This window comes from Semicossyphus pulcher, unplaced genomic scaffold (genome assembly GCF_022749685.1).
Source record: "Semicossyphus pulcher isolate SPU_LCO1_2020_fin unplaced genomic scaffold, fSemPul1.0.p SCAF_10, whole genome shotgun sequence".
Taxonomy (NCBI): Eukaryota; Metazoa; Chordata; class Actinopteri; order Labriformes; family Labridae; genus Semicossyphus; species Semicossyphus pulcher.
The window spans coordinates 9,629,732-9,752,448 of NW_027211604.1; the positions used below are offsets into that span (position 1 = coordinate 9,629,732).

The following is a 122,717-nucleotide window of genomic DNA, read 5'->3' on the forward strand; positions in this document are numbered from 1 at the left end:
ATGCTGTCGTCCTTCATGCATAGCAAGAAACAACTGCAAAAAAACAGAAACACAATCATAGCTGAAGATAAACTCAAGTTTGAAAGACAGCGTCAGAGCTCTGAACCACCATGTTTTTTTTTGGCATTTTTCAGTCCCTACCTGGACAGCTGTGGCCTGTTGGTGCCAGCGTTGAACAGAGTCGGTGAAGCATGGGTGAACCACTTCTCTGACAGCAGGTTGTAGGTCTCAATGGCTGCATCAATGTCTCTTTCATGTATGCCGACGGACACTCTCATCAGCATGTGCTGGGGCCTCTCAGCAACTGCAGGAAAGGAGGTTAAATAGCAATTAGAGACTTAATAATCTCCGGATTACAACTTACAAGTCAATTCACCGCTTCACAAAAGGAAAACAAACCCTCACCTTTTCCGTTAATCTTCAGCAGATACGACCGCTCCAAAGTCTACAAGAGAATATAATAAATTAGATAATAATCCAAACATCTGCCGATTATGTTGAATGTAAAATGAAATTAAGAATTACCTTGAAGCCAAAGAAGTTGTAAGTGAAGTCTCTATCATAGATGATGGCTGAGTTGAGACGCTGCAAAGTAACAAGGATATTATGTTTTAAAATTTAAACCATAATTACAGTGACTCAAATTTGACAACACAAAATATGTCATCAAATGTGACTTACAGCCTTGTTTTCAAGGACAACATCGAGCGTCTCCTTGGAGATCATAGGAGAGTGGCGCTTATTCAGTGGGTTGACATAGTTGTACAGGTCTTCCATCACATCTACAAAAACAAATAAAGAGTACATTACAAAACAATCATTGAACCACTTTTAAAATGTACAATGATTCATGCAAGGGTTACTTGAAACAACCATCTCCACCAACACACTTAAAAATTACAACATCTTAAATACTTATACTCACCACTGAACACTTTCTTGGTCTCCTTGTGCAGGTTGGACACAGCAATCCGTGCAGCCAGGATTGCATAGTCAGGATGTTTGGTGGTGAGGGTGGCCGCAGTCTCTGCTGCCAGCGTGTCCAGCTCCACAGTGGTGACTCCACTGTACAGACCCTGGATCACCTTCATTGTGATCTGAGTCTAAGGGAACAGAAGTAAGACATGATAAGACATCACTGAGTTGGAGTCCGCCCCTCGTGTCACTATAGTAATTTATGTTTCATTTTTATCACTGATATGATTGTATTCGTTAGAGTGGCTCAAACTTACTGGGTCCACAAATTCACAATTGAGTCCATAGCAAAGCTTCTGGATGCGAGATGTGATTTTATCAAAAGTAACTACCTCCTGGCGTCCATCTGAAATACAAGAAGATACATTATAAATAAAACTCATTTGGTTGATATGTTAATTTGATTCTCACGATAGGTGATGGAAATAAGCAGTTGTAAACACAAAATAATTAACATCGCCATATCTGTTAATTGGACTCCCGGACTGAACACCTGCTCAACCGGTTACTATGGTAACAAAAGGAAGGGCACCTTGCTGCTTGGCGCCATAACCGCGGAGATTAATAATAATTGATAACAATCTTCTTACACATTTCTTAACATGAATGAGGAGGATAGTTAGTGCTTTTATTTGGCTAAATACAGGGGGAAAGTAAAATCACCAAATGCTCAAGAGCAAACCAGGTGAAAAAGAGTGCTAATATGTTTAAGTCTCCGTTGTTACTTTAATTTTAAAAAAGTATTTATAAATGACCATAAAGTTGCATTCAAAATGAAGAACAAACCTGTCAAATGATAAAGATAAACTGTCGACTTTTCTCCTTTCATAAGTCAAGTCTTTGTTTGGTGTCTGAACGGAAACACACCAAACAAAGAAGCAAAACACTGATTTAACACAACAAAAACTAAGCTAGTGATTAAAGTGCGCTATTTCTTTGTATTATTAATATTTATCGAATCGTATATACATTTTAACATTTTCCAAGGACCAGTGCATTACCCCGCAGCATATATCCGACAGTAATTTGACAGCCACAATACTAATGGAAGATACCTTACCTCGCTTAACGACATGCATGTTTGCAATAAAGCAGCTGGTTTCCCAAGTCAGCAGTGGTTGATAATCTTTTAAACCGGACACTTAAAACGAATTTAAAAAAACTGTGGTGAAAAGTTGTAATAGCAGATTATTACACAGTGAAGACAACCGGCAAACACAGTTGAATCTCAAACTGAGGGCGCCAACAAGCCACAAGCCAGTAACACTACATTGTGTCAGCGGCTCAGCCAATCAGAGAACACTGCCACAGACTTTATGACCAATCACAACCCATCACTGAGTCCTTTTACAGCCTCTTGATGCAGCTTCCGGGTTGAATCCGGCGGGATATTTCAAACAACAGGTTTGATAACTTATAATAATGTACTTTATTTCAGCAGCAGGACTGTGCAAATTGTTTCTAAACACATGTAAAATATTGCTCCCAAAACCATTTGTAAATGTCACTTAAACAATGTGAAACTAAAAGAATTGATGATGACTACATCATAGACTTAGACTTAGACTTAGACTCAACTTTATTGATCCCTTTGGGATGACTCCCTCTGGGAAATTCAGTCTCCAGCAGCTTATACAGTACAATACAATAGGAAAGAATCAGCACACAGAGGGTAAAAAATAAAGATCAAAATATATATATCTATCGATATATATATATATATATATATATAAAAAGTACAAAATTAGATAACAAAATATATAAAATATACACTCTTAGAAAATGTACAAGTAAACAGTGGGTAATAGTTCGATTAAACTAAATTAGGTTATTGCACTGTGGTATTAGGTTATTGCACTGTGGTGAGAGATTATTGCACATTGACAGATTTTTATTGCACATATGACCCTTTGAGAAATAAATAAATATTACTATTGAATAAAGGAAGATAACTACTATTAACTTTGTGAGGTGAATTAGTGGCTACCGCTTGTGAGAGAGTCTGTCCCTGTTACCTCCTCCCCCTAAGTGAGGAGTTGTACAGCCTGATGGCATGAGGCATGAGCCTCATGACCAGATTAATACATTTTTGGATTATACCTAAAAGTCTAATACATACAGTATATGAAAAAAAATCTATATATCATTTTTAATATTACATTGTATATTCCATGTATGAAAAGAGTAAAACTGTGGTGACATTAATAACATTTATATCTATCCATCTATATCAATAATATCTCCCACAAAACAAGTCGCACATTTAAGAAACAAAAGAATAATTTAATCAGAAATTTAAATCATTATCACAGGCAATACTTCAGGAAACAATGGTGTGTATATACATCAATAATATCAACTTATTTATAAATTTTGACAAAAGTAGAATATTTGTCTGTGTTGTAATGAGATTAGACATCTTAAATTTGATGAATAATAATAGTGTAAATAACTGTTATGTTAAAAATGTACTGTCATGAAAACAATAGATTTTCCTGCACTATGTATGATCTCACGTTAGACAGCTTCACAAACAAATACATAAAGTAAAAGGTTCAGTATTTGACCTACATTATTTCCGAACTTTATTTTGAAAAATGAAGAGACAAGCCAAGACCGGATGTGACCTTCTTGGGTTTGTTGCTAATGCTAATGGACCCGGAAAGGTAAGGCAGCACTCCGAAGATGGCCGGGGTGTTCGATGTGGAGGTTGATGGTGTGGAGCACGACCATGGGCTGGAGCATCATGATGAACCGCAGCAGGTGAGAGAAACGGCACACACCGAGGTTTTTGACAGATAAAACACATGCTGTTAAATTTATACTGTGGTGCAAGCTAACAACTCGGAACTATGTGTTAGACACAACTCAAGGGTCCAGCCTAACGTAAGCAGGTAGCAACATTTTAACCATCTGTTTCCAAACAGGGGGAGGGGATTAGGATAAAGTGCACTGTCCATTCAACACAACCGTGTGCGCGTTGTTCGACAAAACAACAGGGCAAGCGAGAAACGCCCTGAGAGCCATGTAGCAATGCTAAGCTAGCTAACGATAGCTAGCCGGCTAATGTTCAAATGATTATGTGGTAGCTTCCATCTGGTTAAAGCAGTACAGGTGTTTTTTTTATTATCTTAGTATTTTAGTATTTATTTCAGTCCACTTTATCTGTCGTTTGTCTACTGAAACGTTATTAAATCTCTGACAGTTTGATTAATTAATGCCACAGATAACGCTACAGATGATGTGGCTGCTCGGGTCAGAGGTCACTTAATGCCCTCTCTGTGTTAAAGGGCCAAGTGGATCATTTATTAGAGAGTGTCAACTCAGGGGAAGCAACATAACCACTTCCTGTGGCCTTTCAATCTTCAGGTCAAACTAGACCTAGTTGTTAAATTGATGTTACAGCTGGAGCTCACAGTACGCGAGACGGGGTGAACTGAACCAGTGTATAAATCTATTGTAATCTGTCGTGTGAGGTGTAGCTACGAGACGTGCAGCTTGGCCGGTCTGTCCATAGGCTGACAGAGGACTTATTATATACTCATGTTTGATTCATTGTTGACTTAAGCGTGTGTAGTTTGAATGGAAATGCAAGGGAAGTATTGGCTCCTGTTTTCTCTCTGCCGCCTCGTGTATACATTGGAAAGACGACATACAATAAATCAAAAATATATTATCCTAGAAAACTTTGCATCCCTTTCTTACTGCCATCTTTTAATTCCAGCCTCAGTAATGTAGTTAAACAAGCCCAACTACTTGGGAGGGAATGTAATTGCTAAACATGCTTCGTGTGATTTAATAACTTTATAATCTCTGTTAATTATACATAGTTTTGAGGGTACGCCCAGCTTTGACACACGTCAAATATTTAAATTCAATCAATTAGTTATTTTTTAGACTATGTTATTGGTATGCAATCTAAGATCTAGAAGTCTAAAGCCAACTGAGTGAGAGATGATGTTTGACATTATGTTTGTGTAGTTTGCTGTTAGTTTTTGTTTACTGTAATCATTTGTGTATTTCTGTCTTTATTTAGTTATTATTTGTATAATTGTTACAGTGGTGTTCCATCCTTATAGTTTGACATCTGTAATTTTCATCAGAATGGGAATGCTGAAGCTTTTGTATCAGTTTGTTCAACTTATTACTTTGTCTCTTCCTTTTTTTAGTTTGATGTGTCCAAGCTTTCACCAGAAGAGAAGTGGAGGTAAGTATCTTTGTCACGGTTGTAATAGATCATGTATTAATTCTTATAACACAGTGTACTTAAAGAGGACAAACTGGTCTCCTCTGGATAAACATCTTCCTTTTCTCATTCTGTATTTAAGACCTCACAGTCTTAGCAGGTCTTTTGTCTCAGTGTACAGCACAATTTCCTGATTTCTGTATAACGATTTCAGTGCACCTCTAATGGCACGCCTATCTTACATAGTTATGAAGCAACAAATGGCGTAGCTGTGTAACATTGGTTAAGCATGTTCCTCTTTTTCCACAGGGTGGAGCATGCAAGAATGCATGCCAAACACAAAGGCCATGAGGCCATGCACGCAGAGATGGTGCTCATCCTCATAGTCACCCTCGTCGTCGCTCAGCTAGTCCTCGTGCAGTGGAAACAGAGACATCCAAAGTCATACAATGTAAGACACACAAGCAAAATGTTTGGGAATACGACCATAAAAAGACACATAATTGAAATGATCTCTCTTTGTCTGTTGACACAATGTGTGATATATATTTTTTGTAAGACTGGTAAACATGCAACTTCTAACATAAACACTCTGCTGTCTTGCAGCTGGTGACTCTGTTCCAGATGTGGGTAGTTCCTCTCTACTTCACTACCAAGCTTCACTGGTGGAGGTTCCTGACCACGTGGTTTATCTTCTCTGTCATCACAGCGTACATCACCTACCGTGCCACCCGCAAGCCTCTGGCATGCACCACACCGAGGTATACCACCTGTTTGCACTACACCATATCTTGTAAATTAAGAGATCAACCCTTCCATTCATGTGGATCAAACTGTCCATAATGTATTCTTACATACTTAGAGACGTATTCTTTCTCTTTGGCTGCTGTAGGTTGGTGTATAAGTGGTTCCTTCTCCTCTACAAGATCAGCTATGCCACAGGAATAGTTGGCTACACGGTCGTCATGTTTACACTTTTTGGTATAAACTTAATATTCAGGTACGTATTACCAGCTCTATATTATTTTATCTGTGCAAACTGAACCAAAAATCTCAGTGGTTCTTGATTTACACCTTTGAACATAAAATCTTTTCCAGCGTGCTATTTAAGTTCTTCTATTTCAAATGTGAAAAGGAAAGATTCTTCCTGGTGTGTGTGGCACATGTAGCCCTTGGCTGCCACTAGATGATGATGTTTTGCCTTTTTTACACCCCTCCTGGTTGTCACTGCTCCAATAACAACTGCTTTACTCTTCCTTTTTTCATTACTTGAAGTTTGGTATTAAAGCATTACAGCATCCAAGCCCTGCCTGGATGATGTAATCTGACTCTATCTTTAAAAGAAGCAAACCCACTGTTTTTCCGCCAGCTTCTTTGTCTTTGCAGAATCCATAGCAACAAGTTTGTTTTTGTTTTTTAATCACATTTTCAGAAATGGAGGTTAAATTAAATATCACAGTAAATCATGAGCCTGTACATACATACATGTTTTTTTTGCCCCTCCATTCAAAAACTCTGCTCTCCCTCCCCGTATGACACATGGGTACAAAGATAAGAAATACTAAAGACCTAATGACATCAATAGTCAACATATGAATGAAAATAAAGATTTAAATTGATAAAAAAGGCTAAAAAACAGAAGGAGATAAAACAACAAACAAACAGGTTACATGTATATAAAGCAGACCAAATCTTATATCTTGCAGGGTTTGAATGAAGATATACAGTCAATGGTGTTACGTTATTGCAAACATTGTGGTATGTAAGTTAATTTAATTTTCTCTGGAGCCTCGGACAAAGTGTTAATTAAACTATCCTTCGCACCGTTTGTTCGAGCTCCAAGGAGATGATGTCCAGTAATAATAGCAAATTTACGTATTAAAAGGTCAACTCTGGTCAACTGAAATGAACATCATGTGACAAATGTAATAATACATTGTCACTGTTGACTTGCCATGACATATAAACACACGTAGTCAGTACACAAGTTTACTTTTTAAAGAAGGAAATAACAAACGTCGCTTCCTGAAATAACAGAGAGCTGTTATGTCTCCTGTTTCAGACGCACGGTCTGAAGAGGTAATGGAAGCTGCTATTTATAGCTCAATTTAAAAAAGGCACAAGTCCATCTTTTAATTCGTCTTGCTTATTGCATTGGTTTTTAAAATGTTGCTCTTATTATAAGAAGTCAGAAAGGGAAAGGGCCTTCTCAGACAAACATTTACTATAATTAGATGAGGTCCTTTGATGCCGTATTGATTGTTTCCATTTAATACATAGGGTCATTTTTGACAAATGGAAATTCAAATTAGAGACTTTTTAAAAAATCTTTTTCATCTTCTTACTGGATGTGATAACTAGGGTTTGTTTCACCTGTGCTTCAGGAATTTCCTCCAATATAGAACATTTGTATTCTTAATTTGCAGAATCGATAAACAGGAAGGTACCAGAAGCTTCCTGTATGTCCTTATTGATCCAGATTTTCCACTTATTAAATGAAATGACACTTGGTTCTTCCTTGTGAGAAAAGTCTTTGGCCTGGATTTTTTTGGTTCCCTGGAATAACTGATCATTCAAATACATGGACAAATATGTTTCAGAGTATTAAGGTGTTTACGGTAAATAAACTAATGTCAACATGCTAGAATTCACAGCAAATTGGTGTCTTCCAATAAGATGTATACTTTGCTGTAGTATATAAAGACAGACATATCGGTTTAATGAGCTTGGAAAAAGTTCCACCCGAGCCACGATTCCCACACAGTTTCTTCTCTGTGCAGGATAAAACCGGAGGATGCAATGGACTTTGGTGTTTCACTCCTTTTCTACGGGCTGTACTACGGGGTGCTAGGACGGGACTTTGCAGAGATGTGTGCAGACTTCATGGCTTCAACCGTTGGGGTAGGTCAACAGATTACACACACTGTGAACTACTGAATATAATTTTAACCTTTGAATGTAATTTTGCCTGTTTTCTCTTCTTCTCTTTGTTAGTATTACAGTGCATCGGGCATGCCAACCAAGCACCTCTCTGATAATATCTGTGCCGTGTGCGGTCAGCCCATCCTGGTCGATGTCAGTGAGGAGGGGATTATTGAGAACACGTACAGATTATCCTGCAACCATGTGTATCCTTCATTGTGAGAAACATTTAAGGTTACTGCCTCTATCAGCTGTGAAAGAGAAGTTCAGCTTTATTACCCGTATTTGAACGATGGAGTAGTTGGTACCTACAAAAGGCAAAGTAGGTAGGCTGTCCTCATTCTCAGGATAAAGGGGAATTGGCAGTGTTAACTTAACCTTTATGTCTGTCTGTTGAAATTCTGTTTATCTGACATAGCATAACTTCCTCCATGAATGTACAATGTACATAACACACGTGCTTATTTAGTGTTCAGTTAAGTCTGCAAGCTTTCTCTGTCAAACCTCGTGTCATCATATCAAACAGACAAAGTTCCCTGTTTCATCATTTTAGTGAATTGCAGCCCTTTAGGAATACAAATAGGCTAGGTTGAATAAAATGTGTAAATACTAGTAAAACCCTGCAACTCTAGTACTGTAACTAACTTTCTGTCCTGATAAGATACATAGGCCCCTAACACACCTGGTAAAAACTTAAAAGCAGTCTCCTTACTGAATAAATACAGACACGATCTGTCTGTGTTGCTGTGCACACTGTGCACATCTACGCTTACACATGCTGGAGTGACATGAGAAATAAATAAGAATAAGATTTTTAAGAGACACAGCAGAGAAATGTTAAATCAGACAGGAATGAGAGTGATCTCCCGTATCCCGTTGATCGTTGCCGTGGATATGAGTGGGCGGTGCTTAATGTGGCCCAGGACACGTGTGCGTTCACACTACCAGACGTATGTGGATAATGAGTGATCGGATCTGCATGTGTCTTCAATCCGTCCTGGGAGCGTTCAGAGGCTGTAGTTAAGGCTGTCCAAATGTTAATACCAGCTGTGTTAAGGGCCTTAGTGGGCGTTGGTTTATCTCAGTAGGCGCCCCAAAAAAGCCTACAGTCCTTGATGAGGTTCAAATCTCGGTCTGCCGATCATTTGGTGCGTGTCATCCTCCACTCTCTACTCCCCACACTTCCTGTCTCACTTCAGCGGTCCTATAAAATACAAGCAAAAGCCAAAAACATAATCTTTTAAAAAAAATACTGTATAAGGTTTTATACTTTTTTCTTATACTTAAATCGAAATGGACTTTCTTGAACATATTGTTGGTGAATTTCTGCTGTTTATGAAATCTAACAACTTAATACAAAATGGACACAAATATAATGTGTTTCACGTTTCAACAAAACGCTGCCTTTTTCCAAAGTCGGTAGGTTTGAACTGTTGCTCACACACTGCTGTGCCGAGCCTTAACTCCACACTCAGGTTCCACGAGTTCTGCATAAGAGGATGGTGCATCGTGGGAAAGAAGCAGATGTGCCCGTACTGCAAAGAGAAGGTGGATCTGAAGAGGATGTTCAGCAACCCGTATCCTTCTCATTCTTTAACGCTCACACATGTCAGCTTCACCTGTATTGCTTTGTCACTGACTATCCAAATATTTTATGTGAAATGATCTGTTGTCACATCAAAGATTTATATATATATTTAGCAATATGCATGCACACACTGCATTAGTATAAGTTGGGATTTCACAGATGACCTGAAAGCAACATTCAGGAAACACAGTCATACCAAGTTACTGGAGAAAGACGCTTTTCTTGTAACTAGGAGGAAGTTTAGGTGACCGTGAAGTTTAGGTGATTTTTTTCAGCACTCTTTCAGGCTACCTGGAATGACATGAGAAATCAATAGCTTGTATACCAGGTTCCTGTTCCTTTTTGTGGTTCACAGATTACACATCAGACAACTGTCAAACTCTAAATTATATAATTACTAAAAGAAACTAAAAGCATCTTCTTCCTCCTCTTCAGTTGAATGAGCTATAAAGGCTTTTAATTATTTTGACCTATTTATTGAACAGTTATGGTTTCCTTAACCTATTTTTTTTTGTAGCTGGGAGAGGCCACATGTCATGTATGGACAACTTTTAGACTGGCTTCGTTACCTGGTGGCCTGGCAGCCTGTTATTATTGGATTTGTGCAAGGCATCAACTACGTCCTGGGTCTGGAGTGACCTGCGACACGCAGCAATGGACACACACACGCCATACGGAGAAGATATGCACTGGCTCAAAAGACTGAGGGCCTAACATTGAACTAAAACACCCAATAAAAAGTGTCTATACTTTTGTACATATTTATAGGCACATATTACCTGTATTTACGGTTAATTTGAATTTTATTTGTAATTTGAATTTGGATGTCTGTCAGTTTCCCAGGATTTGCTACACAAACTGTGTACGCTACATCTTATTAATCGGTTGGTGCATTTTCTGGCCTAGTAAAACGGTTGTCAAAAATCATTAGAGAGGTGCTTTTTACTAATTTATGTCTTAAGTGTTTGTTGATTCTTAGTAAAAGATCTTGCTGGAGTTTTTGATCCTCATGTCTGATGGCTATCAAACATGAGTAATAAATATTGAATGAAACATAAATAATTCCTCCTCAGCTCCCTGTGCCTCCAACGTACTTCAACACCGAATCTAAACACTTCCTCTGGAGTCATTTTGCCACTGCGTCATGTAATGCGACCGCTCGTGTAACTGTGTGAGCGGCGCAGTTTGAACTTGAGTGGCACAAATGAGTGTTTCCTGAGTGCTCACAGTCATGTGACTGGAGGCTTCGTCATCATGGGGAAAGACGTATCTCTGAAACAGAGGATTCCTCATTCAGGACTTGTTGAGGTGGAACTTTTAGTGTTACTGGATTTTGAAATGATCTCATAATTTCATTGACACTCATCCTTACCAGCAGGCTTTGACCTTTACCCCTTAACAATATCTCTTTATTGAGTTTGTATGATATAAAATAGAGGACTGTTCCTGTCTATTAAACAGGGTCCTCTGTTTTTACTCAATTAAAGGGCCAGTTCACCTGAATTACAGAGAGAAAACATCTTTTTACCTGTAGTTTGACATTAGTTCACCTCTGCTGTATTGTGATGGAAGTAGAAATCTCATGTTGCATATCTCAAAGCCTAACCAAATACAACCATCTGCATGACTAGATATTGCTAGAGGTACATTACAAAGTATTTTCTTGTAACTGGGTTTTTAACAGCTCCCAGTTTAAAGCAACCCAGAAAGCACAAACCAAATCTTTGATATCAGATTTTAACGTCACTAAAACTACCGATTTTTCCAACTTAATTTGATCAGAAGAGAAAAGAAAACTATTGTCTTAGAATGACCTTTAACCCAGTCAGAGTGTGGACGATGCCAGTCCCTTATTTGTGAATTTTCTGGTCTGATATGTGCTGGAAGGTGTTTGTTTCCTTGCCTCATTTTGCCAGCTGTCTTTTAGTTGGACCTCCTTTACCAACTCGCATTAAAGGGACGACACTACAACAAGGCGGACATGATTGTTTTGTTTTGTTTTGAATATGTTTGATCACGATCAGTTAATAAACGTCACATGGTTTGGATGGTGTGTAGGTGTTTCATCCGTGCATCCTTGAGGTTTCCAGCATCGCAGGGTGACAGGTTTGACTCAGTTGGAATCCCTACAGATTCGTCAGCATGCCTTATTTAGGTAACCAAAAAGAGTGTGTGAACAGTCCACTGAGAACATGAGTTGGCATGTTTGGGAGGAAATCCCCTCTCTGTAAGTGCACATGTATTTGAGTGGGTGTATAGTAGAGGAAGTGCATTATACAGGACTGTATATAATCCGCAACAGTAGTCAACGGCACAAAGCTCTCACTGGAGGAATCAACATGAAGCAGTCGTCTGTTGTCAAAGGTAACAATACTTACTCATCCCATCAGTCTGTTTCACTGTATCATGGCATGCCTTGTGACTGTGCTGTTTCTCTGCAACAGCCCTGATTTCTCTGTGTCTGCTGCGTGCAGATGGAGTTCAAGGTACAGTATAATTTGTTTTGTTTTATTGTGATTATTTTGAAGATTTTTGTGCTTATTCTCATTTGTTCTCCAGTTTCCAAGGATGAATCTCCAGAGATCATCGGGCCGGATAACGTCCAAATAAGAGCTCATCCAGGTAACACTTGTGCACGGAAACTACAAACTGGTTTGCTAATTACAGAATGTGTTATTGTGGGACAGCTCACGGGGGATCATATTGTGAATCAGTTCATCACGTTAAATCATACATTTGAGTCTCACAGGCCTTCATGTGTTTCTTCTTACAGGTGATCGGCTGATTCTTCACTGTGAAGCGTTGGCGAACTGTGAGGTGGATTTGGCGGTCATCTACTGGCTCGTCAACGACTGTTTTCCAGAAGAAATGCCCAGCAGCGGCAGAATAGTAGAATCAGCGGAGTGAGTATTATGAATTTTAACTTCAATGGAAACATGTTAACGCAGCGCAAAGCAATCTAAGAGCAGTACACTCCTGTTCTTTGGACTGCTGTTAAGAAATAGAGGGAAGACTGACATGTCTGAGCTGTAATGACTGTGTTTGCTTTAGATCCACTTTAGAGGACGGTGCAATCCTCCAGAGGAGTTTGCTGTTGAAGAACGTCACAGCAGAAGACCTTAAATCCACCTTCACCTGCGTTGTGAGCAACGCTGCTGGAACAGCCCTAAAGTACACAAAGCTATCAGTAAGAAGAAACGGTTGTATTGTGGGGAAACACAGACAACACTAAATGTTACTGCATGAGTAGAATTCTCTGAGCCATGTCTTACTTGTTAACTGACTCATATGTGACAAGAGTCAACATTATCGCTGAATGTATAATTATGTCAATGCGGGGTGGGAGAACTGTGTCAAAGTTACATTAAAGAAGATGAACAAATGAAATGATGGCTTCTCTTCACTGACTGAATGTTTAAACGTCTACTGCTGATCCTGAAAGTACAACATGAGGTGAAACCAAACAGACAGTTGAGGAAATATTCCCTCATGTGAATGTACGTTTGATGCAGCATTTTGAGGATAATTAAGAAACAACATCTAGAGACAGCTACAGTCTAGGTATCTGTCACTTATCTGTGAAGGTTCTCAGTCATCCAGGTCATGGTAATTCTAAGCTTAATCCAAAAGGCAACTGGACTCGGTTGAAGTTCTTGAAGACGTTTCCACTCTCCTCCGAAAGGCTTCTGTAGGTCATTAGTATGCTAATAGCTGTGTAATCAAGGGTGAGTCGTTAGCCTGAGCTCTGGCCTAGTATCACTGAGGGTCGTTAGTACCCTCTGGTGTTGATGGGTCGTTAGGCTCACATGATCCTGAGTGTGAGTGTGAGCTCAGCTGTTCGGGCACAGAGTTCAACACTGCATTGTAGGTGCTGTTTTAGGCCAACACCTCTGTTAAGGGATGGTTTTTCTAGCTTAACGTACATGGCTTCCTTTACACCTCTTTCGAACCAACGGTCTTCTCAGGCCATCTTCACATCCTGGCCAGTTCGAAAGAGGTGTCGAGGAAGCCATCTTCAGGGAAACGTCTTCAAGAACGTCAACCAAGTCCAGTTGCCTTTTGGATTAAGCTTAGAATAACCTACTAAATGTCTCTACAAGACAAATGCACTTTGATCTATTGACTGCAGAAAATATAAGGGAAGTCTTAGATACAGATACTCTTCAACTATAAACCAAAGAACCACAGTTATTTAATGTGATTATTACATACCCAAACAAGAACACAGCCAGCCAACAAGTCACAAATCAATAGATTTTGAAATGTTAAATAAATTAAAATTGTACAACAGCATAACATTTTGTTCAAAGTGCAGTTAAAGAGCAATATGTCTGATTTTAAGACTAAGGCACAACCCCAGCAGGCAGTTTAAAACTACTAAATTAATTTCCAAGTATTTGATAAAAAGATTTGACTCACTTTTGTTTTAGGAAAAATAAATCGGCTTCTCAAATGTTAATATTTTCTTTTCTTTGATAGTTAAGTGGATATATTTGGGTTGGGGGGAAACAAGACATTTGAGGGTCATTTTTGGCCTGGGGATGGACACATTGACATGCAATGACAACAATTAGTTAGTTTCAGCCCTACTGTGCAAAACACAATAATTAGTCATGTTAACATCTTTGCTAGAACATACATTATATAAAAAACAGAAAAAAAATAGTATTACTATAATTTCTCAACATCTGTAAATCTGATCAACACACAATCTCAGTTCTTAAAACATTCTGTTTCCACATCTTTAGTAACTCTGTGTAACTTAGTGCATCTGTGGAGGTGATTACGTTTGGCTTTAAAGGCTTCATTAATGCATGTTGCTTGAAAAGGAAATGTTCATCCATCAAGACAGCCATATTTCTTAAAAAAGTTTTGCTAAATTTAGGGGAAGTCTTTATATTTAGAGTGTATTAAACTGATTCGGCACAGTGATGAGGGTTTGAAAGAGTCGGGCAAACTGCCTCTGAAGCTCACAAACCCAGCTCCTCCAGGCAGCGCTGCAAGTTGCTTGTCCCGCCAGGGTAGTGACTTTCACTGATCTTCTTCCTGATGAGGGCCGCAGCATCCTCAGTGACTGTTGGCCACTTCATAGAGGAGGTGCAGAATGGATGGAGAAGCTCCTGGTTGGTCTTAGATGTCATTCCGAACAGGAAACGCAGGAAGAAGTCCAGTCTGCCGTCCTCACAGTGCAGGCTTTTGTCCACTGCGCTCTTGTACAGCTCCATCATCTTGTGCCCCTTCAACATCCCCCTGACCTTGTGCTTCAGTTGCAGCTCAAAAATATTCTTCCCCTGGTTTCTGAAGGAGAGAAAAGCATAGAGGGCAGCCAGGTACTCCTGCATGGTGGGGTGGATAAAGCTGACGACTTTCTCTTGAAATAAGACAAATGGTTTTGTGATGAATTGTGTGCAGAGGCCGCTGTTTGTCACCGCCTCCTCGTCGCTGATTCCAACCTCCTTCCAGTCCGACTTGATGATCTTGTACTGTCCTTTTTCCAGCATGTTGAAGGCCAACTTCCCCAGTTTCACAAGGAAGTCTCTCTCCTTATCTGGGTTAAGATCTGGAGCTCTGAGTATGCGATGCTGACGTATGAGTGCTAGCAGCAGCTTTGAGTACATGTAGGTGATGCTCTGCGGCAGAGCAGCCTGTGTTCCCTGCTCTGTAAATATGCGCTGGCACTCATCAGCCACCAGGGAGCAAAACAAGGGCAGGTGGCACATGATGCGGAGGGTTTTAAGAGAATTGATGTATGCAATAACTCGGGCTGCTTGATCTGGGTCCTGAAATCTCTTCTTGAAGTACTCGTCCTTTTCAGTGTCACAGAAGCCACGTAACTCTATCTCATCATAGTGCGCATCCCAGGGAACGCAACGCTTCACTTGCGGTCGAGTGGTGACGATGAAGAGGCCGCGGTAGAGCAGCCTTCCTCTGAGGAGGTTGACAACGATGATGTTCAGGGTGGTTTGCTCCATGTGGTCACAGAGAAGCTCCGTGTTTTGAAAGTCAAAATTGCCATTGTACTCATCAAGACCGTCAAAGACAAACATGATTTTGCAGTCTTCCGATCTATAATCCTCGTCTCTGAGTTTTTTTGTTTCTGGGTAGACTGATTGGATGATTTCCAACACGGACACTTTACAACCCTCGAACTGTTTGAGTTCTCTAAACGGTAAAGGAAACAGGAAAGACACATGCTTGTGGGACTGCTCCTCAATCCAATCGAGGATTAATCTTCTGACCGCCATAGACTTTCCGGACCCGGCCACGCCAGTGATCAGCACAAACTTCAGGTTTGAGCGCTGCAGCCTCTCAGCGCTCAAAATATCCTTAGTAGAAAGCAGTTTCTCTTCTTCCCTGTTGCTGTCCATCTTTTCTATGGTCAAGACCTCGTGTTCAATATTTGGGCCATTATCACACGTCGTGGTTATGTAGAGATTAGTAAAGACGTCGTCGAAGGGCCTCTTCGCTCCCTGTGAGGAGAAATCCTCACATACTCTGCCGTATTTTCTCTTCAGAGTCTCACATAAATCGTGACGTACTTCATCTGGAAAAGAAAAATGTTCATGTAAACCCACACATATAAAATAAACCGACATGCATATATTCATACAATTATAGGTAAGAAACTTAAAAAATACTAGTAACAAGTATATAAATATTTGTAACATATATACAAACATACACTTTAAGATAAGACTTTAAGACACAGAGCAGCTGACTTACTTCTGATGCACAAAGTCTGGAGATAATCAACCATCTTCTTCAGCCCCATTTCCTCCAGCAGGGTTTTGGTGATCTGCAAAGACACCTCCAGGTTGTAACGCTCGAGCAGCCGATCCACGAGGTCCAACAAGTCCATGCCTTGTGGAGGAGTGTTGAATGACTGTGGGTAACGCTTCCACAGCATCATCTTGAATCTCTTAATGTCCCCCTCAGACAGCTTCCCAAGGGTGTCACAAATAGCCTGATGTCAAGAGAAGGATAAAATTCAGAGCTGTCGTTTTCAGCTAGAGGCTACACTCTGCTTAATTTCTTTAAAACTGATTAAGACGAAAGGGGAGCACACACTGACCTTTAAAGTAAATGCCACAGTCAGAGATGGATGCCTGATCGCATTTGGGTCATGGTTTAACTCCGGTGTGTCAGAAAGCTCCGAGGGGGCGTCTTCTTTGTTTTTATACCTGGTGAGGCCACAGTGTGAGATTTAGCATTCTTTAGCGTCAATAAAACACTTTAATCTCACACAGTAACGTGAAGAACTGCCGTGTATGGTTTTTTTTCTTACTTCAGGGTTCTCTTTTCACAATCATCGCTGTCCAAGGAGTAGCAGCTAGAGTAGGAATCTGCTCTGTTCAGCTGGACCCTAAAACCAGGATGATAACAGCGTTTCAATTATATTCAGTCTAACTACAATATGACATTATATTTTCCTTTGGATACAATAAAAGTCCCAAACGGTGGAGTGTATTGACAGGTGCATGAATTTATTAAGAGGTTTAAGCTGTTTGAGATATTGTGTATGGTTTTACCTCGTGGAGCATCCATCCTCGTCCTCCATGCTGTCCGAGTTCTCCTCACTTGTCATTGACCGGTAGCTCAGAGCTGGAGCCGAGGCCTGTGCCACATAATGCCTGAGAAAATAAGATGAACCATGGCAGAATGACAGTTTGTTAATTACTTAGGGGCCACATAACAAGGCATCCATAGCATATGCCAGATAAGCAGATCATTTTAATCTTTAAAGCTCTTTTTCAAGCTGCATCAATACCCGTCAAGTTTGGGGTATTTGAATGGGGACTATAAGGACAAGTGAAGGTTGATGGACAGTCATGGGCTTTAACTTTCTACTTTTATTCAAATTATGATTTTTTCCTTCCCTTTACAATTACAATTTCATTTAGCAGATGCTTTTGTCCAAAGCGATGTTCATCTGAGAGTTTTCTAAGAGGGTTTTCTTGGCCTTGTATGATTCTGCAGAGACTCCAAGTGCATATTTTTGTGAGTTACGTGCTGTCATTAAAGTTACAGTTAACATACAGCTACAAATACAGAGGCAGCCTGGCTAATTCAACATGAAAACAGACTTGATGAAATAGAAGACTATCTTTATCCTGCCCTTGAGGCAGAACTGCTAAGCAGCCATTCCACCCTTGTTTTTACCTATTAGGTACGTGATATTAGTTTCACTTTGTACTCTTATCTTTTGCACAGAGCTAACTATATAATACAACTGCTTGTTTTTGTTCTACCACAACCCTACAGGGGTGGAGAGAGAATAGACTTTAGGTTGGTAAAAGAAAGGTCACAGTACCAGTGACTAATGTCCATCGGACTCGGCCCCAGGTCCAGAGAGGGTCTTCTCTCGGGGATGTAGTAGAGATCTTCATCTTCATCTTCAAAATTTACATTCTCTCCTCTTCCAGACACTGCTTCCCCGATAGAAGAGCCTGGTGATGTGGCCATCGCCTCCATGTCATCCATTATGTCGCAGAGGAGGTCAGACAAAGACTAACATGACGAAAATGCACACTGGTCTTTTTTTGGTTTTGAAGGGGAGATCTCTCAGGATGGTCACCTGCCTGTACCTGCAGAAGAACAAACAGGAAAAAATACACTATATCAGTCAAATTCAGGGTGTATAAAATTGTTACACAAAACCAGATATATCCGGGTTTCTTTTGATGGATGCTTATTCAGCCTGTGTCTGATACACTGGTGGACTTTGTCAAAAGTACATTGCATGAGGATTATGTTTCAATCAAACCTCTCTGGTGACTGTACTTTGACTATTCCTGTGGTTGTGATGCTGTTAACTAACTGTAGATGATTTTAGTCATTTTCCATGCTGCCATGAAATGTCGTCAGTTAGTGGTCAGGGATGACAATCACACTGAACGTCAGTATTACACAAGAATGAGGAAGTTGTTGGGAAAAGGATTCATGTTTTTTTGCTAAAATATTATTTTTTTCCCTTCAAATGTCTTTAATCCCACATCATTTGGGGCCTCTTTAAAGACAATGAACACCCTTTGGTTGAAACCACCGTTATTATCTAACTTTAGGGCTGAAAGGCGTCATATTAACCGTTTTTTATTCCTTTAGATTACACAGTGTGTCGTGTTTCTTCTTTATCTTAACCTGTAGGTGCTGTATCAACAGATACACTTTAAACTAATACTTATCAATATGACAATCAAGCTGAATCTCCTTTAGTCTAACTCACAGACCGTGTTTACTTGAGCTAAATGTTACATAGTTTGACTTTTTTGATATTTTCACTCACTCTCCCGTCTTTACCTCTTAACTTGTGATGCTGTATGTCTGTTTATTGTCCCACAAACGCGACCACTAAACAAAATATTAGCAAATAATGACAGCGGGAACTTATTTTGTTATATCTGTTTTATTTTACGTGAGCTGCGGCAGTTAGCATTATAACGTTGCACTTGGAAATGAACAACATGCTGTCGAACCAAGACGGCTCAAACCAGAAACAAGGCGAACGACCTTTATCCCAAATTATAACATTACTTCTAAACATGTCAATGTAACACATTAGTCATTACATAAATACATTATTCCTACGTTCTCAATTATTTCACGGATAAACGTAAACTTACCCTGTTATCAGCTCCTCCTAGGAAGTTCTTCTGCTTCTTCTTCTTCTTCCATTGATTAAATGGCGGGTTACAACCATCACTTCTTAGGTGCATACCGCCACCTACTGTACCGGAGTATCTAGCATGGACGTTGTCTGAGGATTATCAGATAAATTAATATGTACTATTAATAAAACAAAAATAAACCTCTATAACCTATAACCTATGTCTGTCAAATTTTCCAAAAATGCTTTCTGTATATCTTGTACCCCTTCTCCTGATGTTCCCTGAATAAAAGCCAAAGTTTCTTCTTCTTTCTAATTTAAAGGCTTAAAAAACCAAGAAGGCTCTGCCACCTAGAGGCCCGAAGGTGAACAACATGCAGTCTGCTCAATATAAGAAGGCTTGTGCTGAGGAGGGGCTTGAACAGTGCTAGATAACGTACTCAGATCTTTCACTCAAGTTAAAGTGGAAATATAACACTGTATAGTTGATAAAAAGTAAGGAAAGGTACAAATTAAAGTATGCTAACAATTTCAAAAGAAGCAGCATTTTAATTTTGTAGATAGTCTAAGCAGTGCTAAAATCTAAATGAAGGAATTATACTATCAGAGCTGATCATAAATTTTTTGTGTAAACCAGTAAAGTTACTATGAGTGACATAAATGTAGCGGGGGAAAAAAAAGGTTCAATATTTTAGGTTGACAGTGATAAAATCAAAGTACTCAAAGTCCATGTACTTCACAATTATGTAGAATAACAGTAATTTAACTTTCTAGCACTCAAAATCCTTGAGTAAAAAGAAATCAGCTAATATCATAAAAAAAATGTCTAAAACAACTTAGCTGACAAAAACTTGTATAAACACTAAATGGAATTATCGTTAATAGGTATTTGTCAGCAAGGTTTCAGAGTGTTACAGAGTGTTACAATGCAACAATCACTGCCTGCAACCAACAGGGGAGTCATCATCAGTTTGAAGCATAAAACACCAGGAACATTTACAGGAAATCAGTTCTGACATCTGACAGTAGGAAAACCTCTCTGTAAAAAATTAAAACAATATGAATATTGATGGATGGATACTTAGCTGCGACAGCTCCATACACATACACACACACACACACACACACACACACACAGCTGTAGTTTTCCTATTATGACAGGTCAAAATGTCTGCTATATAAAAGCCATATAACAGCAAACTATATGGACAGTCCAATATACATTTTCAAAAATCACTTGTTTCTTTTGACTGAATGCTGCTTCTTAATGCAAGGTTCCTTTATCAATGTTAATGTGTGTCTATAAGCAATTTTATTAACATTTCACATCTATAAAAGAACAGCAACCTTGAACAGCCTGACAATGCAAATGAAAATATAGTTATCATCAGAGTGTGTGATGTCAATGCAATCATTTCTCTACACCTTGTTGAAATAAAATATGCATAAAAATATATATAATAAGAATGTGACATTACTGTGTTTGTGTCTTTTTTAGCTATTCATTTTTTTTGTTTACAATTTCTAATCATAACACTATAATAATAATAATAATAATAATAATGAACTGGATATATGTTTACAATTTTCATCTTTAGGCTAAATAAACACATAGAACAACATTATGCGTGAAAACAGTGTCTGCACAGCTGGCTCAGATCAGGCCTTACAGGTGACCAAAGAACTTAAACAACTTATCTTATAGGATCACTCCACTGGCTATGCATCACACTCCTACACCCCTGTTTGACTTATAGGCCTAATATGCAATTTTAACAAATCAGTGTGGCAGAATGAGACAAACAAACAAAAAAAAATCATTATTTACACACTTCTTTTATATCAAAATATATCCCCTACATTTCCCACAATGCACCTTCGAAGCTGACAGTTTGGAATGGAGATTCATGCTAGTAATACCTGATAAAGTGTGAAGCCACACACACAGATGAGAAACAATCTTTTTTTCTCCAATCCTGCAGATTTTGAATTTTGATTTTTTTTTGTCTTCAGCCTCAACTGATGCAGACTCAAATGACATCACTTGAGGCAACTAATATGACTCGAATTCCCTCTGGGGCCTCCAGCGACTTTGGGTGGCAACTTGTAAAAGCTTTAGTGAAATTCCTTTGAGCATTAGCTATTAAAAAGATGCTATTATGAGTGTATTGTTTTGTGTGTTTTCCTTTCAGGCATTTTATCACATGTCTGTAGCATCCCTCTGCAAAACATCTTGATTTATAGCGCTGCTTTTATACAAGGCTGATGCTGTATGTCAAAAGTGTTTATGTGCAACCAGTGCAGAGCTGGAATCTCCCTTTTACTGCTTAATGATTCATGAGAGAATTACAGCTGTTATACTGGTTCAAAGTCCATTATTGTATATGTTGAGTTCATTAACATTTATAGGTGAAATCCAGCCACATAATCAAGCTTCACGCTGGGGAACTTCTGGTCCCTTTATTGATTTATGATTATTGATTACCTTGAATGTCAGGGCTGGCACTGTTGGGGTTTATTGATCCCAGCCACCTGCTTGTTTAATATTGTTGGAAACATTTTGAAAAATGTCAGTAAATTGTTACAGGGATGTATTTTCTTGTTTTTGTCACATCCTGCTGTGTATGTGCTCTCTGGAGAGTTTAACATTTGAATGTAGCTCATTGATTTGATGTGAATGATGAATTTCTTCTGCCACTTTACACATTTTCATCATTTATTCATGCTGTAGAACAATCGCTTGTTATTCTGAATGAAATAGTTGCTGGATCTTTGGAGGAAAAACTTTTTAAAGTACATAAATTGATAAAAGCAGCAAACCCACAGTAAGGTCCCTATGAAGGGTAACAAACATCGTAGTATTTATTGTTTGATCTTAATGCTATGACATTCAGTTAAAATGTATCTGCAGCACAGTGAGTGCATGCAGAGGACATGGGCTGAGACCCTGAAGCTGTTCACTAACAGGCTACACCAAAAGGCTACATGGTGAAAGCTTGGCGCTGTAAGCATCCTTGTCTCGTTAGTGACCGCTACACTGCGCTTTGTGTGATGGAGGCGTGAGCAGCGACAAAGACGGCAGGAGAAAACACTGGCATGTATGAGGGGTGATACGTGCCCGGGGGAATTAGAGGTTAGGCAAAGGAAACATTGTCACACGAGGTATTAGGTGGAGTGGATTTATCAAAGGCTTATTGTCGTCACATTGTTGCTGTATGCAGTGAGGCGAATAAATGGACCACAGTTTATTTAAAGCAGCATCAATGCTTATTATTATGCAATATTGAAAATCTATTACAAACCCTCACCAATGCCAACAGTTACCTAGGCCCAAATCTTGGCCAATTAAAGTCACATCGTACAATAGTTTCAGTTCGATACCCCGATAGTGTCTAAGAAACAGATTCAACCATAAACAAATATATTTTTATTTTATGTGGGCTGACTAATAATTTTCAGCTGTTGAAGAAAGAAAACACTGAGCGGAAACATCAGGGGCTGAAAAATGGCCACTACTGGCCACTTGAGGTTGGCTGCAAAAGCGAGTCAATCTCCATTAGGCCTCATGTTAAAATGCCAAACTCTTTAGCAGAGTTAAAAATGTTTTCAGCCTGGTACAAAAATAGTTTTGGTCTCAATAGCAAATTCATTCATTCATGAAAACCTTAAAGGCTGAAAATCTATATTACTCAATAGTTTAAATTATATTAAGGCTTAATTATTTTGCATAGTGTGGGCTATGACCTATTTCAAACTCTGTGCTAGGTGTGCTAGGTCAGCTAATTACAGTCACTGAAGCTGACATATTGGCCGTATTTGTGTTGGTGCCTTTTTAGATATTTTTAATGCAAAGATCAGACATTATGGCTTGTTGTGCGGTTTATTCTACTCAAAAAGCCATCCAAGAAACTTGTGCTCCAGCTTTATCGGTGAGTGAAAATCTAGCATTTACTATTAGCACCAGTTAGCAGTTTTCTGTTTCTATATGCATCATACATGCCTTGTTATAACTTGTTGTGTTTTTCGTACATTGATTTATTTGTGCTTGGGAGTCCAAGCTACTGGGTCCTAAGCCACCACCACAAATTGAATCTTAATCTGTTGTAGACACGGTTGTTAACTAGCTAATTAGCAAGCTAATGAATTAGCAACGAGCACAAACTGAACAGCTGTGATAGCTTTGCATTTGTCAATCTGTTGCTCTTATCAAGCTCCATCCTCTTGTCCAAATTTTGTTCCCTCAGGTTTAATTAAACAAAATGACAACAGCCATAATGCTAAACTCAGTTCATCAAATTTGCAGTCCATAAATCAGTGGTTGACTTCAACACAGTCTGTGGACGAAACACATTTAAAGAACGACATCCTTGTTTTACTTTTTTCAACACTTAAGTCAAATTGTAATTTCATATCCGCACTACTTTTCTGTCCTGTGTTAAGTGGATAGCAGCTAGCTTAACATCAAAACTACTGAATAATATCAAAATCTCAGTTAGATTAGTTAAAAAACAATAATACAAATATTTTATAAAAACATTAAAGACTGTCCTATTTACGTGCATATTATTACTCTGCTTTTTCATGCCTTAACTTCTGTACAAATAAGTCCTGCCAATCCTTTCATGGACTCACCTCTAAAACTTATTGAAATCCAATGTAATCTGGTTGCCATCAATTCCCATTAAGACACATCTCCCACTCAAAACTGCTGCTCCCTCATTGTGGCACTAATCACCTCTCATACACTCACACACACTTCGCACGGTGAGGGCTATGACTCCATGTCTGTGTATGAGGGAGGATGCTCAGAGCGAACCCAACCTTCCCAGACACCAGTATGAAGTGACAGTCTGTGCGTTGTTCTCCTCTGCTCTGGATGCTTCCTGGGATGTATTTTGGAAGTGGGGGTCGGGCAGCAGCGACCCACCAGCATCACCGCCACTGAGCCTGACATGAATGACAAGTAAAAGAGCTCTTTGAAGCGAGCAAACAGCACAGGAATGTGCGTAAGTCTGCTGGGCTGCACTCAGGCTGCTCAAAGCGACATTTTGGACCTACCTCGTTTTGTTTGTAAACACCCAGCAGAAAAAATAAGAGAGATTCTTTAATTTTTTAATTTATTTTCAATTTTGAGTCCTTATTTTTGCAGATTTTGGAGGGAGGAGTGGGATTTCTTGGAGTGTTTTCTTTCTTTTGTGAAGCGTGAACAAGACAAACTTCTACCATGGCACTGGTTATGGAGCCTGTGAGCAAGTGGAGCTCCAGTCAAGTGGTGGACTGGATGAAAGGTAAGACAGGCTTCAGCCACGATGATAGCTAAAAACATAACTGATTTTGCATTGAATTTTGTGGGAGTCGAGATGCATGTGAACCCGGATTCAGTCGAGATGCCAAAAGAGAACAAAAACACCTGCTGAGCCTCGGGGTTCAGCCTCATCGGTGTGCTGCTTTAAAGGCTTTTAATTACACCATCAAATCAATATCATCGATTTTTTTTCAGGCACTTACAATGTACACACGACTTGTCCTGTCAAACCAACATGTTCGTTACATCCTCACGTATTGAAATAGCGCTGAACGTGTTTAAAGCTCTTTTGTGTCCTGAGGTTATTGTCAACGCGGGGCTGCCTCGCAGGAAACTGGGGAACACGGCGGAGATCGAGCAATTACACGCGAATAACTAACCCTCTCTGTGGACATGGGGTCAGAATATGTGTTTAGGAAACCGGGTTCAAGTTAAAGAGCAAGATTTCAATGTGTAAGGTGTAAAATAAGAGCTATCATCTCGACAAGAGCAGAGCTCGTGCAGCCATCTGTGCAGTATAGATGCTTCAAGTCATTTAAAAGTCACAGCTGACTTCGAAAGCATCATGCAAGACTGGCTTGCGTAGGTTTAAAACATCATAGTGCACTGAAACCATAGGTGATGCTCATCTACTAGTATTTAGGAGCATAGTAGCTCTGACTTTAAGTTTGTTTTTGTGTAAATCCCCTAAAATGTAGGAACATATCCAGCAGACGAATGGGGTTCAAATACACATGCATGACGAGGCACTCTCTTGCAATCTTAGTAAGATTCTGGTGCTTCAAGGCCTGGGTATTCATGCCAAGTTTGGGAGATTGATATAAAGTTGTTAAAATTGATTTGACATCCATCATATTTGCAAGCTGTGTCTGATGAGAGGTTCTTCAGAGGGAAACCGTCTGCTCATTCAGTCTCCTAAGACCCATAAATATCCCACACAAGCCTATCAGGAGACTTTCAGGGCAAAGATAACTCATTATTTTGTCTGTTTGCGTTGCAAAGTAATTACCACCGGCAGTCTGTTGTGTTTAAATATGTACAAACTGTGAGGGGAGATGTTCAGCTCGGTGGGAGGATGCTATCCAAGACTGTGTGTTTGTAGTACTGTAATTGTTTTGTGTGTTGTTTTGCAGAGCCACGTGCTCACGTGTCAGGCCAAAGCCCTTCAGAGACGCTCTGGATGAAACATACATCTTTCCAGCCTCAACACACACACCAACCCACACACACACACTTTTACTCATAACTCTAAGCCTGAAGGCCCTTTTCTGCTGGCTCAGACGTATTATGATGGGAAAGATCAGACCTCTCTTAGTCTCAGTCGTGTGTTACAAATTGCACCTGAATCTTAGAAAAACAGGCTGTTTTTTGTGAGTAAAGGCAACAAAATGCAAGAGCACAGCTTCATGGAGGATTCATGCACACAAAGGAGACACAGGGGTGATAGGAGGGAAAGAAAGGGGAGGACAGAACGACCACAACAGTTCACATGAGATCTAAGACGATGTGTAAATAAGCTGGAAGCTGGAGTGAGAAACGCAGGGAGCGAGGAGCGGAGATTGGATATGAGAGAGAGGGCTCTTCAGCGTCCCACATCTGACAAGTGGAGCAGAGACGATTCTGCGCCCAGAGCCCAGTAATGGTAATTTAAAGTGAGGGACAGAGTGGCACTGGGAGACACTGAGGGAGACGAGGACGGAGGAGGAGGAGGGGGTTCATTCTTGTTTTACATCCATCCCCAGCTCCTCAGCACTGGCTGGGTTTGGTCGTAAGCGTTCACAGGTTCCATTATTAGCGTAACCCCTCTGTGATGTCACAGGAGGCCAAATAGGGGCACCCTACCCTGTGACCTTCCCACAATCCCACTCTCCACCACCCCCTCCTCCCTGTGAGTGTTTTGTTTGAGCAAGACGCCCTTTTCCCAGCTGTGACAAAGCCGCTTTAAAGAGGAGATTGTCGTCACAAAAGAGGAAAGAATTCCAGAAAATGTGTTCATGCTAGCTGTGCAAACACACATGATAGCTGCATTTTAGCATTGTTTTATGAATTGGATGTTTTTGGAGGCCAAATGCTCAGGCTTAGTATAATCTCTGCTCTCCCCCTGACCGTGTGCATTATCATAATTCATGTTCTTTTTTTAAGTATATCAGTTGTATCCTTGCTCTCTCTTTCCTGCACTCTCCTTGTCACACACACTCACACCGACGCACACTGACAGTGATCAATGACAAGTCCGATTAGCATAAATCCATTCTTACAATGCTAACAGCCTTAAACGTCTCTCTTTCCTCACATTACCAGTGGATTATCGAGCACGGAGATCAGGATGTGTCAGTGCTGCGCTTTTAATTTCTCTCCAGCCGGCCTCATAATCTGACCTGTGCATGAAATGGTCGGGGGAATCGATGTAGCGGAGATTACTTAGCGCAATCAGCAGAGTATGCTCCATGTAAAGGGCGGTGTTCTGTGACATGATGCTATAAAACAAGAGAAGACATTTTCAAAGGGGGAACCTCCAAACTTAAGCATTCATAAAAAGAGTAGTTTGATTTACAGAGTACTCATCAAAATGTTGCTGCATGATCTGAAGTTCTTAAATCACTGATGCTGTAGTGCTGTGCAAAGCATCGTGTCCTCTCCTTACTTATTTCTTCATTTGGTCCTGCAGTCGGGGAGAATCCCTGCCAAAACCCTCGCTTCATGGTTTCTACGGCAACACAGGGAATACTTCATCGACATAATGAGTCTCAATTAAGTTGGTAAAGAGGCTGATTAGCTAAGCCTTTAAATTTTATGCAAAACCACTAAACTCCCTATGTTTCCCTCTCCACCGTTTAGCTGCCAGCTAAACCCGACGTGAATGCTTGATCAGGTTTAGGCACAGCAAAGATGAGCACAGGGTTGTCAGTGTGTGTGTGTGTGTGTGTGTGTGTGTGTGTGTCCTCTCCCACTGAGAAGATGAAAACAGACCGAGTGTATAGAAGAAGCTTTACAAAGGCTACTTTCTCTGTCTCTGATGGTAAAAGGATAGCCAGTTAGCATGCAGGGCACTTTTAGTGACATCCACTTTTATATGTTTATAAATGAGAGAAAGCTGGAATGATAAAAAAATTAGTCAATCAGCAGCTTTTTTTCATTATAGATTTACTGTCTAAATTATTATAAGCAAAAATGCCCAAAATGCACTGCTTCCAGCATCTCAAATGTCAAACATGGCTAATGTTCTGAGCAGTCTCGACAGTAAAATTAATATGGATTTTTAACAAGCAATTTGACCTTTGACCTCCTCAAATTATGATGCATATTTTCCCATATTTTTCCACATTTTAAAGACAAAATGGTTAACTAATAAACCGAAAAGATAATCAGCAGATTAATTAAAATTAAGAAATATTAGCAGCCTTGAAATTGAGCTTTTATTTTTCAGCTAAAAACTGTAAATAAACTGCTTTTACTTGACTCCTCTTTGAGGGGGGCTTGCATGGCTGAGAAAATGAACTCATTTAAACATGTGAAATGTAACTGTCCTTCAGAAAACAACCCAAGGCGTCGTGCCAGTTTAGCTCAGTGGTTAAATTACGTATCCCATGTACAGAGGCTTAGCCCTCGGTGCGGCGGCCCTGGGTTCGACTCCAGCCCTCGGCCCTTCGCTGCATGTCGTCCCCCACTCTCTCTTCCCCTGTTTCCAACACGATCCCCTGTCCTCTCTCTCAGTAAAGGCCAAAAAAATAATCTTTAAAAAAAACAACAAGGCACACTGTAGGATTTGCGTAGAATTAAAAAGCCTTTATTTCACATGGCAAAACATTGTCTAAAAATAGCCGGCTTGTTGGGTCTTCATCAGGGCCCTGATGATATAACAGCACACAATGCACTTGGTATGAACATTATTTTACAATGTTTAGGCAGTGAAAGGAGGCAGAGGGTGGACACAGTATCATTAACACCTATAGAAAATGCAGTTCCAACAATGCTCCTGATTTAAATACCACCTGTGTGCAAAGATGTATATGTGTGTATGTGTTGTGTTAATGAAGGGTTCATTTAAAGTCCACGCGATGTGACGCAGTTTTGTTAGAATGAACACTTTTGTAAGAGTTCATGATTTTATACGGTGAAGTTTCCAGTTTAAAACATCAGCTTTGACTGTGCAAACCGCAGACTGAGGCAGGAGCTGCAGAATCAGTGGGTTTGTTTTAGTCTGCTGCTCCTCTTTAGCTGCTTCGCTGAGCGACTTCACACCTGCTGCTGCAGTGAGAGATGTAAAACACGCCGAGCACAGACACGCAGCCCCCTTTTTAGTTTAAATGCACCTCAGGACTGTTGAGGAGGGGGAACCTGTCAGTTTTCTTCTCTGACACGGACTGTTTCACACTTTGGGACATAACAAAATACAACCTGTGCTCACACTTCAGAGATTTACAGCACAGATTCTGGCAGGAGAAGCGGCTCCATTAGAAAACATTATGCAAATTCACAGGAAATCAGGAAGTCTGATGCTGCCAGAAAACAACACTTTCACCTTGTTGTCGTGCTGTACTGAAACTTGTCTTGTCATCATGTGTGCTTTCCTCAGGCCTGGACGACTGCCTGCAGCAGTACATCAAGACCTTCGAGAGGGAGAAAGTAGGGGGGGACCAGCTGCTGCGGATCACCCACCAGGAGCTGGAGGATCTGGGGGTGTCCAGGATCGGCCACCAGGAGCTCATCCTGGAGGCTGTGGACTTACTGTGTGCGCTGGTGAGTCCAAGCTTCCCACTCGATCTACCCACCACTCTGTTCTGTCACTTTGTCACTGTTGGAGGAAGCATGAGACGCACATTTGATGCTCCCTCAGCTCATCAGAAACTTCTGAAATCTTCCTGAATTCACCCCAAAACTATGGTATCATCAAGCTAGAAAGATCATTTATTTTGGTCCTGAAAATGGACACATCGGAGCCTTTAGTGAGCGTGCTTTAATTTAACTAAACTTTCAAACATCTTGGCAAATCTATCAGAGTAAATAATCTGGGGAAGATTTCCTCTGCAGGCAATCCTTCCAGCTGTCATGAGTGCTGACATGGATTACAGCCTCCTATTTTAAGTGGTTTCTGCTCAAAGCCGAAGAAACACCAGTTTTTGTGCATGTCAGCACGACACTCTGCTGATTGGGTTAATGTGCTGCTGGAAACAGTAAAAAGCTGATATTAATACAGCTGGTAATAAATCTGCCACCTCAGATCTGTGTCACCCCGTGATCCAGGTCAGCAGGATCACAGAGGATGATGTAACCGCCCCTTCAGGAGACTCTTTAACCGTCCAGTGGAAATGAAGTAGTTCCTGATAAAAGATAATGTAACAATCAGATCAAAAACATGTTATTAAGTTAAATATACATTATTGTTTTCCAAAATAAGAGACATTTTTCCACTTGTCTATGAATGTGCACTATATTTTCCAGACTTTTATTTTGAAATGCACAGAATATCTGCCGTACATCCCAGCCTGTTTTCCTTAACATTTGCAGCACCATGGGGAAAATCTTATAAGGTCAACAAAAGTTCAAAAGGGCTGAAACATTTTAACATCTTGTATCTTTATCGAGTAATGTTCAGATTATTTTGTCGATGATCTTTTGAGGGAAATGCCTGTTACACTAAAAGCCTGAAGTGATGTCATCAAATCTTTAGTTTCCAGTGATATAAAACAGAGCAAACAGCAAATCCTCACATTGGAACGGCTGAAATTAGCCTGTTTTTGTTATTTGTTTCTAAAAAAGAAACGTACTTGAACCATTAATCTATATAAAAAGCCCATCTAATGTAGTGTTGAAGGTGAAGAGAGGATGTTAGGGGCTGAATGAGAAGTAGACATGAAGGAGAGAGTGCTGAAAAGAGATGAAGATGTGTTCGAGCTCCAGAGAAACACACACAGAGAGAGACGGGTGGAGCTTTAGTGGACCGAGGTCACAGATGCAATCTGAATCTAAAGTCCTCTCATCCCACATCGCAGCACGGGGGGGAAGAGGGGGGGGTTGCTTGAGCCCCAAAGCTCCTTATGTAACTGGGATTTAGTTTAAAGTCTCTCCGGCGCTGCTGTATTAAATATGATTAGTGGCGCTCCTGCCGCGCTCTCCCCTCCCAAGAAAGTGTGACGTGACGGACGCCCACAGGCCTCCACGTGCAGCTCTGCGCTCAGGATAATGAGTGTTGTGCTTTCTCTACACATGCAAAGTGACAGCTGGGGGGAGCGGGGCTGTGTGGATGGGTCATTGGTTTCCTCCTCACATGTTTCTCATAAGAGCAGCATCTTCTGTAGCGACACAAGGTGGGCCCCCTGTCAGTGCTCTTTTATTCACAGAGCAGCGTCACACTAGAGAGATTCTTGGAAGGCATCAGAGCAAAAACAAACAGAGACAAACTGGTCAAACAAAGTGAATTTACTCTCCTCTCTCCTCCAGAATTACGGGCTGGAGACGGAGAATCTGAAGACGCTCTCTCATAAGCTCAATGCATCTGCCAAGAACCTGCAGAACTTCATCACAGGCAGGCGGCGCAGCGGGCATTACGACGGCCGGGCCACGCGCAAGCTGCCCAACGACTTTCTGACCTCCGTGGTGGACCTGATCGCTGCGGCTAAAAGCCTCCTGGCGTGGCTGGACAGGTGAGAACTACAAAAAGTTGCACGTGTAAAACATTTTATGAGGTATGTGTTGACACATTTAGATACACACATAAACATAATAGTACATTTGTGGGCATGTCTCAAGTCCTCAATATTGACAACCTGAGTGTTTATCCACACAATAAAAACATGAAAGTAGCAGAGGACTTTTATTTTGAAAGGCTAATTTTACCAGAATGCCTCAAATAAAGTTGTTGAGGTCTAAAAGTTCCTGTATAAGGACTCCACACCTCCCACTTCATGTCTTAATGTCGCCCCCCCAGTATTGAAGCAAAACCCACACCTTTAAAGATAGACACACAATACAAACACACACACACACACGCACACACTGCAGCATTCATACACAGTGTTTTTCATTTACATTTTGCAGTACGATGCTAAAGCGTCAGCTTGGTTGTCACTTATTTTATCTTTAATTTTGCAACACTTTGATTTAATCTTACAGACAAACTAAGGACAGTGTTAATTGTGTTCAAGCAAACATAATAACTCTGCGTTTGAGCAGATTAAATATATAAAAAAAATGGCTTCATTACGGAGTGGGAGACAGCCGTGTTTATGTGGCGTCACTCACAGGTTCCTGTCTTGTGTTTTGGGGATTTCGCTGTGTGTTTTTTTTACCACATACGGACCCGTTTTGTGTTTTATGTTATGTCCATGCCAAATGAGCTGACAGGCAGAGATCAGTAAAGGCCTTATATAAGAAGACTTTGACAGGGTGGCCAAAAAGGCACTGAGCAAGTCTATTTATATGTTTCTTTATCCTTTCCTCCTCTGTGGGATTCTGCCAATGTGTTTGCATCTGCGTGTGTGTGTGTGTGTGTGTGTGTGTGTGTGTGTGTTTGATGGATTCAGAAGTTCAAAGCAGACAGCATTCAACAGAAATAACAAAGTGAATCATTGTTTCTTTTCCCATAAAATCACGATCTACATAATCTAACGCATCACAGCCAATTAAAATGGAATATTTAGTGTTTGATTTTCATGTTTGAAGGCATCATTGTTGACTAAATTACACTTTGCAGGCTAAATGTGACTCAGGAGGCTCGGCTGATGGGCTCTGGAGACAAAAGAAATGTGGAAATTAGTGTGATTTTTAGGCTGTTTGTGTAACTAACCTTTCCACAGCTCTTATTTACATGAGGAATTACTGTTTCATATACTTAAAGCTACTTCTAACACTTTTTAATCTGTGCATGCAAGGATTGATATTTGTTCTGTAAAATCTGACTTACCACAAACTAACTGTAAACTGTAGACAGTGTAGTAGACAGACGTTGTGTGTGTGTAAATGTCCCACACATTGACCAGTGATGGAGTCTCAGAGGAAGAATGATCTAATGGTTCATTTCAGGTGCTCTTTCTTTTTCAGGTCTCCTTTTGCTGCAGTGGCAGATTACTCCGTGACCAGAAACAACGTGATCCAGCTGTGTCTGGAGCTCACCACAATCGTGCAACAGGTAAATAAGTTGTATGATAAAATATTGTTACATAAAGCTCAGACCCAGGAAACATGTTATCCCAGTTAAATTGAAAAACCTCCATCGGAGGAATAAAGGGATGAGGAAATGCATTGTAAAGTTTCTGAGTAAACCCGTGTCCACAATGTTTTTATGTGTTTAAAAGTTTTTGCACATAATGCATATACAGCGTGTGCATATGTTTATTTAATAGCTGATGTTCTGGAAATAATTCCTGTTGAGCTTCAAAGGAAAAAAAGTCTTTAGAAGCATTACGCTTAATTCCTTGTAAAAACACCCAGTGTAGAGCCTCTAATACCGCGACACAGCTCCTATGTATAAATGCATGCATTGCATCCATATACGTATTCTTTTAACCTTGAAGAGCAGCTCCAGTCATGTTTGAACACATATAAAATGCTCTGCTTGAAATAATAAATTGTGTCTGATATGTTTTTCTGCAAAATACATTTAATTACCTCGTAAAAATCCTCCCAAGACATCTCCTCCTTCTACCTCATTAAAAATTCCCAAATCTGCATAGACCCCGCCAACTATGCAACTATTTCCAACCGCCCCGTCTGTCGCGAAAACAAAACACGTCTCTGCCATCGTTTAGTGGCAACTTGTTGAAACTTAGCTAGCTTGAAATGTAGTAATTAGCAGTAGTAACGTTAACGTAAGTAATCAGTCGTGAATTTGCAAACATTACAATGACGGTTACAGCTGGCTCGTGTATCGCTGAAGTGGTTGCCATAGGTTACACATAATGATATGCATAGCGTCGCCCCGTCCTTTAACAGGATTGGCTCCTTAGGTTTGTGACGTCTCAAACCTGCAAATCTGAAAACGTGTTGTTCAGCCTGTCCTTGGTACACTGCAGTTTAAAAGCAGACAGGCCCAGCCATGGAGCTGACTGCTTATGTTGTCCCTGATATGTCTTTGTAGCACATGAAAAACACCACATGGAGATGTTTACAATTAAACACTTGATTTTCACTGGAGGGGGGCTTTAAAGGTTGAAACAACAGTAGATAATTTAAGTAAAGTTTATTTGGTATCGTACCTTTCAAAGAGCTGGAAAGAAGTCAGAAAGTGCTTCACAAAATATGACAATAATAGTCATCAAAACTACAAATGTGCAAAATTACATGAGATGATCAAAAGGCAGTTTAAGAAGATGTGTCTTAAGCTGATTTTTAAAAGCATCAGTAGAAACTGCAGAGCGTTTCTGCACAGGTAGAGTGTTCCACAGTGTCACAAATTCAAAGGCACGATCACCTTTTGTTTTCAGTGGGACGCGAGGGACAGCAAGTAGACCCTGGTCAGAAGACCTTAGGGATCTACAGGTGGTGTAGGGATGGAGTAGGTCAGAGATGTCCACAGGTGTCAGATCATGCAGGGCTTTATAAATGAAAACAAGGACCTAAAATGAATCCTGAATTTAACCGGAAGCCACTATCTTGGGTGTAATGTGACTTGACCTGCTAGAACTAGTTAACAACCTTGCAGCAGCATTCGAGGGAGGACTCACTGAGGCGGGTGATGAGGGAGTTTCAGAAGCAGAAGAAACAGAAGCATGAGTAATCATCTCTAACTCAGCTTGTGAGACAACAGATTTTAGTTTGGCTTAATAACTTAATATGTTATTGATTGATAATTTTTGAGATTTGATTTAACAGAAGAAGAAAGGGATCCAAAACACTTGGCAACCTAGAAGCTATACTATCAGAGGCAATGATAAGGACTACATCTATCAGTGAAGGCAGTGTCATTCATCCGTCTCTGTAGTGTAAGTTCAAATTAAGCTAAAATACAAGTTAAAATGTCATTAACTTTTAATTTACAGATGTTCTAGTTTTACAAATTAAAGCCATCAGTGCGTGTAAGAAATACAAGTAATCAAGCCGGACTTTCATTTCATAAATTCTGACTCTCACAGTCAGTCCTGTACCACCCTGACAGACCAGTAAACAACTGCAGCAGTTGCTGAATAGGTTTCCGGACATCTCTGTGGAGAACGATGTTTATGTGCAGTTAAGAGAAAAACTGTAAGTGGGAAAAATTGAAGGTGGGAGTGAAAGAGGGCGATCGGGAGAGAGAAGAAGGACGAGAGAGGAAGACTGTCAGAGAGAGAGAGAGAGAGACAGAGAGAGAGAGAGGGACGTGCCTCCGCATGGTGATTCATTTGTTTTGTGTTTGTGCATGCCTGTGTGGGAGTGTTGGGGGTTATAGGTGCCAAGCTGCTCGGTTTTTGCTTATATCCACCTACAGCAGAAATGCCAATAATAACTCCATTTTGACACGTTCTCTTGAGGTAACAGTGCTCTCTGAATGTTCCCCAGGACTGCTCTGTGTACGAAACAGAAAACAAAATCCTGCATGTGGTGAGTTGTTGACTTTATTACCTTTCATCAGATGTAACAGAGACTGGAATGAGCACACTGATATTATATTCACCACCTGATACGTCCTCTGCAGTGTAAAACTCTGTCTGGCGTGTGCGACCACATCATCTCCCTGTCCTCTGACCCCATGGTGTCCCAGGCTGCACATCTGGAGGTCGTGCAGCTCGCCAACATCAAATCCACTGAAGGACTGGTAAGATTCACTGTCAGTTTGACTTTAGGAAACACACATTTGTTGGTCATTTCTCATCTGTTATCTTCCCAGTAAGTCATTAGAAGATGCTCTGTGATCTTTTAAATCCCAAGAAACAGATAAAATATTAGCTGGTTATATGGACGTAAAAGGAAACAGATGTATTACTATAGCTGAGGAATTAGGCAGTCAGCTGTAAAGAGGTTTTAGTAACTTTAATTGTATTTAAATGAGTTGTAATACGTTAATATAGACATGTGTATTGGGGTATGACTTTACAAGCTAATAAGATAGCTGGTAGTAACTGTGTAATATATGTTTTTGGTAGTGATCATACTTTAAGTCTATATATAATCTTTTACTTTATGTCAACAGTTATATAATATATATAACATCAGTGTAACTGAATACTCTCAGTATACCTCCCCATAAGTTTCACTACAGTCAATCCATAACTTAACCTTTCCATGACCTATAATGGGAAGAGTTCCTGATCAATTGAAATTTACAAGTACATAATCTCTATTTACAGCATGCCTAAGGATTCTACCGGATTTTAGTACGGGAAGTGTCCAAGTAATATTGACCAATCACGTATCAGCAGGCTGCGGCTTATGCAGGAATAACAGTCGAGCAAAAGCAGGCGGAACATTATGTGCCGTAATGACATCCCGGCTCTCGTCAGCGGCTATCTGACGATGATTAACCTTTTTATTCATCTCTATAAACAGACGTCTGCATGCTAACAGCTAACAATCCATTCTAGGTCTAAAATTCAACTTGAGATAAATTCCCTTGACGCTGTGTCACGAAAGCCGTTCAGCGTTTAGATTTCCCGACTTCCTCGAATGCATCAGAAATTATCCTACCTCCGTTCAACAAACGAGCATTTTAAAAGAAGTTTTCTTCTCCTCTTGAGGACAGACCTGACAAAGCTTCATTTTTACTTTTTACTTATCTGCATCATGATGTCGACATTTCAGCAAACTTACGACCTGTTAATTTCAAGTAAACCACAAGTAAAACAGTTTCTTTATCTGGTTCATACCGCAGTCGTTAGCCAGAGTGCAGCCTCTTTGTAATCAAGTATTTACAGTGAAACTGAGACTCACCAGGAACAGATAAACCGGCTCTCCTCTGGGGGATTTAATGTCCAGCATGTTCACAGTTTCTCCTAGAGGCTGTATCGCCATCAGATGATAGCCGACAGGTTCGGAGATTGCAACAGACATAATGCAACATTTCATTCAGATTTCCTCTTATGGCCTTCCAGTGTTTAGTCTGTTAGTGAAAGCTATATTTTAAAGTGTTACCCTCGGTAAGGTTAGCTACGTCGCTAATGAACTGCTTATAATATTACAGGAATTTGAGGAATGAAAGATCTAAGAAGTCAGTCATCCAGTCACATGTTAAGTAGCTACTGTGGACCGAGCTCCCAAAATGTTGGTGCTGGCTTTCTTTACTCAGCGGCGTCACACAGCAGAGACTCTTCTTCCTGGTAAACACAACAATCTGTGAGAAGCACACAAGCCCCACACCCTACGAGACAGCATGCAGCTGAATATAAGCACTTAAACACAGTTGAACAAAGGTAAAATATCAGGTTGTTGTTTTCCAGGTTTTGGGGAAATGAACACCAGAAAAGCGACAGACAAAGTAAAGTACAACACTGATACTGATGATTCTGCTGCTGCTGGACAAAGAAACTAATTACAGAATTCCTAAAAGCATGACCTTGAAAGCATATTGACCTTTGCGATTAAGGCATGTGCAAACTATCTTGCAGCATGTATCTCACTCACTGCAGAATTGAATCGCTCACTAACACTAACTTTGCATAATTTGTAGACCTGTAAATTACACTGGCTCGTTACTTAGAGGGTTGGCCGATCTTAATTACATCAGTGAATTTGCCTGTTAACCCCTACAGGTGAATCCAGCCCTAACAATGCAGGTGCAGAGGATTGAATTCGTTGTGCTTAAGGCGTTGGAACATGACATTATAAACACAGCACATGTCTCTGCAGAAACAGTGTCCCCGGTGACTGCGGCCGTCACCAAGACTTAGCTGATAACGACCGTCCACAGTATCCAGGAGGTTCCTTCTGCACAGAATTGGACGCTGAATTTTTTAATTGGTTTGTGATTCTTGGTATCTTTTTTCCTCATGTAAGAAAAATAGGAATATTAATGTAAAGCATAAACACCATGCTCTGCTGTACTGCCTTGTATATATTAGAGCTCACTGCAGCTGTCCCAAAACTGGGTTCCGCTGAGCTCGTGGGCATATGAGTCAGCCGACAAAACGCAACATGAAAACAGCGTGTCGCCCTTGTGGAAATGAGCAAAATACTTAAATGTTCAGATTGCAAAGCGAAGGTTTCTGTGTATTTACCTTCTTTTGGGACATGCTAGCTACTGTGACTACAGTAGAAGAAGAAAAGAATCTTATTTCCTGCCTCTGTATAACCATCAGCACTTTGTTGGACTCCATCTTCACTCTGACCTACACTCAGACACGAGCGCCCTGCTTGGGGCCACAATAAAAGCCCCACCCCCCCCATACACACGCACACACACACACACATAAATGCCAGCAGGGGACATGGAAGTTCTCTCATCCGTTCAGTGAAACCTGAACACAACAGTGGGCCGAGTGGCCTATAAATAAACCTCTTACACTCGACTTGAAGACTGACATGCTGCTTCTGTGTATCTGCGTGTTTGTGTGTAAGAAAGCGAGTGTACTCATGCAGTTGTGTTTGTGATTGTGTGTGTGTGTGTGTGTGTGTGTGTGTGTGTCTTTGTAGTGCACTTTGGAGACTTTTTAGTTAAAACTTTGGTGCAACATACCAACCGTATTTGCAGATAAATAATCCTCAATGTGGTTCAGCCTGCTTGACCGAGCATCTGAGTGAGACTCGCCACGTGGCTTTAAATCATGTTGTGCTTTGCTTCTTTAAAAAGGACATCTTTTAGATATTTGAGGACCTCACTGTATTGATTAAACATTTGTCTGATCATGCTAATTTGCACTCGGTATAAAAAACACGAGACAATGTCTTTCACTGCTTCTTAGAAAAGAGTGCGATTGATTAAAATTCCCTTTTTGCTCTCAAAGCTAATTAACACAAATGCTACGATTTGCAAACATGCAACAAACTTTGTCTCTTCTGCAAACGGCTGTTTTGCTAAGCTGAGATGCACTGCGTGTAATGAGCGTCATTTTAGAGTTATCTTTAAAATGTAATTATTTATCTCCTTCTCTCCCCACAGGGAATGTATATCAAATCAACATACGACGGTCTGCATGTAATCACTGGGACAACAGAAGGAGTGAGTACACGCCTCGTTGTGTTCACACATGCAGTTTTATATGTAGAGTGAGGTTGTTGTATCAAATCCAGCAGCAGATAAGGAGCCTGTCTCTCTGTCTGTCCATCAGTCTCTGGCTGACCGCTGTAAGAAAATCCACGCTGGAGATGAAGTCATTCAGGTCAATCATCAGACGGTGGTAAGACGACATGTTTCCCCTTCTGGCTCATTTCATGTGTTTGTCATATTCGTTGCCTGAATTTGCATATGATGATTTTTATGTGCATTTTTCTTTATGCAAATGTCTGTTTAATTCACACATGCCTGCTTTGGACATAAAGAAACACCTTCCTCAGAGTGTTTATATGCTGTTAATGTTATGCAGTTCCTATTTACTGTTTGTGGCGTTTCATCCACACTGAGTCTTCTGGACCTGTTATAGTTTAAGTGGCCGGCTGTAGGGCCTCTTGTAGGTAGTTTTTGGTGACTTGGACATGTTACTCTGACCAGATGAAAATGTTACTTTGCTCTTTGAATAGTTTATCAAATGGTCACTTGAAATCATCAAACTCACAAGAGCACTTCAGTCAGTCAGGAGCTACCTGCTCAGGGCCCTTCACAAACTCGAGATTATTTTCACTATTTTCACCATTTACACCATTTTCAATGTGATTAATTTTGGTAGCATTTAAATTTCATGAGCCGACACATGTGTTTTTTTTATATTAGTAAGACCTTTTCTCAGCCTGGTTGTGTATTGACTGTTTTTCTCACTCTCCAGTTAGCTGTGTTGCTGTAAGAGCCGGACAACCAAACTGTGTCCTTTAACCTCCCTCGTATTATTCAGAGCGATTTATATGCCTTTGTTAAATTCTGCCTTCAAATGGAACTGTTGTGGAAACAGGGAAGTCTTGCACACGATATCCTTGGTGTTAAGCAGTAAAGAGAACAAAGTTGCTTGTCAACAGTATCGTGGACGCAAAATAAATGCTACTGTCGCTGTGTAGAAGCTACAGAGGCTAATAATTTAGCAGCCAGCGAGCGGGTCACATAATGCAGGGGATCAAAGTCACAATGACAGAGAAATGACATCTTTTTAGACAGAAAAACAAAAATCAAACTATGTTAAGCTGTAATTAAAAAAAAAAGAATTAATTGCATGCACTCAGAAAATGTCTGAAAATGTGTCACAACTGGTTTAATCAGAGCTTAAAAGGAAAGTTTTTCTTCGTTGGTTGTAAATACCTCAAGAGGGGCGTTTCTTAATTGATTTTACTCTAAAATGCGGTAAATACGACCCCATTTGAAGGCATCAAATGATTCGCAGTAAAGAGAAAACAGGAAACAAAGAGAAGGGGGATGGGGAACAACATGATTTGCTTAGCTGGACTCTTACTGGGGATTTTAACAGTTACAGCTCGCACCTTAAACCCCTCTGCGACCAGGGCACACTAAGTTTATCCCTCTTATTTTAACAAAGGGGTTTGCTGACCTCACATTATTTTAAGTTCTTTCCAACTCCAACCCGAGCTGAGCACTCCTTAGTCCAATCATTGACCTTTCACTTGTTTTTGCTAAGCGAACACTAAACAAACGGACTGTTCCTGAAGTGTACATAGAATAGTATTAATTCAGTGGAAATGAAAGCACAAACTTCTCATGGTTCACCGTTTAAATATAGCTCCCTTTGTCTGAAATAATAGCTACTTGTGTGTGCAACAGCAAGACGTATGTTAATTACACAGCTCAAGTCAGGTTCATTTCAGTCAGTCAACTCAGCCGGTGAATGCAGCCAATTTTAACAGAGAATAATACAGAGCTGATTGTGTTAGAAAGACTCCTTCATCCCACTTTGAAGCACAAAGTTTAAAGGCTGCTGGAAATGAGAGCAGGGCGGTGTTGGTGCTTGCTCCTCATGAGGAACCAAAAGATATTCACTGTTACCCAACAGACCTTTTTATGATGCCATACTAAACTAGCATTACGTACTGATTTGGCCAAAAGGTACCATGTAGTATGCAGTATGCAAACAAAAGCAACATTTACAGGATGCCAAATACACCAGGATGTCGTACTGATTCTGAAAAAATCTCCAGTATGCATCGGAGCAGTCTACCTCGCCTACTGTATCCCACAATGCAAAGCGCTGAAACATCACAACGGCAGTTGAAATGGCAGACAGCAGCAGAAGAGCAGAAGGGGGCGCTATAGCTAAAGAGGCAGCTTTTTGCTATTGGCGTTTTGGTTGTTTACTTCCGCTTTCAAAAACCGGAAAGTGGTGCCTGACTGCACAGCTCTGTACTACACACTACCGCCGAACGCAGTATGTAGTGTGTAGTATACAGTATATAATATATAGTATGGCATTTCAGACACTGCTATAGAGAACAACATCACTGGGACTTTTCACTCTGTGTATCACTCCACCTCAGCCAGGTGTTCTGAATACTGTTAATTATCATTACAGCGGACCGTGTATGTCTACATTGATCAAGCTGGTGCCTCTGAATCACACAGCAGACTCTTATTTCACTGGTTGCTTGATACATTAAAACATACAGGTAAATGTACATGATAAAAACAGCTGATCTGTCGTAACCTGTAGACACAGAGTGAAGGAGAATGTTTGGGTTGCTTGGCAACAAAAGTCCAGTTTCAGTTAAGCGGTGGAACTAGTTGAGATAGTGGAGCAAAAATGAATCTGTTGTCAATCTCGGATCCCATTGGCTATAGTCTGAGAGAGATATGGCCTCTGGGGACACAGGAGACTTCCAAGACTTCCTTTTCCGCGTGCTGCATTGTTACAGAAAGAGAAACTGTTTTCTTGTGATTTACTTGTTATTAACAGGTCTTACCTTCGCCGATATTTCCACATCATGATGCAGATTAGTAAGAAGTAAAAATTCAAGCTTCGTCAGGTCTGCCTTCAAGATCGATTTGATGCATTCGAGGAAGTCGGTAAATCTAAAGGCTGTACGGCTTTCATGACACAGCATCAAGTGAATTTATCTCAAGTTGAGTTTTAGATCCAGAACAGATTGTTAGCTGAACTTACTGCAGATGTCTGTTTGTAGAGATTAATAAGAAGCTAAATCCTCGTCAGATGACGCTGATGGGAGCCGGGATGTCATTACGGCGCATTACGTTCCGCCTGCTTTTGCTCTCCTCACGGACTGTTTTTCTTGCATACGCCGCAGCCTGCTGATACGTGATTGGTCAATATAACTACAAGCATTGTACAAACAGAAACTTGCCGGGTCCCTGCCTACAGATTCTACATTCGTATTCGTAGTAATGTAAAAAGACATTAATCTGTTGTTGATTGTTACTTTTTACTACTTTTTGCCACTTGTGTAACTAAGCAATATCACTGGAAAGCAATTGGAAAGAAATTGCTGGAAAGCATCATAAAGAGAAAGTCATTTATCTTACTGTGGTGTGAAACAGCCTGCGCACAGTCACAGAGTTCACAGGTGGATGCTGGAGGAAACATGTCCTGCTGCAGCAGCTGAGTGAGATTGACAGCTTTAAGTGGGTGCTAGCAATATGTGAACTGCTGATGTCAAACTGCACTGTCACTCATAATGAGTGTCATAACGAGCTTATAAATTGTTAATGCATTTAGAGAACTGTGGCCGTATAGTTAAGCGTCATTTCATGGTGCTCGATTATCTGTGAATGTAAAGGACCATAAGCCGGGATGAAATCTGTAGAAGTATAAGGTGAGACTGCGTTTAACTAAATGTGTCTGTGATCGATTTCTCGCCTCGTCTCTTCTCACAAGATGACAAACCTGATGAGAAAAGTGCTAAAAAGGTTTTTAACACCAGAGTGAGGAAAGAAAAATCCGGCCTCAGAGACAAACGTCAAGGATTCAAAAATACCAATAAAGGCAGAAGAAATGCTTGAAACAGTTCAGGGATCTATAATTAAGGCCACTGGGAGACGTCCAGCAGGCAGGCAGACCAGAGTTCGCTGGATTTTAGCATCTTTTCAAGCAGACGTGAGAATGGCTGCTGAGGCGAAGGAGTTACATCAGCTGAAGAACATAGAAAACCTCAGAGGCAAAAGCTGCCTTGTGATTCACTTTTAAATGTTGTAGCACACATAGAAAAAGCTGAGAATCCACTGTAAAGAAAAAAATGACGAATTATCCAGTTCCTATGAGCACAAGATCGAAAGGGTGTAAAAAAATTAACGAGAGTCTGTCAGGAATAAATAACCGCAGGCAGCGATGACAAATTGAATTTCTGGTGCAGGTCAATAAACAGGGAGGGCTTCAAACCCGTAAAAAAGATCCATGCAGGACAGTAAATTTAAACACTGGAGGCTGTTACAAGGATCCCCTAAAGGAGCAGAGACAAATAAGAAACCAGAAGCAAGATGTCGTACAAGAAACACCTGAACGCGAAACATGTCTTTCACAGAGCAGCAGGTAAAAGCTTTAAAAAATGGGGTTTCACTGCTATAAATAAACACTTTTTTGGCCAGACACAGCCAAACAACCTTTTCATCACAGAACAAAGCAGGCTTTGGATTATAACAGTGTCTGTTTCTGCCTGTCTGTCTCTTTAATGCACTTTCGGCGTGAAGAATTTGTGTGTAACGGCTGTCAAGGTGAAAAATTACTTGGAAAGGAACAAAGTGATTGCTAGGTCAGTGCCTGAAAAATGCTCGCTTTCTCAGGCTGCCTGGAATACGCAGGACGTACTGAAAGTCAGAGCAGCCTTCCAAGAGAGAGAGAGAGAGAGAGAGGGAGGATATTTTCTCCCCAAACTGGACCTGGCATATTTGGTTCATCTGCAGTCAGTGTTTCTCTGGGCGGGATGTTTTATGTGCCAAATGTCATCAGAACTGGGTTAAAGACTATTTACAAGGCATGCAGCTGTTCACTACGTACAACATCGGGGCTTACCGCGCCGTGACAGCGCCTGCAGATTGACATCACAGGAGGTGTACAAGATGCCCTTTGGCGTCTAATTTGCACTCGACATCTTCAGCAACGTGCAGCTCAGAGCTGCCGGCCGTGCTGCAGTTACAAACCATCAGGATCCATGTGTGTTATTACAATAACGACGAACTTGGGATTAAATGCATGCTTAGTGAACTGAACTTCAGCATATGGTTAGGCATGAATAAGAGCTGTCTAAGTCATGTGAGAAGGAAACTTTAGACTCTATAATAGAAGTGCATGTAGCCAACGTGAACCATTGGTTCATTTTGAAGCATTAAGTTCGGAGTTTTGGCCGTCGCCATCTTGGTTTATGGAGCCAGAAGTGACCATATTTGGACAACAGGGTGGAGACATCTCAAGCTTATAGAGACAGTGCTCCATCCTGGTTTACAGGTTGTTGTGTTAGTGAGCTGTCAATCACAGATAGCCACGCCCTGAAGCGTACCTTGCTTTAGGGCCTGTGTCCACTAACGACATTTTAAGCGCTGGCAGCGCCTATTTTCTATGTCACTTCTCCCTTACCAGCCAATCAAATTCAAGCGGGACATCCGATATCAACTTTGTCAACAACATGACAACAATGGCGGAGGAGAAGCTAATCCTTTCGTTTTTTCAAGGGTACAATTTCCTTGTCTAGAGCTGCTGCTAACGCCAGGACACGACTCCATTACATTGTTTTTATGTTTTCTTTGTAAAATGTCCTTGATTAAAACCCAACATTAAGCATACAAAGCAATTTAAAACAGACTTAACAGTTACTACCAAGGGAAGCGGAAGTGCTGCCAGACAACTTTCGTAACCTAGCAACAGTAAGCTCCGGTGAGAGGCGCTCTGAAAACGAGGTTGTGGGTGCTGCCAGCGGACACAGGCCCTTCTTGTCCAATTTTACTCTAAATGTGACCATCATTTACAACAAAGACATCATGCTGTATCGAACACTCATAAACTCGTAGGCTAATTTACAAAAGGTTCTCTGAGGTAATAAATGAAGTAAGAAGTAGGGTCATTTCCTCATCTGGTTCCGTACAATCAAATAGTCGCCCCCTTCTGGCTATAAGAAAGAATGCAGGTTTAATACACTAAACTTTAGCTTCACCTTTTACACCAAGAGGCTACACCCACTCTTTACATATGATCTATTTCACAAGCAAGGACCACATTGCCAAAAGGGTGCGAGTTAACAACTGATTAATTAATGAGATTGATGATGATGACGCTTGGACTCAGAGAGGTCGCACTTCTTGAGGTCGGACAGAAACAGAGAAAGAGCAAAGGGTGGAGGGAGGGGTGCAGAGTGCAAGAGCGAGAGAGGAGTTTGAATTCATGGGAATGTCCGAAGAGGTGTCATACTGCTCCTGAAACTTTTACTGTGTAGCATCAGTAAGGAAACACATTAACTGGATGTGCTCTGAATCCTCAACTAGCCTCTAAGTGGATATTCCTTTTGAAATAGTAGAAGTAGTCATGAGTCATGGGGATGCCTGTGTGGTAAAGAAACCCTCATCGTGCTGTTGTTGTTTGCTAGGTGGGCTGGCAGCTGAAGAACTTGGTGAACTTGCTGCGTGGCGACCCGGCGGGTGTCACACTGACGCTGAAGAAACGCCCACAGAGCACGCTCACCTCCACCCCTGCTCTGCTCAAGAACATGAGATGGAAACCGTTGGCTCTGCAGGTACGCTGGCTGCTTGCATCCTCCACAGATATCCTTGTGCATGTCTGTATTTGTCTACATATGCATTTGTATGCGTGTATCTCTGGTCCTCTGTCCTTCCATGTGCTAAAAATAAGACTGCACAGACTCAGATCGGAGCAGAAATAGGCAAAAATATGAGATGAGTAGGACGGAGGTAGGATGCAATCTAATGCAAGAGCACCAACTTTAATATGTTTGCTTTCTGCAGCTATTAGTTATCATAGTGTTTGACCCATATTGTGCAGGTATTGTTCTGTTGCGTCCACCTCCTCTTTAAACCACAACTTAGTAGTAATTGTTTGAAGGTTTCAGCATCATTCATTCACAACTTGACACTTCAGCCCTCAGTGGCATCTGTTGTCCTACTTCGGCCAAGCCAGTAACAGTATTAGGATGGTGTGCCGGAGCCAGCATGGGAGGAAATAAGAGGGATGAGTATTAATGTAGCCCAGCTATTCTTTGAGTCCCTGGCCAGAGAAAATGTTTTCTCCCCCCTGAGGCCCTGAAGCACGGTCCTGCTCATCCCCCCACCCCCCCTTCACATCACATCCTCGTACTTCTCCTCTTCCACCTAAATCGAATTCCCTCTCTTGCTGGCATTTTTAAGGACGGAAAAGGAAAATTAGAGCATGGAAGCTGTAGTTTTTCTTGTTCTGAGATGTGACAGAAATTAAGAAGGTAGTCAGTCGAGCTGTGGAAGCTCTGCGGTATCTCTGACACACATAATGGTCTTGATGATGATGGAGCACCTCTCCTGATTATAAATCTCTGATATTAGTCAGCTGTGAGTTACGCAACTTATTTGCATAGTTTAAGCAGTGATAAATTAGTATTCTGTTACTCAGAAAACTTGTCTTCTCACTCTTTCAATTAGCTCTCAAGCTTTTTGGAAGTCCATGTTTTATCTCCTCGAAACAGGCGCCTAGTGATTGGATTACATCTCTCTGACTGATCAAGTAAAGTTGGTGATTATGTAGCCGCCAGTTTTGATTGTTAACATGAGAACGTAGAGTTTAAACCGGAATAGCGTACATATTATGTTCCATAAGGTGTCATAAATATAACGGAGGAAACACTATGAAGGCTATAGGTAGATTTCCCCCGACCTAAATGAGAGGGATGACTCGACTGTGCACCAACCTGCGCGCACAAGTCATAAGTGGAGCATCAGAAACGTGCAGCACGCGGCTCATTTCACGCTCGAGATGCTCGGCAGCTCACTCTGAGCCGAACAAATGGTCCCTGACTGACTGACTGAACTCCAAATTTTCAATGTGTCAATTCCTGTAACTGTTCCTCTCTCTCTTTCTCCCTGTCGCCTGTCTCTCTCTCTCTCTCTCTCTCTCTCTCTTTCGCACATGCTGACACATATACACACATACACACACTTTCACTCACACACAGCCAATCTTCCCTCAGAGCCCCAGCAGCAGTGTGGCCACGCCCACCAGCACGTTAAGCACTCCATCCAGGAGGAGTAGCTGCGCCCTGCAGGACCTCTTCATCCCCCCGCCTCCTGCAGAACCCTACACCCCCAGGTACACGGAAAACATCTACAAGTTTACATGTAGCACTCGCTTTACCAAATTAAGTTTTTAACCACTTGTAGCGCTATGGAGCAATGTTTGTGTATTCATATGCAAAAGGACAGGCATGCACACGACCAACTCATGCACATTACCGCCACAGGCTTCATGTAACGCAGCTGATTGACCTTTTGTGGTGGTAACACACATAGAAGCGTAGCACTTCACCTTCAAAAGCAGTGAAGTAGAAGAGCCACTGCAGCTTGCAAACATTGATGCAAACAATGATACTAAATATTTGAAGGAGCTGCTTCACACGTGTTTTATGAGGAGAGAGATGCATTCAACCTTTGTCAAGCAGCAAGGATGCACACGATGCATTTAGGTGCGCTGAATGTGAACCTAACTACAGATAGTCATGAGGAAAACCTTTAATATTTTCTGTGCAGGCTGAAATATCTCAACAACTTTTCAATTGAAAGCTATGACATTTATGATCGCCAGAGGATGAATCCTCTTCTTTAACCGCTGAGATCATCAGGTCACAGTTTGTCCAGCCAGACGACCTTCCCATCAGCCTCAGCTGCGCTTTGTGTCTAACCCTAATTAAAAGATAGCATGCAAACATGCTTAGCTAAAATAGAGAACATGGTCCGTGTCATACCTGCCTTTTATCAGTGTGTTTTGAATTGTCACTGTGAGCATGTTAGAATGCTAATGTTAGACAAGATAATCCTTTATTGATCCCAGAGGGAAAATTCATGCGTTGTAGCAGCACAAAGACAAAGTGGTATAAAAATTGTAGGAGTAAGTGACAAGTTAAAGTGACAGTTATGGGATAAAGTGACATGTGTGGGTAATAGCAGCAACATTTTCTCAGTATGAGATAACACAGTATGATATGAGGTATAAGGTGTACAGTATGGTACAATAAGGTGCAGTATAAAGAGTGGCAATAAATACAGTATGGTATATTACAGTCTATACTGTATGTATATAATGTAATATGACACGGAATATTATGTCAATAGTTAAAATGTAATATAAAGCTAAAATTGCAATTATACTGTATAGTGTAATTGTATACTATAATATACAGCATTTATCTCACAGCATGAATATGCAGAGCCTTGAGCCTGGCTGTAGTAAATGACCGAACACTTCCTCATTAAGTTTGGATTTTTGTTGACCATCCCATGTAAAGACAAAAACCAATAATAAATGGATTCCAATAACAAGTAACGGCTTGTTCACACAGCAGGCCTGAGCAGCGCGCGTCGGTTGTGGATCCTCTTGATTTTTATGAAGGCGTGCATGTTAAAGGTTAGAGCCTTGAGATAATGCGCTGCTGCGGCGTCAAAACGGTTCGAAATAGGAAGCTCGCCTATTTCAGCCATGAGCAGCTAGCAGCTCTCGGCTTAAAAAATGCTGAAGGAGGGAAGCCACTGGGCTTTCTGTAGGCACACTCGCACCAAGACAAGGATTTAGTTTAAAATGCCTCTATTGAATCAGGGCATCTCTCATAAAAAACATCAATATTACAGGAGTAAAAAAAAAGACCTTTCTATACAGTCTTTAATGTATATATTGGTACAATATGTCACGGACATAGAGGGAGAAAAAACACTGTATCCATCGCTGAGTTCAGTCCAGACTAATTATGAATCTATGAGGAAACAAGATCAAACATTTGATCATTTAAGGCCACAACGGAAAAACCCAATCCAATAAAGGGCGGCTGACGCAGCCTTTTTTTTCCTTAATTGGCTTCCTCTCTCATATTAGTCAAGTCTTCATTGACATTTTCTTTCTGCTTCCACAGAGACGACAAGGGAAATCTGCCCAGTGACGATGCTCAGTCGGACGTCCATGTCGCCGAGGGATCTGAGTCACCAAACTCCTACCTGGACCAGGAGTGTCGGGGCCGATTTCCTCTGGTGGAGGAAGACACCATACTGTACTGTTACGAGTACGACCAGAACCCCGAGGTGTCGTCAGTCCGCAGGGGGAGCACCCCCACCTATGGTAAGACCTCGACCCCGTCTGAATACTCGCTGCTGTGATTATGAGAGCTTGTGTGACGTGTGTTTTGCTCTGGAGATGTTTTTTAAGACGTCTGTGTGTGTGTGGGTAGAAGTGTAATATTGACGTTGCGTGTGCCTCCCTCCTCCAGGCAGGCTCAGGCCCATCTCCATGCCCGTGGAATACAACTGGGTGGGAGACAACGAAGACCTGGCCAAGCTGAAGAGAGAGAGCAGGAGAGGTGAGTGGGAGGCCGTGGGAGGGAGAGAAAAAACGAAAGGGAGGCAGAGAAAGGAGGGAGAAAGAGAGGGACGGAGAGCGAGCTGAGGTGAGTGGGTGGTTTTCTCATAATATCCTCACCCTCTCAGATCTCAGAGCCAGAAAATAGCAGGATGAGCTGGCCTGTCAGAACTGATAACATGCTGGATATCAGTTCCTACCTCTGTCTCCTCCATATGTTCATAATCTATCTGTGCACCTTTTCTCCCTTCATCCCTCTCTCCCTGCTTTCGCTCGTTCACGCCCTCAGCTTTGTCTCTGTTTGGATATAAAAAGTACACTGTTGCTTTGGCAACGGTAGAAATACATCCAGAGATTTTCACATTTTGTTGGGGACTGTTGGGATAGGTGGTAAATGGAGTGGGAGGAGGCTGATTTGCTTTATTTCAGTCTCAAAGAAAGAGTTGAGTGATGTGTTTGTTTCCTCTGGGGACGATGGTGATATGTTGCTCCTTTGGGCTTTTTCAGACAAAGTGATGCTGCTATATTTATCTACAAGAGGCAGGATTTGGAAGTTTGAGGGCCTCCTGCCTGACAACAGTCTTCGGCTGATGATTATTAATTCCTTTCAAATAGGAAGTCTTTTGAAAACGTCGGCAATCGGAGCGAGAGATTGTTAATTCACAGGCAGCTGACTCGTCTTACAGCAGATCACACAAAAGTTTGATCGTGAACTCATGCAGCAGAAAATATGCGGCTGCATTTGTCTGCATGGAAACGTAGTTAGCTCCCTGAAATGGTGCACCATATCATTATAAAGACTTTCTGAAGCATTTAGTAGGTACATTTTAGGTGTTTAATTCATCCAGCATTTGCAGCAGTTTGCCTCTGTGCTGTCCCGGCAGAGAATTCCCTGCTGCGCTTCGCGAGTGAAGATAAAGCCCCGGGGGAGGACTTCCTGCTGGGACGCAGCCTGAGTCAGAACAGAAGGAAGACGGAGCGAGGAGCCAGCCCCACCCATTACACGCTCGTCCCCGCCCTGCAGATGGAAGTCTCTCTGTCCACTTCCAGCTCGGACTCGGCCTCCCTCTACCACGTCAGTTGAAAATTCATTTATTTAGTGTCGTAAGCTAGCATATTAGCACAAGCGTTTACCAGAAGATCCTCTGCATGTCATTCTTTTTATTACCTTGCAGGTGTTTGAACGATCCTCGCTGCTGTCGAGGTCAAAGAAGAAGAGTAAAGGTAAGGAGTTTTTACTTGAGCGCTCACATGTACTCAAACCCAAACATGAGCAGGTGTTTTCTAATGTCTCTGTCGGCTCTGCTCCCCTGTCCACTGCCTGCAGCTGGAAGTCCCCTGTCATCAATCAGCAAACGGCGGATTTCCTGCAGGGACCTGGGACAAGGGGACTGTGAGGGCTGGCTGTGGAAGAAGAAGGATGCTAAAACCTATTTCTCGCAGAAGTGGAAGAAGTACTGGTTCATCCTGAAAGACACGTGCCTGTATTGGTACATGAATGAGGAGGTGAGTGTGGTGATTTTCGACATTCGCAGCATTAAGCCTCGATTCGTGATGTGGCGCTTAGATTTCACTCTGTGCTTCTGCGCTCCACAGGATGAGAAGGCAGAGGGCTTCGTCAGCCTCCCAGAGTTTAAGATTGATCGAGCCACTGAATGCAGGAGGAAATAGTGAGTACTGGTTTTCACATGGACACAAAATACAGTCACTGAATTACATGGTACGCACACGGTATGTGGCTGCATATACAGAATCAAGGCATTGATATTAGGACAGAAACTGTGTGCAAAGTGCAACACTAAAACCTGTAGATGCGAAATTATACATTTAAAGATATAATCAAGGTAACACAATGGTGATTGAGCCGATGGCCCACTGATGAAAGCCTTTGCATTTGCAGTATATAGTATTATTATGGACTGAGTGTCTGTGGCGACTCACAAGCGGTGCCCAGTTAGTGACACGTTCTCTATCACCCAGCAGTGGTTGGTCTGCCAGAGAGGGTAGGCGGAGCTAAGCGGCTGCTTTTCCGGTCTCTGCAAGTGTTGCGAGTAAACAGTAATCTACTATGGCTGAACAAACAAAGAAAAGATGGATGACTACAGATACAACTTCAACAATTTAAAAAATTGGACGCTCAGATGAAGGCAAACAGTCTTAAAAGGAAAGCGACCGTCAGCTAGGAAAATCAATTGCCTTTAATCGCCATAAGGTGGCGCCAAATAGAACGAAACTGAGATCTTCAAGATGATCACTTTAAAGCCTGTTAATGTTTAAATGATTAAGGAGAAATTATATATTTAAATCTAACTTTTAATTCTAATTTAAATCTAATTCTGATCTAGTTAAAAGGGAGCTTGATCGCATTGCTTTTTAAGGATCCAGTCTCATAGAAACCAGAGTGTTACTTCCACTTGACATCCGATTCAAGCTTCTCTCCTCCGAGTTGAATATAAATGCTAATTTTAGCGGCTGAAGGCGTGCTTGTTATTTTCCTATCCTTGTATTCGTTAATGTCCTACGAAAGGACAGGAAATAATGTAACTAACCCAGTTGATATTTAAAGGAGCTTACGTAGAAACCCTGCTAAGGTGGGCGGTGGGTGAGATCCGGTTTGTTGTTGCTTTATGACGAGGGGGCTTCATCCTGCACAGACGATGCTCTGGCACATCCAGGTCATGTAATGCATGCGCTACTTTATGCAGTATAACATGATGGGTTTCTTGTTCACTAATATGTTAATGCCAGCAAATGCAGGGTGATTATGGCTTACCTTCATGTATCTGTCTAAATCCTGACACTTAACTTCTGGGTGCAGGATTTCTCACACACACGGGAAACCTCGTCAGACTTTCTCAAAATAGTCCCTTATGCTTTCATGCAGTGTCTCCCTATTTTAGTTTGAATTACTGTATGTGTAATCTGTGTCAGTTTATTTCAACAGTCCTCTGTATTCATATGTTAATGCGTATATAACGCCCCTGTTCCTGTGCGTACATATGATTAAATATACCCTCGCTTCCCTTTCAGCGCTTTCAAGGCTTGCCATCCGAAGATAAAGACCTTCTACTTCGCAGCGGAAAATGTAGACGACATGTCCCGGTGAGTAAAAGAGGCTGTGATGCTGGAAACTCCCCCAAATCTTATATCTGCGGACACATTTAAACCCCCACCGGCCGGAAGCTGAACCCCTCCTATACCGGACTGCCCACCCTCTTTAAAACAGTTTTCTAAAGCGATTGCTCATTCAGGGAGACACACTTGTGTAACACACACATGAGCAAATATGTGTTATTGGAAGCGAAACTGCTATGCGTCACGGCTGTATGTCTCCCCCACAGGTGGCTGAGTCGTCTCAGTATGGCAGTTGCAGGATACTCGGAGCAGGAGAAGATTTGCCACGACCAAGGTGAGATTAGTCACAGACTCTGTTGCCGGTGCTGCAAGGGATTCGTCGTTGTTGCAGGTCGCTGGTCAACTTTTATATAAAGCTGTTGACATGAAGCAGTGGGACAAGCACAGCGTTAGAGTGAGGGATCAGATATAATGAGATGTGACAGATGCATGGAGAATTATTTTGCCTCATCTTCACTGAGGGTGGGTTTTAATTTGCTATCGCAGGTTGGGAGTATATTCCCATCCGCTCCAGTGGATTCATGCTTGGAACAAGAAGTTTGAGGCTGCAGGCTCCTTGACTTTAACATGCAACAAGCTAAGAAATGTTAAAGACACTTTATTTCACAGCTTTATATAACCCTAAATAATGGTTGACACATGAGGAATTGATAATGTGTCCCCAAAAAGCTGCGGATATTTGAAACCAGGGAAGATCAGTCAAATCACCAAATCAGTCTCATCAGCCGCAGGTCTGATCGTCCCTGATTTGCCGTGTAAAAGTTGGAGGCACTGTATGAAAATACATTTGAAGTTGAAGTGCTTCAATTATAGCCCTGAATAAAATGTGTGATTTGATGCAATAGCCTGGAAAATAAGATCTGATGGAGAGAATTCAGTAAATTTCCAGATAAGTAGCAGAGGATTTTTTTTTTTACACCTCTCCCTGGTTTCACCTCCACTTCACATCTGATTCAAGCATCTCTGCTCTGAGCTGAATATAAATGCTAATTTTAGGGGCTGAAGGCGTGCTTGTTATTTTAATATTCAGGTTTTCTTTTGCGTCCCGCAAATGGACAGGAAATAATGTAACTAACCTACGTAGAAACCCTGCAGACGTGGGCGGTGGGTGAGATGGTTGGTTTGATGAAGAGGGGGCTTAGCACTGCACAGACTAGACTCTAAATTGGACCCTTAACACCTCCAGAAGACTTAACAGGAAGTTCTCACAGCTGAGATTCATCCTTCTTCACACTCAGCCTCAACAGCAGTCAGACGCGGACTTCACACCTACATCACACCGACGCTGCAGCTACACCATACAGAACACTTAGTCATGCGCAGAGCTGATCTCTCTGACCTGATGCAGCAGTTAAGAAGCCAAATCTGTCATAAATTGTACATGTGTATGAATTCTTTAAACACTAAAAGAAAAGTCAAATCAGCCACGATGAGCCTCAGTTGATCTAAGGCCAGGTGGGAAGATTCTGATGCAAAGTGTAAATGTTGTTTTGGTTATATAAATGTTCTCCTTCCGGCTGCTTTTCAAAAAGTTTGGTTTTTATTCTGCTATAGAAATAATAACATGACACAGTCTGCTCCTTCATGACAGATTACTGGAGTGAGAGTGATCATGAGGACATGGAGATGCCCTCGATGCCCAAACAAGACAGTCCGCCTCCACCATACGACACCTTTCCCAGAGCCTCCTCGGTGAGTCTGACAGATTCAAAACATAGATGTCAGCACAAGAAGAAAACTTCTTCTTTTCACTAACTAACCATCTGTTTGTGTTCAGGTGAGTCCCTACCTGGAGCCGAAGCGTGGCCATCTCTCCTCCTCAGACACGTTCCAGTCTCGCTCCTCTCACGAGGAGTTTCTCTCTGAGGCTCTGGACGGCAGCGGCAACAACAACGGCGTCTCCCCCGGGCAGAAGACGAGCAGCCACAGAAACTCGTGGCAGGAGCAGATGGAGAGCAACGCGAGGATGCACTACCTGCAGACGTTTCCCGTGGAGGACAGTCTGCTGTCTGAGGACAGGGACCGGCTCGCAATGGAGTACCGCAGACAGTCCACTCTGCCCGCACAGCGCAGCCTGCTGCAGGAGCAGTACAGAGCCCTGCCTCTGCCCCTCAGGACCAGTATCGACTCGGAGGTGGGAGGGAAACCCCGCAGCTTCACGCTACCCAGAGACAGCGGGCTGCACGCTATCCTGGCCGCCACCGCCGCAGGGTCGGATCAGAGGGAACCCCGGCACTACCAGCTGGAGCGGCCCAGAGACACTGGTCAGTGTCAGAGTTTAACACCTTTTCACATGTACAACAAGCACAGTCATTTAAACGATGCATTCACAGTACATTCACTAACACTACAATGACAACATGCAGGTGACGGATCAGTTCAATTATCCATTTAAATTAATCACGCTTTTGATCAAAATGTAGTAATATGAAAAATGTGACGGAGATTTTTCTACATTTTCTTTTTACTATAGAATACATAATTATAATAAATAGCCACAGAAAACAAAAAAGAAAATGTGTTAAAATAATTTGCTTTAATTCTACATATTTTAATTGTTATTAGATCATAATTAATTATATGTTTGTGGGTTCATGTAACCCAGCAGGGACTTGAAAAGCAATAATCACAACGTGATTTATAAAACGTTCCTGAAATGTGATTTGAACGTTCTCACTGCAACTTTCTGAAAATGTTTTCAGAGAGCGTTCTCCTACGATTAAAAGGAACAATCTGGGAACCAAATAAAAACGTCCCCCTCAAAACATTACCAGAACATCGCACGTAACATTCCCATAACATTCCAGCTGGGTCCAGATAGAATGGGAACAAATAAAAATTTGACTTAAAACAAATGAAAGAAAGACTTAACGTACCCTGTGTTCTGAATGTCGTACTTGTTCTTGTACAAAAGCACATGCCGCAGCTGCCTTTATGCACTAAGCATGCAGGATGCTTACTTCGGGAACAAAGTACTTCATCATAAAAATTGCGCCTCGAACTTTGATCCTCTTGCTCATACATCTGTCAAACTCTGTTGCCCGTCTGCCTTTGCTCTCTCTGCGTCTCATGTCCTCTGCTGCGTAGAGGATTGTGGACCAGAAAAAGTGTGCTGGCTTTCATACTGCAAAACTGGACCAGATGTTGCAGAACATTCTAGTATCTTTTATGGCATACTGCATATATGGGACATCTTAAATCTTTTTGTTGTAATCAGTTGTCCTGTATGGAAAACTTAACAACATCCCCTTCTATACGTTAAATTAAAGGATACTTGAGCGAGTCTGACTGGTCTGTTAGAGAGGATAAAGGCTGGAAACTGTGCATTAGAGGCGATAAAGGTATCACACACTGAACTATATAACCGAGATGATCTTGAAGTCTCCAGACATAGGCCTCCCTTCTGCTCACTGTTACATGCAGACCAGGCCCTTCATCTGCATAGTGTTGAGCAAGCGTGCCTATTTGTCATCAGTTATTTCATTAAAGCTGCTAACATGCAGTCAGAGCCAGCTAATGTCAGAGGTTGAATACTCGCTATTATTGCTTTATTGGATTGGATTTGCAGCCAGCCCATTCGCCGTCCCTCAGAGACCTCCGGGGCAGTTGTCTAAGTGAGATGAAATTTAGTGTCTTATTTGATCGTGATTTATGTTGGCAGTCCACTCTCTCTCACACACACACACTCACGCTCACTCTTTCTCTCTCTTTTCTTGTCTCTCTCTTGCTCGATCGAGATGTCCACTGTGCTCGGCAGCGTTTGAATGGTGAGGCGAGGAGGAATCCTTTCAGCCCATGTTAGCGTTGAATCCTGAACAGGATAAAGAAACACGCCTAAGGGTCCCTTTTCTTCTTGTCCTCATTTATCCACTGCTCCACCGTTCACTCTCTCCACCACTGCCTGTAAAGACAAGAACGAAGCACAAAACAGGCGGCAAATAAAGCATGATACATTTCAAAGCTCGGCCCCAAAGCTTCAGGACCAACCAGCCTACTTCCAAAATGCAGAATAAAAGGACAGCTAACAGAGTCTCAGACGTAGTGTAGTGTTCGAGTCGCGCCAACAGAGGGCAGTGTCTGAAAACAGGAGACAAGAGGGGTCCAGGCAGGAGCTGTGATTGCAATGTTCGAGGTTAATTTTTCCTGAAGACATGCCACAATGAGAATGAGTACGACTGGATGTAAAACGAATATAAACATGCATCCGGTGAGCCTGTGAATAAATCTGCTTTAACACTATCTGAGTAAACAGGAGAGGACACAGAATACTTATGTAACTTGCAAATAAGTTCTCTAAAACAGACCTTTAATATGGCTTTAAAAAACGCTATTTTTAGAATTATGATTAACAGTTCAGTTTATTTTCATATTTCCATTAGCAAACAGTTTTGTTAATTATTTATTGAGATTTTTGAGGCTTTTCTTCTGCATTTAGACTTAAAGCTAAATGTTTCATTCCTATCTTTTAAGTAGCAAGTAGTGCTAAATTCATGTAGCTGTTGCTACTTTCCTACTCCATCACCATTTGTTTTTACTCCACTACATTTATTTTACAGTTGAAGTCAATACTTACTTTACCACTTTACTTATGAAGGATGATGCATGGTCATTACAGAGGGGGTATTATGCTGTTTCACATTTTAAGACATATATCTATATAATGTCAAAATGTTGGCTGTCCAGACTAAATGTGAGTGAAGTTTCAAATCTGCAGGTCAAAGTATGTTGGAGTAATCCCCAGGCTTCTCAGCTCAGTCTGCAGGCTGCTGTGAACGCCAGCTTTCACACAGTTTGTGATGTCACAATGTGCAGCCTCAGCAGGCTTCAGAGAGCTGGCCAATCAGAAGAAAGAGGGCTTGTAGGGGCAGGGTTTCTTAAAGGGACAGAGCTGACTGAGTCGTTTCAGGCAGAGGCTGTATGAGGGCCTGCACAGAGCAGCAGTGTGAGAAAATTGAGGAGTTTTTTAACTGTAAATTATGCTAAGCTACTCCACAGGTATTACAGAGTGAAATATGAAGCTTTAGATTAGCATGATACCCCCCCCCTTTAAAATAGGAACATATCCTGCTTCCTGTATCTCAAAGAAAAAACAGAGGATTTCTTCCTGTCTTAACTAAAGTAAACTAAATAAATGTGACTGTCATTTATGGCCCAGAGACAGGATTTGGGATGCAATAACTATTGATTATCTAAAGTTTTATAGAACACAAAATCAACTGATTTATCAGATACAAATATTTGTTTTGTACAATTTATTCTTTAATCATCCACAAAGGATTCATTGAGATACAAGACATCTTTGTCCAGAGAGTTCTGCTCAAAATAATCATCAGATTATTCGTAATAAAACAGTCCAACAGATGCTTCATATAAAATACTAAGAAATGCTGCTTACACATTAATGCATGAGTAATAACGATGACCTTTTTTTGATACATATGTTGCTACTTATACTTTCATACTATTACTAAATTCGTAATGAAGAACTTTTACTTCTAAGGAAGTGTTTCAACTGTGTGGTTCATACTTTTACTAAGAGTACAATCTGTATACTTCCTCTAGCACTTTATGCAACTCACAGACACAGCTCCATCTCAGTCTTTGCATGTGGCCTGAAAATGACTAACACTGTGGCACTTTCATCAGGAAACAAACTCATGTGAAAAACTCAACAGCAACATTTCTTTCCAGGAAAATGTCAGTCAGAATAATCCGCTGACCTTGCTGCCAGCTTTATTTTTGAGTCACTTCGCCAGCCACTTGTTAGCTCGGCTCTCTGCCATTTCCTGCCGGGCAGGTAGCAAACAGTCGGCTTGTGCGAGCGTGTGGGCAGAGAGAGGCTGCCTACAGGTTCATATGCTGGATTAGTGAGAGACTCACTGCTAAAAGGATTTTGATCAAGTTTATGTCTGAAATGTGTTTGTGTCAGTGAAAGAGGTAGAAATTTAGCTTTTTCTTCATCTTAAATGTCATTTTGAGTTCAGTGTTCTGTAAAATCTTCTTTTCAGGCCGGGGACGGGAGTGCAGGATGCAGGCGGACTCTCTGGGAGACTTGTACCGAGCTCTGGAGCAGACCAGTCTGTCCACCTCTGCTGACCACAGGTCAGCCAGCCGCCTGGAGTACAAGCGCTCATTTGTCCGCCGAGTCAACGACCCCTTGCTCAATGACAAGCTGCATCGCCTTCGGGTGCTCAATAGCTCGCTTAAGGTATAACAACTTGTTTTGCGCTTATATGTCTCCCCAGAACAGTTTATTGGCTGATTACTAACTGATCTGTTTACCTCCTTACAGAATGTCCCTCTTCAAGACACACACCGCTCATTGGGTTACTTAGGGTGAAGATCAGTGTGTTGATTCAGCCTCAAACATATTGCCTCTGCCTGTGCCTCACCCAGCCGGCGTCCTCTGCTGGAGATAAAAGGCACCAAAAACCTTCTCTCACCTGCTCGCCTCTACATCTCCTTTCTTTACCCTGCTCCTTCACGCTCGCTCACCGTGCAGGAGCACAAAGACTCTGTGTCCCTCTCCACCCACCTCACTCTATATATTAAACATGAGGGCTGTAACAGAAGGCAAAAAGAAGAGTTCGGACTCGATAAGTTGGAGACTCGCAGGGTTTATGACAGGGTTTAAGCACTTTGCGTCTGTGTCGGAGAGCTTTGTAATTCATCGCTCGCATGCATGGCCACCCCCCCTTCTCCCCCTTCCTCGCTTCTGTTGAACCGTTTTGAACATTATGCTGGAGTCGTGTACAGCCGCTCAGTAAGCTGAAGCTATTTTGGATGTACACAACATTTTGTTATGCATGTGTGTATGATTAAAGAGTATGTTTGTTCCATGAGTGTACAGGATGTTAAGCATTTATATAAATATTTAATATGACATTACTACAGTGACTACACAATGTTTTGGGGTACTTATACAAATTGTAAATCAAGTGCTGTGCCTCAGTGATTGTGAATGTACATTGTACTTTTCCAAGGAAGACGAGAGACGATGCAGAAAGCAAGCAATTCCTCAGAACAGGGGCACAAAAATATAACGCTTGGCAATAATGATAACAGTATTGTAAATTACAAAGGAATGATCAGAATAGATGTCTATTTTTGTATGCATGCCGTCCACCTAATTGTTTGTAAATCAGTTTTGTATTTCTGAGTGCGTTTGGTCTGGAGAATACCGGTGTCGACCCCCTCCTCCTCCCCTCCCCCGCCACATTGTGTTTCTAAGACTTATTTTACTATTTGCCCCTGAAAGTTGCAGATTTTTTTAAGTGTTCGCCACAAAAAGAGGAATAACTGTATTTATTATTAAGTGTTTAATGTACAAGCATGCTTTGTATAACTAAAACACATTACCCCGCCATTGGAAATTGACTGACATTGCACAAGTGTGCCACATTGTAGCTCCATGACTTTTTTATTGAATAAAGTATGGCTTGGGCACACGTAAGAGCCATTGTTAATTGTTTTTTGTCTCATAGTCACATTAACTATTTTTAGAAAATTACTCCTACAAGGAAGCCCTACAGCGGCTGACTCAGAGGATGATAATAAAATGCAAATGTAAAAACATGCTTTCTGTGTTTAAGCCTCGGGCATTGTTGTGCTGTAGGAAGCGGTAATTTATGTATTTAACAAAGACTAATGCAGAAGAGACGAACAAGGAGAAGGTGCTGTGTACGTTTATACACATATACCCAACAATGCATCTCGTATAGTAAACTCGCAGGCTGAAACGGGAATAAATCTGTCGACCATCACTGGTTTAAGATGCAGACGGCTGGCTGCAGGCCTGTGAGACAATGTTCTCTCTAGATACAAAGAAATAACGTTAATAACTCTTTTTACTCAACTTTTTAAATTCCACCAAGGAACCACTTTTATTTTATATATTAATGTATTTAAAGATGACCTCTACTTCGACATCTCCTAAGACATTTACAAGACAGCACAATTAGTGCCATTAGAGTTAGCTATGTTAGGGATTCTACTATTCTGTGAATTCCTGGTCGACAGACATTTATTGTATTTACCAGGAATCTTTGAGTTCAGTTGGAGTGAATGAAGGCTGAAGCTGTAATGCTGAGTCGTGCTCTTAAACATTTCAGACCTCACCCTGCTTTTAGACAAAGATTGTTCATGTAGAAATTATGTGAAAAGTGCGAATTTAATGCCTTTTACAAAAATGTATGCTTACATTTTTTTTTTATTCAGTACCCAGTGCCAGAAATTCAACCTGCAAATAATATATATACTGTGTTTGTAAACTCACGGCATTTGGCTTTATATAGTTTGTTTGCAAGAATATCTCTTCAACTGTCAGTAACCTATTACACCACTCGTGCAGGCTGGCTATATGCTGTAATTGAAAAGAAAAATATTCTCTTTTTTCATCAAGTGAATTTTTTGACACATTCAATGTTCGACTCACAAATTAATTTTTAGCTCCTATCAAGACTTCTTCTTCAAATGTATTACATTGTGAATAGCTAAATAGTGATTTGAGATAACGTATACTTTGTTAACTTCAGCAACTCCGAGGAAAGAACTTCTGTCCAGTCCTTTATGCACGCTTTTATTATAATAAACATACAAGCAAAAACGTTCATGTTCTCAGCTCATTGTGGCACACAGAGCATTAAGAGGAAGGATGAAAAGAGTATGTATTAATTCAGTCAAAAGTCAAGTAACTTCAACAAAACACTGCGCTACAAATGTACAATTTTTAATACAACAATTTTTATCTAAACCCTTATGGAAACAGTACAAAACATTTTTTTAAATCACTTAAATGATTGCATTGGTAATACATACAAATACATCAGATCAAACAGAATATCTAAAGCAAACATATTGGAGTTTCCAGAGCAGGCACGACAAAGTGTAGAAGAAAATGTATTTGAAGTTCAAGTGGTGTATTTACTTCAGCAAAGAAAGTCAAATGTGAACATTGAAAAATGGCTGCAGCTGCATTATAATCAGTGTCCAGGGAGGTCAAACGAAGTGACTGAAATTAAACACATTATAAGCACAAAGACTGAGACTCAGGGCGCTAATGCTGCAGGAATCCTACATGGTGTGACATCAATTCAACATTTTCTCTGTGCAGGTTTGGTTTAGTAAAGGAGATATTAAGCATGCAGAAAACACAGTTACTCTTGGCTACTGACTTACTTGCCTGCTTTTTCTTCTGAAAAGCCTGAACAGTCGAACCCTTATGAGCTGAATGCTCAGGCCATAAATGACTGGATTAAGAATGGGTGGGAATATCAAAAAGTACAGAGATAAAAACAACTTGGTTTGGTAAGGCAGGTGACGAATGTTGAACCGACTTAGTGCTATTTCAATAAAGCAGCCTATAGAGTAGTTAACAATTGCTAGTATGTGGGGGGTGCAGGTTCGGAGGGCTTTCAGCTTGGATTCCTTGAATGAAACTACACATATCCTAAGGATGTGTGCATATGAATAAAAGATCATGAAAAGCTGTGGAAATGTATACAGAGCTACGGATAGCAGACCAACTATGTTGGCAATAGAGGTATCTGTACAAGCAAGTTTTACTAGTAAGTAATTCATGCAGTAAACCTTCTCTATGGTTCTTTCACAAAATCTCAGCCGAAGAGTGAAAATCAAAACAATGAAAAAGCCAATAAAGGGGTAAAGCCATGTAAACACAATCAGTTTAACAACTCTCTGTGACATGATGGCATGATAAAGCAGTGGATAACAAATGGCCACATATCGATCATAACTCATTGCTGCCAGAATTATGAACTCAGTAATGGCATACGTGTGTACAGCAAAGATCTGTGTCAGGCACAGTGGTAGAGATATCTCATATGAGTGTGACAGCAGGTTCCTCAGTACAGCTGGCAGTAAAGCAGTGCTTCCATACAGACCATTCACTGCCAGATTACACACCAACAAATACATCGGCTCATGCAGGCTTTTTTCATGATAGACCACCCTTATCAAGAATACATTTTCAACAATAATGATTAGGTATATAATCAGGAATATGCAGAAATACATTGGCTTCAGCTCCTCCATTCCATAGTAGGCAGATAGTTGAAAAGACGTCACTTCGGAGATATTTCTCATGCTGACACAAATTAATCATAAAGCATGTCTATAATTCTGGATACACAGTTCTGATTTCACTTTATGGACAATCTGGGACCAAACACGTTTTACCTCCCTGTGATGTCCCCCTCCCATCTTGTATTAGCTGTACCTTTATACCCTTAACATTTGGTCCCCTCTGAATATAGGTCATGTGGTTTCACCTACATGTAACATCATTCAGTTCTCCCCTGTGGGTTCACTCCCATGAATTTGTTATTTCTGCAAAGATCACAGAATATAAAAATCTTCACTCACTCTTTCACACCACAAACAAAAGGAAAAAGATCATAAAAATTGTAATTATATCGTAATATAACAATTGTAATAATATAATAGTGATAGTGATAATGATTATCATAATAATTCATTCATTAAAATAATTCTTCTTATAGTAAACATAGAAAATGCAGTTGGTAAAGGAAAAAAAAAAAAAAAAAAAACATAATAATGATAATAAATAAATAAAGAGGTTAACCAAGTGATCATAATAAACAGCTTGCAAAAGGGAAGAAATAAAAAAAAAATATACTAAAATAAATAAAAATAAATAAATAAAGAACTAGAAAAGAAAGAGAGAAGTGTAATATGATCTGGGCAGCCCCCTCCCCTGCAAGAGGATGCCTGCCTTCCTCACATGTCCCAGTGGGTGATGCAATGGACAGCCCAAAAGACCCTTGAGGAGGGAGCCTCCCCACGTCACAGCACAGTATTGTTTAATATTTGAGCTAGTATTTTGGGCTTCCAGGCCTCCGACACCACCCAGCACGGAGGCAAGGGACCCAGCACCTACACCCCCGCAGACCCACCCCGTACAGGCTTCCCCCATAGAGCAAGGGCCAGGACCGGACCACCACAGTGCGCATCTGGAGCATAACATTTTCCCTTTGGGGGGGGGGGGGTCCCGCGTGTGTTTGTGTGTGTTAGTGAATGAGTGAGAATAGAGGAGGCAAGAAGAAAAGACTAACGAAAGAATAATGATACATTAATAATTATAGTATCAGTAATGATGATGATAACAATAATAATGATAATAATAGAGGTAATATTTATAACGCAAATAATAGCTCGTAATGAACAAAATTAACAGAATAGCTAATAAGTTCAAATAGGACAAACAGAATCCATGTGCCCTATCTACCTCCATTCATTTTATGTTGATGTGTGTTTGCTTGAGTGTGTACGTAGGCAGGAGTATCTGTGTGTGTGGGTGTGTGGGTGTGCGTGTGTGCGTGTGTGATGTGATGTTCTGAGAGGGCTTGAGAAGAGAACATTAGTACTGGTACACTGCTGTAGGTTGGTTTAACATGGCTGGCTGCTCCACAAACCTGCTGTGTAATAGCTTCAACCAGGTCCTTCCAGGTGGTGGTAATCCCCCAGAACATTGATTGTCGTAGTTCCAACTTGTCTTTAACTTTCTCACTCACTGGTGGCTTAGACCACTCATCTGACACATGCAAAAGGACTGAGGGTCAATAATATGATCAACTGGTTTTGGTTAGGTCAGCTTTGACATGCCTTGTGTCATATTGTCGGCAGGGATCCATAGCAGTCATTCTGCAACCCGTTGGCTGTGTGGTCTCCAACAGGGGCTTCGAGTGTTGCCTTTGTGATGTAACCTTTGACCTGGCCATCAGAAATGCCCAGTTGATTTTGTCATTACTTTCTTCAGTATGCAGGTGGGGAACCAAGCCATAGGCCTGTTCTGAGGCATTGCAGAAGATGTGGACATCATGGTTTGCATCAGGCGTATCCATGTGAGCAGGAATGTAGAAGCAGGGCAATCTTATCGTGACAAGGTAAGAAGTTCAACTACACAGGAGTTCTAAGCTGTCCGGAGCTCCCCATGAGTCATCCCATTCTCTTGGCTTGTCCCACAGGAGCTTGATGAGTACTCTTATGTTTGTACGCTTTTGTGTTGAAGTGTAGAAGAAGACGCAAAGTTACATAATGTGCGATTGGAGGGCAGTGTTTAAGGTGAGGGCTGATGGTGCAACTAGAATGTGATAGTCTTCAAGAAGATAGTCGACTAGTCTGCCCAAGTAAAAGATTGCCTCAGCAGTGCTAACAAGGTTATGCCTCATAGTCGAACCATGCACTAAATGTGCTTCTCCCGTCTTCTTCAAGGTGCACTGCTTGGGTTGGTATGCTCTGCCACACCTAGGGTAAGCTAGGAGCTGGTTGTTCTACTTCAACCAGTTGAATTGGTTTCTACATACACATGCAAGCTTGGACACATCATCATTGATGTTACCTGGGGTAATTGGGTGTTTTGGGTCTTTCAACATCAACACCCTCTCCCAGGCGACCCAGCTAGGGTTGATCAGGCCCCAGCTTGTGTCCAGGCAGCTTGTGTTGTCCACGGATCATCCCGCTTGATCCACAGCCATCTCAACACCTTTTCTACAGCATCTGAGGTCTTCTTTAAGGCTCCTCTGCTGTGCAGTCCTCTAATGTCCAGTAATTGAGGACCCTGCAAAATGAGTGGCCAGCAAAACCTCTGCACCCGACCTGAAAAGGTTCTCACCTGGCCCTCTATTCCCTTCTGTGACACTCACCCACCAGCTCCTAAAAATGGGCTCTTTTTCTTTTGAAGGCCTCCTCCATTTGGTCTTCCCGGGGAACAGTCAGTTCCAGCAGAACCACTTGTTGCGTTGTTTCCGACATAAGCACCATGTCTGGCCTCAGAGTTGTCACTGCAATGGTCTCAGGGAATCTGAGCTGCCTCACAAGGTCAACCTTCAGTTGCCAGTCCCATGCTGTCGCAAAGAGCCCCCCTGTTGGACTTTGATGTCCCTGCAGCCTCTCCCCAGCCTTGACAAAGACAATGGACTGCCTTTCTGGTTGTTGTTGATTGCTATGAGTGATCCCTGTGCTGATGACACCCACTATGACCCTCAGTATGGTCATGGCGCCAGCGATAGCACCCCTCTCCCAGAGCCTTTGGACAACAACTCAGAATATGCTCCCAGGATCCTCTTCTTTGGCACAGCAGGCAAGCTGGCGTTTCTGTCAAACCCCAACAGAACAGATTGGATGAGCTGGGGAGAACGTCATAGACTGACTAAATAAGGAATCTGATCCAGTATGATTCAGCCTTCCAAAGCTCTGATCATGAGATCTTCCGGTCTATTGCCGGCTCCCATCGGGTCCACGCCCCCTTCTGCCGCATCCCAAATGTCCTGCTGGACTATTACTTCCTCCACCCCTGCTCGGACCTTATCCCGGACAAGGTGGTGTCTCTCTTTTCCTATGGCCTTGCTGTTAACTATGCATCTCAGGTAGCCATGCAGCTAGCAGTAATAACAACTGATTCTGCCTGGTGTGGGAACTCTTAGAACTAGTGAACGAGTGTTGATGTTTACACCTGTAACTAGCACAGAAGCTTTACAGGGAGGAAGAAGTTCTAAGGTTTGGGCATGGGAGGACTTAGACAGGAATTAAAGCGGAATTTGAATACATGGAGTAACATTAAAGTAACAAGAAGGTTTATGCAGTAAAACACATTTTTTTTGAGCAAATAACCTTCAAAGGAGATTTGGCAGCTGTGTGGACGAAGTTTACAGGCCAGGGCGAACACAACCCTTGAGACCAATGGAAGTGAGTATGACGACGGGGAATACAGTAGCTGTGTGGTTTTACACTTAGCAGGAGCAGTTACTGTTGAGCTGAATCTCAGGAATGGGTCTGGAAGGACTACACTTCCCAGAGTGCACCAGCAGCAGCAAACCGGCTGCTTGTCACCTAATCAGTCATTGGCACTGATTTGGAGCACCTGAGAAGAAATGGGGGTCAGTCATTCAGACAAACTTCAGAGAGAAGAAGCTCCAAGTTTACTCAGAAGTTCAATTCAAAGACGCCGATGGTCGGTGAAATGTTTTATTTACTTTCATGGTGTTTGCAATGCTGCTTAAGATGTTCAAGTTTATGTTTAACTGCTGTGTAGATTAGTTAAGGTAGATTGGTTAAAGAACACATTGAAGCATTGATTTCATTGACTTTCTGTTGAATGAGTTTGAACTAAGATTACTTATCATTTTGAGTTTGAAAAATGTAAAGTATAAGATACAAAAGGATAATACAAAGTTAAAAATGTTAAAATTCTGTTAAATGTTAAAACTTGACTGAAAATGTGGTTAATTCATGTATGTTTAATTAAATGTTTAAATGCATTTAAAAATGTTTAATTAAAATGTTAACTTTCTTTCTCTGTCTTTAAAGGTTTACAACCTAATTTACTAAACACACCAATCAACCTAGAAAACCAAAAGAAAAAATAAAAGTGATTGAGTGGAAATTTGAGTTGTCCTTGCGTCCTTTGGAAGCTGAACAAGAGTAGGACTTGACAGTTACTTTAGCAAAGCTGTCTGTCCATCAGAAACTGTTTCTCCATGAAATGTGATCCAGATTCCATCAAATAAAAGACATACGTTGTGTGGGGTTTTTTTTGCCACAGTAGAAATGATAGATTCAATGAATAAACAAAACATGGTTAAGTTATGCTCAAGCTAAACTAAACTAAATAAGAATAAAATAAGACAAAATGAATATGTTTATTTAAGCTCAGCTGAACTGAAGGTTAGCTATTATTGAGTTTGTCATTGTACAATTTGTCACAATATGAAGGCCTGCATTCAAATTTCTTTTTTAGACTTCATAGGGATATCAGCCAGATTATTACTCAGTACTCATTCCTTGTTGGCTTGTATAACAGCCAAGTAATTTAATACCTGTAATCTGTTTATTCCAAAGACGCAAACAGTTTGCACTAGCCTAGCCTGTGCCTGTGGTTGGGGGAGTGGGCATGTATAAACTTCACTGTAATCAGCATTCAATCATTTTTCCTGATTACTATTTAGAGAACCTTTGTTAAACATGTTTCGGCCTGTAATTCTAAATGACTGGGGTTTCCTAGGATGGACAATACTTTGACAGTGGGAATTCTCAGTTTTCCCACGAACCATGGATGCACATGTTCAATCGGCCAATGTCAAATTCAGCTTCACCTTTGGTCTAAATTATATTTGGGATTTGCACAGTTCTTGTTGTCTCATTCAATGCTTTATGACAAGTAAAATGTAAATCATGAAATGTGTCTGACCTTCATCTTCAATTTGTTAGTGTGATATGTTGGCTGAGACAGAGTTTCCTCAAAGGTTACAGCAGACTTTTATTTGTTTGGGGGAAAAGTACCTGATAGGAAGATAGGAAGTAGAGGTCTTACAATGTGCAAATCATTTTCAGTCATATTTTTTACTTTGTGTTTATAAACAAACAGGATTGCGCATGTACATTATTTCTTTATAGTTTGTTTGAGGAATACTTAAACATTTGATTAACCTGTATAATTTAAACAAACAACGAATCAAAGTTTCCAGAGCAGGCAGGACAAAATGTGAAAGACAAAGATGTAATTAAAAGTCCCAAAGGTATATTCACTTTAGCTAATCTTATCAAAGGTGATAAAATAAAATAAAATAAACATGTATTTACATTTGAATTGCAATCCAGTGTCAAGAAAAGGTCAAACAAACAAATTGAAATTGAATACATTATAAGCAGAAAGCCTGAGATTCAGCCCGTTTAAGCTGCTGAATTCCTGATGACATGAGTAGAATTCAACACGACTTTTTCTCGTCCTGGTCGGTTAGGTTTCATTTAGTAAATCAGAAAGCAGGTGTGATTAAATAACAGAGATTCTGTATGTCATGTGTTTCTATAGTCTTCAGCATGGACATATTTTGAATGCACAATAACAACATCATTCTTTGCTACTTTATTTCTTGCAGTCGAACCCTTATGAGCTGAATGCTCAGGCCATAAATGACTGGATTAAGAATGGGTGGGAATATCAAAAAGTACAGAGATAAAAACAACTTGGTTTGGTAAGACAGGTGACGAATGTTGAACCGACTTAGTGCTATTTCAATAAAGCAGCCTATAGAGTAGTTAACAATTGCTAGTATGTGGGGGGTGCAGGTTCGGAGGGCTTTCAGCTTGGATTCCTTGAATGAAATTACACATATCCTAAGGATGTGTGCATATGAATAAAAGATCATGGAAAGCTGTGGAAGTGTATACAGAGCTACGGATAGCAGACCAACGATGTTGGCAATAGAAGTATCTGTACAAGCAAGTTTTACTAGTAAGTAATTCAGGCAGTAAACCTTCTCTATGGTTCTTTCACAAAATCTCAGCCGAAGAGTGACAATCCAAACAGTCAAAAAGCCAATAAAGGGGTAAAGCCATGTAAACACAATCAGTTTAACAACTCTCTGTGACATGATGGCATGATAAAGCAGTGGATAACAAATGGCCACATATCGATCATAACTCATTGCTGCCAGAATTGTGAATTCAGTAATGGCATACGTGTGTACAGCAAAGATCTGTGTCAGGCACAGTGGTAGAGATATCTCATATGAGTGTGACAGCAGGTTCCTCAGTACAGCTGGCAGTAAAGCAGTGCTTCCATACAGACCATTCACTGCCAGATTACACACCAACAAATACATCGGCTCATGCAGGCTTTTTTCATGATAGACCACCCTTATCAAGAATACATTTTCAACAATAATGATTAGGTATATAATCAGGAATATGCAGAAATACATTGGCTTCAGCTCCTCCATTCCATAGTAGGCAGATAGTTGAAAAGACGTCACTTCAGAGATATTTTTCATACTGACACAAAATTATTATTAAAATGATATTTGTAATCCTAAATATACATATGCAATGATAAATCAGTGTGAGATGACATAAGTGTTACCTCTGTGTGCGGCCCCCCTCCACTCCTGCATTTAACTGTACTTTTAAACCCTCAACTTTCGATCTCCTGAAAATAGGTCATGTGATTTCAGACGTGTGGGGCGTGGATTTGGCAAGATGATTTATTTTCTAATATCCGTAAAACATACAACCATCAAACTACAGATAATGTAGCTACTGGTTGTTCCTAGTTAATATAATTAAAAACTGAAGGTCAAGATTAGGATGGGTTACAAGGTTGCATTATACATTTCAGAAACACTTCACAACTTTAATGTTTATGATATTTTGTGGTTGTTACATGCATCTAGGGATTTGGACATAGCAGCGGTGATCTGAGCTCCAATTAATATTTTTCATTTGTTCATTCTGAAACATGTCACAAAAGAAGAAACATTCCAATATTAAGCTAAGCTAAGCTACAAAACCAGACTTAAACATCACAAAAGGAGCTATATGATTAGATGAGCTAAGCTAAACTATACTTCGGTTAAACTAAAACCTTAACTAAAAACGTTAAGTTGAGCTAAAACGAGCTAAAACTTAAACATGATGAGTTAAGTTAAGCTAAATTTGGCATAACTAAAAAATAATATGAGATAAAATACACATATGCTGTGTTAAGCTAACTGAATTTAAGTGAATCCATAGAAAGTAGGAGTCTTCTGGAGTCAGAAGAACCAATATTTGGATGAGAGGGTGGAAAAGAAAAACATCAAGATACCAAAACTATACTTTCCGTGCCCAACAAAGTTAACTCATTAGCTGGCGAATAAGCTAGTTAGCCAGTGTGTTTCCCGCTGACTGGGATTCTAATTGTGGTGGTAGCCGACAGTAGTTGTTTACTTATCAGACTAGAGATGCTTAGAGACTTTTGGGTAAATACTGGACTCACTGCTCGCTCAGGAAAATGCAAACAATCCTGTCTCCAAAGCGCGGGCGGCCATGAAAAAAGTTACTGTATGACAAACACTGAATGTGCTAACATGTGACGGTGAGCGCAGACACTGATAGCTACTTATTGCACTGACTTCTTAGCTGGTTGATAGTACAATTAAACACACAGAAAGCCAGGAAGAAACCCCCAAAAGGCACCTACAAAAGAAACATGGCTGAAAGATGAGACTCAATGAGTGAGTTAGCGGAGGTGACACCTAGCAGACAGCTAGCAGCATCCATTTATCATTCAAAGCAGCCACGTCCGTTATGCATAACTTGCTGTGATATAACTTAAACAGGTAAGTTATATAAAAATCAAACCCCCATAATGTTGTGGGGAGTGAATTTAAATAGAGAAATTAGCTATGGAGACCGAAACAGTGTTTTGTACCAGGCTGTAAACATGTTTAATGCAGCTGTAAAGCTGACAGCCTCAAGCGGCCATTTGAGGAACTGCAGTTTTTGGCTACATTGGCTTCACTTTTCAAACCCAGAGGTGGCGAAAGCAAGCAGCGTTTTATTTTAGATATTATTGGGTTTGGCATTACATCGTCACTACATTGAGACTGTACTGACATCATGCAGTCCAGTTGTATGACAGCCTATAGGTACCTAAAGTCAGTTTGTAAGTTAAGCTACTAAGTTCAATCACTGTAATTTGCCCTTTTATTAAGGTGCCTACACTCTTCTGCGTTCTTTTGGTTTGGTTAGTTTGTGTACAAACTTTAGCTGCAAGATTCATCCTGATTTGTGTATTATTATGTAGTTTTAAAATGAACACCATGTAGGCTACAAACATGTCAAAATTGAAGAGATCAATCAAGCAAACAAAATGCACTGATTCACCTAAAAAGCTTCTCCAAGTACAATTCAGACTGCCCAAAAGGATGTTTTATTAATTATTTCATGATATGAAAAGTTAAAAGGGTCAGGAAATGTTCATGAGCTTCATCTTCAATTTTCTAGTCTGATATGTTGTCTAAAACAGCTGCTTCAAAGACTATGGACTGTCACCTGTACCCAGAACTAACCTGTGTTAAACCTCCTGGACCATGATGCTTGATTCTGGATGTTTTCACACTTTCACACTTTCAAATCACAAGATATTGTAGGACAAGTCACTTGGTAATGGACCAATATTACTGAGTACAGCATAAATAAACACACACAAAAATTGAATATATTTATCTTTATTTCAGTGCACAATTGAATTTTGTGACGAAATGCAACAAATACAGAGCGGCCTATTACTTCTAGTTACTCTGTGTTAGGCCATAAAGCCCTCTCCTAGTCGTAATTATCATCTTCTGTGTCTGATAAAGGTCTACAAACCATTCGACATTTCAGTTTTAAAGTATTTGTAACCAAATGTGCACTGCGGGTCTCCAAGGACTGAATGAGGATGGAGATAAACTCAGGGCTGACTCTTTGCCACAACTGTAAAATGACTTTTTACTAATTAAATTAGAATATTATTAAAGCATTTCATACCACTTTGAGTCTAATACAGGCATTAACGTTAGAAATGAACATTCATATTTTTTATATTTGCAGCCAAGCTACATGTGCAACGATGTGCAAAATGAAAGGGACACATTAACTAAAATTAGAATTCAGTGATGTATGACTGAGATGCACAATCATGCCCTGCAGGTATGCAAGAATTAAATGAAATCTATCACATCTTTAAAACTACTAATGAAACTGAGAAGACATTATAATATAGATGGACTCATAAATATGAGTTAAAGCCACAGGAGTTGGTATTGTCATATAGCGTATTAGATTAGGACTTCTCAATACAAACCCCAGCTTAAAAATAGAAGATGTATTTCTTATCATTTGTTTAATTTCTTCTTCATTCAGCATCATTATGACGACATTAAAAAGGACTAAAAAGCAGGGAGAAGGACAGCAAAGGTTGAGGTGTGAGTCAGTGCTTCACAATGTTTGGTCAAATCAACTTGAATACATTTGAAGCCTAAAAGAAAATACATTTTGCCTTAAATATAGTGTCTGAAACATTACTTAATGACGTGTCACTGCAATGTAAAATATCTTATTGGGCTGCAACCAGTGCCTTTGGGAACTTTGTTGGCAGGATCTTATGTCTAATTAACATTTTCAGTATATGAACTCTTACTATTTGAGTCCCGAGTCCGTACAGCACCGGGTTGGTCACTGATGGGATGACGAAATATAAAGAGAGGAAGATCTGGGCCTCTGCAGCGATATGACTCATGTCAAATCTAGCTTGTAGGATTTCAAATAAGGAGCCCAATGTGAAGTTCAGCAAAGAAAATAAGTGAGGGACACACGTTTTAAGAGCGTTGCCTTGAGAATCTTTCAGTAATTTCCTGCACACTCTTGCAATTTGTATGTAAGAGAACACAATCATGACTATCTGGGGCACAACAAAAAACAGAATAAGTACAAGTCCCACAATACTTATGTAGGATGGAGTCAAACAGGAGTTTTTGACCAGCTCCATGTTCACGCAGTATAATTTTGGTATGACTTTCCCACAGAAGCTGAGCTGTAAGGTCAGAGCGTAATAACATCCAAACAAAATGAGCGGGTACAGACTCGCCAATGCAACAAGCTTGCCTATTTTAGAATGAGTCATGATGCTGTGGTAGTGTAGAGGGTAACAGATGGCAACGTATCTGTCATATCCCATCACGGCTAATATAAAAAACTCAGCTATTGCGTATGTGTGCAGGAAGTACACCTGAGCCATGCACCACTTCACACTGGTTTCATATGTGTCAGACATGAGCAAGGTCATGACAGCAGGAAACATAGCAGTGCTGCCGTACATTTCATTGACAGATAGCACACACGTGAACACATTCATAGGTTGCTGCAGCTCTTTGTTTCGGCGTATGACAGTTAGGAAGAGTGAATTCAAAATGATAATGATAAGGTACAGCAGGAGGAACAGAGTGAAGAACCCGTGTTTGTGGTTTTCCATGACAGCATATGCAGTCATTGTGAATGTTAGTGTTGTTGTGTTGTCCATGTTTCAATTCAAGTCTGAAAAGGAAAGGACATGCGATTCTTAACACCAATTTAAGACATGATGTGACAGGAAAGCCTCTTGGAGTTCACACCACACTTCTTGTTTTTATGAAGCATTATAGTCAAAGTTGCAGACACAGATTTCTCAGTGACAAAACAATAATCAGCGTAATACAGTATGTGTTAAAGTAGCTGCTGCAGAGTAAGAAACTCACATTCAGGAATAGTTACCTTCAATTCCTCCTCCTCTGAGTGGAGTTCGGCTGAGTGGAGTGTGCCACTTGATCTTGGGTGCACTTTTAACTCTGTGTGCTCTCACGACTGCTGTGTCATGTCACTGGTTTAGTATATTTCTTGTTACCACAGTTACCACAGTGTGTTCCTCCTCCTGAACATCTTCACAAAAGCAAACGTTTTTGGGAAACAAAGACAACACAATCTGCACCCTTTTTTTCTAAGGATGTACACGGCAAACATCAGAAGCATTATTTGCCTAGAACAGCTGCAGCTGCAAAGGAGTTGTGTGCGTCACATTAAATTGAAGTTTAATTTGCATTATACATTAATTATGACACAGGACTGGAAAAATCCCGAAATGTCTCATGTAGCCTTCTGAACATATTCATCATGTATATTTTGACCAATTTTATGATCCTACCAGAGGTGAAATGCCAAGACCCAACTTCTGAACCTCTACCAGCCGATGGGATGATCAGAGAGTTTGATTTCCTAAAGGTCAGCAGTACCAAACACAGAACACAGACCTGGAACATTTTGAGGCAAACATTTGGGCAAGGTGCAGACTTGACCCTAATCCTTCCCATTGGGTATCTGCAGGCCCTTGAGGTATATTTGATGCCATATCTCAAAGTTGGTTTGTTCTACAATTCTCATTTTCCATGACTTTGTCGATAAAAGTATTCCTTATATCTACGTATAATAGTTTTTTGTTTCTCTTTTTATTTTTGCTGTTTAAAATATGAATGAAGTGGGGTCTTTGGGGACCACTCCATCATACATTTTAAAAGAGACAGATGCAGCAGACACAGACATAAAGATTTTTACACTTTTATTTTAAACTTGAAATTCCCAGAAATTGTATTTTTTGGTCCGGGTGAGGTAGCCACGCTGTAACTTAGGAGGTTTTGCTTTGAAGTAATAATCTCAAAGATTTTCATTTAAAGAAACGTCTGTTAAGTCACTACCTATCGGTGAATGAGGTAACACAATGGTGATTGAGCCTATGGCCCACTGATGAAAGCCTTTGCATTAGCAGCATTACAGACTGGGTGTCTGTGGCAACATTTGCGGACGAGATCACAAGCGGCGCCCAGCTAGTGACGCATTTTCCATCACCCAGCAGTGGTTGGTCTGCCAGAGAGAGTAGGCGCTGCTTTTCAGGTCTCTACAAGTGTTGCGAGTAAACAGTAATCTACTATGGCTGAACAAACAAAGAAAAGATCGATGACTACAGATACAACCTCAAAAATAAGTGAAAATCCAAAAAGAAACAAATTTGACGCTCAGATGAAGGCAAACAGTCTAAAAAGGAAAGCGACTGTCAGCGAGGAAAATCAAGAGTTACAAAAAAAGAGCTGACCGTGGACGCCACACATGCGACACTGTCTGGATATCTGGGAAGTGTGCCCCCGCAATTACCGTTTTTCGCCATTAGGTTCCGCCAAAGAGAGCAAAACTGAGAACTTTGAGATTACAACTTTAAAACAAAACGTGTCAATGCGCACATTTCATTCCCAGTTATACCCACAACTAAACCACTAAAGGGGATAAACCTGATTTAATATATTGATTGCATTGATGACTCATGAGAAACTGTCCAAGAAGGAGTACCAGGCTTGTTAGTGCATTTGGCTGGTATGACTCCTAAACATCTCTCTGTAGGAGAAATAGCATGATTTAGTTTTATTTGTGACTTACTTTGTGATCCTTAATATGAGGAGCTTGTTTAGTTTCACTGTAATCTTTTATGTAAATGTTACAGTTTATCTTAAATTTGAAACTTTTCTGTTTGACATCTGCGATTCACCATATATATATATATTTATATGGTGAATAGTGCATCAATAATGCCTTTAAATGTGTTTGTTTGTCAAGTTCCAGTACCAGCAGAACCAAAGCAGACGATGATGCAAGCCGTTACTGGATAAACACGCTCATTAGAGGTCATTAGTCCACTTTGTCTTTCCGTTCCTCTAGAAAGCAATTAGTCACCAGTGTTTTGCCACAGTTCAGACCTCTTTGGACAGCACCTTGAGAATAGAGAGAGGAAAACAGTAATGACTTCCCCTTGGACGAAGTGATGTCACACTGATGCAACTTTGCATGAGGGGTCATGACCTTTAAGCTAATGCTAATCACAGCAATAATGTTCAGGAAGGCATTTCTGTGTGTCTCATCACACTGGTTTATATCAAACAAAAGGTGATACTTTGGTGTTGACCATGTGACTTTGACTATATCATAACTTGTAATAACTCTATTCAGATCCAGGACTACACCAACTGAATGAACTGATACTGTAAATGGAGGATAACCCCCTCTCTAAACTGTGTCCTTCATCACAAAAAATAGTCCCTCAAACAACAGCTGTGCACAGATCATTTAAAGTCAAGAGCAGGCCCACATGCTTCCACCTGAGGCCACATATTCTACCAGATGTCCGTCTTCTCATCCATATGAGTCATCCCCTCCCTCTCCATCTGTTGAGATTTTTATACCCTTACATCTCCTGCTGTTGGTGGTTTGCTTTATTGTGTGACAGCCCCGCCTAAATATAGGCCCTGTCTAAACCCTGGCTTAAGCCCAGAGTCCTCAAGTTGGCAGATTTGAGAAGACCTTGCAGGGTTGTTCATCCCGGGTGCAGGCGATGGGGCTGTAGTAAGCCTGGAAAGAGTCCATGTGGTTGTCAAAGCAAGGAAATAAGCAGCTAGAGGATGCAGACTATAAGTGCACCTGGTTGCTGTTTCCAAAGACAGGGTGCTTGTCTCATCTGAAGCCTGGTAAATATTGCTCTACTCCTCTCTTGATATGGGTGATGATAGCTGGGCTTGGGGTCTTCTTGTAGGTCACCATTAATGCAGAAACTAAACAGAGATGAAGGTCAAAAATTCAAAAGTTTCCCACATACTTTCCTGCATTTGTTTTCCCGTCCTCCTCCATGTCTTCCATTGACAAGCTCACGTTGGATCAGACGTTTGGCCGCCACTCAATAAGCAAATAACAACCATGTGACAGTCACACTACTCCGCTAAAAGGGATCAAACACATTTTCAAATCAAGAATAATTTGTTTAAAAAATATGCTCCTCTTCTAGGAATGCTAATATGCTGCATCTGCAATTTAAATGCTAATGCTGTTTACAAAATTCTCTCCTTTACAGAAATAGCTGAGTGGGAAAATGCCTCCTCTGATGCTGAATGTGGAGAAAGCCGGCCTCTGTGTGCCAATGTCCTCGATCCCAAGAAGCAACGGGGTTAAGGATGTGCATGTGTTTTAAATCAGCTGCAAAACAAGCAGCTTCTTTGGCATGTTGTATCACGACAACACTTGGTCATGAGCTGGACATAATGATTTCTAAATGGGATTAAGGAAAGCATGTTGTCTTTAGGATGCATATAATTCCCTAATATAAAACGTAGTGACCAGTGTGCTGTTTCATATTATCTTCACTCCTCCCCTCAGACCAAAAGACAGACAGGCGCAGGCCTAATCCTCATTTTGGAGCAACAGTATCAGACGTGAGGATGGCTTGTTATCGTGTGGTAGTTTTGGCGGTCTTGGCTGTCTTCCTGCTTAATGGTAAGTCTTCTTCTACTGTAGTATCCCTGCATGTCTTTGCAGCTTAAATCTGCATATTTTTTACACTTCTTAACGCTTGTTGTTATTTTAAAGGAAAGGCATCTGTTATTAAACATAGCTACAATATTCCCCATGCTTACAGTGGTGGAGAATGAGGCTGCATCCTTCCCCTGGTCCTGCCCCAGTCTGAGTGGAGTGTGTAGAAAGGTTTGCCTCCCAACAGAGATGTTCTTTGGACCTCTGGGCTGCGGAAAAGGCTTCTTGTGAGTCTTCATGCTCAGACGCACTATGTGAAGATGTTGTGCACATGAATTTGTTTTTAAATGCATTGTTTATTGTTTGTCCGCAGGTGCTGTGTGTCTCATTTTCTATGAGAGCTGAAGGCTGTGAGATTGTAACGCATGTCTGGTCTGTCAGTGCAGTCCTGATCAGTGTTGCTCAGTCCTGGTGGAAGACCTGGCAAGCGTCACAAGAGATGAGACCGACAGAAGTCGCTGTTGTTGGGGATCATAATAATGTTTTAACTCAGATGTAACATGGTGGATGTTGAAATGTTAAATTAACATTGTGTAGTTTTTTGCTGATTGAGTGCAGCTGAAATGGCTGCAGCAGAGTAATAAATTACATTTAACTACCTTGCTTGTTCGCATGTTTTTACAATTTCACTGATCAATTTTGATGGTCACTTTGAGCACTCTCTTTGTTTGGCTTCTAACAAATGCTTATTAACTCCATCCATCCAGCTGTCATTGGTTGAGATGCAGGGTACACCTAGGACTGATCGGCAGGGCTGGCACATAGAGACAGACAACCTTTCACACTCACTCTCACTCCCACGGGCAATTTAGAGTCACTAATGAACCTGACGAGCAAGTCTTTGAACTGTGGGAGTTGGAGTACCCACGCGTGCACAGGGAGAACATGCAAACAGAAAAGCCCCCTACGTCTAAACCGGGATTCGAGCTAGGAGCTGTGAGGCGACAGCGCTGACCACTGCACCACCATGCAACCTGCTTATTCACTCACACAGTCGTGGTTTAGTTCAATACTTTTAAGAAACATAAAAAACAGACTGGCTCGATTTTTTTATTCAATATTCTCCATTTTACCTCCATTAGCACAAAGCAAACAAAGGAGACATGGATTTACTGCTATTCACCAATATAAAAGAAAGCCTTGATGTGTCTGTGTTGTCCATCACACTCTATTCTAACTGCATTTGCATAAAGGCCTTTAAGAGATTTCACTGAAAGCAGCCCTCCATGTGAGCAACTGCATGTTGTGTCAGAGTGCTAAAGATGCCTGCAGCTGACAGCGAGCAAAGAAGTGCAGACGAGCCCCGAAGAGAGGAATAAAAATAACTGAGTGAGTTTTATAAGTTGGGATTGCATCTCTGTTTGTTTTGCATAATAACTTTATTTTCTGACTAAACATTAGCATACATGCATATTCATATGATGCACCACAATAAACAACACAAACTATGGAGATCTTAAGTGAATGACTTTAATCCTTCTTTTGATCTTTAGCGTGCATCAGTTATTGTAAGCTGGCAAATCACTAGTAATTATTTCTTAACTTTTACATCATTTAGTGGTATGTGATGATGTGTTCACAACTGGTAACAACCAGTCTCTATTCACCTGTGGGTCAACAACTGATTTATTGGTCTGACTCTCAGATGAGGTCATCATAACTCGCAAGCAAGCCAACAACTTCTTTCTGGGATGTTCGGAGTGATTTATCTCACTGCATTTACCAAAAGATGATGATACATAAACATTCATTGTTGCATATTTGATTCTCTGTATTTGGGTTTCTCAGATGTTTCTGTGTCTGTTTTAACGGCCCAAAACAGTGGGGCCTCAAGCAAGACATCTCAAAAGATATTAGGCAGACTCATGTGACATTTAAAAATGTGATTGAAGCCCTTGGAGGAGTGTCCTCATGGTGGTGGAGACCCCTTGACCTTTAGTTTCGTCAGTGTAGGTCAGTCAGAACATCCCCTTAAACAATATCCATGCCAAGGTATCATGAAAGCTAGCAACTAGAATTCCATTAAATGTACTTTTGGTTTTATAGAAGATGAATCCTTTTTTGGGGAAGCTCTTGGCCTTTTAGCCTCCCCCTTTTGCATGAAGGATGAAAAAATGTTCTGCAGAAACTCTTTCTCCAAAGTGCTTAGCCCCCCTTTCCGTGCATATTAAGATGCTTTTTGTGTTATTGTCTCCAAAAGCATCTTTGTCTCATGATAGAAAAGTTTAAAAAGCAAAGAGCTTGCAGAAAATTATTCAAGGATAGGACTCTGACTCATCATGCAACTCGTAAAAATATAATCACATCAGCTGGCATCACAAGGCCTTGCAGTGAGGGTTAGGTGTTGACATTGTTAGTAGTGGATTAGCTCCACAGGCTACCTGACTCACATTAAAGAGAGATCAGTGTGTGGTAGCATCACAGGGGAAAAACAATGATAAATTATATTTATTAAAAAATTATAATAAGATATACAAACACACCTTAGAGGGAGGTAGATCGAGGTGTGCATATACGTAGTTTGCATTGTTTTGTCTTTCAAAGGTGCATCCATCTGTAGCTCCTTATGACTCTCTTATGACAGTAGTTCTCTTCTTTTCTATGCAGATGCTGTGAAGTAAAATAGAGTACAGCAATGGACCTGAAGAAGAATGGTTTTATAATCTGTTGATTATTGTGACATCACTGCTGATAACGAGGACCATTCTTCAACTGATGATCTGAGCGATAAGAAGTACAGCCAGTGCCAATTTGCATAATATGTAGATTGTGTAAATGTAAGTTTGTATGTTTGTATCAACTCGTTCCTTTACACAGCTCAGAACATATCTGTTTATTTATTTATACTTTGCGTATCATTTGTTGATTAAGAATGACCGTTTCTTGACAGATTGACACTGAAAACACTTTGTGACAGTACTGTGATCCCATCACTTGAGGGCAGTGTTGTGGCCTGTTGACTGAAGAACTGTAAATTCTGTGTCTTTAAGACGGCCTTTACTCTTTTAAGTAAAGTAAAATCTGATTTCTTGCAGGATTTTGATCTTTTGCAACTGACATGCATCTCACTTGCCAGATAAAAGAAAGTCCCTTCATGTGAACTCTGCCAGTCTGTAGACGGAAGCTCAACTGATTAGAATGTGTTCATGAAAATGCAGTAAAACTGGTCTGTGACTGTCTGCTTCTGGTATGAAAGACAGCCTGAAATGTGGTACATGTTCTTCAGACACCTCGTGTCTTATAAGAAAGGACCTAGAAATACAGGTTTTGGACAAATCCTTTTTTCCTAAGTTTAAATCCATTCAGTTTTTCTTTGCAATTTCAGGTTAATTTAAATTACGGGCCGTCCTCCATGGTCCATAGAAAGTCAAGAACGTGCACTGCGCGTGGTTTTCTATGGAGCCTGTCGTGCCCTGGGTTCTTTGCTGTTTGTCCTTCTGGCCGCTGGTGGCGCTGTGGGTCACGACGTCAGTGGGTCAATCTGCCGTCACAACACGAAGAGGAGCCAGGGAGCATGAAGCAATAACAAACAAACAAACCTAGCCTCAAGCTAACGCAACTTCGGGAAACCGAGCACATTGGAAAAAGTGTCTCCTTTACGGCGGACAAACCTGTGATAGATTTTTTTTACAACAAGTTAACCGTGTAAGATACGATGTACACGGACTACAAAGAAGACATATAGTAATCCGTCACGTAACTGGTATGTAACATCTGCTAACATTAGCCCAGCGTTAGCTAACGTTAATCCTTCCTGTCTTTGTCGTTTTCTTATGGAATTAAAGGATTGTCGAGAAATTAGCTAACAAGAGGTTGTGAAGATAAATAAACTTTATCGTTCATACATGATGACACGTGAAAAACCCGAGTGGCACGAGCGTAATAACTTTAAAATAGAACCTTCACGGTGCCGATATTAGCAGGATACTAATGCATGTAGCTAACCACACACAGATATTAGCGTTATCCCGATAACTTCAATATCTTTGTTTATTTTTAAGACTTTTTTTCTTGTTGAAATAAACCATTACTGAGTTAATAGCTAACTTTAATTAATTGCTAATGCCAGCCAAGTGGGCCAGACTACTCAAACGTAATAAATTAATCTCCTTCCTGGAGTACAATAATGTTTTTCAGGACGTGATGAGGAAGCTACGTATACGTTAAACAGGTTTAGCATTGCGACAGAGGCAACAAGGAGATTAACTCTCCACTAAATTTCTATTGGCAGTCAGCTACAACAAAAAATGTGGATTTCAATATATTTTGGTGTTTGTACAAACAAGCTGATGAACATGTGGGTTAATCGCTAACTACAATGCCATAAAAAGTGGCCTACATACAGTCCTCGACACGTGAGCATGTCTTTAATTGTTGTATTAACATTACTACTACTAGCCGAAATAACCCGAATGCGTTCATAATTTACCTTTACTCGTTTGGTGTAAAGGTAAAATAACTTACTGCACCCAAATAATGTGTTTAATAATGATGTGTCAATGCACTGCATTGTAAGCAATATAACGGCCTCCGGATGTAAATTATGTGATGATCATGCTTTGCTATATTCATTTAGTCATTTGAGTCATTTAAAAGTAGAGGAAGAAAATAGTTTTTAAACATTCAGTAATATGGTAAATGTTTAGTTCTGGTTCATCCAGGCCCGGATTCTCTTGAGATCTCTGTACCCGGGAAAGTCGTGCTCAGTTAATTTTCAACACGGTTGTACTTGAGGGACAATTATGCATGAAATCCATTTGCATGTAAAAAGTACTTTTTAATAGAAGAATCAAAATACTACTTCCGGAGCAAGGCTCACTAACAGTATATACTGTGAAGCTGTTTTATCGTTCTGCACATGAATTATGGCAGCAAGCTGCTGGTTCTATATGCTTTAATGCAATATACATGTAAATGAAAAGGTAAAGAGCTAGAATATATGTAGATGTTTTTTGCTCAGTAAAAATACTGAATTAAGTTTTAGAAATAAAAGGTTATAGAGAGGTGATTAACAAGGTATTACAACATCTTATGTGCTAGACCGACTGCAGATAAGCAAATTAAGGGGGAGGGGATTTCTTAGAAGAATAGAAGTTAAAGTTAAACAAATTAGCTGTGCTCTGCCACTCCATGACTATAGGGTACATGTTAATGTATGTTGGGGAGCCAGTTCTACAGTTCCCTGGTTGCATATTTATTTGCATATTTGCACCTGAATAGCCTATTTGCATTAGTATGTTCATGCAACACTGTAATCGAACTGCAAATCAGCTTTAGACTGAGACCTGACGCATTTCCCTTCTGTGTGTTCCTAATTACTCACTCTTGAATGTGATAAGCAACTGTCAGTTTCCTTTCACAGTTTAGTGCAACTGCAAGTGGCCAAGGATGGTTCAGCTTGGAGCGTGGTGCGTGGGAGCTCGATGGAGTGTCCTTACAGTGGTTTTCTGCAGCATACTTGTTTCCTCGCCCACTCATGCCTATATCTATGCTGTAAGTAATAATATGTTGTTCACTTGTACACTTTGTAAGTTGTAGCCGAAAATACGATGTGTCAAATTTCTCATCCATTTTTCTTCATCAGTTTTTAAATCTTTATTGTTTTGACAGCATTATAGCAATATGACATCCATGTTGTTTGAGGACCTTCCTGCCTTGTTTGGCGCCCGACTTCCTAAAGACGGACTCATGGTGAGAGCAGAATATTAAAGAAAGCATGCACACAGAAACACAGAGGTCATTGCACTTTTTAATAACAGTTCTTTTCTTGGTGTGAAAGGGGGTTTTGGTGGTGTCCAATCCACTTAATGGCTGTTCAATAATAGACCCTCCTCCTCCACTGCCACCGTCTCATGATGCCAACACGACCAAGTTCATCGTTCTCATCAAGCGCTTTGATTGCAATTTTGATATCAAGGTTAGTAATGTTTTAATGATGTGAAATATGTCGCTGTGTCTTTGAGGCGAACTGGTCTGATGTGAGGATCTGTTTTTTTAGGTTTTGCATGCTCAGCAAGCTGGATTCAGTGCTGCAATAATTCACAACATGTATTCAGACACTCTGCTCAACATGAACTACAGCAATGGTAAATCTTGTTTATAACATTTACACTTTTTCAAACTTCAAGTATTGTCGCCGTCTAACTACAATGTGCTTCATTAAATTTGTTGTTGTTTTCTTTTCCAGACACTATTGCAGATGAGATTGAGATCTCGTCTGTGTTCACCAGCTACTATGCTTCCCAAATTCTCAGGAATTTCATAATTCCAGAGCAAGGGTAACTAAAAACATTTCAACGTTTTTAAAAAGTAAATGTATGACAGTTAGCATTTGATTTGCACAGACTTTACATACATATTCCTTCAGTGCTGGTGCTTATACAAATGTTTGTATCTGATGCATTGCTTCTTTTCTTGGCCTGTAGAGCTTATGTGATCCTCAAGCCGGAGTTTGCTTTTCCGCTCTCATACTACCTTATTCCCTTCACTGGGGTCATTGGCATGATCATTCTAGTGATGTGTATCGTCTTGGTAAGTATATCAACAATATGTGATGTGTTGGATGTTTTATCAGCATTACTTTTTTAGGACCTTTAAAGCTGTGGCAGGCGATGTTGAAAAACAAACAGCAAGAGTATTTTAAAAGAATTCAACAGAGGAAATGCCAAAGCCAAAACACATGGATGTGACCGGCCTCAGAGCAGATGCAGGATTAGTCTAAGAGAAAAAGTTGGGGAAAGCAGTGCAGCTAATTGTTTTCATAGTTACCAGATCAAACTACCTTTCTCTGCCGTTCTTGCACAACTAGCTTGTTAGCTTTAGTTTGTTGTCTCCGCTCATGCACAATGAGTGCACCTCCTTTTACAGGGCTCCTGCGGGTCCTTAAAAAGTCTTAAAAGGTCATAAATTGTCTTCAATTTGTTGTACCTACAGGAAATGTCCTGTAGGTATGAAATTTGCAGATGGTGTACTTAAGGCTGATGGGGAAATTGTCACGCAGTGCCCTAACATTATCATAACTAAAGAGGCAATCTAAGTTGTTTGCCGTAATGTCTCTGACAGATCAGGTGGGCCAGGTAATAAAACGTAACTCTCTAGTAGATGGGTTGCAGCATTTACTTAAATGTGAACATATTTTAAGCTTAAATTCTTGCAGTGATCCCCTAGCAGCAGAAACGATGAGTGACTGTGTGTAATGTGGCGGTTTAACTGCATTGTTGATTTAAATCTCCCGACATGCTGACAGGATCGCTCAGGATCTCCTGTTACTAATGTTCTGTGTTGCTCTACACATCCAGGTTTTAACAAATTATTTCAGAAGCTAAAAGTTTAATTCGATTTTCCTGGAGGGTTTTCTCTGTCCTGTCAAGTTTATACCTAGTTTCACTGTCCCACAATAGTGCCCTGATATTTGCTGCAGTAAAACGTTCACAATTCCTGAAAGCAGCCTCTCTAATCTTTAAAGTAAATTGTCAGAAAAAAGCTTATTAATATGCTTGAACTGCTCTCTGATTGGTTAATGGTTTGAAACACATTGAATTGGCTCAGTTCTCAGCACTGAACAAAAGAAAGGAAAAGTTTTGTTGAATCAAAGAAATTCTGTCTTAAATAATATTTGCCGAGGTCTTAAAAGGGTCTTTAAAAAGCATTGAATTTGATTTTAATAATGGTGCAAGAACCCTGTTTTAACACCACAAATGAACTCATCTGAACATGTTGAATGTCTGTGTAATTCTAATCACACCAGGAACATTGTCTTTTTGTGTTCTTCAGATTATACGATGTGTTCAGTACAGAAAACGACTGAGGAAAAATCGTTTGTCCAAGGAACAACTGAAGCGGATCCCGACCCACAAATTCCGTAAAGGTAACAAGATCATACTGTTTTCACTATAACCAATACGAAAAACAACAAAAAATATATTTTCCCATTGTTTGTGGAGCACTCGACCTATTAAGGTTAAATCACTTGTGGTCTAGAAAAGAGTTTTAAATGGATTCAAAATGTCTCCTCTGTTTCAGGTGATGACTATGATGTTTGTGCTATCTGCCTGGACGAGTACGAAGAGGGAGACAAGCTGAGAGTTTTACCTTGTTCACATGGTAATATTTTTGTGTTGTGTTATTTGATACCTGTATGTTTTGATAAATTGGGAAAATATCTCTTCTGTATTCTACTGTCTCTACGTTGTTACATTGGGGTTTAAACAAAAAAGGGTTAGGGTTATTGTACCACTAGTTATGTGTTTATTCAATCGTCATTACGACCAAAGAGTCTCAAATTCCTCTCTCTGTTTTTCAGCCTACCACTGCAAGTGTGTTGACCCGTGGCTCACACAGACCAAGAAGACGTGTCCCGTGTGCAAACAACGCGTCACTCGGAACAAAACCGAGCACTCCGAGTCTGAGTCTGAGGAGGAAAGCGGAGGACGTGGGGAGGAAGAAGGGACGGAGGGGGAAGGAGACTCTGAGCGTACTCCTCTGCTCCGGCCCTCCAACCCCGGGTCCCCCTCAGGGAGCCCAGGGGCCTATTCAGCCACCACGACCACCACTACTGCCCAGTGCCTCACCTCGCCCGTCCGCTGCGACTCCCCCCTCCTGGATTATGAAGGCTACCACTCCCCGCTGGAGGACTCGGACTCAGACAGCGACGGCGCTGGAGAGGACAGGCACCACACCGACGATGACACCGCACAGCTCATTGGTAGGGACAGAGTGGAGGTGTGAGGGCTGGAACTTAGCTGCAATGAGATTATGATTGACCTAAAAAAGGGGTTTTATGTCAGGCGTATCACACTACACTTTGTGGCTAGCTCGACATTTATCGTAATAGAATCTTTTACCAAGGCAAGGAGGTCTTCTTGTTAGTGTCAAAGCACACGCAGCACTTTCATTGATAAGTTTTACTACAACCCTTCAGCCCATGTCTTTACACACAGTCACCCCGAGACTACTGTATCTGTCTGTAGACCCCCTTTTTCAATGCATGTTTTAATCCATAACTCTGCCACACTGCGTGACCTAACCACTAGTGCTGCACAAAAAGAATGGGCCACTTTAAATGTCTCGGTAATCTAACGTGCTGTAAAATAAGAAAGTGACTGTAGTTGATAAACTGAAAGAATTTTGCGCTCACACCTGAAGCAGTCTAGGTTCTCTATGTAAGGTTAGTTCAGTCTGAAGACTCGCTGTTGTCTTAATCAGAATCATTTTATATCCGACGTCCTTTCCACAGCTTTTCCTAACAAGAGTGTGAAAGTGGAAGAAAATGTTTGTCGTTTTTTTTTATCCCCTTAGCTCACATTTTAAAAGCTTTATTCCACTTGTTTGAAATGTTGGATTCTTCTCTTCCACTACACGATAACAACACTATCTTAGAACACTGCAAAGATGTTATACATTTCTGCTTATTTTACATTTTTATTAAGAAAACCATGTGGCCAGTTTAAGGACATATTTTTTAGCTTTATCAAGTTTGTCAAGTTGAACAAACTCAGGTTTATAGCAGCAAAGAAAAGGTCAGTGGGTACTGTCAATGATAACATAGTGAGAGTCAGTGGGCTTTGGTTTTATAATGTTTTTAGCATTTAGTTTCTCTTTGAATCAGTAAAGTATAGATTCATGAATATGGGACCCTAGAGGTGTCTTTTAGGAATGAAGAGCATTTTTGCCTTACATTGGCCTTTATGTACATGCGTGTGATAAATTACATGTTTGGAAACTGAAGGGACAGGACTCACACTCCTTTGTTTTCCTCTTGTCTTGCTGTATTTAATACTGCTTTCATCCCCTTTGTTTCCCCGTCTGAAAACTTGACCCACATTTGTTTTTTAAATCCGAAGAAGCAAGAGAACGCATGTTTTTTCCACGTGTTTTGTTGCTACTAATGAGACAGCGAAGACGGCTTTTTTTTTGCACCTAAAAACTGGATGGAGCTCAGTGGCTGTGCTGGGTCCACACTGTTGATCTACATAGAGAGCAGGACAAATAGAAAGAACTGTCTCACTGCTCCTGTTAATCCTGATCATGAATTTACAACTGGAATTTTAATGTGTAAAACTTAACTGGGTGTGGAACATGTGTGTGCAGATGTTTTAAGAGTTGTGTAATCAATTTAAATAACAAATACTTCTGTATAACCCCAATGTATATCTATACCACATCAAAGAGGGGACCAAACACACCTCCCCAAACACCGCCACTACAGATAATAACAAAGGAAACACTTCAGACACGTTCTGTGTTTGTTTTCACCAAGTCGCATTGTGATATAAAAGATGTGAATCGGTAAGAAATCAGAACATTCCATCTTTACATTCTACTGATTATTGATTAAAAGACTCGACTCTATTACGTTTGATTGGGACTCGTTGGCAATAGTCTGTAATGTAAAATAGAACCGCTGTTTTGCTTCAAATGTCTTTTGTACTGTACCTTTTATTTTTTGCTCTGTTCGTCTCAATTTTAGAGGCTGATAACTGAAACAATGGAAAAATATTATCCCCACATGATTAATTTCTCCTTCTTCTTTTTAGAACGTGCCTAGTTTATTACATTAAAATAACATATGTACAGTGTCAAGTATGATTTTCATGTATAAAGCAGTTTGAGAATCCTTAGGATGTCTAAACACAGTCTGTGGAAAGCCGCATTTAATGTGTGATTCGTGGAAGATTAAATGATATTGAAATGGAACTGCGGTGCAACGTTTCGTTTGTGTACGAGAAGAATAAATAGGGTTTGGTTTTACGACGGTCGACTGTCATGCATTATAATTGCTTCAATTAAAGCCTAATATCAGAAGTAATACCACTGAAGGTCACACTTTGGTTGTGAATATACACCGCCGAAGTAAAAAACCAGAACTAGGTGTATTTGTCATCATCAGCATGGGTCACCTATAAAAATGTTTTGGTAATTAATTCAAAGTCTTTAATCCTATTAGCACGAGCTCCTTAGTAACTAATTAGCTGGAATAGCAGAGAAACCCTGCTGAATGTTTCTTTTACTCCAGTAGTGAATAGTCCTTTAGAAAAACACTGTGGCACAGTGGCAGCTGATGTAATTATCCCCTCTAATATGGTATTAAATAGGTTTTTTGCCATTTATAAATGTACCTATATATTAATATTGTTGGTAATGAGCCACTGAGCTTAAGATCTACTTTTGGTTTATGAAAAACATGGCAGGTAACATGGCAGCGTTTATAGGTGACAATGAAATATCTGCCATTTTCTTTAATAATCAGAATCTTTTAATCAATGGGAAATAGAGCTTAATATTTATCTGCTATCTATCTGACTTTTCACAACTGTTAGGCATACATGGCTTTTATGAAGCTGCTTGTGTTGGGTGTGTGATTCATTATGACGACCTACATTTGAAGTCCTATTAATCCCTCAATGTCTTCTCACATTCATTAGTAATTTATGTGCCTTGAATCACACCACCTGCTGCTTAAAAGAAAAGACATTTCATATTTGAGCTGAATAACCCTTTTCAGAACTCCAGACCGGAGGTGGCTGTGTGTAGCTTACAGAGGCCTGTGTGGGACAATTAGCATGTGTGATTCTTTACGTTTGTTGCTGAGAAACAAATACAGCAGCATGAGGCGCATGGACTTTAAAAGACGTTTCATGACATCACATACATGGATTCTTTATGAATATTCTGGTGTGCTGTGTGTCTAAACACCGGACATATTCCTCAGGATTCTGATCCCTGAGGTTGAGAGATGGCCGGATCAAAGCAATCCTTCTCCTCCGTGCTCAGATCATCCTTCTTGCTTGTCTTCACTGTCTCTTTGTTTGTGCGGCTACATTCAAGTGCAACTCCTGAAGACTACAAGGAGGTAAGGTACAAATGTACACTTTTTTAACTCAAGTTTAACATTTTCAACCACTTTAAATTTCAATCTGAAAGGTTCATTAAATGTAGGAAACTACTAATATGATATTTTGACATGCATTTCCCATGACCGTCAACATTTTTTATAAAATGGTTAATCTCAAACCTTTAGGAAAATATTTAAAATGATTGGTCCTCATCAAAAATTCAAAAGTAAAAATATGATTCAAATACTTGCTGTGTTTGCGAGCTCATCTATAATTTTGATTGTCAGATTTATCTGCAGCATAATAATAAGGTTTAATTTAAGGAGGATTTTAAGCAGGTAATGGAATAACCTGCTTTCATTCCTTAACTAGAGTCAGTCAATTTTTTCCATCTCTTACCCTTAATTTAAAAAATATGCAATGTATCATAGTATTAACACACTTTAAATTCAGTAATTTCATTTTCCCTTCAAATTTTTTAAGAATTATCATCTGATGTTCCTAAAGTGTATCTTGATAAAGAAAATAATTATTGTTTACATGTTCAAAGGGTTTTTTGCACACGTCCTTCCCAAGGCACCTTATCTCCGGTCCTTTGGAAGCCGACGGTGGACCTGGAGAGGACTTTCCTTTTGGATCCAGGGACGGCAACACCTTCCCACAAGAGCTGGAATCTGCGTTTATCCTGGAAGATGAGTCGCAAACTACTCAAGTGTGGCCACGCGTGATGCAGGATTACATGAGGCACCAGTTGAGATTCAGGGGACGGACGAAGAAAAGCACAAAAAAGAATATACTGGAAAGTTTTTTTGGATAAAAGAAGTGAAATAGAATATGTCTAAGAGTTTGATTTATTAAATTATTGTTTGAAGACCAAGTTGTTTCACTGCATGTTTTTGTTTCACACTTTAACAGTACAGCTTATCTGTTGTAAACATGTCATTTGAAAGGTATCAATGCAATGTATAAATTCAATACAAAGGGTTCAAAGTAACTTGATTTTCCCCAAAAACTGCTGTTACCCTGTTATTTACTAGAAAATTTACTGTGGATTTGGTTCCCATCGCTTACACTGAAGTCAATTTACAAGGAGGATCTCCCCAGTAAGTGAAATAGAGACATCAACATTCAAATTAGCATATGAGCATGAGATTATTGTTTTAACATACACCCTAATAAATGTGAACCTCTCCTTTAACCTATGCTTTGAAAATAAAAAAGGCTGTACAGATCATGAAACAATTTTTCTCTTTCTCTTGTAATTTTAAGAGAAAATTTACCTTGTTTCAATATATGCTGCATGTTGAGTAAATGAATATTGGCTTGTGCAGGGATCTTGGTCTAAAGTAAGTTTTTACTTTGAATCAGACGTGAATATTTTCATTAAAATACTCATACACTATAACACCAGTGAGTCAGATATTACAAGTCATACTGTGCAACTAACAGAGTTCACCCTCCAGAACTTACACATAGTCTGAATATTTAATAATTTGTCGCACTTTATTATCTGCCACATATAATAATGTACGTGGGATACTTGAGAATACGTGACAGGGAAAAACTAGTAATAAATCATTAATCCGCACATTAGACCACGTGGTGGCGGTCGCGCGCCGTTTTTTGTTTGCCTAATGCCGCAAAAAAAACACGAAGAAGAGAAGACAGCGGAAGAAGCAAAGAGGAACACGAAGGTAGAGCAACTTATTACCAAGGTACACATGTGCATTTTATACTGTAACATATCAATAGTGGTCAAACTAGCAAGAGAGAGCGGTCGTTCCCCGATTCAGAAAGCGAGTAGTGTTTTTGCAGAGGACGGTCGGGAACCTTCAATCTTAGTTAACGGACCGTGTTAGCTAACCTAGCAAGATAGCAGCTAACACACACAGCAATAACATCCTTCCTTTGTTTCTACTTAAGAAAAGAGACAGCCTTTAAATGTAAAACTCGTTGGCAATGTAGATATTTCATGCAGTAATGCTCGTGCAATCAAATAGTTAGCTTACCTAATCACTAAGGACGGTATGCTGTCCACTATGCTAGCAGGCCATCATAGTAACTGTTATTCTCTCATCCTCATTGATCTTATCTTTACGCTACTTTATCTCTCCGTGTAATTTCATTCTTCAACGATCTTCTGAATGATCAGACCAATGGGAAGAAAGTGGTAAAATTACATTTTAAGGTTTACTTCAAACTTGCCTGTCAAATGGTTTGTTCTGTTTGTGTGTTTTATTGGCATCAACGAGTTTCAATTCAACAGAACTATGTCCGTAACAGCGGATACGATGACTAAGCTCAAAACTATCTTCTGTCTTACCATACCACGTCATTACGTAAATGAGCTTTTCTCTGGTGTTGCAGATGGGAGACAGTGATGATGAGTACGATCGCAGGAGAAGAGACAAGTTCAGACGGGAGAGAAGTGACTATGATCGTTCAAGAGAGAGAGAAGACAGACGCAGGGATGACTGGAACGACAGGTAAGAAAGGATGCCCAGGATTCAGTTAAGCCCCATGCTACCACCTTATCTCCAACAAACCTGTGAATGCAACTGAATGGTGGCTCTCTGTGCAACTGAGACTGATGAATAAATAAACCTGATGCATGTCGCTTTCCCATTTCACGTTTCCTGTTGTTTCCTGAAATAAATTAGGGAGTGGGACAGGGGCAGGGAACGGCGCAGCCGCGGAGAGTACAGGGATTATGACCGAGGTCGTAGAGAGAGATTCACCCCGCCCAGGCACGACATGAGTCCGCAGCAGAAACGCATGAGAAGAGACTGGTGAGACTAAAAGCAGCACTAATGCACAAGCTTTGTCGCTGGTATCTGCTGTTGCTTGAGATCTTTCTGTCCCCTGGCAGGGATGACCATGGTGGAGACCCTTACCGTGGAGGATACGACTTGGGCTATGGTGGGGGCGGAGGGCCCAGCTATGGCCCACCACAGCATTGGGGCCACCCTGACTTGCACCTTATGCAGCCTCATCATGGCATCCCCATACAGGCAAGGTGAGAGAGGGAATCAGGGCTGAGTGAGCTTGTGTTTGACAGTTCTAATGAATTTATGAAACTGTGAAATAAACAACAAGGACATGCATATCACAATCGATCAGTATGTTTGTTTTTCTCTTATCACACAAGTAATGCATAGGATATATCATGTTTCAAACATGTCTCTCGTACATTAGACTTGGCAACATCCACGACATGGACTTAGGTCCCCCACCTCCCATAATGAAGAGCTTTAAGGAGTTCCTGCTGTCATTGGATGATTCTGTGGATGAAACTGAAGCCGTCAAACGCTATAATGAGTACAAGATTGACTTCCGCCGACAGCAGATGCAGGACTTCTTTTTGGCTCACAAAGATGAGGAGTGGTACGATCTCAGTTCCCTTTACTACAAACTAAATATTCATGAATATGTGTTGGTTTTAATGTTCTTGCTCTATAGTCTCTTTTCATTAATATTACAATCATCTAATTGAATTTATCTCCACAGTTTAACCTGTGCTTTCCTTTGGACGTTTTGTTCATTATCATCTTTATTTTAGATAAAATTGCTTTTTAAATTATGAATCAAACCGGTTGGGCCTGGTCCTATGGTGGGTGTCTTACGCATCAAGCATTTGAAATAACTACCTTGGAAAGACGATATTATACCTTCATCTGACCCTTTTAGAAATGTTCAGGTGCTAAACAAAGGACCCAGGGGCAGTAACACGCATGTACTAGGACCAGGCCCACACGCAGAGTTTACTAAAGACTTTTTTTTTACCCTATTTATAGTTTATAGAAGAAGAATATCAACCCAAATTAAACCCTGGTGCACATATTGCTGTTTGGTTTGGTTTGGTTATAAATGTTTTGTTTCTGAGACAGAAAGTTCCCAAGATGTTACTAAAACCTCTTTCTGACAAAGTGCCTCAGCAAGGCAGTAAAACAGTCTTGTTTTCCTCTTTACGTCAAACAGTAAAGCGGTAAAACTCTCAATTCTGTTTGAGTTTATTCCTTTGTACAGTTACACAAAGCTTCGGAGGGGAAAACATTCTCTTTGTTTGGGTTGATTTTCTTTTTCTTATTTTGCTTTTCTAAGATGCACAGTTGTATAATGCCTGTTAATGCCTATTGCACTTATTTCACAGGTATCATGCAATATTGTTCTGCTTTGACATAACCAATTTTCCCCCCTTCATTCCCACTACTACGTTGACAACGTCTTTTTAAAGCGGAGAAAAAGTGGAACTCACCGGCAAGAATCGGTCTTAGACAGCAAGGGCATGCACTGCGCACAATGCAGTTGCTCTTAGACACACAGTACCAGGGCTTTTAGATAGACAGTCAACTAAACTTCCGTGCGTGGAGATTTTTTTTTCTTTACTTTTTCAACACCATTTTCTTTTTATATTCGGATCAAATCGAATCCCAAAACCGAATTTGTGTGTGTACAGACACCATTGGGGTGAAGTGGAGCGCATTTTCACAGAAGAGACCCCCTCTCTGTATTTATTTGTTAATAAACTGGCAGAACGAAAGGTAACTGTAGTCCACTCAATGATCAACATTTTTTACAACATTTTCAATATGTGAATGCATAATTTTATAATCTCTCTGTTGTGTTTTCTCCTTATTTTTTGGTGAGTTAATCTCTCACATCATAATAATGTGCAATAATTAGTTAAAATGATCACAAAGTCAAAACATGGCACACACTGAAGGACCCAACACAAGGATTAGGCTATGCAAAATACAGAAATCACAATAATTTGTAAAGAAATTTCATTTCCACTGATTGAAGTTGTAATCAGAAATTGTAATATGCAATCATATTTCTCACTGTCATTGTTCCACACAGCAGTAGCAACATAGATATATAACATGCGTTTGTTTTCTAACTTTTACATCCCGTTCATCCCAACCCCCCACCATTCCCTCCCCATTTTTTTTGTGGACCCCAACTCTGGACACAGGTTCAGGTCCAAGTATCACCCAGACGAGGCTAGCAGACTAAAGGCAGAGGCTCAGAGCGCCCTGCACAACCGTCTCAATGTCTTCATGTTCCTGATAGACAACAGCTGGTTTGATAATGTCTCCCTGGACATTGAACAGACCCCGGCCATCATCAAGGTTCTGGATGCAGGTGAGGACTCAGGATATATGCATAATGGATAGCACCTAAAGAAAATGGTCATCAGTTGTAGAATGATGATTAAAATACCCTCTTGCTCGCCTTCAGCTGTGATAAAGATGGAGGGAGGCACGGATCATGATCTTCGCATCTTGGACCTGCCATCTGAAGAGGAGGAGGAGAGGGAGAAGTCGGCATCTGTTTCAGGGGGAGCTGAACCTCCAAAGAGAGAAGATCTCAAAACCCTGGACAACGACCGGAAACCTTCAGTGGAGAAAGATAAGAACGAGAAGGTATGTTTTCTCTGTCTTTCACTGGGAAGAAGAGATTTCAGAGCTCTGTTTATGACAGTAAACTGTGCCGCAGGAGGAGAGCGACTCTGCCAGCACAGAGAGAGCTGCTGCAACAGAAGGAGAGGATGTGAAGGAGGAGGCAGAGACGGAAGCTGCCAAAGAAGATATGCCTGAACCCAAGAAAGTAAGCGGTGCTTCCATTATTAAAACTGTGTGCTAACAAGAGGCAGACATGAACCAAATAGCCCTAATTGTTCTCAATTGTATTCATCAGCCAAGAAGAAAGAGGAAGCGCAGCGGAGACAGCGACGATGAAGGCAGCGCCTCTGAAAGTGACTCTGACTCTGATTCAGACTCCAATTCCAACTGCTCTGATAAACCTGTGAAGAAGGAAGAGGTGGAAGACAAGGATGAGGAGGAAGAGGAGGGTGAAGGTGAGGAATCAACCTCATAGTGTTTCATCTTTATCTCACAAAGACATTACAAAGAGTTGTTTGCACCAATTTACTCTCTCTCATGTCATGATGAAGAGGAGAAACCGAAGGAGAATGCTGAAGAGGACAAGAAAGAAGAAAAGAAGCCCAAAGACGACTCTCCCAGACCGCGGCCTCTCCACAGGACCTGCTCCCTGTTCATGAGGAGCATCGCTCCCACCATTTCCAAGGCTGAGATTATTGCTGTGAGTTCCACACGGGTCCTAGGAGATGTAGATTCACTGATGGCACTGAATCATGCGTGTTTTAATGTCGTATCCCTATCTGGTTTTTCTCTCTTAGCTTTGCAGACGATACCCCGGCTTTCTGCGCGTTTGCTTGTCTGACCCTCATCCGGAGCGCAGGTTGGTTAAGAAAACCACAGTGTTGTAAAATCTTACTCTAAATATGATTTATACAGTAGACTTACAATTAACCCTGTTGTGATGTTGCAGGTTTTTCAGACGTTGCTGGGTGACATTTGACCGCAGCGTCAACATCAAGGAGGTCTGCTGGAATCTTCAGAATATTCGAGTAAGTCTGTCGGTGCCAGCTGTTGAAATTATGTATATACATATACATAGAAATCGTAACAAAGTTGTCAAAGAAACACCTAAGTATTTTTTTTTTACCTGTTTTGTGTTTGCCAATGACAGCTGTAAGATGTAACGTAAAAGCATGCTTCATCTAATGTAGGCTGCATTATTTCCCCCCTTTTTCATTTGATTGTATCATAGTGAAACCAATGGCCATTTTTAAAAGCGAGTCAGTCATGCTGTTGTGTTTAGAGATAACACTCCTCAGCTTATCTAAACATGTTGCACTCCGGGGAGCCGTGGATGGTTCTTGCACCTGTCTTTATTACTTGTATAATCTGCTTAATTGCAGCTGAGGCCGTTAAAAGTCTGTTTTACTCTCTACCCTTCACAGCTGAGAGACTGTGAACTGGCACCAGGGGTGAACAGGGACCTGGCGCGGAGGGTGCGTAATGTTAATGGCATCACTCAGCACAAGCAGGTGCTCCGCAATGACATCAAACTGGCTGCCAAGCTCATTCATGCCCTGGATGAGAAGGGAGACCTGTGGAGCAACAAGTTCCAGGAGGAGGGGCAGAGCGCGGAGGTACGTCCTGATCTGTTAACATCACACATTGTTACTGCGTGCTTGTACAACTCTCAAATGATCCTGCTAGAAGTGAATTATTCATTTATGTGTGGTTTGTGATTTCAAAAGTTGCCGGCTCAGAACCCCATCCTGAAGAATATCACAGATTACCTGATAGAGGAGGTGAGCGCTGAGGAGGAGGAGCTGCTGGGCTCAGGCAGTGGGATGGATACTGAGGATGGCGCCAAGGAGGGAAACCCTGCAGAGACGACTGTGGAGAGGGATGACAAACTGGCCAAGGTGTGACATTTGAAATTATGAGGACTAGTATAATTTCCCATGCAGCATGGTTCGCTGTCCAAACAAAGCCTTATGTCTTATTTGTTTATTGTCTGCCCGGTTTAGGAAGCAGATTTTATTTTGTTAACGTTCTAATTTACCAAACACAACCGTTGCCATAGTTTTTGTAAGATTTCTTTGCCGTCTCCCTTGTCGCAGGTTTTGGATCGTCTCGTCTTGTATCTGCGTATTGTGCATTCAATTGACTACTACAACACCTGTGAATACCCCAGCGAGGATGAGATGCCAAACCGCTGTGGCATGATCCATGTACGGGGACCCATCCCTCCCAACCGCATCACACATGGAGAAGGTCAGTGTGTTTGCCTTGTTTGTGCTCTATAACATGGAGGAGTGCACCGGGAGGGGAGGAAGTAAACAAGTTGATAGCACAACAGTGGCTTTGATGCAAATGTGTGTTTGTTTGCTGTAGTTGAAATGTATCTTTCAACCACAGTACCTTAATTTGCTAATTAAACATTAGCTGAGTTTGCCACTTGTGGCTTGATGCCCATGTTGAGTACTTGGCTTTAAAATATTCTTATAACCGTTTAAAGTATTTTTCATACGTGACTTTTTTTGGTCATTTCAAACAGTGCAACAGTGGCAGAAGATGGTGGAGGAGAAGCTGAGTCCTTTGTTTAGTTTGAAAGAAATCCTGTCTGAGGACGAAGCAGCGAAGATGGGCCGCAAAGATCCCGAGGAGGAGGTGGAGAAGTTCGTGTCTGCCAACACTCAAGAGCTAGGAAAGGACAAATGGCTCTGCCCGCTGAGTGGCAAGAAATTTAAGGTAAGTCCATGACATATGAGGCTATCAGGACCGTACAACATATTTTTACTTTCACTTGAATAAAGGTTTATGTTTTGATAATTTATTTTCTGTACTCTTAACCTCTTTAATGACACTAACATAACAAAAGATTCTTATTATAACATTATTGTGATTTTTCTCTTTTTCAAATTGATTTTAAGGGCCCAGAGTTTGTACGGAAACACATCCTGAACAAACATGGGGACAAAATTGAAGAAGTGAAAAAGGAAGTGGCGTTCTTTAACAACTTCCTCATGGACGCGAAGAGACCGTCGCTTCCAGAGATGAAGCTCCCTCCTCTTCCAGGCCCAGGTCAGGCTCGAAACTCCGCCTCTCAAATCAACGCAGAAACTCAAAACAAAGAATTAAAGTTTCTATAACAACAAACTTTTATTTTTGGTGCTACAGGCTTGCTGTCTCCCAACATGCCGTTTCCTCCTCAAGGTCCTCAGGGCCCAATGAACTTTGGGCAGCCTCGTCCACCACTCATGGGCTATGGTGGTACGTTCTGACTGAACTATTTATTTCTCATCAGATACATTACATATTGTCGTCAGTCAGGTGTCTACTTTAGTTTTAATTTTAATTCCCTCTTCCTACAGGTGGTCCCCCGTACCCCCCCAACCAATATGGAGGAGGAGGGGGAGGGGGAGGAGGCGGAGGCGGAGGAAGAGGGAACTATGACAACTTCCGTGGACAAGGTGGCTACCTGGGGAAGCCACGCAACATCAGGTGAGACCACTGTACGTGCTATCCTTATTTTGCTCCGAGTTGTCTCTAATTTTTGCCGTGGAAGAATTTTGAACCTCTTTTTTATGATCATCTTCTTCTTAACCATCTCAGGATGTCACGAGGTGACCCTCGCAACATCATTGAATATCGTGACCTGGATGCACCAGATGATATGGACTTCTTTTAAAAGGTTCTCTGTCCTTGTATTGTGCTTGTTTTTCTTTGTAGTGATTAGGTTGTTTCTTTTCCTTCATATTTTTTGTAATTATTGTGAAACTAGAACAAACTTGTGCTGTAAACTGGTTCCTCAATAAACTTATGATCTAACTTCATTCACACGTTTTATCGTCTTTATAAAATATCTACTTCTGTGTGACATAACGCAGATCAGAGCAGCAAAAAGATACAGAAAATCAGCCAGTCAGACTTGGAAACTGAGGAGGAAAACCATCCTGGGTGCCTCGCAGCCTGCAGTGGTCAGAGCTGAAGGTTAGCATTGAACACAGCAGAGAGCGTCTGAGAAAGTCTTCAACTGTTAAATGACATTTTGTACTGACAGAAAACATTTTGATGTCAGTTTAGTTCATATTTAACAAGATATTGTGATATTCTTGTGCCCATTATTTTCTGTTGTACACAGAGTCCAACTATGGTAAAGGGTTTGAAGTAAATGTGTAGAGTGGTGGCCCTCTAGTGGTGAAACCATTTAATTACACGTGCGTGTCTGCTGAGCATTCTCAACGGATAACTAGACCATTGCTGAAACCTTGCAGTGATCAAAGAAATATTCCCTCATAAAATAACACTTTCATGTACATATTCTGATTAATATTAAATACTAAAGGTGTCACTCTGAACTTGGTCGTGAAAAAGCACTTTTAGCAAGTATGCAAACCCATTTTGACTAAAGCAATAATTAATTATCAGATGAGTGTTGCCCTTTCATCACATCTGAAATACACATTATGAAATTTGTCCACATTATGAAAATCAGGACAAATAAAGCATTCAGGATCTCACAGTTGTTACATATTGATAATTATGTAAGAGCATATGTTCATGTTTCAAACACAGTCTTAACTGTATAAATGAAGAAGCCCACAGCATAAAGCTACTGTGTAAGATCAATTTCATTGTTCGATCAGATTCACATTAAAAGAAACGAGGAATAACAGCGACACAGTTCGTGTGGAAGTCAAACGTCTAAATGATGCGTAGCTTGTGACTCTCGGAAAGTCCACAGCTGACTTTGTGTTCGTGGAATAACTTGGACAGAGCCTCCATGTAAAGTTTGTGGTAGTGGTCGACCTCCTCTTCGGTGGGTGTGGCACGCTTCGGCACTGAGATTGGACTTCCCACTAAAAGAGGCAGAGTGTTAGAATACAACTCAGTGTTGTTGACGATGTTTATTCACAGCAAGATTAAATACTCACCCACAGTGGTGACTGGAGTCTTGTAGGGTATGATCGCAATGCGCTCACCGACAAACAGACACGGAGCAAAACCCATAATCTTTTTAAACAGATCCTGCAGCCTCCGACCCAGACTGCCATCTGAGAAAACCACCTGCTGGAAGAGCTCATTCTCCCCAAATGAGTAAACAGGCACCAGATCAGCCCTGTAGAGCATCACCACAGATTACATCAATGTGTGCGTGTGTGTTTGACAGCTGCTGGACACATGTGAGTACACCGACACACTGATTACTGATACTTCCCTGTGTGTTTTTAAGAGAGCACTCACCCAAACTCAAGAGCCACTCTGACAAATCCTTTTCTCTGCCTCACGACCACTGTGTTGATTCCAGGAGAGGATGCCAGAGACTCTGCAGCGCCCCCTATCACAATCACCACTGCATTTCCTTTGCCACTTTGTGTGAGGACATGGGCAAGGCTCGGCTTGCTGACTGGAAGAAGACCTGATCGAAGTAAGACAGTAACATGAATCAAGCTGAGGCTGTGAAAAAACACAAAACGTTTTCAATCTTGTCCTTTTAAAAAACTGACTGTTAAAGTCACAGAGAAGCTCTCTGCCTTCAGATTCAGGCTGTTCACCAGCTTCAACAAAGGATCTCATTCACATCACAATCTAACAAACTTAAACTACATTTCCACCTGAATTAGAGTACGCATTTCAAAACATGTTGAACGTGTTATTACCTGCAGACATGATGTACTCCCTGAAGAGTGGTAACCTGAAGAGCCCCGCCAGTATCGCCAGGGAGGCCTTCACTCCAGGAAACAACTCGGCGAAGCCGCAGCTCTCCGTGCTGAAGCAGGTAAAGGCTCCAGCACTCATGATGCCGTGCGGGTGACAACCCAAGATGTAGTTCTTGTTTGGATTCAGTTCGGCCGTCTTCACCAACTGAGCAATGACATTATTACAGGAGGATTAAGTCTTTGGTCAAAGTCAATCTCTGCTGTGCGGCATGAAAGCAAAAACATCTCTACTGTATATTATCATTTTAAAAATTGTCTTCATAATAAAATGCTGATTACAATTTTTTACAATTACATCTTTATCTTATAGATGTGTTCTGATATTTGGAAATGTTCCTCAGTGATAGTAGTAATAGCAGGATGTTATGTTCCCAGTATCTGAGGAGCACTCCTATAATAATGTCCAAAATCTACATTTTAAAACATTAGCGTTTTAAATATTTGAGGGGAAACGCTGATTATTGTTATTATGTGACTATATGGGCGTAAAATTAGAGAGATTCCATGTCCTCAGTTCAGGATGCGTGGAGTCCTTTCTGTAATTTTAAGGTCATGGCAACTTTTGTGTTGAAACCAGTTAACGTCACATCCATCTGCCCATGTCTCAAAAAAAAATGTAATAAAATCAGATGATAGGAGAAAACATTAAATCAGATGCAAAGTGAAACTCACCTTGATTGGAAAATAATCCTTCATGTGCCCCCATACCCTCCACCTCCTCACAAATCTGTTCTTCATGCCCCCTGATGGAAACATTATAAATGAGTGTTCACACAGTAATGTCTTTATACAGCATGAAGTCTATCCTTGTTTTTACAAAACAAGTAATATACAAAAAGAGTACATCGTGTGTGGCCCAGAATGCAAAACATTATAAGAGTTATGTCTTGTTTTTGTGGTTGTTCACGCAGCAGTTTAACCATTATCCACAGTAACTCCTCTGTTTCTTTGTGGAGAGCATCATGGAAAAATAGCTGATCAGCAGCACACAAAATGCCATTTGTACATACTTGCTTGTAATTGAATGATGTCATTTCCTGTACCTCTTTCAGGGGTTTGCCAGTCCATCACAAGCCATATGAAGTACAGAGCGGAGAGCGGCCACAGCGAGGTAAACATAAGATACACCATCAAGATGCTACAACCCACTCCTGGAGATGGATGTTGTTGCCAGGTAGAACAAAACCAGAGACCATGTGTGGGGTTACAAGAGGAGTCTTATATTAGCAGAGATAGTTTGACAGATGCAGTGAAAAGCTTCTGAATCAACGGGTAGGTGATCCAACTATTGCAAATATTATTATTTGACACACTTTCTAGGGTCATGTTATGTAAGAACATAAAGGGTACGTGTAGTGGGATCTTACCTAAGAAGAGAAAGGATAGCACCCATTGCAGAACGCTTACTAGCTGTAAAAAGTCCGTCCACTGAGTTTTGTCTTTCGTCATTCCTGCAACCTAGAGGCCATGCCGTCACATTTCAGCATCAATAACATTTCAAACTGCGCTTTCATTCCAGAAAGGTCATGGTTAAAATATCAGCTGGGATGACAAAAAGAGCTTTATCTGGATATTTATGATAGGTGTTTTTTATGATCGTATTCTGCTTGAATTAGTAATCAGCACATCAGCTTGTGATCTTCCTTCAGGGGAGCCATGGACTTTAAAACTCGCAAAGCATGCAGCAGCCTGATGAAGCGACTTTCTCATGAACAAGCTCACAGGCAGAAGTTGACAGAGGGACTTTCAATTTGCTCACAAATAAGTCACTAAAGTTTAGCTTTCACAACCACGATACACCTTTGGCAAACAGTCACTAAAACGACATAAAAGAAAATCACGATCACTTAAGAGGACTTTACCTTCTTAGTGTTTATTCCAAGTGAGTTTGAATGGATGCAGATTCACCAGCTGAGGAAAAGCACAACATGCAGGACGCACTTTGACCAGATCATGCAAAGCTGCTGATAACAAATCCACTCCCTCGATACTTTGACACACAAGCAACAATTTCAGAGATAAACATGACAGAGTTTGATCATTCATAGATTAGATCAGTTCAGCGTCCTCGAGAGGAGACGCAGTGATCAGAGTTTTATGTGCTGTGTCTCTTGAGCTCTTGGTCACTCTAATGACCAACAAGGTCACGTGTGCTTAGTTCTGCTGGTAGTTTTTGAACTTGAAGTGCCCCTGTTTTTCCTATGAGTCATTTAAACACTCTGAAATAAAACACGCATTTGTTTTATCCCATAAAAAAATCTGAATTTATATCTTAATAAAAATAATGAGTTCTTACAGATTTCACTTTGTTAAGCTACAGGAAGTGAAACTCAACACTTCCTGTAGATGTTTCACAATACAAGCCTTTCTCAAATAAAATGATTCTGCAACCTGAACTTGTGAAAGGCTTTTAATGTGGAAAAAAGAGAGTAAACAACATCAACAGCACACCGATTTTGCTCTTTTGTGGATGCTCACAAGTAGGGATAGACCGATATTCGGCATTTTGACGCATATCGGCATCGGCCTCTTTTTTTTTATCCGACGGCCGATAAGAGATCAATTTAAAACTGGGGTATTTTGGCTCTGATGCGGCCGCGCCTCTCTGTCTGCAGTCACTACTCTGTCTCCAGCATTGTCCCACCCACAGCACTGATTGGTTACACGCAGAGCCATGGCACGGGTAACAGCCAATCAGCAGTGAAAGCTGTGCATGCAGAGTGCTCACACACACGGCGGAGAGGAGAAAAAGTTCATTTCTTTGCTAATTTTATTCAACTTTGTTTAATTTACTTTGTAAAACTTCAGGAAGTTATTTATTTATTTAAATTTTCAGTTAACTTTATAAGAGATGCTGCTGACCCTGGGAACTCCTGTGCTTTTTGTTTGTTTGTTAACATATGTAAACATATGCTTAAAGGCATTTAAACAAAGTTAAGTGTTGGAGTTTGTATTATTCAAAATTTTGACTCCAATATTTTCACTTTTGCTGCAAATGAATATCGGCTCCAAATATCGGTTATCGGCCTCCTGGACAACCAATAATCGGTATCGGTATCGGCCCTTAAAAAAAACATTTCGGTCTATCTCTACTCACAAGGCTTACTGATACACTTCATTGAGCTTTTACTAATGTTATATTTACAGTCAGGCTTTTTGAAGCTTGTATTAATCAATACGACTGCCATGAAAAGCGTCTGTTTTATTAAAAAGGTCCTGCACATGTGTTTTTAATTACTCTGCCTGATAACATCTGATGTCTGGTTGGAGATGGATGGAGATTGGGGTGTCACCAAACTCTAAACCAATAAGAAATGGAGCAGCATAATTTGTCCCGCCCTAACAGGTGCAACTAAACTGAAGAGCTGGTTGAGCGACATGTCAATCAAGTGCAGTTTGAACACGCCCACACAGTGCTGAGAGGAGATCTAATCAGGCGACTAAAGTGAAAGCACCTGTGTGGGTGATATCTGTGCATGAAGTATTAAACATTTAACATCATGCGACACAGAGGACGTGTCGAAGCTTAATGCGATATGTATTTGCTGAATTATAATAAATTATTAACCACTATCTAACTTGAATCTGTTTTAAATTACACAATGGGCAGAAAATATCAGATTCAGCGTGTTGGAAGGACAATTTGAAGGAACATTGTTTGAGAAATGATGCAGTGATAATGAGGCCAGTGTTACAGGCTGGACTATGGCTCTTTATACCACTGACTACAGCTTTAATGCTTTATTCCAGCTTATTACAACAGCTGTTATTTGTTGACAATAAACATCCAGATGTAAAACAAAGTAAAATTGCTAAGAGTATACATTGAGTTTTCAGTTGGTACATATTTCTCACCAGGCGGGACATACAGGTCCAACCACATTTTCTCTTTGCAAGACAAACTGGCTTCTTCAAGCGTTTACCATTAACTGTAAAAAGATGAATCAATCAATAATCTAGATATGGAGTAAAGCTTCTCCTGTTGTCTTACCTGATGGCTGAGGTGACCCCCCACAGACATGCTCTGACCTCTGCACATTGATGCTACAGTCCAAAGATTGCACTGACACAGACTACAACATGATTACAGGTGTGTGTGTTTCTCAACAGGAGCACTCACTGTTCCTGTTCTTAAAACTTGACGTTTCACTCACTCAGCTGTCCTCACCTTTACATATCCTGTAGACGTTAGGGGGCGTGTCTGCTTCCACAGAGGCCATGTGTTGGCTAGTTGGTCATGTGACACCGTCCCCACAAAACACCACATTTGTATACCAAGATATACTTACAATACCTTTATACCTTAAAAAAAAAAAAAAAATAAATACATTACCAAGATGTATATCTACCTTCCACTTCTACTTTCCTACCCTTGGCTTTAATTGAAAGTCGTCTAGCTTTAGTCCAAACCAAATGTCATAATATCCCTAAGAGAGCTTAGCCTACTTTACCCTGTAGTACCCATGGGTTTATATGGCACGCTTGTTTTAATGCTAAATAGTATTTTATCCCCTATTACATCACTACGACGGTCCTATAATGCTCCCATATATGACAGTTTGTCTTTCATTTTGTGTATCCGTGTATTCTTGAATAATAAATACAGTCTAGGTTTATTAAAGTTGAAAAAAAATCTCCCGCCACTTTATCAGGAATCCACCCGGACATTTAATGAGTGTGCTGCTGCTAAATATGAGCCGTGGAGGGACATTTCATTTCGCTCTACTGATAACAGCCAGGGGAAGATAACAGCCTCTCGTCGCAGCTGGACTCAAAAACCCGCCTCGGATGCTTTCTTATTTTTCTTCTTAAAACAACCGCTGGTCTGCTCCCAGGAAGTACTGTGTGAATATTAATATGGATGCAAATACACAGTGAGGATGCCCAGCGCGTGAACCAACGCCGCGCGCTCGTATCTGCGCATTTTTGTTTTGACGTGTTTTTTTTTCCTCCTAGCAGAGCATGTTTCTCTAGCAGAGGTCGCGTGCAGGAGGCTTTATGGAAACACGCGAAGAGGATGGCGTTTACCTGAGTGTTTTCGGAGGATCATTTTGTAACGTCGCATTGAATTGCATCATGGTTTTCAATCAGATCTCACACCGGCCAGGCTACACCGAGCTGCCTCGGTAGTAGGTACAGTGCGCTGTTTATCATAAAAATGGAAGACCTTTCACGTCAAGAAAAGGCGTCATTCCGGTGATATGCGTCTGAATAACTGATTTTTCATCTCCACGTCAATTGACACATCTGGGAAAGCGGTTTTTTTCTTCCCTCCCGTCTACCAAGACAGCTGTGTCATCAACAACCGGCGTGGTGTTGTTGTTGTCTGATTTTTACGAGCCTGGGCTCCTGGATATCGGCACAGTCTGCCTCTGCGCCAGCCATAGGCTACCCGCTTTCTAAGGTAGGAAAACACCTTCATTAATATAATGTTTTGCTTCATAAATCACCGCATCAGCTGCTTACATCACATAGCCTTTATAAACAGCTGTCATAGCCCAAACGCACTGTCTGCCTAATTAGCAGCAGAGAATATGGTGCTGTATTGCGGAGGAATACCTCAGGCCTAATGGCTTTTTTACGCGTAAATTTCAACAAATACAAGGTTGACAGTGAGCCGCTGTGTGTCCACAAGCGAAATTGTTCAACCTTGAAGCCTCACAGCCTGTGACGGTGAATATAAGGCCCGTATTTTAGCCCAAAACACCATCGAGATGTGAAGATATGTGATGACCGCCGCGCAGCGTAACCCACAGCCCGTGTTTAAGTTTAAGTCGTGACAAACCCTGATAAATATTTCACCAAAAAACAAGCCTCCATCAGCTGACTGCTGGTGCTGGGGCATGCACGGCGGTATTAATCAAATACCTACACCAGCACAGCAGCAGTGTCAGCGGGAGGAGGAGGCTATTTCTGCAAGGCCGAGCTGGAAAACATCTGCATGTTTACGGATAAAAGGAGCATAGCATGGGTTACAATGCCTATGCTATGTGTATGTGTGTGAATGGGCGGTGAATTTACTGGTGAGGTGTGTGTGTGTGTTTGTGCGCAGCCAGGTGAGGATGTGTTGGCGCGTCTTTGAGGTGCGGGAGAGGCAGGCGTCTGGATGAGGGGAGCCGGTTCATCTGATGTGTTTTTTTTTAAAGGAAAAACACCCACATGATAGCAGATAAACCCCCTGCAGCATCCAAACTCAAACCCCTTATAAGACCTTGATCCAAAGAGGGTCGAGGGGTTGTGATGAAAACGTCAATGTAAGGTTACTAAACCATATTTCCCCCCTTTTTATCCGGGCGTGACAGCCACTAAAACGTGCATCACACACCCAGAGAGATCTCTTCTACAGCACACCGCCACTAGCTCAAAGAAATATCGATAAACAGCAGTTATTAGGCTGCTAAAATGAAAAGGTTTGCTGTTGTCTCTTTACCTGACTGGCTTTAATGTGTCTTCCAATATTTCGTGGAAGAATCAGGGAAGGCTGCTTGAGTTGGCAGGAAATGTGATATCTATAGTGACAAGACATTTTATTTAGAAATAAGCAGGTATGTCAGTTACTTGGCTCTCTGCTACAAAAACAAAAACACTGTAAAATACTATAAAGCTGCAGATCCTATTGATTATTAAAGATCATTTAATATGCATTTTAAGATCATTTATCTTTAGGGTGAATGCACCAGCGTGCTTCTTCGCCATCTGCCTGAAATTGAACCGAAATACAAAATGAACCTAATTACTCGTCTGTCTGGCTTGACCTTGGAGCTCCATGTGATAAACCCTTCCTATACACGTGCTTACATAGGCCAACAGATGCAGATAAACAGGATGCTGTGTCTCGTGCTGTTTGGTTTATGTTGCTGCAGGTACAGAGGAGAGCAGGGATGGGTGAGAGCAGCTGCGAATTTGGGGTCATCGAGTGCAGTGCTGTGAGCCACACATACTGTGCGGTGTGTCTCGAATGCAGAGGAAAACCCGGGGCTCACAATAGCTGTCGCCGACTGTCGCGGCTCACCTGGTGATCCTAAATTCAACCCAGAAATGTGATTGAATGGAGGAAACAGCAGCTCAGTGTGGAAACAAACCAAATATGTTTAATCGGAACACTTTAGTCCTAAATCAGGGTGTAGAATACATTAGAATAAAGCACAGACTTTGGTTTAGAGGTGTTTAAAGTGGGCAGATTTCATGGTTGTGTTGTATTGATTGAAAGATTAAAGAGCGACGAGTGTTTGCAGTAAGGATTCTGACTGAGCTTTTCTCCAGGAAATGGATGATTCAGTCGCTCTGATTCCAAAAAGGATGAGACATTCAGATTATTCACAATCGTACTGGACCCTGCGAGGGCGAGGGAAGGCCCACACTGGGCCATGGAGCAGAGGGACTGATGGATGTGTGACAGACGTGGCAGATGCTGACATTTTAAGCCCCTCTCTCGAGTCGAGTGGATCCCCCTGTCTGGATGAGCGCTAATAGATTTTTCTCTGCTGTGGACCTCCTGGAGCAGCCAAACAGGTTGTTTCCCTGAGTTTGAGCAGCAGCAGGTCAATAGGTTTAGAAAAGTAATAAAAATGGATACAACTGGCCGGCAGTGCAGGTATTTCACAATCAATAGCACTGTAGGTATGTGTAGCTGGCTTGTTGTTTGTTTAAGGGGAGAGCAGGTGCAGCTCTGTCACAGAGACATCAGAACCGATGGAGGAATCTCTGTTTCTGCTGCAGCATGAGAGCGATGTGAGCACCTGCCATCAGGTGGAGAATTAAGCATTTATAAACTCTGCTGGCTTTTTGGATATCCGGTTTTCATCCTGTGATCATCACAGTGAAGGAGTTTCAGGTTATTGTGACGGAGAAGACTTTCTTCTAGCTCAGAGGCAGCACAAGTTCTCTCCCATCACTCTGCTTCATCCCCCCCCCCCCCGTGCTTTCATGCTGGGTGCTTTAAATAACACTGAGCTGAAAGTATCACTCAATTCAGCCGGTTGTTTATTGACAGACGTGTAATCGGCTACTATTTTGGCAATCAAATAATGATATCAGTCATTCTCCAAGCAGAGTTTTACAATAACGTGTGCCTGTGTTTTTGTTATAGGATAGTAAACTGAAAATCTTTGGTCGGGGACTTTTGGTCACGCAAAGCAAGACATTTGAAGAGTTCAGACTGAAGAAGAGCTCCAAGAAGTTGTGACTTGACGATTGTTACCCACCTTCTTTATGTGAAATAATCACATGACTGCATTTTGTGTAAGCATGTGTACTGCTATCATAACTCCAGTGGCACCATGGCAGTGTTTACATCAGTGTCTGCCCAGAGATGATGAGACTCAGTAACTCCGAGGACACTTTGTATTTTGGCCTTTATTTGTGTGGACGTTGGCTGTTATCTTGGGATTGTATATATAAGGAGGCGTTGTTTTAGTGCCATGACATGTCGAGACCCTATTTTGTGGGAGACAGATCGCCAATGGAAAGCAATAGCCTTATTAGGGGTCTAAGGAAATATGGATAGACTTGAGTATTGCAGTAACGTGTTGACAAATTGTTAAATGTGTTTTTTTCTCCTGACTTGGGCTCAGGTTTCTTACTCTTTTGGTTGTATGACACTAAACTTAGTCCAAAGATGTTGCATGTTAGAGCGGCTGTGTTCTTTTTACCCTCAAATTAAATCTAAAATAATGCAATATATCACCATAAAATGAATCTAAACCCTTTTATCGTGATACATATTGCATAGTCAAACTTTTCCTGACTTTACTCACGTGTAAGGTTGTAGCCTACACCTCCCATAATGCACCTCGATACGATCTCTTTCTTCGACTCTTCCTTCCTTGTGAACTCATGTCCCCACTTTGTAACACGGGCTGTTATGAATCTGTCACGTCAGAGGTTGAACTTACATGACCCTGATGACGTCACTCTGATGTCACCAGTTCTTTTTTTTTTTTTGCAGACTCGAGGCGGCTCAGAAAACCACGGATGACATCACACGGTCTGTCGCTAATGTAGGTCAAACTGATTGACTGAATACAACTTCATTTTGTTCTGTATATAAACACGGATTCCTCATAATGACACGCGTCGATGAATCACATGAGCAGATTAGTGCTTCAGCTTTCAGTCGATATCGTGTCCCCGTGCAGTTCCCATCAACTTTAACATGAATGTTTGTTGGGGATCAAGTCCACTTTTTCTGCACTTGAGTCAGTGACAGAGTTGAGTTATAAATAGTTTGAAGGTGTAAAGGTCCTCTCTGGTGGCTCCTTGATTAAAGGGCATGCCATTTACCAGCCATGTCCTGGGTACACATCCTGCCTTGGACATTGTTAGATGTCACCCCCTCTTTGTCTCCTGTCTCGCCTGGCTCTTTTCTCATCAGCGGTCCAGTCAACATTAGGAGGGAAATACTCAACTGAATCCCATTAGAGTCTGTTTTGGATCCCACTAAATATATAACATAACGACATACAGAGTGCCCACTTTCCTTTGAAATGTCGCTTTCCACTTTCTTATGTGATGCACGTACAGCGAACTTTACATGGACGCATCCCCTGCACCCTCAGAGGGAAGAGGAGGAGACTTTTCTTGCTCTACAAATGACATCTCTGTGCTTTATTTTGGGAGCTCCCTCGGCAGCCATTGTATCGGCTGGCTGCGTGCTCCCCACTTTAAAGGTCATACGAGCGTGTCCCTCGTCTGACCGGAGGATGTCTGGGACGTACACGGCCAAATTAAGCATTCAAAATTCAAAGTAAACGCTTTCCCTTTAAATGCTTTCTTTCTGGTTTGTAAGCATCTTACAGCATGCAGTCTTCATTGCAGTGTGTAGTCAAGAGTAATGATGTGTGGTAATGATTTCCTTGAGGCAACTCATCTTTGTTCATTTCCCCTCTGTTTTCTTCTCATTAAACCCTCTCAGAGCCGTTCACATGCTACCATGCAAAATAAATAAAGTTAGGAGGCAGCAGTTACTCCTCTCTAGTTGGCACAGAGGTCTCCGTCTCCAGCCATGTTAATCATTCCTTATTCATTTGTATCTGTGCAGAGTCTTCCACATGGACAAACAGAGCAAGTGTGTTTACATGTTTGTGCGCCATTTGTGGGTTTTTTCCCCTCATGAAGCCCTCAGCAAAGTCATTCCTGTTTCATTATGTGAGAACAGTAATTGGCAAGATGCTAATACTTTAAATTATACATGTTTAGGCATGCATAAATGGAACAAAAGGGTCCAGAGTGTTGTGTTAGAGTGTCCCTGTTGTCATTAACGTGCTACATTTATGCCAAGGACCTTCAAAAGACCTTGTGTAACGTTCACTAAATCATTAGCATGTGCATTTTTCAGGCACTTCTGCGTTACAGTGAAACGTATATAATGTTCCACAAACACTGTTGTCCAACATGTCAGTGTGTCTCCTGAACACATGGGTTTGAAACAGTTTCTCACAGTGGTAATTTATTGTCTGTGACATTCCCAAAGGTCAAAGTAAATCAGCAAAAACTCAGGCTCCGGCAGCGGTGTGTGAAATAAGTGAGCGTACACAGAGGCAGAAATGCAAATGTGAGTGCAGGAGAACTTAAGTATGTGTTGTAAATGTCAGAGCAATCTGCATTTTGTGCTGAAACCAATGCGGGATGATCGGGGAGGTGACTCCAACACATTTTACTCACTGAGCTGAAACACAAAGATATAAGATTTCATGATGACATCCCCTCTATGGGCTTCTGTTTGAAACATGTGTATAGTGCAGTGACTGTATAAAAGAAGTGGATCTATACTGTGATGTCGCTTTGTAACTCGACGCAAGCCGACCTCCTGGCTCACAGCCTCTTCCGTGTAAGGATCACTGAATGAATGAGTTCTGCTCCGAGTGGAGGTGTGTCAGTGACGTGCAGGGGGGCGGGGGGAGCGAGCAAATATTATTACGTCTATATTGCAGTAGTGATTTGAGATCGCTAAACCTGTTTTAAAGCTTTGAGTTTGACATTTTACCCATCGCCATCTTGTTTGTTTGTGTTTTTTTTACCAGTCGTGACCATATGTAGTCGAACCGTCGATACACGATGCTGCAACCGTACACTGATTGACAGGTCGCCGTGGGAGCAACTTGTAAACCACAGGTAGCCACACCCTAAGGGCACACCCACCTTTATTATCAGTTTTAGCATAATTGACAAAATAAACATCATGCTGTTTTGAAGAAGACTTGAAACTAGCCATCGAGCTCATAAAGTCATTAGATTTTTTTTTCACTGTAGTAATAAATCAGGTGAGAAGTAGAGCCGTTTTCTCATCAGTTTCCCTGTTATAGCATTTCCAATGCCTTGCCCCCTGCTGCTCGTTAGAAAGAATGCAGGCTTCATATCACTTCTTTTTTGAAACCAAGAAGCCACAGCCACGTCTTCTATACAGTCTGTGGTTAATAATTATTATTTAATATGTACTGTTGTTGTTATGAGCCTTGTATTAAGTAAAATCCGACTGTTACATTTTAAAAAGTTCCTAATTTATTTTTGCACAAACAACAATTACATGTTTGCAGTTGAGACTGTAAAAACGTGAGTTCTGGATCGGAGCCTCTTTGGCAAGTCTCCTCACAAACTCATAACCGTCACGCTAAAGTCACTGATACATGTGTCCGACTGAACCGCAGGCGTACAATGTAAGGAAGTCAGACACCCTGCAGCGCCTAATCTGCTCTCACCTGCCATTTGCCCCATTTAGTTGCTTTTCATGTCGCGGCTGTCGGTGCAGCGTGCAGCACGACTGACAGGAATAGGAATTGCTCGAGTGAGACCCTGAGCTGAGAACCTGCCAATCACACAGCGAGGCCAATAAACCTGTACGTTTTAACACTTCTGCTTTCAGTGTGCAGAAGAGACACTTTAAATGCTCTGAAACATGCCCGACTTACTGATTTTTAACTACCCTCTGACGTGTCTGATGCGGCTCTATCCTTATATTAAACCCCCCTAAAGGTGGCAGTGTGTACGACTAACCAACATTTAGCTTTGTCGCTTTATATTTTGTCAAAATCTCCGAACAAAACCTCTTCTCTCTGTGTTGCTGTCATGCTGGTGAGCACTGCGGGGTGCAAATAGTCGACCATGAGAGACATGTTTTGTTTGTAATGAGATGAATGAGTGGGAGAGCTGTGTGTGGGCATGTGTGTGTGTGTGTGTGTGTGTGCTCATCCCGCACAGCCTACGCTATGACTCGCTTAACGGGGGATTTTAAGGACAAGGAGTAGGATGATTCAAACGTTGGAAGACCACTTGTGGCCTACCGGGCTTTTGCTAATCACACCGACGCTGCTGCTGCTGCTGATGCAATAATATCGCCTGACTTATTGTGACAACTCTGATGTTGTTCTTGACTGTGGTGATGTTTTGATTAGATTCTCCTCATGCATATTTTCTGATTTGATTTCTAAATAGAGGCTACCTGAATCTCTGTGTCTGTTTTTCTTGCCTCCTTCCAGCCTCTGCTTTCTAAGACAATTTAAAATCTCCTCGCTCTGGAAGGATATGAGTCAAGCCCTCTACAAGCAGCTGTGATGCAAATCACATGTCTGGTTCGCAGTGATGCTCAGCTGATCCCTGTTTTTGCTTTGGGCTAGCTGGCTTTGCTTAATTGTTGCTGAATAGTTTATGATGTTTGTCATGTTGGGGCAGGGCCAGCGTGCAGCGCTGCAGGCTCTGATGTGTTTCAGCATCTTTTTATAGGTAAATCAAATCTGTGGGATCAGAACGAGCAGCCCGCGAGCACATAGAATAAGTTTGCCTTGGCTCATAGAGAACACACATGTTGTTAACACTGTCCACAGTGAAGAGCTTTGTTAGAGCTGACAACACGTTTCTCACTTCCAATAAGAGATAAGAACATCATGTACCAGGAACGATTTGGTGTTAAATACGCAGTCCAAGCTAATAAGGGCATCATGGCATCGTCTTATTATATCAGTCGGCCAATCTGGATTTTTTTTATGATGTTTTTTTCCTCAAACAGACCAAACTAACAGGGAGGCGGGCAATATTGCCGGGTAATCCACGTCTAAAATAAGTCTGATCTTGGTTAGAGAGGGATGCTGGCTCAGTGAAGCGTGTGCAGCTGCAGAGTGGAGCTCTTCCCCCTCGTGCACGAGCGCGAGCATGGAGGGTTTTTTTTGTATCTCGCTCTCTTCCCTGCAGCTCTAAACCTCACAGTCTGGGTTTTAGCACAAAATACAAAGAGGACACAAAATAAGGCTTCCCCTCCGTATATGATGTGATTTCTCTCTTCTTTTACAATGTGATGGGGGGATTAATGCGTCTGAAAGGCAGACTATCTTGAGGGAACCCTGCAGAAACAATCTGAACACAGTGCCCTCTTTCATCATACCACATCTAGTGACAGAGCTCATACGGCACATGTTCGGAGAATCCCAACACGGCTTCCCTTTGAACTTAAATCTTTCATCTTTATCGCGTCTCCCCGTCTCCTCCATGAAACATTCTCAGGGCAAAAGGTTGCTCAAGGTGCCTTTTTTTTTTATAAATTATGCAGGATTTCCACCGTATTTTCAACCCTACATGTGCAACAGACATAGTAAACAACGTATTCTGAGCGTAAACGGGCGAGCCTGTGGATCTATACACAAGCTAAGTGTCCGTATATGCTAAGTGCACTGGGTCACCTTGGTTTGTGCAGATTCCAGCAGAAGATGATGAAGAAGGGGCACGCTGTGTGGTGGGAGACGGGGAGCTGGAGGTCATTCACTGGGCGTCTCTGTTTCAACCAGCGAGCTCATGATAAATGTTGAGTTACTGATATTGACTGATGATTGATTACTTAGCAGGTTACTCTCTGTAAGGTTGCAGCAGTTTTAATGTTTTCCATGAGGTCAAAAATGAAGAACCCTTCCCTCTGCATCTGTTCTGTTGTTTTGCTTTGCACGGGGCGTTTTCAGGCGGGGCGCAGTTGTGGTTCCCTAAACCCATTACAGCATATAGGTGAGTGTGGGAGTGGTTCAAATTAGCAACTGGGCCCCATTCAGACCGGCGAACATGGGGAAAGAGCGACGCAGAGTTCTTTCTGTTGGACAGGTAGGTGCCTTAAACCGGGTAGGACAAGCTAACCGGCAGTTAGCATGCTAGCGCAAAGGTACCCGTGATGCTGTCGGTGTTAGCTCGGCGGGGTGGGCGTGTTCTCGCACAAGAGAGTGAGAGTGAACTTCTGGTGACGAAGAGCCCAGGAGGAGGAAGAAAAATCCTACTTATTATACCTTTAACCTAACCATGTACATGGTTAACATTGTGAAATATTAGCAGCTTGGTTGGGCTCAGGCACCAACACTACTTGGTTAAGTGAAGGAAAATATCATGTTTTGGATTTAGTCAACATAGACTTTTACATGTGACAGCAGCAGCAGTCTCCTGCAGTAACTCATGGATTTGAAGGTTTTCAGGCACAAAGAAGGCAAACTTTGAGTCAGTCAGTACTGGTTAATCACAGGACAGAAGAACAGAAGATAGTACTTGAGCGGAAACCAAATGTTGGTCCCTACAATAAGTTTTTTTTGCATGTGTGTAGAGATTAGCCGACTCCGTTTCAAGGCTAACGTTAGCGAATGCACACTGCTGGTGCTGACGGGGGAACTAAAGAGAGGCATGGCCCTCTGGAGCGCACAAAAACGGGACATCCTTAAGCTTTTCCCGGCAAAACCAGCCATTCCTTTAAATAGAAGACAAATAGGCTGTGTCTGGCAACTAATAAAGTAAGGAAGGTAACGTGACAATCTTTTAGAGATTGTCAAAGAGATTAATGTACATAAAGTGCCTCACACAGTACCTCAAAGGGTCATTGTAACTAATGATACAGTAGTAACAGTGTAAACCAGTAAGAGCGTGAAACTGATATTTTCTGCAACGGTTATCATCAATTGAAAATCTCAAACCGTTACAGCCCTACTCTGCTACTGCAGCTGTTCACATTGTGGACTATATATGATCCACACGTTGTACAAATGTTTACTTATGCACACACACACGCGCACACACGCATGCACACCGAATACAATAGGTTAATTTGTTGGCAGAAAGGGTGCATCATTGAGACAAACATCGAGCATCTCCGGAAGTTTGTTGTGGCTGAAGGCTGTATCCTGGTTGCACGGGGCAACGGGGAACAGAAAAAGCTTTTTTGGAGGATATTTTTGGTTGAAGTGAATGAAAAATTTAGCGTTCACTCAGTGTATACAACACTGAGAGGAGAAACTAAAGAGTGCTAAGTGTCTTGTGGACGTTCAGGACGTTTAGGTGAGTTTGTGACCTCAGATTTTTTTGTTTTTATGTTATTTAGTTTAAAAAGTACGATGCTACATCACGTTCAGGTTGAGTTTATTTACTGAGGTGAACATTATTTTTATTGTGTGTCCAAAGCAACAGAAAGAGGTCAAAGAAAAACTCTCTAAAATTCCTCTACGCCTCTCATGTGCCTCCTATCCGTGGCCTGGAGTGATACATCAGCCTCTACATCTTCCTCCTCCTCCTCCTCCTCCTCCTCCTCCTCCTCCTCCTGTCCATTCTCATCAGCCTGCGGCGTTTCACTGCACAATGCAATATTGTAGAGCAGTCAGCACACAGCAGCACTACATGCAGAGCAGTGGAGGCAGGCTCGTGCAGCACAGAGCCCAACATAACCCAAAGGTGAAAATAGTGACTTCTGGGGTAGTGATGCACAAAGAGGGAATTATTTGAATAATCTTCTTTCCCTCTCATCACAGACACACTTAGAAATACATATTAATAAGGCTCAACGTGCTCCCGGGTTTCCTTTTTCCTCCACGTTTTAAATTCACACAATGCCTCGGAGCGTGGTGCAGAATATCAGAGGGTATCAACAGTTTTTGGGAGATCGGAGGAGCGAACGAGAGCGGGAACAGGAGGACTCTCATAGTCGCGGTTTCACACAGACGACAGGTCACAGTACAGGCAGCATCAGTCTGTCTGCTTGTGTCGAGCATGCTGCACTGTGAGCATGAGCAAGTTCACCTCAGGTGACTGTTTTGATGCGAGGAAGGTTTACATTGATTTTTCTTTTGTCCGTTTAAGTGTTTAAATCCCACAAAGTAGTAGATGTTGCTGTGAAAGGTTTCTGACTCGCAGGTCAGCCCGGCAGAGCGCAGGTTATTTAAGGCTTTCGGTTTTAAGGCAGACGTAGCGCTAAAGTCTAAAAGAGCAGCAGTCAGGTTTTACACGGCGCACATGCAACACGGCTGTCAGAGGATTGTTACTTCCTGTAAGCTTAAACAGACTTTTTAACTGTTTACTTTCTCTTTGGGAGGAATTACATGCACCTAAAATATATTTATTTAGGTTTACGCCTGATCATTTTTGCACTCCAAATCAGCACTGCACATACAGGCCCTGCTTTAGACCGCACAACAGACATAAACATTGATACCAAACATTTAAGTGGAAATTAAACAATAAACAGAGTTATTGATTTTGTAACTCTGCACTCCATAGGGGGCGGTGATGATGAAGTAGATGTTTTGAAAGGTTTAAATGTGTCAGTGTCGATGAGTTTCCCGTCCCTGTCAGAACTGTTGTGTCAAATGTTTTATTGTGTAATGCAGAATAAATTATCCGAATGACCAAATGTTTGTGACAATATCGCTCATCTCAAGTTCTCTGCACAGACAGTGTGTGACATCTGGGCATTAATATTGTGAAAGCTTGTTTGGACTTCGTCAGTACAATGAGAACTTTTGGAACATTAACTCGTCTTTGTCACCAGAATTTAATCGGCTGAAATAATTTGATGACAAGATGAGATAGCATTTTTTAAAGCGATGGTTCGACATAATACACTTACTCTCTTGCTCCTAAAGAGTTGGTTTAGCTCTGTGGGTAGTGCAGGCACCCCATATTCAGAGGCCACAGTCCTTGACGCAGCGGCTGCAGATTAGGCTCCACCCTCGGCCCTTTGCTGCACGTCCTCCCCCACTCCCTTCTCTCCATATTACCTTTCTCTCTGCTCTCTCAGCTGTTCTGTGTAATAAAGGCAAAATTCCCAATAAATAATCTTTTTAAAAAAAGTCAATTTTGACGCAACTCCCAGGTTGCTATTGTAATTAAGAAAGGGCCAGCTGCCAGTTAGCTTAGCTTAGCTTAGTCTCCCTACAAGTGAAAACGATCTGCCCGTCAGCACATCTAAAGCTCATTAATTAAAACTAATTAACAAATTATCTCTCATTTGTTTAATCTGTGCAAAAAAAAGTAGTCACCGTGATGTTGCCAGGCAACGATCAGAGACTGCAGGTAGTATTGCACCAGGCCAAGAAATTGTCCGGCACATGATTCATCTTATACTTTGACATCACCATGTAATTCAGTGTTTAAACAGATATGCTAAGCGAACAGGCTGCTGGATGTAGTTTCATATTCACTGTACATGAGAGTCTAACTCTAAATGTATGGAAATGTGAAACTTTATAACTCTTAAATTACACTTATAAACTGGACATAATTTTATCAGTAGTAAGTTATTACATAATTGACTCCAGTTAGTGTAATAACTATTCAATTATCCAATAACCCATAACATCATTGTGTTTTTGACTCAGAAATTGGATTTGGATGTTATTACATCACTGACTTTTATAACATTAACGATGTAAAACTTTATTGACAGTTATAACATTATTAGTTGCTTCTTCAAGAAAGTATCCTTCCATTATCTGTGCTCAGGGTCGCGGGGGGAGGGATGGAGCCTATCCCAGGTGACACTGGGCGAGAGAGCAAGAGGCGGGATACACTCCAAACTGATCGCCTGTCAATCACAGGGCTGACACATAGAGACTGGCAACCTTTCACACTCACACTCACACCTACGGGCAATTTAGAGTCACCAATGAACCTAACGAGCATGTCTTTGGACTGTGGGAGGAAGCCGGAGTACCCGGAGGGAGCCCACGCATGCACGGGGAGAACATGCAAACTCTGGGATTTGAACCAGGAAATCTCTTAAATCTTGCTTCTATTTTTCAGTTTCCCTCGTTTGCAGATATGAAACTTAATTATCTTGCATGAGCCATATATAAGATCACTGCACTGGGTCCATCAAACATTGTTGCAGTCACAAATTTGGCCTTCAGGAGTTCACAACATATCATTTGTATGTTTGGATGTGAAAAATTACATTTCAACCATATGAGAAGAAAGAAGGAAAAGAATCCTCTGTGGGCCTTTAAGTCCTCAGCGCTGGTCAACCCTTTGTTTAATGGTTGTGTGTTATCACATCACACAGCCTCTGCTCTCTGCGTAGACGTCTCAAACAGACGGCAGTGAGGCAGTTTGGTGTTTGACCCGTAACTTTGCGAGTTATTACAACCAGTTTCATAAGAGGAAACAGGTCTTATATCTCGGTGCTCCTGTTTTTTTATCAGCTGGTGCAGATATTCTCCAGGCTCATGCTTGCTATTGTCTGTTTCATGTCAGTGGGGCTTCACCCTTTGTGACAGGTGATTAAACATTACCGCACTGCAAACATCGACGGTTGATTTCCATGCTGAATAATTTATCCTCATATCAACATTTACAGCTGGAATGAGACGACGGATTCATCTAAAAATATTTAAAATTTCACTATCTACTACTATCCTTCGACTACCTATGTCTGATTAGCTGCCTGTGTTGCATGTGTAATATCTGCAGCGTGGAGCACAGTGCATCACGAAGCTCATCAGCCAGCTTGAATGAAGTTTTAACCCCGGGTTCATCACGTATGACGCGGCTGACGTCCGTCTTTGTGCATTCAGTAGCAGAGGAAGAGATGCATGGCTGACAGTGTTGCTAGGAGACCACACACAGCGACTAGTGTGAGTGTTGATTTCACCTCCCTCCCCCATTCTTTAGTCTGCCTGCCTTTTCACTGTTTTTCTATCCTCTTGCCTCCATTTGCTTCCTCCCTCCTCTCTCGTACCCCCTGCCTGGATATCCCCTTCCATCAGATGTATGTTTTCTGCCTAATCATATTTATCTTCAGCCCGTTTGATCTCTCGCTGACTCTCCATTTATTGGCTTCCCCCGTTTTTTCTCCACGCGCCCCCTCCCGTCTCTTTCCTCTCCTCCTCTCTGGCTGTGCGCGTCTCAAGCTGCTCATTCTTCTCCTCAACGTTCCTTTTCGCTCCGTCCTCTCGTGCTGCTTCCTCTCTCCTTCCTTCTGCTTGTTTCTCCTGCTGAACTGCAGCACTGAGTCTGGCTCCAGTGCAGTTACACTGTGATGTATACAGTGCGGCTGCGAGGTCAAGTTATGATGCTGAACAGCAGCTGGCAGAAATGGTTGTTGTGGTATTCGGGGGAAACGGAATAAACCCAAACATATGTGGTGTATTTGGTGTTTTCAAAATAAGAGAACCGATATAATTGTCAACATACAAAACCCTGCTGATTTCTTTCCTACGTACTTATTTCTTATTTAATTCAGGTTTAGAGATTCAAATCTGGACATCCTGTTATATATAGCATCATGTCAGTCTGAGGACTGGATGTGCAGGAGAACGAAGAGGATGAACAAGATGTTCTATCTGCCCTTTTCATCTAATTACTTTTATCTGAGAAGCTTTGTAAAAACAAATATACATGTTTTTCTGAATGTTTTAGCTGTAATCAAAAAGGAAGCATCTTCTTCTTTTTTGGATGTCTGCAAAACACAAAGACATCGTGTACCCTACAGCACTCGTGTGTATTTTGAGTATATTTCATACAGATATTGCCGCTGTGTAAAGGCCAGGCCCGAGCTGTGATGTGTCGCTCCACTCTGCAGCGTTCTGCCTCTCTCACAGCGAGGTGCAGCAACACCACAGCACCTCGTGCTGAGGTGGAGGCTGAGTGGCAGAGGGCTGCAGCACACGGCGTTACGGAAGTGTTAAGTAAGAAGCAGTGAAAGACGATTTCACGTCTATAAAATGTGCAGTCAAAGCTGACTATTCCCCTGCATAATACTCACTGATATCTTTCCCCTTTTTAGCCCCAGAGATTCTACTACAACTGTTTTGCATTTCCCAATTTTCTGCTGATGATAATCTAAACTCTCCATCATCATCAGCCACTCGAATCAGCTGCTGAGCATTTGCAATTACTGCTTCACATGCTGTGAATGTGTGTGTGCTTTGCACGTGTGTTGGACTGTGTGTGTGTGATCTGTTTGCTTTTGTGCATGAGTGAGTAGCGTTCTGCAGCGTTGCATGCAGATCCAGCGACATGAATCATGGCTCCATCTGCCTCCTGGTCCTAATGAGAGGAATTCAAGCGGCTTCTGACCCTGCAGATGCTCCTGAAACAACTCGCTAAATGCTCTGAATGTATCAGGGATGCAAAGAGACACCAGGGATTAATCACAGATATCCTGTGCTGTATGGGTGCGGTGTATGTTTTTATGTCGGGCTGTAAAAACAATGTTTGTTGCCCAGTTTGAACAGACAAATCTGCTTTCTCTTTGGCTAATTGCACACCAGCCCACAGCATCTAATGCAGCAATTGCAGGGCGGCCGGCTCAGCTGCCAGATCCTCGAAACCCAAATCAAAGCTCCATTTAACAAAAGCCCAACCTACAGTCGCAGCTCCGTAACCTAATTAACATTGAGTCAGCAAGCATGGCGGCGGCAGCAGCGGTCGAGGTTGTGGTCAGGGCTGTGGGATACGAGAATAGCACGAGGCACGCTGACACGCTGGATGACACACTGGGCCACGACAACAGAATCACACACGGCTACACAGCTCAACGTGCCGCCCGGCCCAGGTGACACATGATGCTCCGTGTGTGGATTTCTGTCTGTACAGTGAGATACGGATGAGAGGTTGTTCTAACAGTGAGGCTGCCGTGCAGTTGGGGGTAAATGTGCTTTAAATGGTCCTGAATATGTACAGAGCTATTACACCGCTGGAGAGTGTAAATGTCATGTATTTTTTATGCCCTTTTTATGCTGTGTGCATCTTTGCTCAAGGAGTATAAAAGCATATTTCAGAGCTCATTAAACTGGATTCACATGCAGTTACATGTTGAAAAAGCCTGACTGTGATTTTATAAAGTTTCAAGAAGGAGGCACAAGATGACTTTAATATTTTATGTTTCCTGTTGTGACAGAGAAAACCAAGCAATGTGGGGCATTAGCAGTGTTGGGCGTTACTCCGTACCCGGACTACTTTTTTGTTGTAACGCGTTTCTCCTGCAATTAAACTTATCTGTTATTTAGTTACTTTTCATAAAAAGTAATCCGTTACTGGAAAAATAACTGCTGTATTTCACTTTTCCTTTTGTCGCCACAGAACAGGAAATCCCTGCAGCACTGTTTCTGTTTCTCTCCCAGCTGTAAAGGTTACACTGCGTCTGTCATTCCTGTTATGAGGCTGCACAGTTACAGATTATGGGCCGTAAACGAGGCTATGTAATGATGGTGGAGTCTATACATTCAAAGGTAGACGTACAGTAGGCTACACACCGTCCTGACAATAATACTGACATGCGTAACGAGTCACAAAGGGGTTTTCATTTTTGGCAACGCCAAAGTAATGTAACGCGTTACTTTTCTCAGAAGGTAACGCAGTGACATAAAGAGTTACTTTTAAAGAAACAAGACCCAATACACATTTTTTTAGTAATATTTTTTGGGGAAACTTATAACTTTTACTCCGCTACATTCGAAAGACAAATGTCGTACTTTTACTCCGCTACATTTCTATGAATGTTCTCGTTACTCGCTGCTTTTGCTCTGAAGTCAGCTGATGAATTTTCTTTTCTAAAATCCGAGAGACGATAAACTGTGTTCCTGTAGTTCTGCGTGTGGTTTGTCTAAGTGGTGTTGCCGTACCTGTACCTCATGCGTCTCCATGGTTGAACGTAGAGCAAACGCTGAGCAAACGTCAGTTAGTCGTGGTAATGATGGCAGAGAAGGATGACGATTCCCCACCTGAGCACCCACAGCCATATCTTCAGCCCGTGTTTGTCTTTGAGATGAAGAATGATTCGTATTGTTTTAAATGTTTGCTCTGTTTACTGCGCACAAACTTCATCACGGCCAATTATTCTGGAGCTGCAAATCTGAGTTTAAAAGTGTAAATAATGTTTTCTAAATAAACCTAATGGAGCAGAATGTACACCCATGCGTTCTTGAGTGCACTCATGCTTTGTGAAAATACAATGTTTTGAGATGTTTTTTAAAAAGTACTTTGAATGCTGAAGTTTTAAAAGCATGTACTCCAGTACTTTAACTCAAGTCATAATGTGACTGAGCAACTTTCAATTGTATTAGAGTAAAATTAGAGTATCAATACTTTGACTCAAGTAATGAAGTTGTGTACTTTGTCCACCACCGATTTTCAGTCTCTGTTTACACTCCACGCACACGCACATGCGCACACACATGCGCACACACATGCGCACACACACACAAAACACCCAGAAGTTATTAAATAAAAAGGAAGACCAAAAGGTGTAGGATGAAGCTTTAGCTTATTATACCTGCCCCTTTTTACATTAAATAAACCTATAGGAGCCACGTCACTGCCTGGTTTGAGTTAAACAAGAACAAAACAAAGGTCTCAAACTTTCCACATGAAAAACAACACAAGACCAAACAAAGTTCCTAAACCTTTTATAATAAAGACAAAAATAAGAGTTTAAAACTTTAATGTGCACCTTTTTTAAACATATTTTTATATAACGAACGTGAACTACACGTTCTTAACTCCTTAACACAGCTTTTCCACAAGCTTACCCCTCTGGCAGATAAAATTATTCTTTATATTTGTCCTTGTCCATTAAAATTACCAATCAAACAATGTTGTAAACACAATATAGGACGTTTAGCTTAATGCATCTAACATAAAGTGACACTTTC

The 122,717-nt window shown here is 41.2% G+C and overlaps 10 protein-coding genes across 20 annotated transcripts in view; 4 read left to right on the plus strand and 6 right to left on the minus strand.

Moving 5' to 3' along the window:
• Window positions 1-2,104, minus strand: part of LOC138596890 (ribonucleoside-diphosphate reductase large subunit-like) — a 5,190-nt gene extending 3,086 nt beyond the window's left edge. The window contains exons 1-8 of the mRNA XM_069668339.1: window positions 2,036-2,104; window positions 1,233-1,321; window positions 926-1,103; window positions 682-782; window positions 526-585; window positions 406-445; window positions 142-304; window positions 1-33 (exon numbers count right to left, since the gene is read on the minus strand). The exon at window positions 1-33 is cut by the window's left edge and continues 109 nt beyond it. Coding sequence (XP_069524440.1) covers window positions 1-33; window positions 142-304; window positions 406-445; window positions 526-585; window positions 682-782; window positions 926-1,103; window positions 1,233-1,321; window positions 2,036-2,054 — 683 coding nt within the window. The 5' untranslated portion in view covers window positions 2,055-2,104. The remainder of the gene's footprint in view (window positions 34-141; window positions 305-405; window positions 446-525; window positions 586-681; window positions 783-925; window positions 1,104-1,232; window positions 1,322-2,035) is intronic.
• Window positions 2,105-3,660: 1,556 nt separating this feature from the next.
• rnf121 (ring finger protein 121) lies at window positions 3,661-13,035 on the plus strand. 3 transcript variants are annotated; one of them, XR_011309318.1, is made up of 13 exons: window positions 3,661-3,738; window positions 5,145-5,182; window positions 5,471-5,612; window positions 5,768-5,922; window positions 6,054-6,161; window positions 7,942-8,062; window positions 8,156-8,289; window positions 9,559-9,660; window positions 10,189-12,035; window positions 12,116-12,157; window positions 12,231-12,293; window positions 12,445-12,574; window positions 12,723-13,035. XR_011309318.1 is itself a non-coding variant. In XM_069677524.1 (9 exons), the coding sequence occupies exons 1-9, from the start codon at window positions 3,661-3,663 to the stop codon at window positions 10,307-10,309; spliced, it is 999 nt and encodes a 332-aa protein (XP_069533625.1). In that variant the 3' UTR covers window positions 10,310-12,323. The 3 variants fall into 3 exon arrangements, 1 of the variants encoding a protein (XP_069533625.1); XR_011309317.1 differs by having other exon boundaries at window positions 10,189-12,293; XM_069677524.1 differs by lacking the exons at window positions 12,445-12,574; window positions 12,723-13,035 and having other exon boundaries at window positions 10,189-12,323.
• Window positions 13,036-13,888: 853 nt separating this feature from the next.
• On the minus strand, window positions 13,889-19,336 carry nlrc3l1 (NLR family, CARD domain containing 3-like 1). The gene is made up of 7 exons (XM_069674264.1): window positions 19,292-19,336; window positions 17,983-18,256; window positions 17,201-17,302; window positions 16,957-17,034; window positions 16,744-16,852; window positions 16,395-16,635; window positions 13,889-16,215 (listed from the first exon to the last, which is right to left on the minus strand). Exons 2-7 carry the CDS (start codon window positions 18,150-18,152, stop codon window positions 14,642-14,644), a joined length of 2,274 nt encoding a protein of 757 aa, XP_069530365.1. The 5' UTR covers window positions 18,153-18,256; window positions 19,292-19,336; the 3' UTR covers window positions 13,889-14,641.
• A 4,773-nt stretch (window positions 19,337-24,109) lies between these two features.
• LOC138597330 (connector enhancer of kinase suppressor of ras 2-like) lies at window positions 24,110-59,647 on the plus strand. 6 transcript variants are annotated; one of them, XM_069668922.1, is made up of 22 exons: window positions 24,110-24,563; window positions 29,157-29,320; window positions 31,022-31,224; window positions 32,603-32,708; window positions 35,054-35,095; window positions 35,190-35,309; window positions 38,586-38,645; window positions 38,755-38,823; window positions 45,104-45,250; window positions 46,676-46,809; window positions 48,620-48,822; window positions 48,971-49,060; window positions 49,944-50,134; window positions 50,235-50,283; window positions 50,387-50,565; window positions 50,656-50,729; window positions 52,090-52,161; window positions 52,401-52,468; window positions 53,768-53,886; window positions 53,972-54,458; window positions 58,203-58,402; window positions 58,487-59,647. In XM_069668922.1, exons 1-22 carry the CDS (start codon window positions 24,500-24,502, stop codon window positions 58,532-58,534), a joined length of 2,889 nt encoding a protein of 962 aa, XP_069525023.1. In that variant the 5' UTR covers window positions 24,110-24,499; the 3' UTR covers window positions 58,535-59,647. The 6 variants fall into 6 exon arrangements, with proteins under 6 accessions (XP_069525023.1, XP_069525038.1, XP_069525030.1 ...); XM_069668937.1 differs by having other exon boundaries at window positions 53,786-53,886; XM_069668929.1 differs by having other exon boundaries at window positions 46,691-46,809.
• A 1,712-nt stretch (window positions 59,648-61,359) lies between these two features.
• On the minus strand, window positions 61,360-62,298 carry LOC138600289 (olfactory receptor 52L1-like). The gene has a single exon (XM_069671704.1). It carries the CDS (start codon window positions 62,296-62,298, stop codon window positions 61,360-61,362), a length of 939 nt encoding a protein of 312 aa, XP_069527805.1.
• Window positions 62,299-68,090: 5,792 nt separating this feature from the next.
• Window positions 68,091-69,002, minus strand: LOC138600322 (olfactory receptor 51I1-like). Its single transcript, XM_069671706.1, has one exon. It carries the CDS (start codon window positions 69,000-69,002, stop codon window positions 68,091-68,093), a length of 912 nt encoding a protein of 303 aa, XP_069527807.1.
• A 3,086-nt stretch (window positions 69,003-72,088) lies between these two features.
• LOC138600338 (olfactory receptor 52D1-like) lies at window positions 72,089-73,051 on the minus strand. The gene has a single exon (XM_069671709.1). It carries the CDS (start codon window positions 73,049-73,051, stop codon window positions 72,089-72,091), a length of 963 nt encoding a protein of 320 aa, XP_069527810.1.
• Window positions 73,052-80,350: 7,299 nt separating this feature from the next.
• On the plus strand, window positions 80,351-87,600 carry rnf167 (ring finger protein 167). Its single transcript, XM_069677400.1, has 10 exons — window positions 80,351-80,608; window positions 82,268-82,398; window positions 82,516-82,596; window positions 82,685-82,822; window positions 82,904-82,991; window positions 83,093-83,183; window positions 83,331-83,436; window positions 84,679-84,772; window positions 84,928-85,008; window positions 85,208-87,600. The coding sequence occupies exons 2-10, from the start codon at window positions 82,294-82,296 to the stop codon at window positions 85,630-85,632; spliced, it is 1,209 nt and encodes a 402-aa protein (XP_069533501.1). The 5' UTR covers window positions 80,351-80,608; window positions 82,268-82,293; the 3' UTR covers window positions 85,633-87,600.
• A 2,786-nt stretch (window positions 87,601-90,386) lies between these two features.
• Window positions 90,387-97,956, plus strand: srrt (serrate RNA effector molecule homolog (Arabidopsis)). 3 transcript variants are annotated; one of them, XM_069666062.1, is made up of 20 exons: window positions 90,387-90,454; window positions 91,107-91,225; window positions 91,400-91,528; window positions 91,609-91,755; window positions 91,935-92,123; window positions 93,715-93,884; window positions 93,981-94,165; window positions 94,239-94,349; window positions 94,440-94,599; window positions 94,696-94,844; window positions 94,942-95,003; window positions 95,094-95,172; window positions 95,569-95,760; window positions 95,872-96,042; window positions 96,241-96,394; window positions 96,678-96,871; window positions 97,054-97,204; window positions 97,301-97,393; window positions 97,495-97,635; window positions 97,736-97,956. In XM_069666062.1, the coding sequence occupies exons 2-19, from the start codon at window positions 91,107-91,109 to the stop codon at window positions 97,626-97,628; spliced, it is 2,589 nt and encodes an 862-aa protein (XP_069522163.1). In that variant the 5' UTR covers window positions 90,387-90,454; the 3' UTR covers window positions 97,629-97,635; window positions 97,736-97,956. The 3 variants fall into 3 exon arrangements, with proteins under 3 accessions (XP_069522163.1, XP_069522146.1, XP_069522155.1); XM_069666045.1 differs by having other exon boundaries at window positions 97,495-97,624; XM_069666054.1 differs by having other exon boundaries at window positions 90,393-90,433; window positions 97,495-97,624.
• On the minus strand, window positions 97,629-103,963 carry mogat3b (monoacylglycerol O-acyltransferase 3b). 2 transcript variants are annotated; one of them, XM_069666082.1, is made up of 9 exons: window positions 103,835-103,963; window positions 101,706-101,754; window positions 101,211-101,301; window positions 100,887-100,994; window positions 100,516-100,586; window positions 99,784-99,988; window positions 99,368-99,542; window positions 99,058-99,242; window positions 97,629-98,982 (listed from the first exon to the last, which is right to left on the minus strand). In XM_069666082.1, exons 3-9 carry the CDS (start codon window positions 101,290-101,292, stop codon window positions 98,828-98,830), a joined length of 981 nt encoding a protein of 326 aa, XP_069522183.1. In that variant the 5' UTR covers window positions 101,293-101,301; window positions 101,706-101,754; window positions 103,835-103,963; the 3' UTR covers window positions 97,629-98,827. The 2 variants fall into 2 exon arrangements, with proteins under 2 accessions (XP_069522183.1, XP_069522174.1); XM_069666073.1 differs by having other exon boundaries at window positions 101,706-101,833.
• Between the last annotated feature and the right edge of the window lie 18,754 nt (window positions 103,964-122,717).

Excerpts from the sequence above, each read along its gene's own strand:
- rnf121 (XM_069677524.1), top strand. The coding sequence starts at position 3,661 with ATGGCCGGGGTGTTCGATGTGGAGGTTGATGGTGTGGAGCACGACCAT. Across the intron at positions 8,290-9,558 it reads AGATTATCCTGCAACCATGT|GTTCCACGAGTTCTGCATAA; the intron begins GTATCCTTCATT and ends CTCCACACTCAG. Across the intron at positions 9,661-10,188 it reads AAGAGGATGTTCAGCAACCC|CTGGGAGAGGCCACATGTCA; the intron begins GTATCCTTCTCA and ends TTTTTTTTGTAG.
- nlrc3l1 (XM_069674264.1), bottom strand. The coding sequence starts at position 18,152 with ATGGATGACATGGAGGCGATGGCCACATCACCAGGCTCTTCTATCGGG. Across the intron at positions 16,853-16,956 it reads TGTGAAAAGAGAACCCTGAA|GTATAAAAACAAAGAAGACG; the intron begins GTAAGAAAAAAA and ends TGGCCTCACCAG. Across the intron at positions 16,636-16,743 it reads CTGTGGCATTTACTTTAAAG|GCTATTTGTGACACCCTTGG; the intron begins GTCAGTGTGTGC and ends TCTTGACATCAG.
- LOC138597330 (XM_069668922.1), top strand. The coding sequence starts at position 24,500 with ATGGCACTGGTTATGGAGCCTGTGAGCAAGTGGAGCTCCAGTCAAGTG. Across the intron at positions 35,310-38,585 it reads TCAAATCCACTGAAGGACTG|GGAATGTATATCAAATCAAC; the intron begins GTAAGATTCACT and ends CTCTCCCCACAG. Across the intron at positions 50,566-50,655 it reads ATTGGTACATGAATGAGGAG|GATGAGAAGGCAGAGGGCTT; the intron begins GTGAGTGTGGTG and ends TGCGCTCCACAG.
- LOC138600289 (XM_069671704.1), bottom strand. The coding sequence starts at position 62,298 with ATGAGAAATATCTCCGAAGTGACGTCTTTTCAACTATCTGCCTACTAT.
- LOC138600322 (XM_069671706.1), bottom strand. The coding sequence starts at position 69,002 with ATGAAAAATATCTCTGAAGTGACGTCTTTTCAACTATCTGCCTACTAT.
- LOC138600338 (XM_069671709.1), bottom strand. The coding sequence starts at position 73,051 with ATGGACAACACAACAACACTAACATTCACAATGACTGCATATGCTGTC.
- rnf167 (XM_069677400.1), top strand. The coding sequence starts at position 82,294 with ATGGTTCAGCTTGGAGCGTGGTGCGTGGGAGCTCGATGGAGTGTCCTT. Across the intron at positions 83,437-84,678 it reads TAGTGATGTGTATCGTCTTG|ATTATACGATGTGTTCAGTA; the intron begins GTAAGTATATCA and ends TGTGTTCTTCAG. Across the intron at positions 85,009-85,207 it reads AGTTTTACCTTGTTCACATG|CCTACCACTGCAAGTGTGTT; the intron begins GTAATATTTTTG and ends TCTGTTTTTCAG.
- srrt (XM_069666045.1), top strand. The coding sequence starts at position 91,107 with ATGGGAGACAGTGATGATGAGTACGATCGCAGGAGAAGAGACAAGTTC. Across the intron at positions 95,761-95,871 it reads AGGAGGGGCAGAGCGCGGAG|TTGCCGGCTCAGAACCCCAT; the intron begins GTACGTCCTGAT and ends TGATTTCAAAAG. Across the intron at positions 96,395-96,677 it reads CCGCATCACACATGGAGAAG|TGCAACAGTGGCAGAAGATG; the intron begins GTCAGTGTGTTT and ends CATTTCAAACAG.
- mogat3b (XM_069666082.1), bottom strand. The coding sequence starts at position 101,292 with ATGACGAAAGACAAAACTCAGTGGACGGACTTTTTACAGCTAGTAAGC. Across the intron at positions 100,587-100,886 it reads CTGGCAAACCCCTGAAAGAG|GGGGCATGAAGAACAGATTT; the intron begins GTACAGGAAATG and ends TGTTTCCATCAG. Across the intron at positions 99,543-99,783 it reads GGAGTACATCATGTCTGCAG|GTCTTCTTCCAGTCAGCAAG; the intron begins GTAATAACACGT and ends TACTTCGATCAG.